Here is a 144,179-nt window from a genome sequence, read left to right as displayed (position 1 = left end):
TCAAAAAAAAAAAGTAAAAAAAGAAGGTAAGGAAATAAAGCTACTTTAAAAAAAGACAGATAATCCTCATTATAGTTGGTTAATGGAGAGTTAGCACATACACAAAAAATCATTAAGTTATATATTAGTGATTACAAAAAACTATGGAAACTGACAAAATCTCCTTAGGAAGAAACCAATTGACATCTCTGCCTGAAGGCAAAAAATAAATATGCTTGATTGTGCTCACCTATATTATAAAAGAAAGAAACCTAAACACATAGTTTATATAATTAAAATTTTATAAGTTTAAATGATCCCTGTCTAAATTTTTAATATATTAACTAATATAGTTAATTACTTTTTATTGTTTATGATTTATTCTTTAAAGTAGTTCATTCACGAATGCTGCAAACATTAAAATGAGCCCTGAATAAGTCTCAACTATTGACTCTTTTCAGGGCTAAATGTGTATCTTTTGTGATAAAAATTTTTCATGCTATGAAAACGAGTATATCCATAATATTATACAAATATATCCATAATATCTACACATTATTATGTATGACAGACTGTTCAGTAATCACCACCAAATATCAAATACCTTCACTCAACTAGTGATAGACATCTAAGATAACTGAGTACAAATCCACCAGTAGAATAGGAAAAGCCTAATAAACAATGAATTTAAACAATAATAACAATAAACATTGTAGGAAACAAATTAATAATACATATAAAAAAATCAAAACTGGCCCAAAGAACTGATGGAATTAGTTATAAAATTAAACATAAAATATGCATTGTTAACATTTTAATAAAGTCAAATAATTTCTCACTTTAACTATTAGAGCTGGAGTGAAACTCTGTGCAAAACATTACTGAATAATGGTTCCCAAATCTATCTGATTTATGATCTATTGGACCAATAAAAGTACATGGTGAGATTATTTCAGTGGATTAAAATGCTGCCAATTTTATTTATTTAACAAATACAGGGCTGTGTTTTTCTCTGTATATGAACGTGACAAAGTGTCCTAATTTGAATGAGATGAGTCATACTGAATTAGAGGGTCTAAGAACATGGAAGTGTCAACATGGATTAAGGGTAGATATGAAGGGAGGAAATAAGTACAGCCCCTACATTGTTGGTGATGATGGGTGTGGAGAAAATAAAACACTACCCATCCTCAAAAGATTGGCCTTCAGTGGATTATTGATAAAATTATCTAGCAATATCATGGAGGAATCATTTGAATATATTGAAAGGAAGCATAGTTTGCTACCCAAAAATATGCCTTTTGGGATATTGCCTACTTTAAGCTGGTTATTTTCAAGAAACAAAAGGCTCAGGAAAAACCTTTGATCTTCCCCTTAACTAACTAGAAGAATTTAGATAAAGAACTACTCCAGGAAGGGAGTTATTATCATAGATAACTACAATTTAATATGAACTAAGTGTGATAGACAGTGAGGAACCCAATGTGACCCCTTTGATCACAGTCCTCTGTGTGCTCCATTGTTAAAATGGCCCAGCAAACATTTATTTAGGAGATTCCTGTTAGATGAGCAAATAAGGCTTTTTGTGTGTCAAGCTGGGTAGGTAGAATACCTAAAGCATCCTCCTTGGCACGTCATTTATTAGTCAGGAACATCAACTGTACATAGTATAGCAAAAAATAATCAAATCTGTGCTTTAGTGTGATTACAAAGAACTCGGGCCATCACTCTTCAATCTCTGTGAATCTTCAAAACTGAACACTACATCTGTGAAATTCAGAAGTCTACAGTAATCAGATATTTCCCTAACTTCAAATTAAGTCAGTCACATTGGTTGTGAGTGTGGACCTAACTATTTCTGTGTAAACACAGTTAGGAAAATGAATTAGAACAAGTTCAAAGCTGATGACTTTCAAGGGCAGTACTAAAAAGGGAAGCCCAAAGAGTGATTGGCAATGAGCAATTAGTTGTGATTAACATCTAAATCAATCATTCTAAATGGGATTTTTAACACAACCGTGAATAAACTACGGACAGAACCAACTTATTAATAGTAGTCTAACTTGATTTTTAATTGTGCTCCCATAATGAATGATACCATTGAATTCCATTCTGCTGGATTGATTTTCATATCAGTTCATGATAAAACCAGAGAATGCCCCAACTATTTTTAAAGGTTGATTATCTTCTTTAGTAATGAAAGTTGAAACATCTAAATAGGCTGTACCTTAGGGAAAAGGGGAAGTAGTCTCAGTTATTCATTGCCTCTTCTCTGTGTTTCTTGTAAAACTTTATGGCATCTTTCCATTTCTTTAGTGTCTACTTGTTCTCTCCAACTTTTATTTTTTAGTCACAATATAGTTAAAATATAATTTTGTTTATGTCACAGCAAACTAAATGAAGGTCGGCATTCCTTTATAACTTTGTGTGAATTAATTTTAATGTGTCACATTTTCCAATGGTGTTTTTATAACTAAAGCTGTAACCTCTAATAATGGAAGAAAAGCCTTATTCTTTCTAAAGCAGATTCAAAATATAAGTGTGCAGGTGCTAGTTTTAAGAGCATGTGAAAACCCGTTTCCAAGGGACCAATAATGACACCATGTGATTATAATGAAGTTTATCTCTTTGCCAAACAATGGGTAAGTAGGTAGATAAAGTAAGCTAACAAGTTAAATTATGGCTGTAAAAATTCAGTTTCCTGAAGTGACTAGCCGCATACCATAAATTATGGTATCCAAATGTGATCTACAAATTTGAATCCGTTTCCTTATCTTTCAAATTGAGTATTAACTTTGTGGAATTGCTGTGAACTCTAAATCTGTTAACACATGTAAAACATTGATCACAGAGTCTGACACACAGGAGGTGTCAAATTTCATTCCTTTATTCCAATTGACTGTATATTGAGCCACAAGTTTGGTTTACATTTACAAAATACATGCTACAAAATACATTGGTCTGAATCATCAGGTTAAGTTGTCTACTGTATGCTTGTGATCTGAACAAATTCTTCCCTTTGCTGTCCTCCACCTGCCTAGTGTGGGTTAGATGCATATCCCAGATGCTGCCTTAATAGCCTGTGTTTAACTCAGTTATCCATCACTCTCGTAGCTACCCCATTAAGTGCGGAATCCCTTGAGGGCTGAGATCCAGTCACTAGAGATCAATAATTTGGGGACTGGATGGAAGAATAAGCGAATTGAATCAATTCATTGCTAAATCCTGACTTAATTTGATGTGAAGTAAACAAAGCTGCATTAATACTTTGTTACTAAGAACCAAATATTTGCTAAGAGATACAGTTAAGAGAAAAACAACTTTGATGGTGAGGAGTTGTGTTTTGCTGCCATGGCTTTAGGTAATACTCAGATATTTGGACTTTATCCTTTGTCCTGAGAAAATAATATAATGATGATAAACTAGGGGATTAGTCACTAGGGGGCCTGCCAACGATGTACCCCTATTGCCAGTTTGTCTTCAATTTGCCAAGAGAGCCTATAATTTTCATCAAATGCATATTAGAAGAGTTAAAATATGTTTGAATTACATAGGATCTGAGTTACTAAAATGTTGCTTTGATCAGTAAACCCCTGTAGTGCAAAACCTCTAGAAAAAAATCCCATCATTGTCTCTGTGATATAATAAGAAATACCAGGGATACCAAAAAAATGTATACAAGTGGACTCTTTGGTTAATGTTGCTCAAGCAGTAGTTCACCATAATCAGAAGTGTCTGGATGCTGATGGTCACCATTCTGAGCACCTCTTGTAATTGTAGTATACAAACATGACCTGTATTCATCTTTTGTTATCGGTATATATTGAGTATTACAATTTTAGTACAGTTTTCCTTTCTTAAAATGTGTATACATTTTTTTTTTTGGCACCCTCTATGTGTCTTTTCCCCAAATCCTCACATAGCACTTCTAAAACCTTTGTAATTTACCGAGTGATCAGGGTGAAAGGGGTATCTTTTGTTATTCATAATAAGCCCCTTTCAACCAGACCTGAGATTATACTAATGAGGTGATTCTTGGTGGGCTCCTAGAAAGCTTCAAGATGGAGGCTGGTTGCCAAAAGAAATAATTATATGATTAGAGGTTTGGAATTTTCAGCCTCACCCCCAAACCCTAGGGTAAGGTTGGAGTTTAATTATCAGTGGCCAATAGTTCAATCAACCATGCATATGCAATGAAACTTCCATAAAAATCCCTAAAAAAGGGATTTGGAAAATTTTGGGATTGGGGAACACATTTACATGCGTCAGGAGACTGGCCTACCCCAAAATCCTGCACTTGGGACACTTCCAGACGTTGTCCTACGTACCTCTTCATCTGATTGTTCATTTGCATCCTTTATAATATCCTATATAATAAACCTGCAATAGTAAGTAAAGTGGTTCCCTGAGTTCTATGAGCCATGATAGCAAAGTATCAAACCTTAGAAGGGAGTCACGAGAACCTTGGATTTGTAGCCAAACTGGACAGAAGTATGGGTAATCTGGGGATCCTGTGCTTGCAACTGACCTTTGAAGTGGGGGACAGTCTTGTGGGAATGAGCCGTTAACCTGTGGCGTCTGGCTAACTCTGGGTATGTAGTGTCATGTTTGCTTCATATGAGGGAAAAATCCATACATTTGAGTGAGAAATGTTGAGTAGAGAAACAGTTCTTTTTCCTTTTATCCTCTGAATTTATCTTCATCTAGGCCATATCTAGATTCTTCACTACTGATTTATTTCCCCATTTTAACTCTCCATTCATTTCACAACAAAGCCATCACTAACACTGCTAACAATCATGTTGGAAACCCGTGTGTACTCCAGGCTGTTTGGCCATACTCTGCCGTAATCCCTGCCCATGTTTTCCAGATTTGCTCTTTTATTGGCTAAATCATCTTCTCCAAGCAGGGCCTGGACATTCAACCACACTTGAGAAAGAGTCAAGGGTGGGAGAAGACTGACTCTGCGCTGTAGAGAGTAGATTCCGGTGATAACATTAGCTTCTATAAAAGACAAATCCTGAAACCTGAGTGGCTGAAAATAATTCAAGTTTCTCAATCACTTTGCAATATAATGAGCGTTGGTGGGGCTTGGGGGTTGGCAGTTTCTGTTCCACAGAACCAGTTTGGAGCCAAATGCTTCCCCCTAGGTCCTCGGAATCCTATGGAAGGAGCCAGATGACAGGAAAAAAAGGACCAGAGATATTTTTTGAGGAGCTTTGCCTGGAAGAGACACATATCACTTCCACTCATATTGCATGGACCGGAACTCAATCATATGGTCACTCATTACTGTAAGGATGCTGGAAAGTGTAGTGGAGCTTTTATTCAGGAAGAGAGAGGACACAGGAATCAATGAGCAATGACACGATCTGCCACAAAGGGAATCTCAAAAAGGCAAGTAAATAATTCTCAGAAGCATCAATCTCAGGGGTATGTAAATTTGTAAAATGATCCTCCAGTGCTTAATTCAATTGAGATTGTACATCTGGCAATAATCTCTGTATAATAATAAAAAAAAAGATTTAAACAATAAATTTATATTGTAAAAATACTACTTAAGGGAGCTATGTGAATCCCTTCGTAAAGTTAGGAATCCTCTTCCAAATACAAGTATTTGTCCCATAATTTATATATATCTCCGAAACAAGCATATTATGTAGTTTAATTTCTTAAGTCACACATTTGCCAAAATAATTCAAGGCTAATATGAAGCTGGGTTATTATTTGAAAAGCACATTTCATGAGCCAGACGTGTTAAAACTGTGAACCAAAATCTTTGGTAGTTTACCTGTCAGATGATTCTATTAATCCACCACCATAAATGAAAAGACTTCATTGAAGCCATGCTATTGGATATAGATATCTCCAAATTATCATTTTTGCCATTTTATGTCTCCATTGCCCAAGAACATTTTCTCATTTGTGTAAATGTGTCAGTTGGCCCAGCTGTTGGAGATTAACAGTAAAGAGATTGCTCTGTATGGCTTCCATGAAATAAACAGAGGAACAAATCTGAATGGGCCTGGCTGGCGCTATTGCCCGGAACATGAAATTTATGAGGTAATTATCATGGCTTCAATCATTGTTCAAACTGGAAAACCCTGTTGCAAAACCACCAGACTGGTCATATCAACCTGACAAAATAATAGACAAATATTTCCAGGGACCACAACGGTACTCTTGGGGAAAGAATCCAAATATTTGAAAAAAAAAAAAAAAATCCACATTGTTCAAGAAAAATAATTCACTCAAATCAGAAAGTCTTACTGAGAAATTAGTAAATCTTGGTTTTACCATATGACGAATGAAACTATTATCAATATTTTATTATTTAATATAGGCATAAATGACCCGGTGCAAAGAAATATATTCTGTAAACAATTGTTCATTATTTTTGGCTGTGTACAACACATAATAAATTGTTGTGAATCAGATCTGGACATGGCATAGCATCTAAATTCAGAAACCATTTTACTCTGGAATGAGTTATTCAGATGGAATAACTCATCCTCCAAGAATATATAATGAATGCCTAGTAACTATTTTAGATACAACGACAAAAAAATATATATCCTTACCATCAAGGACCCTTCTTTCTAGTGGAGAATAATAAATGCAAAAATAACGAGATTATGAGATGCCTATTAAAACAGAAGTCTATATAAAGTTCAATGGAAGCAAAGAAGGAAGGTCATCTATGCTGACCTAGGGGAGCCAGGAAAGGTCTCAGCTTAAATGTGAAGACTGAGTAATATTTGTTTCTGGATAGCAAGACAAAGGAGACCATTAAGAACAAACAATAGCAGAGGTTAAGGCATTAAAATAGGAAAACAACAGAACATAATGTGGGTGCAAAAGGGATAGACTAAGTAAAAAAATTTAGATGTTACGATTTAGGTAGAGAGGACCCAGTGAAAACTTTTGAGAGGCAGAATTACATAATGAGGTTTATTTATTTAGAAAATCCCTTGGGTAGCTGCACAAGAATAGATTGCAGCACCGGCAGTAATTTGCACACTCTTCATGCATGAAGAGCCGTGTGAGCCCCACATTCTTATTTGGTGTGCCTAAGGTGAGGCCCAAGAATTTGAATTTCTAATAAGCTTCCAAGCAATGCTCATGCTGCTGGTCTGTTAACCACATCTGGATTAGTACTGGATTAGAGACAAGGAAAATGTCCCAGGAGTAATAATGAACTAAAGCAGTGGCAATAGGAGAGACAGTAGTTGAAGAAGTGTTAGTAGATGGAATAACTCGGACCGATTTAGGACAAATAAATAGCTTTGAAAACAGAGAGGGAATCCTTTTACCTCACTGAGATGTCCAAATCTCTCAGTTTTTCATTAACCTTCATTTTCACCCCTACTCCCTCCATTTCTCATTTTCCGTCTTACCTTGCTTAAATGATCAGTCATAATCACTCCTTTGCATATACTCTCTCTGCCTTGCCCACCACCCTGCATTTCACTATTCTTACGGGGTCTGACAATTAAGTTTTCCAACATGTTGCAGAGATGTTGTTAACTTTTTTTATATATATATATATATCAGAGGGATTATTCATTATGAATTTGCACCAACCAGGCAGACAGTTAACCAAGCTTACTACTTGGAAGTGCTGAAAAGGCTGCATGAAAAAGTTAGATGACTTGAACTTTTCACCAACAATTCAAGGCTCTTGCATCATGACAATGCACCAGCTCACCTGGCACTGTCTGTGAGGGAGTTTTTAGCCAGTAAACAAATAACTGTATTGGAACACCCTCCCTACTCACCTGACATGGCCCCCAATGACTTCTTTCTTTCTTTATCCGAAGATAAAGAAAATATTGAAAGGAAGACATTTTGATGACATTCAGGACATCAAGGGTTATACGACGACAGCTCTGACGGCCATTGCAGAAAAAGAGTTCCAAAATCGCTTTAAAGGGTAGACTAGGCACTGGCATCAGTGCATAGCTTCCCAAGCGGAGTACTTTGAAGGTGACAGTAATGATATTCAGCAATGAGGTATGTAGCACTTTTTCTAGGATGGGTTCGCAAACTTAACTGTCAGGACTCGTATTTTGATTTATAAGACTCCTGGTTAAACCAGTTCCCTGACGACACTTTATCTGTATTTCACAGCTGAGAATAGATAACTGGAGAAACACAAAGGAGTCATGATTGGGACAATTTAAATTTACCATCGTGTAGTAACTTCCATTTAGTCCATAGGGCAGTCTGGCAATCATACTATATTCTTCTAGTTCATTCTCAATCTCTCTTTCTCTCTCTCTCTCTCTCTCTCTCTCTCTCTCTCTCTCTCTCTCTCTCTCTCTCTCTCTCTCTCATATACTTAGTCCCTCGGTACTAGTTTTATTCTCAGCTACATATTCCACTGACAACCTAAAACCACTCAAAAGAGACCCTCTACACGCTCTCCCCGCCCCCCCAACATGCACCCTAAATGCACGTGTGCCCATACATTCTGCTGGCTCTCCTGCATCCATGAAGCATGGAACACAGCAAAAACATGGCCATCTATGAACCAGGAAGCAGGCCTTCACTAGATATAGTATCTTGATCCTATATCTTGACTTCTCAGACTCCAGATCTGTGAGAAGTAAATTTATGTTGTTTATAAGCCACCCAATCTATGGTGTTTTGTTATAGCAGCCGGAACTAGGACAAAGGGCTACAGGCAGATTCCACCTCTGAAACCCCCTGCTCAGGTTCAGCTCCATTAGGTCTCTGTTTGAAATACTCTACTTCTCATATGGAGCTCTGCTGGGTCTGTAGAGTTGATCTTCAGGAAATCCCCTGAAATATAATTGTGCCATATTGTGGACTGTGTACCTCTTTTCTTGCATGCAAGTCTAAGCCTCTTTATTTAGGGAAGAATACCATTTAAAGAAAGACTTTTTGACATAAAACTTTCTTGTGAACAAAAAGTGATTCTACTACCAGTTATTAATGCATGCCTTTTTGAATTGTGTTTCTTTTGACAAATACTGAAATGTGTGCCCTTTCTTGTCAATTTTATCCAGAAACCTATAGCATCATGTCACATTTTCTGTGTAAAACTACAGTGTCCTTGTGACTACGATGAAACATTTGCCTTTACATAAAGCAATCACACGTAAAATGAAGCTGAAATCTGGGTCTCACTGTTACCAGGTAGTAAGTAACAGTTTCAGGAAAGCCATACTCTCCTCCTGTGTAAATATATGCAAAGATAATCCATGGATTTTGTTTTAAAAAAAATACTGGGCTTAAGAATGTTTTTAAATGCTAAGGTCGTTATACTCGGAAATATATCTTGTGACATTTTAATTCTTTTTATTATACAAATTTGTAACAGCATTGCTCGAAGGAACTTAACAAGACTCAAAGTAATTATTCTCATCCATCTCACTGAAGATCTATAAATCTTGCATTAAAGATTTTGCAAGTTATGGAAATATATTGTCGCTATAAAGTACATTTAGCATCAGAAGGATTCAGATGAGGCTTTGGAATAATAATTGAGAAAACCAAGTAATTTAAATTAGGGCTCAACAATAGGGTTCAGCAAATCATTTTGTAGGCCTTTTGCTCCACATTTATGTCTCTTCCATAAGTAGATTATGCTAATAGGTGCCAAGAGATTCATATCTCCAGCAGGCTGAGATAGGCTGCGGGTACTTTAAATTCTCTTTCTCTCAAAGGGCAGACATCATAACCCAAAGTATTTTCATTATGACTCACTTAATAAAGACGATATGTGGCAGGTAGACTGCCTATCAATAATATTTAGTGAGTATTCATTCTGTATAAGCTTTGTAATGTGGTTTGGAGCAGAAAGGCAAATAAAAGAATATATGATCTTTCCTCTTAGATGCTTGAACTAAAAAATCATGTGTACATCCCACTTTCCTTCCCATAGTGATACACACATGCCAGATAGAGTAAATCCCCCTATGCTCAAATCTCACGAATATAGTTTATTTTTGAAACACATGCTAGATCATAACTTCTTACTTTTTCTGAAGAAACTATATGCAAAGCACACAAACTAGTAAACCCACACAAAAACAAACCAAAAAAAATCCACCTTGATAAAATGATATTGAACCTCTTCCCAGCATTATTTTCTCTGGCTCCATGTTTTTTTATTGATATAACTGGGATAACAAAGGTACTAATGTTATACATATGTGTAGGGATTAAATGAGATGAAGTAGAAAGATCATAGCATATGATCAACACTCAATAAATAATGGTTAACAAAAGTAGAAATAGTATTAGTAACACCTGTGGCCTCTCTAAAACAGCAGCCTTAGTAACCAATTCATAAATTAGAATTGAGTACTTTTTATGTGCCTGATAGTGTACTAGGTGCTGTCAAAATAAACATAAACCACATATTTCATACCCTTAATTATCTCTTAGTTTTTTTATGACACACACATATACATACACACCTACAGAGACACTCAAAAACATAAACACATACAAAAATAGAAATACAGTGTGATAAATGTTCTGATTACATTTTATAAGATGTTATACGAGTACACAGAGAGTCACCGCTTGGCAGATGTCACATTTTCTGGCAATGCGATACTGTCTGCTTAAATTTAAATAAAACTTTAATTAGAACTTATTATTTGTTTTTGAGAGGATATCAACTATTGCTACCCAGTAAACTCGTTGGAGCTATATAGCCAGCAAAACACATTGGTCAGCTGCCATGTATAGAATCTTTCTCAAAGTCACCTATACTTTAACATATGTCCACTTGACTGAAGATTACAATTCATATTGGTGATACAAATGACATTCCATTACAATGAATGTCCAGTTAGTGAATGGCATACAGTATTTTCTTAAAATGGGATTTCACTGATGCAGAAATGATATGGATAAAATCTACCACCACTGTGCAGACAGAGTGTTATGATTGCAAATGGTTTTGTATTTAAATGGTCTTGAGGCTACATAATGAGATTCCACCTGCATAAGCTAAAAACACAACATCATATTTGTTTCCTCATGGTCCAGCTACTTGAAATAAATGCATGATAAAACTTTTTATATTTTCTTAAATTAATAAAGTTAACAGTTGTAAAAATATTAACTTTGCAAAGAATATGCCAATACCTTAATTTTCCATCAGTTATTCCCACAAATAACTCATAATATCCCACCCAACAAAAATGTATATAAACAAAATACACTCTGCACATCCAGAGATACTGGAGACATTTACTAAATAAATACTCCTTTGTTATCCACTGTAGATATTTTCTTTTGGAAATAGTATTTTGTTAATGAGAGCCATAGTAACTGCATTTTTGTTTTCAATTTCCTATTTCTTCAAAGTGAAAATTCATAAAACAGTAATCACCTTGCCTTTGGGAAGGCCCTAGATATAAGCTGGCACTTTGATAGGAAATGGAGTTATATATCTTCAAACAGTAGTATCAATAATTGATATATTATTTCTAAGTATTCACATATATGATGAACATTGCTTAGCACTAGCGACTACATTAGCTTTTGTTCTAATTAGAAATGGGATACACAATTTACACAAAAATGACAACCATGGTTTAAACTAGTCTGTAGAACCTTCATACCCTGCTGGTCTTGCCACTTGATAATAAAAAAAAATTAATTATCTGGTTAAAAAATGGGCAAAGGATGTGAATAGACATTTCTCCAAAGAAGATACGTAAATGGCCAATAATAACATGAAAAGCTAGTTGAAATCATACTTAGAGAAATGCATATCAAAGTCATGACGGCGTACTATTGCATACCCTTTGGAATTCTTATACTAATAATATAAAATTAAGGAACAAAAAACAGAGAATAGTGTATGTTGATGAAAATGTGGAGAAAATGGAATCTTCATACATTGTTAGTGAGAATGTAAATATAGCAGCCAGTTTGAAAGACAGTTTGACACTTCCTTAAAACAGTTACCTACCACAAGACCCCAAATTTCTGCTCCTAGGTATATACCCAAGAGAAATGAAACCATATGACTAAATAAAACTTATTACATAAATGCTCATAATAGGCAAAAGGGGAAACAACCCAAAGCACCCAGCAATTTATACACAGATAAACAAAATGTAGAATGTAGTAACGATGAAATATTATTTTGGCAATAAAAAGGAATGAAGTATTGATACAAGCTACACAGATGAACCTTAAAAGCATTATGCTAAAAAGCCAGACACAAAATGTCACATATTGTGGAATTTCATTTACATGAAATGTTTAGAGTAGGCAGACCCATAGAGGAAGAAAATAGATTAGTGATTGTAAATATACTGAAAAACTATTGGATTGTATAATTTAAATGGTGAATTCTGAGGTGTGAATCATATCTCAATAAAATTGTTAAAAAATAACTACCTAGCTAACTAAATAAAAAAACAAACTAGTCTGTGGAAGTCTTTGAGAGAGTCACTTTCTCCATTTGACGATCATTTGCTTTACCTCTAACAGAGCTGGGATGAAGAATAGAGTGATTCAGCTCAGTGATTTACAAACATTTTCAGTAGTGCAAAATTTAAAAAGCATTTCTTATATGATACTTGAATATGGAAAATAAAAATGCAACATTTTAAAACTATCACTTCATCTCAATGTCAAATTTATTCCATTTATTTAAAACAATTAAACAATGAGGCTATTCCAATAACCTTTACATTTTTAAATTTGTCAATGGAACTATTCAAAATTGAAAATTGTGAATCACAGTAACAATCATATTGGCATCAGAAATTATTTTATTTCTATATTTTAGTAGAACAGTTCCAAGAAATCCTGAGCCATGCAAATAAATAGTTGCAAATGGTTTAAACAGTTTTACTTGTAATCAGTATAACTTTACAATTAAATTATTCTAGAATTTGAAAATTTCATTGCTTCAAAATTTCAAAAATGAATCACATTATTTGTCATCAACACAAAAGTTGAGTCAAAGCATACCAAATAAGCATTAAAACTTTCTGGAATACATTCTTCTTATTAAGACGATCAACACTTTGTATTCACTTGTTGAACAATTTATTATTAACCATAATTGTAGCACACATCAAACATTTGTGTCCAACCATTACCTAGAATTCAATTAAGTGTGACATGTGCATGCTGTAAGAGCATTTTTATCTTCATAAGTTTATGGGAGTAGACACTGTAGGCCTGGATTCGTAATAATACCAATACGGAGTTGCAAACTTTCTTAAAAAAATTAGTACTAAACATGACGCATGTGTACACACATGTTGCACACGCATGCACACAGATGGGAGAGCAGGAAAAGCTATATTCTGAAGTCCTCATGTTCAGAAAATGAAAAAGTCAAACTGGAGCAAAAGTCATCTAATTGTTGGTGTCCAATATGTTAAAATTTATGTTTATAATTAATTTGAAGTTGTGTCTTTTTAAAATTAAAATGTTAAATATAATGAAAAAGAGATTTTATTAATCTAATTCTAACTCAATACTTTATAGGTTTGCTACATTGTTCCTAAGTGTTCCTTAGTGCAGACTTTGAAAATTACTGGGCTATAGTTATGCATATGTTCTTTACAGGTCTAAAATTCTATTGTTTTATTATCTTAAGCAACAGTGGAATGTTTTTTAATGTGTGCGTAAAATATTGAACACTTTAAGGTTTTTTTATAAAGGATTTTTGGACTGTGCTCTGATGCATTTCTTCCCAATAGCTTACAGAAACACAGAACAAAACAATAACAACCAACGAAAGAACCCAGCAAACTCTATTCTGCCCCCAACACTTGTAGTTTCTGTTTCATTTGCTAGAAAGTCTTTACCTGGTGCCCAGGAATGCTTAAGTAACAATTTAGATGGCAGACATTTCCTCAGAAGGCTATGCCTGACTACAGAATCTAAAGAATCCCAGGCATGTCATAACTATATTGGGCAGGTGCTATGCACCCAGACTTACGCCAACAAAATTGTAGTTCCTTAAGGACAGAGTGTATCTTGTGTGTATTTCCTGTCTTATTGTCCCCTTACCCGTGCTGTACTCACACATATAAACCAGGAGCTCCTAGCACAGTGCTAATAACATGGAAGCCGTTAGAGATACGGCGGGTGCCAAAAAAATGTATACATATTTTTAAGAAAGGAAAAAACTATTAAAATTGTAATACTCAATATATACCAATAACAAAAGATGACTGAAAGTTATGTTTGACTTCTGCAATTACAAGAGGTGCTCAAAGTGGTTACCATCAGCATCCAGACACTTCTGATTACGGTGAACTACTGCTTGAGCAAAGTTGACCAAAGTGTCCACTTGTGTACATTTTTTTGGCACCCCTAGTAGTTAGGGACAGATCAGACTTTTCCATCTGACATAGATATTTTAGAGATGAGAGCGTCTCACAAACTAATTTTACAAGGAAGAATATCTAAGACGAGAGAAAATAGATTATTTCCTAAATGACTATTGTTATAGCAGAGACTAGAACTGAGTTCTCAGATCTTATGGCTGTTACACTCACATATCACACTGCCTTTAAATATGTTTATGTTTTATCATGGAAGCAATACAGGAATGATGTGTTTATGTGTGTTTGCATGGGAATGTACTGCTGAACATAAAATATGCTTGTTGTGTGTGTGTGTGTGTGTGTTTCTTGTGAATGAATGCATTTCTGTATACATATGTGTGCTTATATGATGGTATATATATATATATATATATATATATATATATAGTTATAAACGTATGCATGGGAACTTTATCATATATAATGTATATATGTTATTCATTTATATTATTTTTTAATCCCCCAAATTATCTTCTATGAAATGTTAATATGTTAGTTTGGTAACTAATATGTTTATATCTCTAATCATAGTACACTATCTATATCAGTTAATATTTGAGGAATACAGTTCTAATGTAATAACTATTGCTAAACCAAACATGCATTTGTTAAGATTTTATTAAGTCCTATTTAATATCAGATAAATACTAATTTACTTACAAAATATATATTGAGATTTTAAATGTTAATGTATTAGAGGAAAGAAAAGTGATATTCAAATGAATCAGGTATGCTTCCTACTCTCAACAGGCAAACAGAACAATAGAAGATACAGGTATGGGAAAAACTCTAGCATGAGCCAAATGACTTAAAAGCTTTAATAAATGTAAACAAAGTAATAAAATCCAAAAGAGATATTAATTCAGATTGGAATGCCCAGAAAATACTTGATAAAAAAAGGAGGTATCTGAGCTGGAATAGTATAAGAAAATAAATTTTTAATTTTGTTACTTAAAAAAAAAAATCTGTGTTCTCATTATTAAAAACCTTTCTATTCAGTCTTGCTCTAGGGTATTTTATAATATTTAGTTGTACTTCTAATAACTTAGAGTAATTACTTATGGAAGCACCCTGGGAAATAAATGGAAATTTGGTTAATAATGATCACTTTTTAAGCATATATAATTAAAAGTAAAAAAAAAAAAATACTACTATTTACTGAGTACAGAGGAAACTCAATACACATCTTCAGGGATCATCTTTTTATCATTTAATTATCATGTTCATCTTCCTTATAAAGTGTTTTTATACAAGAATTGAATATCACAAACATGACAATAGTATGAAGCAAATTATAAAAATGAAATACTAACCCAAATGTGCTTGAAAGTTTAGCTTATTTAAGTTAAAATTTGTAAAATATTCAATCGCCCCTTCCTGTGTGTATTGTGTACTAAATCTTGATTTATGGTTTTGGAAACTGACGAAGTCAGGCTTTCTGATACAGACCCTCAGTCATGGCTGAATAGCTCACTAATGTACTGTATTCCCTGAAGAACCATCCAATTTAAGAACTTTGCCAGTGCCAGCTTTTGAACAAAGCAGCTCCTCATTGACATTCCAGTGCAAGAGTTAAAAACAATTACATTTCATTGTAGCATTGTATCTTGCTATTGTCATCCCAATAAGAGATTCTTTCATTATCATCCATACAATTGACATCAATGTAAATGTTAGTCCAACCCACCAAATAAGTGGTCTGGGGACCCTCATTACCCTATAAGAGTGCACATCTGTCTCATTGTCATATATTGTTTTTCCATGTCATGTATTTTCCAATCTTTGAAAAGTTTTTAACATTTTTCAATTTTTGGAACCCCTTCACCAATTTAGCAAATCTTTCAGGTTCTGGAGAAATGTCTCTTTCCTTTGCTTTCATTGCCCTTTTAGAACCTAAGTAACTAAACAGCGTGCTATAGGCACATTTTTAAAATTCAGAGATTTTCTAAGTAGTATGATGTTAGAATCTAAATATTACTCAAAGTGTTATATTAAAAAAATTCAAATCATCTATTCTTTCCCACATAGAGCAGTCATCTTGGCAATTTGATATGACAAAAAACATCTATAGATGTTGAAGAAATAACATTATTGAAATACATTGTTTGGTGTAGAGAAGACAGGGTTGAATTTACATTACTGTAGCTACAGATAGCTAAGTAAGATCATCTTAAATTCAAATGATTATTACTGAAGTAATTTATTTAATAAAAGGTTTATCTTTGCCTTAAGTAATCCCTGTCCATTGTTCTTGGGCTCCTAAGTTAACACACCTTTGAAATGCCAGAGTAATTCTCTTCAGAATTACTCAGAACTCTTTGAGGTATAACCATCCCCAAGGAGGCACATACTCTTGTTAACTATCCTGTAATCCAATCGCAGAGATTTCCTCATCTTGCTTTCTCCCACCTTCATGTAATCTTCCTTACTTTCTCCCCTTAATTCCAAATGTGTAAAAGAAATTGCAAAACTGAAATTTGAGATTTGTTTCCCTTCATTGTCATCTGTTTGGCTCAAAAAACTCTTATAAAAATTCTCTACAGGTTTAGACGTTGTTAAGACGTAATTCTCTACAGGTTTATACATAGTGTTCAATGGCTTTTTTCAGTTGTCTTTAAGCTATATTAGTCTTCAGATTTTTGAAAAGATGATGGACCAACACAGGCTGCTGGGTCCCTAGCCTGGAATCTACTCTAAAGAGAGATGTCACAGAGAAACAAGGAATTTGATGGATCATAGACACTAACATAAAACTGTGAAAAACCCTTTGGGGAAATTAAAGACAGTTGAGTGTAAACAAGGGAGGAACTACTCAGCCCTCCAGAGCTGAGGCTGGGGTCGAATTCTCACATTGTTTCCTTCCTCTCCCCATGTACCATTCACCATTGCCCTGGGTGATTCAATGCTTCTGTCATCTGCCCTGAAAGAAAGCAAACTGAAACAAAAAAAAGGTAAGACCAGCCTAACTCAAACTACAGAATTTGTTTTAATACATTAGAATGCAAGCCATATGGGGCCCCAACCACTTGGGCCTTTGTGAAGGAAAACATTCGAGGGTGGGACTAAATAATCTGTGTTTTAACAAGCCTGCCAGGTAGGTACTTATGATAAACACTCAAGTTTGAGAAGCCCTTCAGTGGGAAGTGATTAGCAACAGATACAGGTATGCTTCCAGCAATATTCTCTTCTTCACAGAAAGAATGGCAGGATGCAATAGGGTAGTACAAAAAAAAAAAGAAAAAAAGGAGGAAAAAAAAAAAATCCCAGAGGGAAAAGCATGGATAATCAGTGTAAATGGAGGGTAAAGAACGGAAGTGGTTCAGCTCACATTTTTATATCCCAGGTTCTCTGTCCTAAAGTGTTTAATTCTTCTTCTAAAATCACCAGGAGTATTATATATATCTTTCTAGAGATAAGGAGTAATATTGGAAATATAAAGTAAAAACAAACAATTTTAAAGAAAAACCCAATCAAAATATTTGGTATAAAAAAAGAAGAAATGAAATTAATAAATTAATTAAAGGGTAAATGGCCAGATAGATTCAACTAAAGAACAAACTAGTGAACTGAACAATTAAGTCCAGGCAGGCTCCCAGAAGGTAACTGGAAGAGATAAAGAAGTAGAATTAATGAGAGATAAGTTCAGGCAAGAAATATGATGGATAGAAATAGAAATGTTAATACTCATTTAATAATAGTCCCCAGAGAGAAAAATAAAGAGAAGAATATTTAACGAAATAGTGACAAAGATTTTTTCAGAACTAAAATCTAAGATTAAAGGGATTCATAATATTAACCAAAAATATAAGGGGGCGGGATGGAGGTGAGAAGACTTGCGTACATATTAAATGTAATTTAATAATATTGGTTAAATACAAGACAACAGGCCCAAACTGGAGTCACTTAATGCCAAACCCCATGTCACCAAAGAAAAACTTAGTACTTGATTATAGTTTTGGCCTCTTCCAGGAATAGAATTTTAAACCATTCAATCTAGAATTACCTGGTCAGCACTAGTGTGATCATCTGTCCATAGACCCTGATTCTGCACACCCCTGCCCTTCTACTGCCATCCCCAAAGGAAGATTTTCTTGCTACAATCAATCTATTCTTTGCTAATATAACTTTCCTTGCCCCACTCCCTTTGTCCCATTAAAATCTTTCATTTTGTAAAGCTCCTTGGAAATCCTTTCTAGTAGTATCTGCTAGATGAGATGCTGCCCGATAAGACCTTTTAAGACAGGAAGATCTTTAAAAATTTACTCAATTGAATTTTGTTTTTTAACACATCAAAAGCCAAAAGAAAATCCTAAAAGCTTCCTGAGGGGAAAAGTTTACATCTACAAAGAAGTACTTATCAGAAAAAGAAAAAAAGACTTTGAACCTAAAATGTATGTCTACCAGAATTTTCATTTTTTAAAAATAGTGTTTTTTTTTCAGGTTACACAGGCTTACAAAGTTCATCCAATTAAAATCCTCTTAGAAAGTGTTTTTCAAAAAGTTATTGCAGTAAAAAGGAAAGATATTGGGGAATCTGAAAAAAGTAAATAACTTCTAAATTTTAATGTTAACCGAAGCAATGACAAAAAGAAGATATTTAACCGAACTTACTTAGGGATGGGGATGGCACTCAAAGGAAGGAGAATAAATTTGAAAAATGCTAATCAACTTTCGTTATTTGGAGGGGAAAATAAGAGATAGATAAATGAGATGGTTATCAGATATAGATAGATAATATGTTAATACACAGATTACACAAAAATAAACATGTGTGGACCTGTAAAAGTTGAGACATAAAAGGAGGATAATAAAAACAGAATATATAAATTAAAAGTAACGGAGGAAAATTTGTTTTAATAGAGAAAATAAATGAAATGAAACTATAGCACACAAAATATAATATTTGAAATAAGCTAATAGAAATAAATATAACTATGTAATTATAACAGAACTGAAATCCAAACTCACAAATACCAGTATTGGCTTTCAGATAATTTTATAAAAGCTTCATTAAAATAATATCATGAAGATATTCATTGACTGGAAAATGTAAATTAAATTGATATTATGGAAGAAAATGTTAGGTTATCAACTTTCTTATCAGGAAAAAATGGAAATTAATATTTGCAATATCAAACTAGATATTATATTTTGATAAATGGAGCTAACAAAAAAACTGGAAGAATGATAGTGAAAATATATTCAGATCACTAAGTAGTCTCAAGAAATATAAAGCAGAAACCAATGAATTAAAAGTGACCGAATTAAAATAAATTCACTTGAATAGTTTGACACTCTCAGAAAGTGATTAAACAGACAAAAATCATGCAACACATTTGAATATTTAATGAAATGTCCATACTCCTTGCAAAATATCACTTATAAAAGCTGGCACAAGACATAGAATATCTGAATATTCATTTAAGAAATTTAATACACATTTAAACATCTTCCCAGTAAAAAACTACAGACTCATAAGTCTTCACTGGAGAATTTTTCTAAATATATGAGAAGAAATAATACCAATTCTACAAAACCCTTATAGAAAAAGGAAGAGGAGGAAACACTTGCCAACACAATTGTTGAGGCCAGAGAAAGCCTGATACAAATCCCTGATAAGAGGCCCTTAAAAGAAATGAGAAGACAATCCCCTATATATCACTAATACAGATACAAAAATCAAAACAAAACACTTGTACAAATATTAGCAAACTAAATCCATTAATACACAAAAAGGTTAATAAAACATGGATTTATTCCAGGAATTTAAGATTGGTTTTAACACTCAAAAATCAATCAATGCATTTTGCTACATTAACAATATAAAGAAGAAAAACTATATAAATGGGGGATTTTTTAATTCATTTGAGTAAGCTAATAAACTCTTGATTTGAAAACTGGATAAAAAAGTTACAAAAAAACCCCCAAACCTAACAAAATCTCTGGTAGTTATTAAACTCCCTTCATCCTCAACATCTGTTGTACAGTGTTGAGGCCTACACAAGGTAATATATGGAAAGTGCCTACTAAAAACCTCAGTGCTCATACAGCGGTAGTCTTTATTGTATTGTGTATTTCCAGTAGAAAGAGGAGCATCCATAATGTCTTAATGCTCAAAAAGCTTCAGGCACTGAAATAAATGATTCTTGGTACAAAATATTATGCCCATACATTTCCCGCGGTTGGGTAAGAAAAAAATAGAATTTAAAAAATGGAGTAAGCAAAGGAATGCCTAAAGTGTAAGCAAAAATTAGAGGACGTAAACAATAATTAATTTAAAAATGACATATAAATGTTTAACAAACAAGCTCATGAGGCAAATTCACTGTTATCAGAGAAAAAGAAATGCTTATAAGATGGAAGTATCATTTTTATACTGTCAAATTAGACAAGTTGTCCAAAGCTGGTAAAAGTTGAAGTAGAAATGGAGTCTATGCACACTGCTATATACACATCACTATATTCGTGTTAGAATTAATCACATTATTAATAGTAGAACATTAAGAAATGTGATTACAAATTGCATTATTAATAATACCAAGTAAATATTTTTCCTAAATTTACATACACAGGGAAAACAACTTGTTACTCTGTGCCCAAGAATATTTTTAGTGTACAAACCAAATATTCTACTTATGCAAAACTATTACACAGAAATTGAAATTAATAAAAAATATTTTACCCTAAGATGTTTATTACAGAACTGTATCATGATAGAAAAAGAAAACTAAACAAATTATAGCATACTAACACAATGGGAAGTTGTGCAGTCATAATATATTATGTTGAAAGCAAATAATAACATGAGAAAATATTTGTGCTATAAAGTTTTATGTAACTGCAGTAAGGAAATTTTCCACATATTATAGTCTCAACAGTTTTAAAAAACAATGAAGAGAAATATAGCAACATCTTAATGATGGCTTTCTCTGGAGTGATGGCTGATTTTTACAATATTTTTAGAACTTCTATATTTCCTATTATATTCATTTTAATTATATTCAGAAAACAGTTTATTTTACAAAGAGTACAAAAGAATTCAATTTAACTTAATTATCTTCCTAATTTTTTGAAAACATAACTCACTATGATGTTTCAAAATAAATGCCCATAAGAACCTTGCTCTTTAGCATATGTAATTTGTGTTACATAGACCAGGATATAATGAGCACAGATGTATTCATTTTAAAAGAGAATGAAAAAAACAATAGATGTTGAAGCTACATAAGGGCTCAACTAATTAATTTAGAAATGCTAGTAGAAAACAATGCTGGGTTTGAGGCATAAAAGACCTGTTTGACCACAGCAGCAGGCCCTAAGATAGCTGGAGAGGCATACTAACTAGTCAAACAAGTCTGAAAAATAATTGATTGATCAATTTAATCAGAAAGCAGATTTGGCTTATTTCTCCTGGCCCCAGTCCTCCAACCATTCTCCCTATAATGGGATTGACCAATTGAACTGGTCAAAAATCTTCAATGATGGTATACTGATATCATAATCTTTGATTTGACAAAATGTCCAGAAGCAAGGTCATCTGAGCTACATTTATCACAGGCTCTATATTGATTTATTTTTGAACCCAAAACCTTTCTGTATAAGTCTTAAAATTCTACCATAACCTCACATTCTCAGCTTCCCAATAGAGGTCATCACAGGTATGACAGAATGAACACAAACTTAATAATTAACGTCAGCTAGGGATGTGCCCTTTCAACCACCTACAGATGTTTGTTAACACTGAGTCTACTAGTTGGTAAATATGATAAGTGAATGGCAGGTAATTATCATTTAACAATGTATTTTCATGACATTGAATCAATTTCAAGCATTTAGCATCTGTTGTAATACAATATAGCTATTTTTAAGACCACTGAACCATATTCTCCCTACGAACAAAGATCAAGAATTATCTGGAGAATTGAAGATGGCAGAGTAGGTAAACTGTGCTTGCCTCCTCTCATGACCACATCAAAATTACAAGTAAATTACAGAATAACCATCATTGAGAATCACATTAAGTCTTGCTGAACAGAAGCCCTAACTCCAGACACACAGAAGAAGCTACCTCGAGACTGGTAGGATGGACAGAGATGCAGAATGGATTGGTCCCACACCTGCATGTGACCATTAAAAGTTGCAAGGGATATCTCAGCTGCAGAGGTTCCTCCCCAACCCCACAGTGCCACTCCAGCCCGGGGTTCCAGTGCCAGGGAGTAAAGTCCCTATAATTTCTGGATGTGAAAACTAGCAGAGATTGTGGCTGAGCGGGTTGGAGGGTGGCTACACTCTGAGGCATTCCTCTTGGAGGGGCTGCGCATGGACTTTCTCACTGATGGATTCACTCACCCTAAGTTCCAGCACTGGGGGGTCCACTTGAAAAGCGACCAGCACATATGGGGAGGAACTGAGTTGTCTGATTTCAGGGTGAGAGCTGGAGGGGCAGTTTTCTCACAGACAGAAGAGCTGATGGAAGCCATTGTTTCTTGGTTGAGCCCTCCCCTTCCTGGTGTGCAGGCAAAGGCAGCTGCCATATCTGAGTCTCCATCAACTTGGCTAACACCATTTGCTCTGCCCTAGTGATTCCCTGAGACCATGGCCTGCTCAACTTTCAGGCACACTCAAGCCATTTCCAGTGGGTTTTTTGTACAAACCACCTACCTTGGTTCATGCTGCAAGGTTTCCTACAGTCTCTCAAAGGCTCACAAAACTCAAACAAGCAGCGCCTGGCTTCAGCACGTCCTGTACCTCTGGTGGAGCAGCCCTAAGCTCGGCACTAGCAGTAGCTGACCTTGGTTCCCAGCTTGGCCTCTAAGGCATCTCGAAGCACAGCATGGGCAGCGGCCATCATGGGGTGGCTTTGTGCTCATGCCAGGTGGCCCCAGGCAGGGCACAGGCTAGAACTGAACTTGGCCTACATCATGTCCCTTCCCAGGTGGCCGTGGGGCTGATATAACCAGTGGCCAGCTTTGAACCAAGCTGGAGTACCACCTGACCACCTCCAAGGATAATACCCAAAGGGCACATTGGCCAGGCACCAGAGCCCTGCTAAAGTGAATCCTATTCCACAGGGTCAGCCTCTGCACAACAGCACCTTCACTGTAGTCACAGCCAGTTCTCACAAACCACCAGCCTGAGGGTCAATCCTTCCCTTTAATGTGCAAAGAGCACCAAGGCTCAACTATAACAGGAGGACACACAAAACCCACACAAGGGACCCACTTGGAGCACCCATCTATATAAGCCCACTCCACTAAGACAGGGAGACATAGCAGTTCTACCTAATATATAGGAAAAAAAACAGGGAGGCAGCCAAAATTGGGAAACAAAGAAACATGTCCCAAATAAAAGAACAGAACAAAACTCCAGCAAAAAAACTAAACAAAATAGAGAGAAGTAATCGACCAGATGCAGAGTGCAAAACACTGGTTATACAGATATTCAGTGATCTCAGGGAGAACTTCAACAAATAGATAGAAAAAATGGAGATAAAATACATAAAAAAAGAACAAGACAAAAAATATAATAACTGAAATGAAGAATATATTACAGGGAATCAGTAGTAGATTAGATGAAGCCGAGGATAAAATCAGCGATTTAGAAAATAAGGTAGCAGAAAATACCCAAAGAGAGCAGCAAAAACAATAACAACAACAACAACAACAACCCCCACCACTACAACAACAAAATCCAAAAAAATGAGGAAAGTTTAAGGGGCCTCTGGGACAATATCAAGCATACCAATATTCACATCATAGGGATATTAAAAAGAGAAGAGCTTTCTCTTTAAAGAGAGAGCAAGGAATTGAAAACCTATTTGAAAAAATAATGATGGAAAATTTCCCTAACCTGGCCAAGGAAATGGATATTCAAGCCCAGGAAGTGCAAAGAGTTCCAAACAAAATGAACCCAAAGAAGCCCACACGAAAATGCATCATAATTAAAATGCCAAAAGTTAAAGACAAAGTGAGAATCTTAAAAGCAGCAGGAGAAAAGCAGTTAGTTACCTTCAAGGGAGCTCCCATTAAGACTATAAGCTGATTTCTTAACAGAAACTTTGCAGATCAGAAGTTATTGGCAGGAAATCTTCAAATTGATGCAAAGCAAGGACCTACAACCAAGATTACTCTACCAGCAAAGCTATCATTTAGATTTGAAGGACAAATAAAGAGCTTTCAAGACAAGAAAAAGCTAAAGGAGTTCATCACCACCAAATCAGTATTGCCAGAAGTCTTAGAGGGATTTCTTTAAGGAAAAAAAAATAATAAAAATAAAAAATATGAATAATAAAATGACAATAACTACGTATCTATCAACAATAACTTTAAAGGTAAATGGATTAAATTCTCCAATCAAAAGACATAGGAGGGCTGAATGGATAATAAAACAAGACTCATACATATGCTGCCTACAAGAGACTCACTTCAGATCAAAAGACACACACAGATTGAAAGTAAAGGGATGGAAAAAGTTATTTCATGGGAAAAGAAAAAAGAAAAAAGGAAAGAAAGCTGTGGTAGCAATACTTATACCAGACAAAATAAACTTTAAAACAAAGGCTATAACGAGAGATAAGAAGAATCCAGTTATCCCACTTCTTCATATTTATCCAAAGAAACCCAAAAGGCTACTTCGAGAGGACATTTTCATCAATATGTTCATTGCAGGGTTATTTACAATACCCAGATATCAAGACAACCTGGATGTTCCTGAATGGATGAATGGATAAAGAGGAGGTTGTACAAATATACAATGTAATATTACTCAGCAGTTAGAAAAAATGAAGTCTTGCCATCTGCAACAACATGGATGGACCTTGAGGGGATTGCGCTGAGTGCAGTAAGTCAGACAGTGAAAGATAAATATCATACGATTTCACTTATCAGTGGACTCTAAAGAACAAAATAAACAAACAAAACAGAAACAAATAGATACAGAGAACATTTTGATCGTTGCCAGATGGAAGGGGGTTGAGGAGATGGGTGGTAAAAGGGGTTGGGATTAAGAAATACAAATGTATTGTTATAGTCATGGGGTTACAGGGTACAACATAAGGAATCCAATCAGTAATATTGTGGTAACTATGTATGGTGTCAGATGGAACTACATCTATCAGGGTGAAAGATGGGAATGGGTGGGGGGACACAATGGAAAAGGTAAAAGGATTAAGAAATACAAATTGGGAGTTACAAAATAGTCATCAGGATGTAAAGTAAAGCATAGGCACTATAATCAATAATATGGTAATAACTATGTATAGTGCCAGGTGGGTACTAGACTAGTTAGGGGGATCACTTCTTAAAGTATATAAATGTCTAACCACTATGCTGTACACCTGATGTAATAATGTACAGCATGGGGAATATAGTCAATAATATTGTGATAGCATGTTATGGTGTCAGATGGTTGCTGGACTTAACCATGGTAATCACTTCTTTAGGCATATAAAGGTTGAATAACTATGGTGTACCCCTGAAACTAATATCATATTGTGTATTTGCTACATTTTAATAAAAAATAAAAAAGATAAATAATGAAAACACAAACACAAAAAAGAATTATGTGGAGAATCATGAAATGTTCTAGACATTTAAACAATAATATGATGATACTTATAATTAGTGTATCCGCTATAATTTAATACCTAGAAAGTAGTATTTCCCCTAATTTGCAATAACCAAGGCCTAACTAATTCCCTGGAGATAGCTGATTCATTTCTGGAATGAAGAGTGATTGCTCATGGAGAGGCCACTGCCAGTAGCTGTTCGATCTTCAGATTTTAGAACTGAATGCTATCTACTAAAAGCAAAAGAAAACAGAAACTCAGAGTCATTAAAGAAAATCTGAACCTTTCAGCAAATACTTTGGGAGTGGAGAGTTAGCAACAGGATTGGTTCCTAAGACATATGCAACCCATAGAGATTTGAGTGGCGTCTGTGTACTCTGCTGGCACCCACACTGCAGGCATCATCCCATGCTTTCCAGCAAAGCAGCTTTAAATTTGCTTAAGAAAAAGTAACACGTTATTTGAATTCCCATTTAGCACCTTTACAATTAAACATTTCTCAAGTGGTTGATAAAACAAGTTCCAAGAAAAAAGTATTTAGTAATGTGATTTAGCATTGAGAGTGTGTGGCCTTCCCTGGGCATTGCAGTTAAGATTGTTGAGCTGACAATAGTCCCATTGTAAACTAACAAGCAGTGGTCGCATGAATAAGGTTGTAAGAGTCTAGAGAACGTAATTAGTAACTCAGGAGATATATTTAAGGAAAAATTACAGATTTTCATCATTTTAAGAGTCAAGAGACTGGAAGGCAGGGACAGAATAAAATGTGTGTGGCCCGAAGTAAACACAAGTCACACTAATGCACAATACAGTTAATATAATAGCTTTGCTATCTTGGCAGTTCAGTTTATCATTTAATACTATATTATCAAGACCTGCATTTTAATTTCTTTTCTACTCAATTGACATTCCCTTAACACAAGGGAAAGACAAACCTTGATCTGGGTTTTGATATACTGCTTATTGGCTGAACCAATGCAAACATGCTAGAATCTTATTAAAACGTGCCTTTTTCTGAGTGGTGTAGTGGTGTCTGGTGGAGATTCTGATATTTAGATGTAAACTGACCATAGCAGCACTAACTGCTCTAGCTCACAAAAATTTTTAATTCCAGGTCAGTCTGGTTTTAGGAGTCTATGGTTGCCAAATCTTGTATCTTTCTCTCTGGTCCCTAAAGCACATGCACTATTTGTTCTTATAGAAAAACATGTGTCTGGTCTCTAATTGATTACTGTAGAAACTAGAACATAACACGATAGTCAAAGTATCCGAAGTGTTGTATGTCAAAGAGCAGATTAAACTTCTAGAGGAACAGAGAAATTTCTGAGAGTTTCACAGTGTAATACAGGCTCGGTCCAGAAAGCATAATATTAGATTGTACATTAACCTTTTGATTATTCATGCTTCTAGAAGCAAGGCATTTCAGAAATGATTTTTTACACATATGTTATAAATGTTTAACCAACTACCAGGGATTAAAATAAGCTTAAATAAATAGGCAAATAGCATAAGTAAGGTGAGTGATTAAATGTCACAAGAGAACACTGGTGAGTCTTTTACCACGGATGCCAATGAAAATATTTTGGATATCTATTCCATGAGCCCTTCCCCCCACCCTTCAATTTGTGCAATAATGCATTCCAGAAAATTTTGTTGTGAATTACATTTTGTACATAAAGTAAAATATCGATTTCACTAAGAATTATCTAGTGTTATGTCCTGAACCATTGTGTGCCACTATCCCAAATTTGTATGTTGAAGCCCTGACCTCCAGCGGGGCTGTGTTTGAAGACGGGGACTCTAAGGAAGTAAGTAAAGTTAAACGAAATCATAAGATTGGGGTCCTGATCCTCTAGTATTTGTGTCCTTATAAGAAGAGACACCAGAGAGCTCACTCACACTCTCTCTCTCTCTCCTCTTGCACACTCACTGAGAAAAATCTTATGTGAGGCATAGCAAGAAGGTGGCCTTCTGCAAGCTGGGAAGAGAGCTCTCACCAGAAACCAACCATGCTGGTACCCCAATCTTAGACTCTCAGCCTCCAGACCTGTGTGAAATAAATTTCTGTTTTTTCAGCCATCCAGTCTCTGGGGTTTTGTTATGGCAGCCTGAGATAACTAACACATCTGGTATGAGCCGTAGAATTAAATAAAATAATTTCTATATTTAACAGTTAACCCCTAAGCAGAGAAGGTGGAAAATAGATGAAATCACAGAATTATCCTAAGATAACCTGAGTTACAGGGTGTTTATAGGTGAGTAGAAGAAAGTGAAATACTTCAAAATTAAAACAAGAATCTGAATTAGATTACATACTATAGGATACAAGTTGAAATATATTATGAGTTTTATCTATATTGGGGTCACCTTTCATTATCTTTAACTATAAATAGGACTTTAAGTTTAGTGTAATTTTTAAAAATTTCTTATGTAAGAGATAAAAGGTAGGATTTGTGCTAAGTGGTATTCACATGCATCATGGAACTGAAATCATTTAAACAGTGTGAAATGGCTGTTGGGATAGACTCTCAGATTAATTATGCAGAGTAGAAAATGGAGAAAAAAAAACAAGTGTAGAAAAAATTCAGTATATGATCAAAGTAGCATACAAATTAGTACAAGTAAAACTATTTTAAAATCAGTGCTAAGGAAAGTGGATAATTATTTCTAGAAATGCACAAAAGGATGCCTACTTTATTTATTGCAACATATTAGAGAATAATTAAAAGATACACACATACACATATCTATTTATGTATACTCACTGACATGAATAGGAAATTATATTCTACATATGAAACCACGGAGAATTCACAGGTAAATGATGAAATAATTATCTGAACTTTGACTAAGAAAGGCAAGTATAATATTAAAATCAAGAACCCCCCCAAAAATGATTGATAGCTTTGACTAAATAACGTTTATTTTTTAAATCATAAAAGATTTTTTTAAAAAAGCATAGAGAGAAATGCGTGATGAGAGACAAAAAAGAATGATAAACTTACCAACATTTACCATTGTAAGGCTCTTACATAAATTAATGAGTTAAAAAAGTAAATTATTACTCTCTCAGAAAAAAAACAAAAAACAACAAAGTATAAATAGTTCTCAAAAGAACTAGACAAATTCCTAGGGAAAACAAATATTCAAAGTCACTATTCCTTAACCATGCAAATTAAAACAACAAAGTACATATTTTACCTGGAAAATCAGCCACTGAAATATGTTTATAAAAAACTGCAAACAACAGAGGTAATTCCAAGCATTTTTCAGTAAGCCGCTATCATATTTCTAAAGAGAAATTCAGAATCCTATGATCACCATTTAATTCAGAAAGCCAATTCACATGTTTTATTATGTGACGGAGGAAGAGATTATATTATATGGAAAAGGTAAGCTGTCCCGTAATAATGGAAGATGATCAGTAGTGTGTATAGTTTTACATATAAAATATTTCTAGTGGCATTTTGTATAACGGGAAAACATATAAAAACAAAATATTTCAGCTAAACAATTTCTTATACCCATTAAGGGTGGGCATTCTTTAAAAGTATGTTTTAGAAAAACAAAATGATGTGAAAATATGTACTTTACATTAACAAAATAGGTATGTTAAAATAGTATGGAAATATAAAACTAATTTTGTTCCTAACATCCAATAGAGCAAGATTATCTATCTATCTATCAATCTATCTATCTATCTATCTATCTATCTATCTATCTATCTATCTATCTATCATCTATCTATGTATCTTTGAAATATTAGAGGAAACTGGCTAGAATGAAATAAACTACAACGTTGAACGATATGACTTTATTTACTTTTGTGTATTTTTTAGTGTTTTCCAATTTTTCCAAAATGAATATTTATTATATTATCAGAATTGAATTGGCAATTAGCATTCTTTTAATTTTAGGGTCCTCTGTCCACATCCTGTATGGAGGAAACAAACATGACTGAATTCTGAGATATTGATGTCTTTTGTAAACTACCTAGATGTTTCTAGTGTACAGCCCAGAGTTTCTCAAACTTGCTTTTTAATAAAGATTCAGTGGAGGCTCTTGTTTAGAATGGAGATTCTCAGGCCACATTATTTGGAAATTCTGAGATATTTGATCTAGATGGGACTTGGAAAAACACACACATACACGCGCGTGCACACACACACACACACACACTCACACTTAAACAACTCATATGACTATTTCTGATCAGCAAAGTCTTTGGAAATGACTAAGTTTGTCTATTCCTTCAAAGCCAGGCACCAAAGTGCAATCAGAGTGCTTTTGTGGAATTACTCAACTTTAAATGACACTACTGTGGAAAGATAATTCTATGAAGTGATAGCAAATCTTATCCGTAATTCTGATGAATTAAAATTCAAGGGGAGGGTACCACTTACACATAATATAGTTCAATACAAACTCACTACTGCATACATTTAAGTGTCTAATTGCAGATATTAAGTCCTAAAGAAATTGAGATAGAGTGCTGATTTAGGCCTCAAGTGGAGGTCAGAGGTTTCAGTAGAAACAGTTTTTTAAAAAGTAGTTGATATGGACGTCACAGGATGGGGAAAGACGAGTTGGGCTTAAAAGCCATGAAGGGAACTTTCTTTTCAACAGGAGGGAAATAATGAACAAAGAACAAACAAAATGGCATATTGATCAGGATCACAGAGAGAGAGGAGAATAGAACAATGGGCTGGGCTGTAACTAAATGTAGGACAAAAATGAGAAGCAATGGGGAGTGATGGCAGGTGAATGACTGATACGATAAAAGACTGTAGTTAAAATAAATATCTCTCTAAATAGCTATGGTACCTAGATGTACCTCATTCATTAGTGTTGCTGCAAAATCTGTACTAGTGATTGGCACTCATTAAAGACTTAATAAATATCTTCTCATAAATGAATATGATTATAATGATGATGTGATAACTTATCAGTTGTTTAGTACTAACGGAAAAATACAGCAAAATATTAGAAAGGCTTGGAGAAAAGATATTTGCAATGTGGGAATGGTATTATTTACCATTCCAGCCCCACTATTTCACTAACCTCTCCTCCCTCACCACGAGAGGGTCTTAGCTTCTGCTACAGGAGGGCCTCCATGCTCACCTCTTCTGTGTCATCCTATTAATATATAGCTGGATCTAGCTCCAGCCTTGTCATCCTGGAGAGCTGGTTGCCCTGTGTAGTATAAACCCAACAAATATTTTAAAAAAAAGGAAAAAAAAAGAAAAAGAAAAAGCAAAGCAAGGCACTTCTGTAGAATGAGTAAGAAAATAGTAGATAATTCAACATTTCTGTCGTGGACACAAAGAAGATCCAGGACAGTATAAGAGGTTTCACTACCACCACATCCCTGCGTCTTAATGGTAGTTTGGAAAAATAACAGCAGTAGTAGGCAGAACTGCTCAGCTTCCTGTCCGAGAATAAGAGCAACTTGTTCAAAGTAGGAGGAAAGTGAGGGCAGTTCAATTTTACATTTTTCTCTTCTAGATCAGCACTTCTCAAAGTGTGTCCAAACTGGCTAGAATGAAATTAACAATAAGCATGACCTGAGATTTATTAAAAATGCAAAGTACTTGGCCCCTGTCTGGATCTACTGAATCAGAAATTCTGCATATATACCCCAGCAACCTGAGTAAATAGCCCTTCAGGTAATTGTGATGCAGGGTCAAGTGTGAGAGCCTCTATTCCAAATTTTTTATATCCTTCTGGCTACTTTCTATCTTTTTCCCCCCATTTTTTTTATTTTATCAGTTTTAGGTGCCCAAAACAATGCAATGGTTAGACATTCATCATTTATATCCCTCACACAGTGACAACCCCCCTCCCCCATCCACCATCCCTCTGACATCGCACACAGCCATTACATTTCCACTGTCTCTATTCCTAATACTGTACTCCACTATATATATATACATTTGCAGTTGAAAATCATTATTGTTCAGCTTCAGCTTCAGGTTTACAGTGCAGTGATCAGGCATCTACATCATCCCTGAGGTGGTCTCCCTAATGAGACAAGTGTCCATCAGATACTCTACAAAATCTTTACATTATTGATTACAGTCCCAGTCCCCAAATTGACTTTCGTTTCCCTGTGGTAATCTTGTGGTTACCGATTGTGCTTTCTAATCCCCTCAACTTCTCCTTTATCCCCACCCCCTCTCATCTAGCAAACCTCAGTTTTTCCTCTATGTCTTTGAGACTATTCTTGATTAGTTCATTCATTTATTCTTTTCTTTAGATTCCACACATAAGTGAGATCAGATAGTATTTGTCTTTCTCTATCTGACTTATTTCACTTAACATAATGTTCTCTAGGTTCATCCATATTGTTGCTACTTTCTATCTTGAAGCCTTCACCCTTTGATACTTTTTGTCATTGCTATTGTTGTTTTTCTGCCTTCAGATTTTCTAGTTTCCACTCTTAAAAATTTAGTCAATTCTCTAAAATATTTGGTTGGATTATCTGCTTTTTCAAGAGTGAATACTAAGCCCTGTTTGACTTTCTTACGCTTACTGTCGTGCAGGGTGTCAGGCAGGGTCTCTGGTCCCGCTCCCCACACAAGAACGCAGGACATGGCTAGGCCAAAAAGGAACACCCACGGAGCCATAGGTAGGGAAGTCATACCACTATGGTCTCACTGGGTTTACACGACGTGTGACCTGCTGTCCGCTTTGCTGCCAACCGACCGACTCTCCTCCACTCTCCTCCACTCTCCTTCAGTCTCCTCCTCTCTCCTCCGTAGCCGCGGCAGTTATATTAGTGGCCAATGGCTCAATGGTTACAGCTGACGGCCAACCAGCCACAGCTGATGACCATCTACTACCTGAGCCAGCACCTTTCCACATGAGGCCGAGAGCCTGGAAACTGCTTCCTGGGGCTCTGTCCCCACACTTACTCAATTATTCTGAATTCTGTGTTCAGCTCCTAATGCAGTTCAGAATCTCAGTACCCTCCTGTAAACACTGCTTTGGACAGTGTACTCTTTGTCCCATCTATGGGGCTGCTGATGACTCATGGAGCTGCTGAAGTGTTGTCAAGGGTGGGAAAGGATGGTTCAGAAAGTGTCAATCAAACCTCAGCTGGTGCTGCCTGATTCCAAGAGAGACGCCAGGTCCTGAAGAAAATGTTGAAGGTCAGTGGCCAAAGTGCCATTACATCTATCACAATTCTAATTATTTACAAAATATACTTGTATTTTTTTCTCTCACTAGATGTAAGTTCCGCAAAAGCAAGACCATTCTATCTTATCCCACTTGCCTAACAAAGTGACTTGTTCATTATAGGTGATCAGTAAATGTTTGCTGAATTAAATGAGTAAGAGAAATGAATGAAAGTATAAATATTACACAGAACTCCAAGAAGTAGGCATGTTGAAGCCATTAGCATTGTTTACAAATATTCTGCTCTATCTCTCTCCTTCCAGGAAGGATACACTTCTCTACCCATTTGAAGAGAGGTGTGGCCATATGACTGGCTGAGCCAAGTTAGGTGTGTGGCAGCTTTAACACCATGTAGTAGGAGTGAGGCATAAATTTTTGTTGTTTTAGCCACCAAGATTTGTTATGTTAATTATATCTTCTTTTCTTTTTTTTTGTGGTATAACATGCGTAGAGTGCATCAATCCTAAGTGTACATGTCTATAAAGATGAATATATCTGCATATCATGATGGCTTCAAGATCTAAAACATTTCTTCTACCTCAGAAGTTTCCTTCATTTTCCTTCCCAGTTAATACAACCTCCTACCCATACCCTACTAGCCACTATTCTGATTTCTATCACCATAGATCACATTTACCTGATTTAAGAACTTTATATAAATAAAATCATATAGAACATTTTCCCTTGTGTCTTTTTTTTTCCACTCAAAATGATGTTTAAGAGTTTCTTACAAATTGTTTCAAATATTGGCAACTTGTTCCTTATATTGCTGTGTTATAAATACCACAATTTATCCATTCTCTTGTTGATGGATATTCAGGTTGTTTCAGCTTTGAGCTATTATGCATAAAGCTATTATATAAATTCCACATATGCATTTTGGTGGAAAACGCATTCATTTCTCTTGGCATATTCTTAGCGCATTCATTTCTCTTGGCATATTCTTAGTAATGGAATTGTTGAGCGACAGGACAGGCACAAGCTGAGCCTTTGGAGAGTCTGCAGGAATATACAGTTGTTCTCAAATTTTAGTCCATCAGACTCACCTGGAGAGTATTGACAACACCACCAATTGAGAGGCCCGCCCAGACTTTCTGATTCAGAGGATCTGATCAGATCCAGGTTCTGGCATTTCTAAAATTCTGAGGTCATGTTGAAGCTGCTGGTCCAGGGACTACCCTTAGAGAAACATAAATGGCTTAATGGAATTTGCAGTTGAGATTTAAGAGTTACATGTTCCTGTAGATTAAGCTCACCCACCTTCTCTGACGTGCTAAGATTGTCAGATTTAAGATATAAACATACAAGACGCTCAATTATGTTTTAATTTCAGACAATGACTAGTTTTAGTATCACTATGCTCCAGGTAATATTTGAGACATACTTATACTAGAAATTATTTGTTGTTTATCTGAAATTCAATTTAATTGGATTTCCAGTGTTTTATAGAGAACCCTAACTAACTCAGACTCAATTTTCTTTTTTCACAGAAGACCATGACATGCAGCTTTGTTATTATCCAAAGATACATGTTTAATAAATGGCAGCAGCAGATTTCTAATCTTTGTTTATCTGACTATATGTAGCCCATATTCCTTTTACTCCAACCATACTGGCTTTCCTGCTACCTAGTTGCCTCATCCTGAGGAAGAGACCACCTCAATTTCCAGGGCTGCTAATCCAGCATCAAATGGAGTGTTGCATGCATGCATTTGCACTTTAGCCTGGGATGCTGTTTAGACATTTATCTTCCCCAGGCTGACGTAGAAAATCATTTCAGACTTGGTGCCTTTTTAAGCTCCCAACTGCCTTTGCATCTTAGACCCCTGCTGCCTTTTAGGTCTGACACTGTTGATCAAGGATTCACCTGTCTCCTCTGGGGCTGTGATTCCATATTAAATTACCTGCTAGGGAGTCGATGCAGGAGACACAAGGCTTACCTGTCTTTCCCAGATAAGAAAAGGACCTGTCACTTCTACAAATCACTGTTTTGTAGTTGAACAGGGCAGCAGACAGTTAGTATTTCCCTAATGCATGTCTCCATTCCTGAAATCTAAGGCCAGGTCAGGCAAATGAGTTGTCCTAGAGGAGACTTCTTGCTCCAGGGAAGGGCTTTTGTTGTCTGTGGTGGCTTCTGATAAATGTCAGCAGTCATTCTAGTGGTATGATTTTAAGGGTTCTAGGATAGACCCCATACTCTTCCTTCCTGACAGGTGAAGTTCTAGTACTACCAATTTATTCTTGGATTTTAAAAATAGCTTGCAGTGGTGAAAATCTTTGGAAATACTGGTTCATTATCTAGACCAAAGTATCAGAGGACATACCACCAGCAATAATACCAAGTAAAGGAATTTCCTTAGACCGCCTCTTCTTGACAGGAGAGTTCTTGGGTTCCATAAAGGCACATGAAAGAAAAAAACAGCAAGGAAGAGACAAGAAGTTCAAGCATTACATCTTCTGAGAAATTATGCCTGAGCTTTCCGCCTCTAGAGGCTGCATTGGACATCTACCTTACCTGCACTTAACTGTATTTTACCACCCTAATTACTATGTTGCAATTGTCTATTTAATTGTCAGTCTCCCCATCAAGCTGTGTTGTTTTTGAGAGTAGAAACTCATCAATCTCTGTCCCTCAGTGTGCTTAGTACATGCTAGACATTTTTGACAGTTTGTCAGACTGTCTGCTTGAGCAGTCATCCAGGACAGACTTCTTTGATTTTTACAATTGGACCTTAGATTGGCCAGTGGATGCTTTCAGGATCACATATGAGAACAGTCTTCTTCCTGGAGGGAGCTTTAGTATTTGTGGCTTGTGGCAGTGTCTAAAATCTACATCCCTACACACACACACACACACACACACACACACACACACACACTCACACCTCTCTGGGAGGAGATCATCTGTGAGCTCTCATTTCTGGAATGGACCAGAGATGCAACCCGAAGTTGCCTGACAAAAGTTGGTTTGAACCCTTGAGTATTGAATGATATTAGAAGGGTTGTTCTCTAAGCTATTTTGTAGCTTTTTGGTCCACTTAGGAACTCAAACCCCATACAGAAACTGCAACATGGACAATTCTTACAACGCTGCTGAGAAGAACATAGATACGACCTTTAAATTTGAACACATGCAAAAAAATAGAGCCTGACCGAAAAGTGAAACATTCTCCTTTTTTGAAGGAGTGAATTAGCTCTCTGTCCCTTTCGCCTTTTAGAGCTTTTAGAGTCCAAGTGTGGTCCCAGAACAGCATCAACATCCCATGGAGCTTGTTAAAATGTGTAATTTCAAGCCACCATCCCACACCTGCTGAATCAGAACCTGTATTTTTAATAGGTGATCCATATATACATGAAAGTGTGAGAAGCACCGCTCTTCAGAACTAAAAGATTGCAATTAATTTCACTCCTGTTGCTTTGTTTTTTGATGTGTTTTGTTTGGTTACCCTGAGAGAACAAAATGCATTCAGTCAATTGAGAACTCCATCCCAAGGATAATAAGGGAGACCCCTTTGGCCCCACCCCCCACAAACAGCTGGATTCTGCCCCAAAAGACCAGCCATATTTCCTTTTCCAAACACACTGTGCTCACTAATGTTCTGGGGGTTTATCTTAAAATAGGTATTCTTTGCTTGACAAGACTCTCAGCTTTTATCCTCTAAGTTTTTTTTTTTTGTTTGTTTTTTCTCTCTTCTTATTTCCACTTACTCTTTTTTCATTCTTTCCTTTTTCTTTCATTCTTTCCTTTTCTTTCATTTTTTTAAAAACAAAAACCCACTTACAAAGTGCCTGCACATCTTAACTGAACATTGCGAAAGAGATTTCTGGTGAACCCAACTCTATTAGGGAACTGGGACTTGTTTTAGAACAAAACACATGATAGTTCCATCTAAAGGTCTGGGGTATGCATTATATTGAGGGAGCCACAGAAAGCAAATAAACTGGGATAGCAGTGATTTACATTGATTTTTAATAAGGCTAATTAAAAATCAAACAGTCTTCTCAGGTATGACAACAAAAGTACGAGCGATAGTAGAAAAAAAAGACAATTTGTACTCTATTCAGATTTTTAAAAATAGTGCTACAAACTACATCACCGAGAAAGTGGAAAACAATCCAAAGAATGGGAGAATGTATTTGCAAATTATATATCTGATGAGTGACTTGTAACCAGAATATAAAAGGGACTCTTACATTTTAATAATAAAAAAGACAAACAACTCAATTTCTAAAATGAGCAAAATATTTGACTAGATAGTTATTTCTCCTAAGAAGGTATATGATAAGATCAGAACGTCCAAGAAAAGGAGCTCAACATCACTAGTTATTAGGGAAAAGCAAATTAAACCACAAATCCACTAGGATGGCTATAAAGAATTGAAGACAATAACAAGTTTTCGTGAGGATGTGGAGAAAACAGAACGCTTGTCCAACTGCTGTAAAATGGTGCATCCACTTTGGAAAATGGTGAGCAGTCTCTCAAAGTGTTAAACGTAGAGTTATATATGACCCACCAATTCTGCCCCTCACTATGTACCTAAGAGAAATGAAAACATATGTCCAATTAAACATAAATGCTCAGAGCAACTTATTCATAATAGCCAAAAACATGGAAACGACCCAAATGCCCATCAATTGATGAATGGATAAACAACAGGTAGTAGGTAAATCCATACAATGGGACATTGTTCAGCAATTTAAAAAAAATGAAATACATGTATGACATGGATAAACCTTGAAAACATTATGCTAAATGAGAGAAGCCAATCACAAAAGATGTTGTATGGTTCCATTTATATGAAATGTCCAGGACAGGCAAATCTATATAAACAGAAAGAGATTCCTAATTACTTAGCATAAGAGAAGAAGTGACTACTATGGGGTATGGAGTTTCCTTTTAGACTGCTGAACTGTTATCAAATTTGTTTTAATAATCATACAACTCTGTAAATATACTTAAAAAAACAGAGTTTTACACTGGAAACTAAAAGGATTATCTTTATGCTATGTGAATTATATCTCAATAAAGCTGTTATTAAAAAAGCAAATAGTAAATCAACCTGTAACATATACTCTGTTCAGCTATTATGTTTTCAGCACTTTGAAAAATGGATAACAACATTATGATAAAGGCATTACATCTCAGAAAGTATTGGAGTATGTAGCTCAGACAAAAATCAGTAAAAATTTTGGGGCGGCCGGATGAGCTGCTGCCGAGCTCTGGAGGGGCGGCCAGATGGCTCAGTTGGTTAGAGTGTGAACTCTCAACAACAAGGTTGCTGGTTCAATTCCTGCATAGGATGGTGGGCTGCAGCCCCTACAACTAAAGATTGAAACCAGCAACTGGACTTGGAGCTGCGCCCTCCACAACTAGATTGAAGGACAATGACTTGGAGCTGATGGGACATGGAGAAACACAGTGTTCCCCAATATTCCACAATAAAAAAAAAATTGAAAAGACCAGCTCATGTGTCTTCAATGTATTCACTGAATGACTACTAAATGGCAGGCACGGTAGTAGCCATGTGGGATACAGCATGTAGGTGGTAGACATGTGGGAAACAGCCATGGTAGACAGACATAATCCCTGCAGTAATGGGACCTACAGTCCAGAGGAAGGTCAAACTAATAACAAATAATCCAACAAGCCTGATAAATAAAATTATAGGGACTAGAGCAAAGGTAGCCATTTTGCTCATATAAACCCTAAAAGAATTTTAATAAACTATGTGTTCTCTACAGATTTTTAAGTTGACATTTAATTATTTTCATTATGAGTTCAAATAAACAGACCTTATTTATAGTAGCTAGAAACTTTTATGAAATGAAATACTATTAATGAATATAATTGGGATTTCTACTTCATGATATGATTTGATAAAATAAGTTTCATCTATGTATTAAATTAAACACATGGTATCTGAAATATATTGTGTAGACGTTTATACATTCCAATTACATTTCAAGAAATCAGCTTCACTAACCTACAGCTTCGGCTATATGAATTAAATACATCCCCAAATAGCTCAAAATAGTTCTCTAGCAGCAAACTTCATCCCTCCTTTACGGCAATATATCATGAGGTAGGAAAAGACAGGAAACCCTATGAATTTATATGTTGCATAAATTAAATATTAAAGTGCACTTTTTAAAGCCAATATTTCAGTTTCTCCTATTTGATGCCCTGGTGTAATTTTACAACTCATTGAAAATTTCACAACATCACAGTAAGATTTGGTATAGGTGAGGAGTTGTGTTGGTTTGTTTATTATTTAATTGTTTGTTTATTATTGGTAAATTGGAAGAGAGAATGTAGTGACTGCTGGTTCATTCTTAAGCAGATCAGTTCTAGCAAAGATCATATCTAAAAATTGAGGATCTGGAAATGAGTTCCCTGAAAACTCTTAGTGTAAACACATAGATGGAAAATCTTTCTGTGTCACCATGGTTTCATGTATTGCCATGGGGACTCAAACCACAGCTTTAAGATTACTGTTCTAGAGTAGTCTGGGGAGTTTCTGAGTTCTGTGGAATTACTAAAGTGAAGTCTATACTTCATGTGAGGAAACAAGCAAGAAGTGAGAAAAAGTACGGTAGAGTTTGCATTTCTTGCAACCCGCAGGGGATAGCATACAGGAAGATGGAAGAAGGCATGGCCAAAGTAAGACGATACGAGATATGCCAGCCTTTTAGGACTTTTAAGGACTATGCGCCAGAGGGAAGTGAGAGCATAAGTCTTATACATTGTTACTTTAGCAGCTGTGCTCCAATTATCAAATTATTATTATTATTATATCATTGTATCTGGTCAGCATCCCCAATAGGGAGTTGTATTTTGGGAAACAACAGTATCATTTTTCCTTCCAGTCAGGTTGTGTTCAGGGGGATGGGGTGGATTGTTTCCAAGATAGGTGATCTGAATCCTTTTGTTCCCTCTACAAACAAGGCATTCTGCCTATGAGAAATGGAATCTATTCCCCCAACCACTTGAGTCTGTGCTACCCTATAACTGTTTAGACCAATCAAATATTATGAAATTAATACTGTGTGACTTCTGTAATTAGATCAGAAGAAACATTACAGTTTCTTTGTAGGTCTCTTGGACCATGTGCTCTGAGAAAAACTACCTGCCATGAAGACAGTCCCTACTCTGTGATCTCCATACTTTTAGGAAGTCCACCCTAGCTAGATGAAAAGGCCATGTGGAGGAATGCCCAGCTAGCACCCATTTCTTACAGCCGTCTAAGATTCCAATCACCCATTCCAATATGTGGGGGCTTTCTCTCTTACATTCAAGCAATTCTTCAATACCAGCTGGGTGTTCAACAATTCAACTGAATTTTGACACTTTCTACCTGCTGACAGCATCAGATCCCACAGGTTAAAAGCTCAGTCCTGTAAGATTGCTCTCATCTCAAATTCAGTTAACAATTACAGGTACAGATTTGGCACCTGTGCTTCTGACTGACCCACTACAGGTCAGAGGTTCCCACAACACCCTCTTTGAGATCAATTAATTTGCTAGAGTGGCTCACAGAACTCAGAGAAAGTTTTTATTCATGAGATTACCAGTTTATTACATAAGGGTGAAGCTCAGGAACAGCCAGATAGAGGAGAGGCATAGGGCAAGGCATGGAGAAAGGGCACGGAACTTCCATGCTCTCTGAGTGCATCACTCTCCCTGCGTCTCAACTTGTTCACAACCCACAAGCTCTCTAAAGTCAGTCCTTTAGGGTTTTTATGGAGGCTGCATTATACAGGCATGATTAATTAAATAATTGGCCATTGGTGATTCATTCAACCTCCATCCCCACCTACTCAAAGCCATCACCATCCCTACTGAGGCTGCTCCATAGACTCCTTGGTTGCTCTTTGCCTCCTCCCATCCATTCTCCAAAGAGAAGCAAGTTTGATTTATACAAACATTAATCTCATTGTCACTCACTTGCTTAAAACACTTCAGAGGATTCCCACTCTAGTAGAAGAAAGTCCAACCTACTTATAATGGCCGACAAAGCCTCGCCTTCTCTCAGTTCCTCGACTACTAAGCTGAGTCCCCTCACAGGATGTTGGGATTGCCATTCCCTCTGCTGGTTCTTGGGCAAGCTGTGGCTTCTTCTCTGTATTTGGGCCCCAGGTTAATGTCACTGCTCTAGAAAGGGCTTTTCTGAAAATCCTGAAGCAGCTGCTCCCAATTCTCTTATTCTTTATCATGATACTCATATTATGACCTTCACACTGATGGTTCAATTGTTCGGTGTATTACCTGCTTATTGTTTATCACTCCCACTATGATCCAGGAGGACAAAGTTCTCCTTTGTATTTTTTTTTTTTTTATGTTTTATTCTTAGTGTTAACCACTATGCCTGGCAGAGAATGTGTATTCCATAAATTTCTATTGAAGAATAGAACAGATAAGTAAAAGCATTCATTGGAGCTATGCATGGAACATTTTTTAAAAACAGATTGCATGTCCTCTTGGAATTTATGACTTGTCACCTTGACACTGAAAGGACATACAAGACAGTTTTTTAAAAGATAAATTCAAATGAAGTAGAGAACATAAAAATTTTAATTCAAAGGTGAGGATTTTCTATAAATGGGGGATAGATATTGATATCAACTTTTTATTTGACACAGAGCATGTGCTTAGACCCATACTAATTATTTGAATGAATATAAAGAATATATTAGGCATCATATTTGATTTAATATCTACAGAATGAGGCAATACAAAAATATTTATAGTTCTATAGTAGTCACATTTGCTGAAGAACAAGAAAAAGCCATACACTTCTTCAAAGGCTTCTTTCCCTCCATGGACGAAAGAAGTAGAAGGAAACTATTCTCTTGTTTACCTTAGGAAACAAAGATCAAAATGAAGTTGAATGAACTTATTAAAGTTTAAGTACTACATCCCAAATAATATTTCACTTTTTAAAATCATGAACCATTATATTTTAAAGGATACATTTTAGAGTCTATTTTTAGAGATTTCCTAGGAACAAAGATTTTTGGGAGTTCCAAATCAAAGGGAACATACACACATGCACACACACACACACACACACACACACACAGAGTCTAACAAGTAGGTTTATGAGTCATCTTAGAAAAAGTGCTACATATCTCATTTCTGAATATCACTATGGTCACCTTCAAAGTACTCTCCTTGGGAAGCTATGCACAGATGCCAGTGCCTAGTCCACCCTTCAAAGCAATTTTGGAACTCTTTTTCTGGAATGGCCATCAGAGCTGTCATCGTATTACCCTTTATGTCCTGAATGTCATCAAAATGTCTTCCTTTCAATATTTCCTTTAACTTTGGGTAAAGAAAGAAGTAATTGGGGGCCAGATCAGGTGAGTAGAGAGGGTGTTCCAATACAGCTATTTGTTTACTGGCTAAAAACTCATTCACTGACAGTGTAGTGTGAGCTGGTGCATTGTCGTGACGCAAGAGACATGAGTTGTTGGCAAAAAATTCAGGTGGTCTAACTTTTTCACTCAGCCTTTTCGCCACCTCCAATAGCATACTTGGTTAACTGTTTGTTCAGTTGGTACAAATTCATAATGAATAATCCCTCTGATATCAAGAAACGTTAGCAACATCGCTGCAACAAGTTCACGAACGTAATTGTCAGACTTCGTGTGTGTGCACGTGCTTGTAGCACAGTTCTCGGTCCAAAATCAGTGACCAATCCCTACAAAATTACTCACTTAAATATATATATATATAGTGGAAATATTATTAGATTGGTAGTGAGAAACTGTGTTGTAGGTTTGGATGTGCCCCTGAAATACATACTAGGTTCAATATCTTGAACAAATGGCCTCATCATTCATTTTATCAGATTTTAAAATGAGAAAGTTAAATTAAATTATTTCTGAGGTTTCTTCCAGATTTATAATTTTACAAATAGATAAAAACATACTAAAATGCAAGGGATTCTATGAACACTTCCAACTTTTAGAGAAATGATCAATTTTCAAGGAAAAAAAATATGCTGTTTTAGAGCCTTAGTGATTAACAAAAGGATAGACAGCTGAGGTATAAAGCAGGTGTTCTCTGCTAAGAATAAGAAGAAAAAATTAATTCTGGAATAAAGGGCAGACAGCTTACTCAGAGACTTTTGGTAAATCTGAAGAGATGCTGTAAGCAAAACAGAGCTTTGCACCATCTAAAGTCGGCAACAAATGAAAATATATTGAAACTATCTGTGCCAAGAAAAATAACATGACTCAGGGCTACATTAAACATTGAAATTTAAATGGGAAAGATTCGAGGAAAACCTGGCAAAATAATTCATTGCAATTTTCAAACAAATAAATCATAGTTAATATGTCTTATTTTCTCTAAAGTTAGTCATCAACACTTCCTTAAATTATGTCCAGCCCCTGGTTATTATCGATTGGTGATTATCTAACAAACTGGGCATTGTTGAATCTTTTAGTCTCAATATTATGATTTATTTGCTTAGCTGACTAACGGATTATCGTTTGTTAGTTTTGGCCATTTATGTTTAAGTTTAGGGTCCTTGAGAATGCTGAGGACATTCTTCCCTTTCAGTTTATAATTAATTACTTTTTTATTTTAAGAAATTCAGTGTTCCATTTGTTTTGAAAAAACTGTCTCTATCTCAAGTGAGGCCTTCTAGTATATCCTAGGGATTCACTGATGTTTCTCAATATGGAGATTGAATTCATTCTGTAAAATGTCCACCTATTGTCTAGCCCTATTCTCTCTAATCTATCCTTTTGGAAATTTATTTAGATGCATGTTGGATATTCTCACTTTTTTCCCAATGTCTCTTAATTTCCGGTTCATATTGTCTTGTTTTTGTTTGTGTGTTTTTTCTTTCTCTGCTGCATTTCAGATATTAAAAAAAAAAAAAATCTTCTTGATTTATTGTAGCAATTCTTTCTTCAGTTGTGCCTAATTTGCAGCTATCTTTTAAGATTCTAATTTTTTATAATTGAATGTTTTAAAATCTAGAAGTTCTATTTGGTTCTTTTCTAAATCTGGCTCTTAATAGATTCTTGTTGCTTCCTCCAGGGCCAGGTTATCTATTAGACACAGTAGGTAGGCACAGCGCCTACTGCTCATGACACTTTTAGGGATCTACAAAAATCCCTTTGTTTTACTTTGTTTGAAAATCAGAAGGAAAAATAGAGAACTTTTAGTTTGAAGAAAATGTTTTGATACAAAATATTAATATATTTGTCTTTAAACCAGCTCAGTCAAAAAATATAAATATAAATGTTTTCATATAAATATAATAAGAATCAAAATATAAATACTATAAATATATGTGTGTGTGTGTGTGTGTGTGTGTGTGTGTGTGTGTGTGTGCCTACACACACACACATACATACATACATGGAAGAAGGCCCTACAAAGGCAAAAGTAAGTGCCTAGGGCCCACCAAAATCATAACATTATTCTGATTTGTAATATTATCTTCTAATTCTTTAAGAATATATATTTTATTTCAGTATTAGATGATTCTACTAAATTCTCATATACACAGTATCTGCATTATTTGGTTCTCATTCTATAGTTTACTCTGTCTGCTGACTCTTGCTCATGGTATCTTATATCCTTAGGTATTTCCTGATGTGTGTGTGTGTTTGTCTAAATTTATGTACTTTAGAAGGCTCTCTGTGTAAATCATTTAGGCCTGACTTGAAAATGTTTCTGCACAAAGAGGATTTGTGCTTGTTCCTGCCAGATACCTGTGGTACTGTCAAATCAGAAAAGGTTAAACACAACTTATGACTTGAGATTTATTTTTTTCCAAGACACAAAAAAAGTCTGAATTCTATTTCCAATCCAATGACTGCTGGCTTCTAGCTTGGCTTTCTCAGAGAAAACTTTTTTCCTGCTTTTCTCAGAATCTAGACTGAGAAAAATTTGTATCTCTACACAATTCTTCGAGGTGGTGTGATTTTTCCTAGGAATCTATTGATAGTATTGCTTTCTGGGGATTCAGAATTTTTGTGGCATCTGTGATCTGAGTTTTCATTCTACTTTGTATGTCCAAATTTGTATTTCACCAGGCTTTGTATGTCCAATTTCCAAGCCACTAGCTGTTCAAAGATGCCTCAAGGTCAAAGCTAGCTCTGTATTCCTGATGTTTTAGATTATTTGAGGATTTTAGTAATTTCCTTTCAGATCAAGAATTATTTATATATTTTATCTAGAGTTTTAGATAATCTGTACCATCAGGGGCCTTCCAGATAGACAACCTTCCATCAGAAATGGAGTATTTACTATTAATTATCAACATGATACTTATTGGGAAAATGAGATTTAGAGAGATAAATCAAGTTTTCTAAATTTTCATGGCTAATAGGCCACTGAACCCAGCTTCATACCCAGGTCTGCTTGACTACAGTATATTTTATTAAGAAAAAAGATTTATTAGCATAAATCTTTGAACATTCTAAAATTTCAATTTGAAACTTTATGTGAAATGGACCCATTCTTAGAAACATATAACTCATTGAAACAGACACAAGAAAAAGTAGCAAATTATTAACAATCATAAGTACATTATTTAAAACTCTGTTTTAAAGAAAACATCAGGACAAGATAGTGCCTACAGAATTATTCCAAAGATTCAAGGAAGATATAGAACCGTTCTTATAGATATCCTTAGTGAAACTATAAAAAAAAAACAAAACAAAAAAATGAATAAACTCCAATTTGGTGGTAACATAAATTCAATACTAAATTATGACAAAAAGCATTCAACCATACTCACTTATAAATACGGATAAAAAATCCTGAGCAAAATGTTATTTGACTAATTCCAACAATATATGAAAAGAATAATACATCATCATAAATATAGATTTGTTCCAAAAATGCAAGGTTGATTTGGCAAAGGAATGTCAAGAAAGATAATTCATGATATTAACTGAATAAAACATAAAATTATACTATAATTGCAATAGATGTAGAAAAAAGCATTTAGTAAAATTTAATATTTATTTCTGATTTTTTTTAAATAGGAGGAAGTTTACTAATATGTTTTGTCTACCAAAGGAAAAAAGCTTAATGGAAACATCATAATTGATGATAAAATACTGAACATTATTTTTAAAAATAGTGGAGGTGGGAATAGAGCTTTATAAGATTAAAATGTATCCTTCTCACTGGAATTAAGATTGTATAAATCTAAAGTAGATTCTGATAAATTAAAATGCTTATTATAAACCCTAAAGCAACTACAAGAAAGCAACTGGAAAAAAAAGTAAAAAAAAGTTAAATTCTTTAAATTTTAAAGAATTAAAATGTTACACTAGAAAATTGTCATTGAAAAACAGAAAGCAGTGAAGGAGGTACAGTGAAATAAAAAATATCAATAACGTTAAATGTGAATTGGTTAGATAATCAAATCAAAAGTGAGAGAGTGTTAGACTGGATAAGAAATCAAAACACAGTTATATGCTTTATAATGTATAGGAGACATACTTTAGATTCAAAGATCCAAATAGTTTGAATGAAACATGGAAAAAGGTATTTCATGTAAACAGCAACCATAAGAGAGCTGGAGTGCCTACACTAATTTCAGACAAAATTGACTTTATAACAAAACAAAACAAATTATTTCTAGGAATAAAGAGGGATATTTAATAATGATAGAAAGATGAATCCCCCAGGAACATATGACAATTACAAATCGAACAATAGGACCCCAAAATACATGTAGCAAAAACTAGCAAAATAAAAGGGAAAAATAGACAATTCAACAATAGCATTTGGAGACTTCAATAGTACATTTTCAGTAATGGGTAGAACAACTAGACAGAAGGTAAACAAGGAAATAGGAAACTAAAACAACATCATAAATCAGCAAAACCTATTGGTATGTGTAGAACTCTACTTAATAAACCAAACATATATTCTTCTCAATCACACATATTCTCCAGAATAGACCATATGTTAGTCCATTAACCAAGCCTTAAAAAATCTAAATTAATTTTGTTTCCAACCACAATGGAACTAAATTTGAAATCAACAAAAAGGAAATCTGAGAGATTTGTAATTATATGGAAATGAAAAAATCACACTTTTAAATAACCAATGGCTTAAAGAAGGAAAAATAAGAAGTATTTTCAGATGAATGAAAATGAAAACATAACATATCAAAACTTATGGGATGCTTCTCAAGCAGTGCTTAGAGAGAAATTTATAGCTGTAAGTGCTAGATTAAAAAAGAAAGATCTCAAATAAATATCTTAATTTTCCAAGGTAAGACTCTGAAAGAAGAGGAACAAAATAAAACCAGAGAAAACATATAGAAGGAAATAACAAAAATTGAAGCAGAAATTGAGTTCTGGTCAAGATGGAAGGGTAGGTAACTGTACTTACTACTTACTACCTACTGGAGGTAGGTAACTGCCTCCTCTCACAACCACATCAAAATTACAACTAAACTACAAAACAACCACTATTGAGAATCACCTAAAGTCTAGCTGAAGAGAAGTCCCACAACTAAGGACATACAAAAAAAAAAGCCACTTTGAGACTGGTAGGAGTCGTAGAAATGCAGAATGGGCTGACCCCACACCTGTGTGTGGTGGTTAAAATTCGGGAGGGATATCTCAGCTGCAGAGGTCTACCATAAGGAGTGAGGAGTCCCAGCCCCATGCCAGACTCCCCAGCAGAGTGTTTCAGTGCCAGGAAGAGAATTCCCCATAACTTCTGGCTGTGAAAACCAGTAGAGATTGTGGCTGAGGGAGATGGAGGGCAGCTGGACTCCAAGGTGGTCCTTTTAAATGCTCCAAGCCTAGGTTTACTTGAAGATGGACTCACTCACTCTGGGCTCCAGTGGGGAGGAACTGTGTTGTCTGGCTTTGTGGTGAGGGCTGGAGGAGTAGCTCTGTCCAAGCAGGTGCTATTTTGTTCCTTTTTTGTGCACCCCCAAACACACACACACCCAGCATGCAGACCCAGGTGGCTGCCTAATCTGAGTGTCCACCAACCTGGCTGACACCATTTGATGCACTTTGGTAATTCCCTGAAACCCTGCCCCACCAAACTTGTGGGCCCATACAGTCCACTTCCAGTAGCTTATCCATATAAACAGACTGCCTTGGCTCATGCTTTGGACTTTCCAAAAATTTCTCAAAAGTTCCCTAGCCACAAGCAAGCAGCACCTGGGCTCAGCATGCCCCATACCTCTTGCTAAGCAGCCCCAAGTCTGGAACTTGCAGCAGCCGACCTTGGTCCATAGCTTCCCAGGCACCTCCAAGCCCAGCGCAAGTGGCAACTATCTGCGGATCACTCTGTATCTCATACCAAGTGGTCCAGGGCAACATATAGGCAGTGGCTGAACTTTGCCTGCAACAGATACCCTCATAAGAGCCTGCAGAACTAACACACCTGGTGGCCAGCTTCAGACCACATCAGAGCACTGCCTAACCACCTCCACAAATGACACACCCAAAGGGCAGACTGGGCAGACAAGAGTCCTACTAAAGCAAATTTTGCACCATTGGGTCAGCCCCTGCATAACAGCTCCTCCATTGTAACCATGGCCAGCCCTTACACCCAATTAGCCTGAGGATCAATCCCTCCCATTGACATGTAAACAGCAACCAAGGCTCAACTACAAAGAGGGACACACAACACATACAAGGGACACACTTGGAGCAAACAGCTCCGGTGACAAGGGAGATTGCACCACAGGGACCCATGGAACACCTACTACATAAGGCCACTCTAGTAAGACAAGGCGACATAGCAGCCCTACCTAATACATAGAAACAAACACAGGGAGGCAGTCAAAATGGGGAAACAAAGAAACATGTCCTATATATGAAAGAATAGAACAAAGCTTCAGAAAAAGAACTAAACAAAATGGAAACAAGCAAGCTGCCAGATGTAGAGTTCAAAATACTGGTTATCGTATGCTCACTGATTTTAGTGAGAAGTTCAATAGAGATAAAGAACATAAAAATAAAAATAGAAAACATAGGAAAGAACCCATCAGAAATGAAGAAGACAATAACTGAAATAAAAAATACATTAGAGGTAAGCAACAGTAGATTAGATGAAGCAGATGATCAAATCAGCAATTTAGAAGATAAACTAGCAGAAAACACTCAATGAGAACAGCCTCTGGGACAACATCAAGCATGATAACATTCACATCATTGGAGTACCAGAAGAAGAAGAAAGAGCAAGAAATTGAAAACCTATTTAAAGAAATAATGACAGAAAACTTCCTTAACATGGTGAAGGAAATAGACATACAAGCCCAGGAAGAACAGAGAGTCCAAAACAAGATAAATCCAAAGAGGCCCACACCAAGACACATCATAATTAAAATGCCAAAGCTTAAAGGCAAAGAGAGAATCTTAAAAACAGCAAAAGAAAAGCAGTTAGTTATATACAAGAGAGCTCCCATAAGACTATAAGCTAATTTCTCAACAGAAAATTTGCAGGCCAGAAGGGATTGGCAAACGATGAAAAGCAATGACCTACAACCAAGATTACTCTACCCAGTGAAGCTATCATTTACAATTGAAGGACATTAAGACTTTCCCAGACAAAAAAAAAAAAAAGCTATAGGAGTTCGTCACCATCAAACCAGTATTACAAGAAATGTTAAAGGTACTTCTTTAAGAAAAAGAAGAAGGAGAAGGAGAAGAAGGTAAATATTATATGAATAATATATAAATAATAATATGGGAATAACTACATGTCTATCAACAATTACTTGAAATGCAAATGGATTAAATGTTCCAAACAAATGACATAGGGTGGGTGATTAAATGGATAATAAAACAAGACCTTTTATATGCTGCTTACAAGAGACTCACTTCAGATCAAAAGACACACATAGTCTGAATGTAAAGAGATGGAGAAAAATATATTTCATGAAAATGGAAACAAAAAGACACAAAGCTGGCATAGCAACACTTATACCCAACAAAATAGACTTTAAATCACAGGGTATAACAAGAGACAAAGAAATGCCCAGTAATCCCACTTCTGGATATTTATCTGAAGAAACTCAAAATACTACTTTGAAGGGACATGTGCATCCATATGTTCATTGTAACATTATTTACAACAGGCAAGATATGGAGGTAAGCTAGGTGTCCATCAATGGATGGATGGATAAAGAAGAGATGGCACATACACACAATGGAATATTCCTCAGCCAAAAAATAATGAAATCTTGCCATCTGCAACAACATGGATGGATCTAGAGAGTATTGTGCTCAGTGGAGAAAGACAGGCAGAGAAAGGCAAATGTCATATTTCACTTACCGTGTTTCCCCAAAAATAAGACCTAGCTGGACAATCAGCTGTAATGTGTCTTTTGGAGCAAAAGTTAATATAAGACCTGGTCTTATATTATACTAAAATAAGACTGAGTCTTATATTAACTTTTGCTCCAAAAGACGCGTTAGAGCTAATTGTCTGGCTAGGTCTTATTTTCAGGGAAACAGGGTACATGTTGAATCTAGAGAACAGGATAAATGAACAAACAAGAGAACCAAGTTCATAGATACAGAGAGCATTTTAATGGTTGCTGGATTGAGGGGTGGGAGGAAGGGTGACTGGGGGGAGGGGATTAAGAGGTACAAATTGGCAGTTATTATACAAAATAGTCATGGGGATGTGAGTATAACATGGGGAGTATAGTCAGTAGTATTTTAATAACTATATATGGTGTCAGATGTGTACTAGACTTATTAGGGTGATCACTTCAAAAGTTATATAAATGTCTAATCACTGTATTGTACACCTGAAATTAATATAATATTGTACATCAACTGTAATTGAAAAGTAAAAACACTAAAACTGAAATTAATGAAACAGAAAATAGATAAAACAACAAAGTCCAGGAAACCAAAGTTGGTTCTTTGAAATGATCAAGAAAATTGATATATATTGTCTAGAATAATGGAGAGAGAGAAAGAGAGAGAGAGAGAGTACTCAAATTACTAAAATCACTACTAGCATTATAGAAATTTAAAAACATATAAGGGAATACTATGAATACTATGCTAAAAATTAGATAACTTAAATAAAATGCAAAACTTATAGAAAAACAGAAACTACAAAGTCTGATTCAAAAAGAAATAAAATACCTGAATAGACTGAAAACAAATCAAGGGAATAAACTAGAAACCTTAAAACGTCCTACAAATAAAAGTCTAGGACCAGGTGGCTTTACTTGTGAATTCTACCAAAAAAATGAAGAAGAATTAGTACCAATCTTTCACAATCTCTTCTAAAACATAGAAGAGGAGGTAAGACTTCTAATCACCTTCTACGAGTCCTTGATATGTGAGATAACACCACAAGACAACTACAGACAAATATCTCTTGTGAATATAGACAGAAAACCTAACAAAATACTAGTATACCAAATTCAATAATATATAAACAAAATTATGCACCAAAGACCAAGGGGAATTTATCCCAGGGGTACAATAAAAAATCAATTAATATAAAACACAATATGAATAAATAGAAGGACAAAGGCCACATGGTCATCTCAACAGACACAGAAAAAGAATTTGGCAAAATTCAGCACCTTTTCATGACAAATATCCTCAATGAAGTAGGTAAAGAACAGAACTTACTCAACCTAGTAAAAGGCATCTATGAAAAACCCAAGCTAATACTATACTTAAAATGGTGAAGGGCTCAATGCTTTTCCAATAACATCAGGAACAAGACAAGAATGTCTACTCTCACTATTGCCGTTCAACATTGTCCTGGAGGATCTAATGAGAACAATACAGCAAGAAAACAAAATAACAGTCATTCAAATAGGAAAGAAAGATGTACCCTGTTTACTGCAAATAACATGGTCTTAGAAAGAGAAAACCCTAAGAAATCCACTAAAAACTACTAGAATTAATAAACAAGTTTAACAAGTGTGCAAGGTAAACAATCAATATACAAAAATCAATCATATATCTATATGTTAAAACCAAGAATCCAAAAATGAAAACAATTCTATTTAAAACAGCATCAAAAGAAAAAAAAAACTTCTTAGAAATAAATTTAATCAAACAGGTGAAGATGTGTACACTTTTTTAACCAATGTGATATTGCAAAGTATCTACTTAGACATTTCTCCAACAAAGATACACAGGTGGTCACTAAATACATGAAAAGATGCTCAACAGCACTAGTTATTAGGGACATTCATATACAACTATGATGACATACATTTCATACTCTCTAGGATGCTTATAATAAAAATGACAGAGCATGGCAAGTGTTGATGAGGATGCAGAAAAATTTGAACACTCAAAGTATTGGTAGGAATGTAAACCAGTCCAATCTCTTTGGAAAATATTTTGGCAGTTCTTCAAAAATATAGAGATATTAGGTTGGTGCAAAAGTAATTGCATTTTAAATGGTTAAAGATAATTGCAAAAGTCTCAATTACTTTTGCACCAACATAACATATTATGACCCAGAAATTCTCCTTTGTTATACACCCAAGAGAAATGAAGACCTATATTTTCATTAAAACAAACAAAAAAAACTTGTATACAAATATTTATAACAATATAATTCAAAATAAGCAGAGTGGTATCAACTCAGATGTCCATAATTGATGAATGGATAAATAAATGTGATCTATTCATAACATAAAATATTATTCAGTAATAAAAAATGAAGTATAGCTATTTGTTACAAAATGGATGAACACTGCAAACATTATGTTAAGTAAAAGAAGCCAATCACAAAGGACAGAATATTATACGATTCTGTGTTTATATTATAAGAAATACCACATTAGGCAAATCTATAGAGAGAAAAATTAGGTAAGTGGTTGTCTAGGGAAGGAGCGGAAATGACTGTTAATGGGTATGGAATTTCTCTGAGAGACGCTAAAAATATTCTCATAATGGTTACGTAACTCTATGAGTCTTACACTTTATTTTTATTTTACAAATTAATTTTTTTATTAAAATATAGTTGAAATACAATATTCTGTTAGTTTTCAGGTGTGTGACATAATGATTTGACATTCATATACCTTACCTTATGTTCACCACAATTGTATAGTAACCATCTGTCACCTTGTAAACTTATTAAGATATTATTGCTTAGTTTTCGTATTATGTACATGACATTCTTGTGACTTAGTTATTTTACAACTGGAAGCTTGTGCCTCATTGTCATTCATGTTTCACATCCATCTTTCTATCTCCTGAGTTTTGCATGTGCAGATTATATGCTATGTGAATTATATATATATATATATATATATATATATATATATGTATATATATATATACATATATATATATATATATGTATATATATATATATATCAGTAAATCTGCTTAAAAATAGAAATGGATTTCACATAAGTTTTGTAAAGAAACAAAATCTTATAGTAAATATCATACTTGAATGAATTGTTGAGGGCATGTATTTTGAGATTAAGAAAACACAGACACATACTCTATTATTGCCTTTTCCCCCAAATTTTACTGGAGTCAAAACACTAAACCCATATAAAGAAATTAAAGAAAAAAATAAAACCAATTATTAATATAAGAAGATAAAATTATTTGGTATAAAATATAAAACAACCTCAGATAAATTGTTAGAATTAATAAGAGAGCTTGGCAAGGCTGGTGGACACAAAGTCAACAAAAATTCCATTTCTATATTCTAACAATGAACAGAAAATCAGATCACTTCACATATCATACGATGTCGGACAATTACATTCCTGAACTTATCTAGGAAAAGTGCTACAAACCTCATTGCTGAATATCACTACAGTCACCTTTCAAGCTTCCCTTGGGAAGCTATGCATGGATGCCAGCGCCTAGTCCACCCTTCAAAGCAATTCTGGAACTCTTTTTCTGGAATGGCCATCAGAGTTGTCATCGTATTACCCTTGATGTCCTGAATGTCATCAAAATATCTTCCTTTCAATATTTCCTTTATCTTTGGGTCAAGAAAGAAGTCATTGGGGGCCAGATCAGGTGAGTCGGGAGGGTGTTCCAATACAGTTGTTTGTTTACTGGTTACAAACTCCCTCACAGACAGTGCCAGGTGAGCTGGTGCATTGTTGTGATGCAAGAGTCATGAATTGTTGACAAAAAGTTCAGGTCATCTAACTTTCTCATGCAGCCTTTTCGGCATTTCCAAAGAGTAAACTTGGGTAGCTGTTTGTCCAATTGGTACAAATTCATAATGAATAATCCCTTTGATATAAAAAAAGGTTAGCAACATCATTGCAACAGGTTCACAAACTTAATTGTCAGACTACGTATATAATAAGACAAAGGTATCAAATGTCTAGCAATAGAAACTCCCGGTTGTGCTGGCCGATCACACCTCCGAGGCTCCAGGAGGAGGCCATTTGGCCCACTGAAACTGAAGTGGTGGTCCTGGTAACATCTGAATCACCTTCAGGGTCATTTCCTCCTCATTTTGAAGAACAGCAAACTTCACAGCCAAATAGCTCTGTCGGCCAGTACTATCAAACTTCAGGAATTTGATAGCTTTCCTTCATTCCTTCGCGTCTCCATCCCCTTAAATTCAAACTGGCAATGTTTTTGCTTGAATTATCCCATAGACTCTGTATCAAGTGATTATCCAGTCATACCCTTAGTGTTCTCTTCAGAAAATGCTTTCTCATTTTTTTTCACTATGGGTAGGCTGAGAATTTTTCAATCTTCAAGTTCTGATTCCCTTCTGCTTAACAGTTTCTTCTTCAATGCATTTCTGTCTTGTTGAGTTTTACTATAAGCAGTGAGGAGAAATCATTGCTCCTTCAACACTTTGCTTAGAAATCTCCACAGCTAAATGTCCAATTTCATTGTTCACAAGTTTTACCGTCCACAAAACACTAGAACACAAGCACATACTTACCAAAGTTCTTCGCCATTTTATAACAAGGATAACCTTTCTTCCAGTTTCCAATAACATGTTCCTCATTTCTCTTTGAGACCTTAACAAATTGTTCTTTAATGTCCAAATTTCTATCAACATTCTGCTTATGATTAGTTATGTATTATCTGAGAAGATGAAACCTTCCTCTCTGGGTCTCCTCTTTCCTTTCTGAGCTCTCACCAGAATTTCCCTTAGTGTCCATATTTCCAGCATGCACCTCAAAACTCCTCTGTCCTCTCTCTATTCATTACCCAGTTCCAAAGCCACTTACACATTTTCAGGTATCTGTTACAGCAGCATCCCACACTTCTGGTACCAAAATATGTATTAGTCAGCTCTGGCTGTCAAAACTAAGTACTATAAACCAGTGGCTTAAACAACAGAAATTTATTTCTCACAGTTCTGGATGCTGGAGTACAAAATCAAGGTGTCTATGAGGTAGGTTTTTTTCCTGAAGCCTCTTCTTTTGGACTGGAGATGGCTGCCTTCTTGCTGCTTTTTTTTGGTTTTGTTTTGTTTGTTTGTTTGTTTGTTTGTTTGTTTTTCACATGGCCTTTTCTCACGGTATATGCGTGAAAACAGAGATATCACTCTCTTTTCTTCTTTTGATGTCACCTGTCTTACTGGATTAAGGCCCCACTTTTATGACCACATTTAACCTTAATTACTTCCTAAAAACTATCTCCAAGTATATTCCCTATGGAGGTTAGGGTTTCAACATATGAGTTTTGAGGAAACGCAATGTAGTCCATAACATATGTTTATTGATTGGATGGTTTAATATAAAAATCATGTTTCTCCCCAAATTTATGTAGAGATTCAATTGTAATCAAATGTAAAATACAAACATGCTTTTTATTTGGGAAAGGAGTGGAACTTAACAAGTTAAAATGATTCTAAAATGTATGTGAAAATAAAAGATGAGTAATAGCCAAGACTCTTAAAAGAAGAACATAAGAGGGGTTTCTCAACTTGATATCAAGACATATTTTAATGAAATAGCAATCAAGAAAATATTATATTAATGCACGGGTGGAAAATTGACAACTTAACAGTTACAGAATCTAGAAATGCATCATTTTATTTGTGTACACTTGATTTATGACAAAGGTGACATTGCAGAGCAGTGGATCAAGGGCGTTTTTTTTTTTCAATAAGTGATGTGGGAACAATTGGATATCTATATGAAAAAAATTAATTTGACACCTACATCACATCATATAAATAAATCAACTTCAAGTGTATTATAGGCCTAAATTTGAAAGACATTTTGCTACAGAGCTTCTATAAGATTATATAAGAGAATACTTTTACCTTCAAGTTTGAAAAGGACATCTTAAATACATCTCAAAAAGCAATATCCATAAAAGTAAGGCTGACAAATCATTTATTGAAATTAGGGACTTCTGTTGATCATAAGAGATGAAGAGAATGAAAAGATAAGCCACAGAATGAGGTAATACTTGAAACATATAAAGAAACAAGAGACTCTGTCCAGAATAGACATAGCATTCACACACATTTATAAACGACCTAATAAAATAAGAGCAAAAACTTGAATAGGTGCTTCACAAATCAGGAATTCCAAATTGTTAATAAATGTGAAAATGTGATCAATTTCATTAGTAATCAAATAAGTGAAAATTAAAACTATAATAAGGTAACACAACACTCTCACTAGACTGCCAAAAGATTGACACACCATGTATTGGCAAGGAAGGGAAAGCATTGGAGGTCTAGTAATCTATTGATGGAAATGTAAATTACATACTTCTGAGCCAACAATTCTACTTCTATGTATACGTCCAATAGAAGGAAGGTGTAAACATGGCCACCACAAGACGTGAACAAAACATGAATGGCAACAATTGCAATAGACTAATATTAAAACAACACAAACATCCATCAACAGTAAAACAGAAAAATTGTTACGTTCAGCAATGAAAATGCATGAACTAAGACTATCTGAGCTAACATGGATGAATATTATAAATGTATTGTTGAAGTAGAGAAGAAAATCAGAGAAGAATAATAGTAGTGATTCCATTATATAAGCTTCGAAAATCTACAAAAATGAAACTGAAGTGTTTAAGGATGCACAGTTAGATGGTAAAAGTATAATGAAAGTGAGAAATTCATCACCATGAACATCAAGAGAGTGGTTTCATCTAGGGAAGAGGGAGGGATTTTAGTTGGGGAGCGGCACGCCAAGGTCTCCTGAGGTGCGGGTACTGTTGTATTTCTCATTCTATGTGATAGTAGCACAATAGCTTATTTAATAGCAAACTGTTAAGCTTTACATCAATGTTTAATGCACTTTTTCTGGTTGTATATTTTATTTCCCAACAAAGAAGCTTAAAAGAAAAAAATCTAAACTTGCTTTTAACCTCGGTTTAGCTGACTCCAAAAAATAGATAGCAATTAGCTGTGAAACGTATGCATGCATAAAAGTATTTTCATATATAGAATTTCTATATTGATTAAACTAGTCTGAATAGTCTTCTTTGGGTAGCTATCTATTCATGACTGTTTTGAAAAAAAAAATCCTGAAAAAAATTCATCTAAATAGTTAATATTCATTTTTCTTGCATCACACCTCTCTCCATGTAATAAATTAGATGAGATTCCCAACTAACAAAACTCCATTAAGATTCTAGTCCACATCAAGAGGATTGATTTAGGAGAGACTTAGAGAATTAATGACCTGCAGTTGTTGTGCATATTAAGTACAGGCTACTCTATCGGAGAAGAGATTGGGCAAATTGTTGCAGAGACATCTGGAGGAAAATAAAACCCTGTTCCTTTCTTCAGGATGTCAATACTATACAGGTGAAGAAAGCTGTTTGGTGAAAGCTGCATCTATGTGAAATCCACATATAGCTTACTATTCAAAAGTAAAAACACCTGCCAAATAAATACTTGTATTATTGTTAAAACATGATTTAACTAATTGTTCTATATTGTATAGATCTCTGAGCGCTGTGTAAGCAAGTATTGATTAAGTTATTGTTAAATTTAGATTTAACTGTCATTTACAGGGTCCTTGCTCTTTTCCAACCTCTATAACTATACTTTTTTAATTCTTACAACTTTTATGATAGGACCTTTATAGCAAAGAAAAAGGAAATTCAAAGAGATTTGGATAGAAATGTTCTCATTCCTGTTTGAATAAGTTTTTCATTATTGTATCAGTTACAGGAGGCTAACTCTTTCTGTAACTGACAACCTCTAAATGTTAAGTAGCTTAAATAATAAATGCTCTAATTTATTACACAACCCAACATTTTGGATGCCAGGTTGCGGAATGAGAGCTATGCATTCACAGTGGTTAGGGGACCAAGGTGTTCTCCAGCTCCTATCTCTCCAATGCCACTATAATCTTCCACGGGATCCTTTGGCATCTGTCCAACATACGAATGATGAGAAAGACCATCAAAGGTTCCATGGAAGAGTTTGAAATTTTACATTTGGAAATGGCCTTCATAACTCTTGTTCATATTCCGTTGTCCAGAATTCATCACCTGACCTCACCTTACTGTGAAAGTCTGACAAATGGAATCCTACTGTATGCTGATGAAGAAGAGGGAGGCATTTTATGAGTTTCTATTTATTAGCATAAAGCCTCTTTTTCTCAGGACTGTGGCCAGCCACATCTGTGTAATGATATTTTAGCATCCACACTTTATTATTTTATTTTCAATCAGTATGCTAATTACTCATCGCCTTCATTTTCAGGTCCTTTAGTAAGATGATAGTAGATAATACTTACGTGGTGCATAGTACATGTTAAGTACTTCCTCAGTTTTTTATACAAACATTAACTAGTTTTGGCTCTCAACAACCATACATGAAGTGGGTACCATTATCATCTTTTGTATAATAGATTGGGAACCTGAGGTACAGAGTTTAAGTAACTTGCCTAATTGTCATATTTCTAGTTAAGTGCAACAAGGAACAGCTAGATTTTTACTCTACTTAGTTGGCAGCACATTAATCCTTTTCTATATTTAATTTCTCTGCCATAAACCATGTACTTTCCCATCTTTTACATGCTATTACTTACTCATTTATTTTATCGTTTCACATCTTTTTATGAAGGTATAATTCAAGCTTTTAAAAATAATATGATATGTCATCACATATTTATGATTAATTTTATTCTGGCAAATTGCGGGTAGATTTTAGACTTGGTTCACTTCTTATTAAGTCAATTTTGCTAACCATATAAAGTCAGGATTAAAGTACCTGTTAAACAATTGGTGAAGGAAAATTCCCTATGCTGAGTGTTACTCTGAAAAATAACTATTTCAGTTACTATTCTGCTGCTTTGATACAGAATACTTCATAACTATCCTTTAGACAAGAAAAGGAACATTTAATATGTTTCCGTGGATATTGATCAACATGATGGATTTAGATTTAATGAATTCCAAAGTTATTAAGCAGAGTAGTCTTTTGCATGAAAGGAATAAGTCAACATTTGATGGCCTATGGTTAAATTACATCCTCAACTTCTTTTCAACTTTGTTGTTGTTGTTCTTTTAGTTGGAGTTGCTTAGGGGATAAGCAACATTGTCTCTGGAGTCCCAGAAATAAATTGTTCCCAGAGAATTAAAAATGTGCACAGCCATTGTAATCTGGCAGGCCTGGGTGGACTGTACTGTAATTCCTGGACTATGCGGTGCAAAGTCATTTGACTTCTTACCTTCCTCACCTGCACAATGGAATTATTAATATGTACTTCATGGAGGGCTTATAAAGATAAAATAAATGTATGCCCCAAAATTGAAACATAACGGCACTCATTACATAAATATCAGCTATTGTTATATAAGAGTGCACCAGTTGGACACTCTTCTCTCATGGGACTTTTTAAAATACGTGGAATAATTGAAAAGGGAAGAGGTGCAAAGAGGAAAATGATAGATATCCATGGGGGAGTGGAAGGAGGGTAGCAAAGATTCTTAGGTAGCAGGGAGATAAATTAGTATCTGGTTAGGGAATAGGGCCAGGCTTAACCCTGGTAATATTGTACCGAGCAGGAACAAAGGCTAAAAATACAATTTTTTACGTTTCACAATTTTAACTGAAGGGTTGGCTTTGTATTTCTCATGAATGCAATATGAAAATATTTTCATCATTAATATGTTAATTTGATGAAATTGCATTCAAGCTTTAAAAGTGTTACTAATTTGCTTATAAATCTGAAGCAGGTTGTTATTATTTCTACAGGGTAAAGATCAAGCTTCTTATTCTCCATATTTGGTCCCAACCAGCCTCTTGTACCTGTTAATCTGCCTGAGTTTCCCATTCTACAGCCCAGATAAGCTACTTATTCTTCCTCCTGCTGATTTTCTTTCCCATGGCTTTGCCTCCTTTGTTGTTTCCTCATCCTAGCATAATTTCTTTCTGTCCCCACCTCCAACCATCCAAAAGCTGCCTGATTTTCAAAACCAAGGCTAAATGCCATGTCCCTGAAACCGCTACCATCTGCCTTAGCTGATGAGATTTCTTTCCTTTGGGCCACCATAACATTTGATATGCTTCTCTGTTAAGTCTCATGTTGCCTTCTAGTTTATTGTTTTATATTCATATATAACTCATATACATATGCAATATAGTTAATGATGAATTAACTATCAAATTGCATTACATGAAGCATTGGTATAATATGAGACCAATATAGTTTGAAAAAGAATTCTGTGTTTACCTTTTGGGAAATTATAATTTTTCCTTAGTATATATTTTTTGGAATCCTGAGACATTCAGGAAGGTATTTATAATATAAAGTGTTTGAAAGCTTATTTAACTATGGAATGTGTAAGTTTTAATAATAAGGACTCTTTAATTTTATAGTACATTGGTGGTCCGTGGAATACACTTAACCCCCATGTCCAATGGGCACTGTTTTCACCACTGCCTCTACTCAGTGGAAGATCTTTCGTTAGTTCGGCTCAATGTCCTGTTCCCTAATTGTGGGGATTTATTCTTTCCTATCACTGTCATTTCTCTTTCCTCTATCTCCCATTCTGTGGTTTGCAAAGGAAGCTTGTCCACATGGGAAGGATATGGGGCTGGGGGTATGAGCAATCTGAGTGACTAAAGAGCTACATGCGGCAGTTGGCTGGCAGTCATCATCAAGGAGCAAGCAGAACAACCAATCTACCTCCTTGTCACAGGCAATGAACAGGGTTTATCTGCATAAAGTCATGAGGTGCTCAAGGAGCTGAATAGCTCTACTGACTCTCTGGGGCTGGTTATTCATTGTACCCATGGACCAGGGCTCAGAAGCCTGCCCTATGGATGTAATCCCATTTGTGGTCCGTGGTCGCATTCTCTCACCTACCCTTTTTTTTTCTTTTTTCTTTTTTCTTTTTTTCTTTTTTTTTTTTTATTTTATTTTTTAATTTATTGGGGTGACAATTGTTAGTAAAATTACATAGATTTCAGGAGTGCAATTCTGTATCACATCATCCATAAATCACACTGTGTGTTCACCACCCAGAGTCAGCTCACTTACCCTTTTGATCCTTTGTATAGTTTGGTTGGTAGATAACAAAATGGATCATAGATAGTTTTCTTTTCTTTTTAAATGTTTTGTCTAATAACTCAATGGATCCTATCATTTGAACTTAAGATGCCAGAGTTTCACAGGGTCTTTCCTTCATTCTCCTTTGAGAAAACAGTCCCATCCAATGCACATTGGTTTTACCATTGCCTCAGCTCATTGGAAGATCCTCTAGGAGGTAATTGGTATATTAAGGCTAATTGGCTACGTCAACGGGAGGTGGGGGAGGTCAGGACAGGACTTTAGGGTACTGGGAGGATTGGAAGGGGTAGCAGGGACACGTGGTTAGTACAAAATATTACCTTAACACACTGATATACATGTATTATCTCAGTTTCCAGCTGACAAATTCCTTGAGCTTTATCCTCGGTGGTGTATGGTCCCTAGTAGTCAGCACAGAGAGTTAGTATCTAATAAATATTTGTTAAATCTGTATGCGGTTTTTCAGACGTTAATTGTGGTGAGCATTTTCTGACCATTTTGGTGGGGTTATAGTTTCCAGCCCACAGAGATGGTAGGGAGCTCTCATTTTGAAGGAGGCTAAGGATTCGGCTTCATGGAGAAGTGATAATAGCTCCAGGCAAAAAGGCATGAGTTATTTCGACACACAGTGAGATAGACAGACAGACATCCTTAGCAGAGGGCACATCCTGCAAAGAAAGACTGAGGTGTAAATCATCATTTAACGTATCATATGCTATTGAAAGAAAAGTGCAGATTTCCTCTTCTCTAAATTGTAATTTTCACTCAATGTCCTTCAATCACTCATAGCAAAAGGAGATTAACAGCCTATTTAATCATATGCAACAACAAAAAAAATACATTTAAAGATGTTACAAAATGACTCCCCAATAAGGCCACATGATTTTCTTGCAGTGATTTGAAATTGTTTGCTAATGACTGGTTATGCTCTTTTTTTATGTAAGCACTGCTGGTGGCAATGGGATTACGTGTGAGCACAATTATGACTAATGTTTCATTCTTGGTTCATTCCCCATAACCATATAGTTTAAGACAACCCTTCTGCACTTCTGCCTACTGGTGGCATTTCTCAATGCAGTTAAGCTTAATTTTTAATAATAAACCTTCCCATTGATCAGATATTTAACATCTTTAAGGTACTTAACACCTGTGTGCCACATCAAATTTGTATGAGTCCTAAGAGGAAAAGAGAGCCAGAATTAGGTTTCTAATTGCACATTAACACTATGTGGCAAACAGCATTTGTCACATAGTTTGTGACAAGGCTTACTCTGTGACCCTATAGTGCCTTATTTTTTCTTGAAATTCTACTTTGACATGTCCTTAAAATATCTCCCACCTGTGACACTTGCCTTTTTCTGTGCTCAGCTTGCCTCACCATCACATAGCGACTTGGATACTTGGCTCCTAAACACTATCTTCAGATATTCTTTCCACAGAATTGGTTGGGATGGACATTCCTGGAGGCCATGGAATCTGTCTAAGACTTAGTTTTTCATCTATCTCTTTTTTAAAATAAGTTTTGATTTTATACAGTAGCACCTTTCATCAGGATATCATTTTCCAGAATGACTGGCAGCAGAAAGCAAGTACCATGTAATTTGGTGTGTTTGCTTGAGCAGGGAGACAGCATTTGTCCATATTGTGCCCTGTTGCAGTGCTCTACCAGTGGCATATACTCAATAAACTGGGGAAATTAAGATACTGTTATTTCTAAACTGATATGTATTATCAATACCTCATTTGGCTCCAAACTTAATTTAATTGGTCACTGAAATATTGGAACATAGTAGGTCCTCAATTAATGTTTCAGAAATAATTGATGCTAATAAGTATCCAAATGTCGCCTGCCGCCACAAGTGGTCATAATTTAAATTGCTCTAATTGTGTGGTTTGTTTTATGAAATTTTGAGAAGCTGGCTTGGGGACACTGAGGGCTGTTCTGCATTTGTGGATCAAATTCAGTTGTGTGTTTTTTCCTCCTTTGCGTATGTTCTATTTCAAGCTCTCCTCTTTCCAAGGCTCCTGCTCTGTACCTTCATTGGGAAGCGGGCAGTTTTCTACTTTATTTTCTATCCCCATTTTCAATATTGCTTCTTGCACCTTTCATAATCAAATTGCTTTTTTTTCCAATCCACTCCCGTTTCTTGAGCAACAGGTTTTCTCTTTGCCTTGTAGCACATGAAATCATTTAGAAAATGTGCTCCTGCCTCGAATCCATTTTCCTACCTGCTAATGCATCGGTCGACCTGAATCACTTTTTCTAGCTTGTTCATCAGCACTGGAATATACAGGTGCCTCTCAGCAAATCTTATAATAAATGATATTAAACCGTGTTTGTCTGTCCACCAGACTGTGGAATCCTCAGGGAAGGAGACATGGTGTATTTATGTGTTTATCCATACCTGATGGCACAGTCGCTGCTGCAATGTCAGCCCAATAAGCACTGGTGGAAATGTACACATACTTCTCTCAGGACGGACATGGGGAACTTGACCTTTGCAAATGAGTAGACTTTAAGAACATTTGAATAGACACAATAAAGATGTACGTGGTGTGTATATCTCTTTTTGCCCAATGCCTTTTAATCAAAATATTAGTTATTCTTACGTTCGACTGCAAAATATGAATAAAAAAATGAAACAATTTTGACAATCATCTGTCAAATTTCCAGATGTCTGAGAGCAGCATTAACATAACTTTATTTATCAGTTTTAATATGGACATTGCGGAGTTAGAGACAAGTTGAGGAAAGTATCTTTTTCTAAATGATTTTTCTAAAAAATAATTTTCTTTGCCCTTCCCATAAAACCTTACATGCTATACAGGAAGATAAAATGGCTGGGCCTGTTAACTGCCTAGCAAAGTTAACTGCTTGCAATGTTACATAGAAATTAAAAAAAAAAAAAAAGTTCATTCAAGCCTAAAAGTTTTTATTATTGTAGGAAAGATGACAACAATGTGGTCCTAGGTTTGAGTCATAGTTTTATTATTACTAATATGTGTAAGAAAATGTATAAAAATGTTAGTTTACTTAGAGTCACAAAATCCAGATCTGAAGACCACTTCTCAGATTGAACACTAAGAATAAAATAATACGAGAGATTTTTTTTCCTAAATCCATTGCTAGAGACAATATGAACAGGTATCCTTAGGGCTGTCATAACAAACACCACAGAATGGGGATTTAAACAACAGAAACTTATTTTCTCACAATTCAGGAAATTGGAAGTCTGGGATCAAAGTATTGGCAGGGTTGATTTCTTCTGAGTTCTCTCTCCTTGGCATATAGGTGGGCTTTTTCCTCTGGTAACATTACATTGTCTCCCCTCTGTGCATGTTAGTGTTTAATCTCCTCTTCTTATAAGAATACCAGTAATATTGGATTAGGGCCCACCATAATTACTTCATTTAAGACCATATCGTCAAATACAGTCAACTTTTAAGGTACTAAGGGTTTGGATTTCAACATAAGAATTTGGAGAGCGGGGGATACAATTTTGCCCTCAACAAAGAACAGGAAATATCTCCAGTAGCAGATTTTTCGGAAATAGGGCTGGTTATATAGCCTGTGTGTCAATAAAGAGATTCTGGGTAAAGTTATCTCTGGTGGATTGTTTCATGATGACACCTCTATTACAAGAAGGAACTGAGAAAAGATCCTTTGTGAATTTTAACCCAAAGAAGAAAAATCTTCTTTACAGGCTCTCAGTACATCATTATAAAAGAAAATGCTTTAATAGTTTAAAAAAGAACTTTTTGTTGTTGTTAGCAGGGAGGTTGCTATTTTTTGAGTTCCACTTTGAGGACTTAAATCCAATCGTAAGTCGCTCTCAAAATGAACTTCAAGTTCTACCTATGAACTAATTTCAACTTTAAATCCTTCACTAGAACTTCCTCGATTATCTTCTATTTTCTATTAGTTACCAAACTTATTTTGCAAAGTAAAACTTTCTTTAATCTTAATCATTATACAGACACATGAACATTTTTGAGACTTTCACTTTGTGTCAACATCTTTATTAAATGCATCTTTTCTTTTTTTGCTGCAGTCTAATGACGCAGGTAGTAGTTTTTAATGATGCATTCAAAGATGGAGGGAATCAATCAACATATTTGGTGTGTTCTACTCTGAACTGGAAAATTATGCTCCAAAAGACAATTATAGGATGCCACTCTGTGCTGAGCACTGATACTGATGTCTTATAATACAGAGACCATTATGATGATACTCGTTTTTCTAGATGAAATGCCTGTTCACATGATACTAGTGAAACGTGTAAGATCAGACAGTAGTATGCCCCGTGAGCTAATGCCAAAACCCAAGCTTTCACTGACATAATACCCATGCTTTCTCATATACTATACAATAGTTTTCTCTAAATGGTGAAAGAGGGAAGGCAATAACATTGATGGTAGTCCCCTGATCTTGATGCTGTGATCCTCAGAAGGCTGTCTGAAGTACATATAATTGTCACCAGTTTACAAATGAGTGATTTCTGCTTCAAGGGATGAGCCACCTGCTATCCATAATGGCACAAGTGTTGAAAGACAGAAGATGAAATGAACTTCAAGACTTTTAGAAGTCTTCTCAGTATAAGACATTAACCTTGCTCTTCAAGAGTTTTAAATTAATTGGATAGTTGTAAAACTATTAAACTAGAAAAAGAATAGCCCACAGTTATATGCAAATGATGTTCTGGGGAAAGTGAATATGTTTTAAGAGGACGTAATCCCAGAACAGATTTTTAATAGTTACGTTTATAACTCTTCCCCTTGAACCTATTTTGAGTAACCTAAATTTTAGTCTCCACTTAGTTACTAACCCAATCATTTTGAACTAAATCATTTATATGTAATCATACAATAAATCCCCTTTAAGGAAATCCCAGTACCCAAAGTACTGGGCACCAGTCATTATTGAGTAGACCGAAAGTTCAAAGGAAATTTACATAAGTGCTCTAGCAAAGTAAAAGAGACCCTGGGAAATCTGTACACAGGGAGAGATTTGGGAAATGGGTGGGAACAATACAGGAAGAAAGGAAGGAAGGAAGGAAGGAAGGAAGGAAGGAAGGAAGGAAGGAAGGAAGGAAGGAAGGAAGGAAGGAAAGAAAGAAAGAAAGAAAGAAAGAAAGAAAGAAAGAAAGAAAGAAAGAAAGAAAGAAAGAAAGAAAGAAAGAAAGAAAGAAAGAAAGAAGGAAAGGAAGAAAGGAAGGAAGGAATCAAAGAGGATCAAGAGAAACAGAGACTATTATGGATGACAACTACAGCAAAATAAAATGAACAACCCCTACTAATGGAGAGAGCATGAGACAAAATGAGTCAAATCTGGGAATGCCAGACAGGAGGAAATGGCAAGTGCATGAGGGGAGGAGGAAAGCTAACGAGAAAGCTTTCATTAAAACAGTTCAGTATTATGTGCAAATGAATGACTCTCATATACTCCTTGGCAGTCGATCTAGGGCAAAGTATCTGGGTACATGACTGCAGACTTTGAGTTGCCCAAAAAGGGAAGAAAAGTAGTCACAAGGATTCCCAGAGAGGAGTGTGTATACTTGGAGACAAAATATATACAGACAGACTTTTGATACTTTGAGTAAATAAAATAATATTTGAAAATTTAAGGCAAGAACAGACACTAACAGATGTAATAGATACATCTAAATCTGTGTCTTCAATAGACAAATACTTTTACAATCACTGCCAGACAAAGTTATTTCAACATGTAGATCATGATTTTTTTCAGGATATAAACTGCTATACAGATCCCATGAAAAAGTTTATCTATCATAGCACTCTTGTAGAATTTTCTATATTATTATATTAATAAAAATATATAACGTTCAGTGGCAATCTGAGATTCAAATCTGTATGTGATAAAGTACCAAATACTTTAGAAAATATTCCGCTGCTACTGTTATGTTTGGAAAAAAATTAAAAAAAAAAAAAGATCCCTAGGATGAATTGCTTTTTTTACTCATGAGATGTGAGAAAGAATTAAAATTGAAAGTAGGTTGAAGGAGAAGAACAAAGTTGAAAGACTGAAAGATTGAAGTCAGATCCTGATCTGACTTCAGGATTTACTATAAATCTACATTAATCAAGAAAGTGTGGTACTGTTAAAAGCATAGACAAATAGATAAATGGATCAGAAGAAAACTCAGAAAAATACCCACATAAATACAATTAACTGATCTTTGACAAATGAGCAAAGGTGATACAATGGAGCAAAGATAGTTTCTTCAATAAATGGTGTTGGAACAACTGGACATGAACTTGTAAAAATAAAAAAAATGAATCTAGTCACAGACTTTACACCCTGCACAAAAATTAACTCAAAATGAATCATAGACCTAAATGTAAAACACAAAACTATAAAACTCCTAGAAGATGACATTGGAGAAAACCTAGATGGCCATGGGTATGGTGATGCCTTTTTAGATGCAACACAAAAGGCACAACCCATGAAAAAAATGATTGATAAACTGACCTTCATTAAAATAAAACAAACAAACAAACAAACAGAAAAACCCCTTGTTTTGTGAAAGACAATCTCAAGAAAATGAAAAGACAAAACAAGCTGGGAGAGAATATTTGTAAAAGATGCATCTGATAAGGACTATTATCCAAAACATACAGAGATCTCTCAAAACTCAACAATAAGAAAACTAATAATCTGATTAAAAAATGGGCCAAAGACTTTGAGAAACATTTCACTGAAGAAGATATACAGATGGCAAATACGCATATGAGAAGATGCTCTATATTACAAGTCATCAGGAAATGTAATTCAAAACAACAGTAAGATGCCATCACACACCTATTAGAATGGCCAAAACATCAATCAAATCTGGTGAGGATGTGGAGCACAGGAACGCCCCTACTTTACTGTCAGGAATGCAAAATTATACCTTCTCTTTAGAAGGCAATTTGATGATATTTTAGAAAACCAAACATAGTCTTACCATAAAATCCAGTAATTGCTCTCCTTGGTATTTACCCAAAGGAGTTGATAACTTATATTCACACAAAAACTTACACATGATGTTCATGTCAAAGGCAACAATCTGAAAAGGCTACACACTATATGATTTTAACTAAGTGATATTTTAGAAAGGCAAAATTATGAAGGAAATAAAATGTAAGCAGTTCCTAGGGGGAAAAGGGGAGGGATGAATAGATAGAGCACAAAAGATTTTTAGGACAGTGAAATACTCTATATGATATTATAATGATAATATTTTATGTGATATAATGATGGATATATTTCATCGTACATTTGTCAAAACCCATTAAGTATACAACACTAACAGTGAACCTTAAGATAAACTATGGACTTAGGGTGATTATGATGTGTCTATATCAGTTCATTCTTAGGAAAACAATGTACCATTCTGGTGAGTGCTGATAGGGGAGGCTGGGTGCGTGCAGGGGCTGGGGGTACATGGGAAATCTCTGTACCTCCCTCTCCATTTTGTTATATACCTAAAATTTTTTAAAAAAAATAAAGTCTTAAAAAAATTGAGCGTAGGAGTCCAAACTTCAGAATAACCCCAGGAACATATTTATCCAGATATTAAGAATACATTTTCCGGAAATTTTCATATAAGATGTTGTTTTAAAAAATGAAAGTGTACATTTTTCTAGAAGTGTCATTTTATATCTCTCTTACCTTATCTTTAATTTTCATCCACAAGCAAAAATAATTTTGTTAAATTTATAGACTTAAAGAAATTTACCTTTGTAACACCCAGAACATTGTCACAAATAACCCTAAAGTTAATAGCTCTAATTTATTGAGTATTGAGTATATGTAAAACAACCTTTTTATAAATTATCCCCTGTAATTCTTATCTCAATGCTTTGAGTTGAAATTATTATCCCTATTTTTCAGATGAGGAATTGGATGCTTACAATGTGAAATAACTCACTTATGTGACACAAATAGCAAGTGAACAACTTGGGTTGCAAGTAGGGAATTGACTGTACATTCCACATGCTAACCCACCGCACTCTATAGTCTTCATCTGTCACATACTTCTGAATGCATTTGTATACCTCCTCTATTTTTATGAAGGATTTAGAGGTTCAGAGATCATCTAGAGAATCAGTGATAAACACTATCAATTCATGAGCAATGGGCAAAGAGTACAATGAAGGCAAACTCAAACAAGTTAAGAGGTCATGTTACGCTGAATATGTGCATACAAGGTCAAACAATTAAGTTCACAAACTCATCCTAGAAAAAGGGCAACAGACCTCATTGCTGAATATCACTATGGTCACCTTTGAAATATTCCACTTGGGAAGCTACGCATCAATGCCAGTGCTTAGTGCACTAGTCCACCCTTCAAAGGGATTTTGGAACTCTTTTTCTGGAATGGCCATCAGAGCTGTCATCGTATTACCCTCAATGTCGTGAATGTCATCGCAAGGTCTTCCTTTCAATATTTCCTTTATCTTCCGATAAAGAAAGAAGTCATTGGGGTTCAGATCAGGAGGGTGTTCCAATACAGTTATTTGTTTACTGGCTAAAAACTCCCTCACAGACAGTGCCGTGTGAGCTGGTGCATTGTCATGATGCAAGAGCCCTGAATTGCTGGCTAAAAGTTCAGGTCGTCTAACTTTTTCACACAGCCTCTTCAGCACTTCCAAATAGAAAGCTCGGTTAACTGTTTGCCCAGTTGGTACAAATCCATAATGAATAACCCCTCTGATATTAAAAAAAAAAAAAAGATTAGCAACAGCATTGCAACAAGTTCGCGAACTTAATTGTCAGAACGCATAAATCCCTCATATTTTAATAAAGATACTCTAACAGAAAATCAGTTTCTTCTCATGCCCACTAAATGTTGTTAACTCGTTGAAAAATACAAGAGTGAAGGGGAAGCCACAGGTAGGGCACATTTGTTGTTGATTTCAGCCTCAACCTCACTCTTGCAAATAGCGCTAAGTGTATAGCACTGTGTTGTCAACAAACTGTTGCTTTGCCCCTTCTAGAAACAATGGTCTTCCAGTTCTAAAAGATTAGTTAGCAACAGTAGAGTTTCTCTTTTACAATACCTGTCCTACCTGTAAACAAATTTTAAACATTGACAGCAATCTCATTATCTGGTCAAGGAGACAACCATATAGTATAAACTAATCAAATCACATATGGTCCCCTTTTTAACCTTCCCTATTACCTAGTGCAGTGCCCTAAATGTAAAAGCTCCTCAATACATTCTCATTCATTTGATTGATAAGATATCTTTAATATAGTAACAGGAAAAAGAGCCAAATCAATTTAATAACTCATTTGTATTTTATAAGGCAATTAGAAAACAAAAAAACAAAAAACTGAAATGAAGTAGAAGGTTGCAAAAAAAAAAAAAAAGATACATCAATAATTCTAATCCCTTCCATTAGCAAACGTTATGCATGTAGAGGCTTGTAAAACAATTGGTTTTATTTTACTTTTTGATTATTGCTCTATAGATTATTTAGGAATTCAAATGCCATGTGAAGAAGCCCAAAATATCTGTGAGATATTTGAGACATGAGGTCCCAGTTGCCCCCATTACCCCGACCAAATGCCACACACGTGGGTGAGGCCACTTGAGACGCCATCCTGAGCCCAGGTGAGATCAGGCTGACTTTGGCATGTTTTAAGGCATCATTTGATATTCAGCTGCTTTATAATTTCAGGGCTAGCATTGTAGATATGTATCTATCTTTTTAATTTTCCATCACAATACTGCTGTAAGGAATATTCTATTATTCATCAAGTGCATAAGGAAGGATTTTACTAATGTATTGAAAGAGGCCAAGTAAAATGAATCAGATCATAGCCAAATGAACTGAAATGAGCATGTTTAAACAACAATATGTTTATTCATATTTACTCCCAGCTCACTGAGAATAAAAGTCTAACTCCCTGTAGGAAGAATGATATTCTTTCATGGTATCCCACCCTACTAATTTTTACTGTAAATTAGGAATGCTATAGGAGGAAAACTGTATTTAATCAATCAACAAATGCTGGCTGCGCCCCTACTATCCTCTATACAAGCACAGGGGCTTCTATTCCTGTCCATCTCTGTATCCCTTTACCCTTGGAAGCACAACCAGTCTCCTCTAACCCACACAATGGATACTCCTTATCTAGTCTTCAAGGAAGGGGTAATCTTGTGGCATTAGGAAATATACATTTGGCCAGAAACCAATGTATTTGGTTTCAATCCCAAAACTTTCAGTAAGTAATCGTGTCATTCTGGATTTGGCATCTAATTTTTCTGCATGTGCATTTTTTTTCACTTACAGTTTGAGAGGTAAGAATTCACCTTTTTAGTCTCAGAGAGTGATGTGGCAATGAAATTTAGCATTTTAGAACTAAACAGCACAGATAAAAATTTATTGCCTGAAACAACAGCTATTTCATTTTCTATACTTAAAGAGAAGAGTTGGATTGGCTTATTCTTCTCTTTTAGCTTCACCCATCAGGAAAGTAAACTATAGCAACTCTATGAATGTGACACCGTTGAATAAGTTTTATATTTTCCCCTTTCTTGTATTTGGTATTTTATTATAATTCATATGTATCCTGATCTTGATTTTAGATTTTTTCCTTTCATTTTAGGTGTTTATTGTTTATTTTATTTCATTATATGTGTTATGTATAAATGACTCCAAATTTTGTATGAAAAAAACTATAGTAAATAAAATTTTAAAACAAACATGTACGTAACACATACTTGTTGCAGGGAAAGGAATGGGCCGTACGCCTGAGAAAGCCTTAGGACATCATGAACTATCTGGTAAATTTTTGGATTTTAGTAATCATTATATATACCAACTTAATTTTTTTCTCTCAGCATTTGTGTTATGGACTGTTCGGGCTATGGAGGCACTCTGGTGCCTGAGTTTCCCTGAAGAAAGAATATTCCCTTAACAACTCTGACCTAATAGCCAGTGGCCAATGGGCTGGTTTCATAATCTCTATAATTTTATTTGTTCATAGCCTAGGTCACTCAATTACTCCTCATCCTTCACTAATTTTTCCCTCATTAATTGAACCTATTAGTTGATAGATAGATGATAGGTAGATAGATAGATAGATAGATAGATGATAGATAGATAGATAGATAGATAGATAGATAGATAGACAGACAGACAGACAGACAGACAGACAGATAGATAGATAGATAATCTGTCCAAATGGCTCAAAGCAGATTCAATATAATCAGCTAGAGCAAATGTACAAAGGGATTATGATTTTTTTGGAATGTAAATGTTGTGTGAAGAAGCCTAAGCTTCTTCTAGATATTGGAGACAAGATATCTGCTATATATTGCAGACAAGGGGCCCCAGATTCCCCCATCTCTCCAGCCACAAATAACAGATATGTAAATGAGGCATGTTAGCTGCCATCAATAGCAGAATGGGTTTTTCATCCTCCTCCATATTGAAGTTTCTGATTTAATTTTGAAGTAAAAATAAATTATTTTCTAGGATCTTGAAGTCCGTGAATATAGACACATGAACTATCCACAAAACCTACAGGTAATATCAGCTCCATTTCCAATATAGATGATCACGCGCAAAGTAAAACTAAGGTGAACTAAGCAAAGCTTGTGGCCGAATGGCAGTCATGCCAACATCACAAAGATCAGCAAGGGATGACCTTCAGAGAGCTGTTAGTGCTCCATTTTGCTCAAGTCTGGTCTTTTGCCTAAATCTTCCTGGAGAAGCCGGAGTTCCTGAATTTCTCACTGTCATACCTTTTTCAATATGAATGCTTACAATTGTACAATGTTTGCATTGTATTTAGTTTTGAAACTGAATTGTCTCATTCACATCACTCCGTGTTTTACTCTTATAAGTACTTGTAAATGTTTAAAGTACTTGACTCATTTCATTTTTGAATATGTCTTGTATACTTCCTTGCCATTTTATATAATTGTATTTAGTGAAAATTCAGTCTTTGGAAAGGTCCTTAAGTAATGTTACTCATTCATGGCTGACCATAGCACTTAAAATCCAAACAACAAATTACACTGTGGGATTCCTTTTTCCCTTCATTTATTTTTAAGAGAACGTTTTCATTAATCTTATTGGGCATGTTTCTCTGTGTATGTATTTCCTGCAGTTAAAACTCCACTGTGCCCTCCTAGATAATGCTCACCAAATTACATATGACAGTGCTGATGCAGCTTCTCGTTGGCATGCAGCAACCTGCTTCGTTAATGAGTATTTTTTAAGCCTCTTTGAAGTCTTGAATATGAAAATAGAATAAAAATGTGATTACTGTCACTATAGCATTGCCAAATTTGTTAATGAGGCAACATTCTTTATTTTGTCTTGGGCCAAATTTGATGGTTGTTTTGCAAACAGCACAAAGCAATGATTAACTCGTAAGCTAGTCTCCTCAGCTTTATGTTATGGATATCTTTTATGTAGATTTGTTCAATGTGTTCCCCTTAGTGTTGGGGAGGAATCACATTTCACAGCTTCAACTACTTCACTTATCTAGTACAGATCCTCAAAGTAGGTAAAATGGAGGTGAAAAAGCTCTTCAGGGAATAAGTATAATCTCAATTATATGTTGTCATAAAATACTTTATTCGATAGCATTTGTCATCTAAAATGGGGTTGCTAAGATCTTGAAATTCCATTATATACAATAATTCTCATCTTTATTACTGCTAAATTCTTTAAGTTACTGAGCACAGTCTCTTCTGCCTAACTCAAAAAGTTCCTAAAGCCTGCAGAAAACCCATGGGCAGCACGGGGAACTCCTGCCAATGAGACAATGTGGTCATTATACTTTACAACGTTTTACGTAAAATTATTTAAATGATTTTTTGTTGTTATTTACCTCTTATATTTATTATAAACCAATTTTTTTTTTCTGTCAAGTATTTCAGTTAACACAAAGACAGCCACCCACCCACCCACTCCCATGGAGGCTATGTTTAACAATATTTGCAATCATGTTTAGCTTCTTTTTCCGCACTATAATTTCAGCGTTCCCGTTTGTGCTTCGAAATTATTTGAGAATTATGCGAAGTGTTTGCTTTTTCCGTGAGAGAAAAGTACCTTGCAAATGTAAAGATACTAATTTTCATTTCTTTGAACTCCTAATATTCCTCTGAGATTGCTGTTAAATAGTTTTAAGAGTTTAGATAAATTGGTCAGATAGGTTTATAAGGTTTATGTAGGTGCCAAAGGGAAATGAGGATATCTTTGAGATGATGATAATGATGGTAACAAGGGCAGACAGTTTATTGAGCAGAAAACTAGTGAAATAACAAAAACATTAATCATTACTAGATAGTAAATTCCTTGCGGACAGGGACTATATCTTGTAAAACATTTACCAGACACATCCTGCCTGAACTGTGGTTAAGTAGTCAGTAAATACATGTGAACTTTGGTTTAATGGTCAGAGAGGAAGTAGGAAAAAGAGACAAATGTAGAAAAAAAGCAATAAAACAATTTACGTATAAAGTCATCTACTATTTGAATCATCTTTCAAACCCAAAGGATATGAATAATTTACTATTCTAGACAAAAAAAATTATTTGCCAAACTGCCATTATCTCCTAGGAAAAAGAATAACACACTTTCCTGGTAAATCTTGTTCCATCTGCATGGAAATACCAGACATGCAGAGTGTGCCAAGGAAAGGTATATGCGTTTTAAGACAGGAAAAAACTATTAAAATTGTAATACCCAATATATACTGACAACAAAAGATAAATACAAGTCCAGTTTGACTTCTGCAGTTAAACGAGGTGCTCAGAGTGGTTACCATCAGCATCCAGACACTTCTGATTACGGTGAACTACTGCTTGAGCATAGATAACATCTCTTAAAATGTGTATACATCTTTTTGGCTTCCCCGGCATATGACACAAATGAAGGACTACTTGGCCAAGAATGTTTTGTCTTTAAGAAAATGGGTATACTATGGATCATTTGGATTGTGTCTACAAAGAGATGAATTCAACTGTCTTAAGTGGATCCAGCTAATCAATCAATCTGAGTGACTTCCCGCTTGGCAGATGTCTGACTGAATCATTTTAAAATCATCTTGATGTTGTTTCCTAGTCTGAATTCTTTATCGATTAATTTATGAAAGACATTTTTTTTGCTTGTCCTTAATGTTTCTCAGCAATGCCATTTTCATTTTATTTCCTAATCTGGGGTTAAGTATAGGAGCGAGATATACAGATAACCAGCAGCCTTCTCTCTCCAGATCTTTCATTATTATTTCACTATTAAATATGGCCAAATAGACATCGGAGTTGTAATGTTTTTCTCCTGAAATATTCACCTTGGGTCAGTGATACACATGAGCAAGTAGAGCTGCGGAGACATTTAGGACACAAATACTTGCAAATACATACAAAAGAGGAGGGAAAGAAACGGCCTGGTCATTAAATAGTTATGCATTAAAAGAATGAATCTGATTGTGTAAAATGTGTTAGCAAGTACTTAAACTATAGTAACTCTTAGATATATGTCAAATATTAATAACATACAAAGAACAGAGACAAAAATACCAAAAGTATGAGATTTAAGAAAATTTTACAGCTAATCAGCTAATAATCAAAATAGTAATGATAATGACTTTGGTAATGATGATGATGATAATGATGGTAATTTTCTGAGCCAGGCAATTCTACATATTTTACATTCATTAATTTAATTTAAATGTCACAGAACTCTTGTTAGGTTAGTAAAACTCCCATGGAGTTAGTTAAGTGATCAGGCTGCAAACAAGAGTTGTGTGATCATGGCCCAATCTCTTAATTCTTTTTTGGTTTGTTTTTGTAGTGTCTGATCTCTTCCTGTGTCATTCCTACTGGGCCTGAGGCCTTGGGCCCATGGCCTTGAGTCCAGGGATGTTAGGAAACTGCTGCCTGGGTTTAACGCCCCATGTGAACGCCGGGGGGATCCAAAGCAAACAGTTTCAAACCAGAACTCCCATTTATATGGGCCAGTTAAAGAAGGGAATCGAAAATTTTGGACTAAATGGGTCTGAGAAACGAGGGGTGTCAGTATTAGTGTCAGCATGAAGAGGTTCCGAGCAAGCAGAAAGAAAGCTGGATCTGGAAGAATTTCATGAGTCAGAATTCAGATATCTGGAAGGCTTTGTATACATGGCCATACTGTGGCCATAAGGACAACAGTTTGTAATGGAGGATAAAGCGAAACCCAAGTAGCTGAACGAAGGTACTGATGGCACTTATCCGACCTACCCAATGGCTCATTATATGAATCAAAGGATGAAGGTTATACACAACCAATTTTTAAACATAGATACATAATATTTTAATATACAGTAGTTTTTGTGGTTTTTTTTAGAATTATTCAGACAAAATAATATTGGGTTTTTAAGGCTAAAGTTATGTGTTTTAAAATTTATCATTCTGAAAGTTGTCTGTATTTAAAGAACACAATTTCTGATCCTTCCTCCCTTAAAGTTTGCTGTTATCTTATAAACTTTAAGTACATCATACATATGTTTGATAGGTGGAATTATGTATGACTTAGTCATTTCTTCATCTAACATTTGTTTTTCATCTAACATTTTTAAAAGCACTTTTTGCTTTTCCCTTCCTCATTCTCAATGACAAAGACATCCAGTCAACATGTTAGGTTGGTGCAAAAGTAATTGCGTTTTTTGCAATTATGTTTAACCTTTTAAACCGCAATTATGTTTGCACCAACCTAGGAGTAAAATCATACTCCAGTCTCTGCCAGGAGTATGATTTTAGTATAATCAATAGTCTTTATCATATTCACAGTGCCATGTCCCTCATAGGATCTCAAATCATTAACATTATTAAAATACATTCAAATATTTTTAACTCTATATGCCCTCCACTTCTTTCACATACCATGACTTTTATAAATTGTTTTATTACCAGATCAAATTTTTGTTTTCTTTCTTTAAGACCCTTCACTTGAGTACACAAAAGGAAAGTAGAAGTGGGATTTCCCACACCTATCTTTGTCTTTACAAAGATTTCTACTGTCTCTCTTTCTTCATGCTAATACTTTCAACTCTGAACCTATAAAAAATAGCTGAAGAAAATATACTTAACACGGATATGATAAAATTTGGCTTGAATGTGATAAATGCTTAGAGAACATAGGCAGGAATCATCAACAAGTGGGTAGGCTAGGAAACGCACAGGAATGGTTTAAAACTGAGGCAAACTAAGCAGCCCACTTTCCCATCTAAATGTGGAGGCTGGCCCTCTCTTCCTGTAGTTTTCTTGCTTTGTGAGACTGTGAGCTCAGTATAACTAAAATAGTTCATGTTTGAAGAGAAAGCAGAAATCCAGATTACTCAATAGAGTCAATATTTTAAAGGGTGCAGCATAACATTATGACTAAAGAGAGCATGGACTTTAAAGCCAGGTTGCCTTGGTTTCCAGCAACACTACTGACTTGCTGCCTGTCCCTCAGTTTTCTCATCAATAAAAATGGGGTAATAATAGAATAATAAAGCTCTATTTTATAGAGACACTATGAGTAGCAAATTAGTTGATATTTGTAGAATATTTTGAAAAATTACAGACACGTAGCAAGCACTATATAATGATAACTAAATAAAAATAAGTCAATCTAACTTTAAAATACAGAGTAGGGGCATTGTTGTATAAAACAAAGTATAACTGGACATTTCATTCAGGCTGCATGATATGAGTTTTGAACCTCTGATTTAGGGGACCATAACTAACCTGATGCCTCGGGGTAAAAAATAGCTAGAATCAAGTTTATACGTACTGAAAACTAAATAATGAGCTGTATATTTCTATAGCAAAAAAAAAAAAAAAGTAGTCTTATTCTGTGTTGCTTCAGATGAGACAAAACTGAGATCAGTGAAATCAGTGAGATCAGTGAGTAGTAGTCAGAAGAAAGTCAAGTTTGAGTCAAGATCAGAAGTTACTTTCGACCAATTAGATGTGTCTGAATGTAGAATGAACTGCCCAAAAACCTGGTGAGTTCCCTGTCACAGAATGTGGTTCAAGCAGAAACTCTTACGATAGAGGATCTTTTGGAGATACGAAAGAGAGAATTTCTGCAGTGGGCAAGGCTTTAGAAAAACGAACTCTAAAATGCTGTCCAACTCTAAAGTTGTGAATCTAAGCTGACAAATATCAGAGAATCCAGGTAAATAGAAAGCACAGCAACTGGGGGCACTGCTGGCCCTATCAGTAACCCACAGGTAGTAATCAGTTACAGGGGTGATCAAGCAACAGAGGGGAGGGAGGTAGCGAAGGATAACTAGAGGTGTTTGTTAGGATGCACCCAAGGTCCACTACGGCGTATGAAACCCATAGCCCCAGACGGTACTGATATCAGAACCAGCGGCACAGTCAGAGGAGGAGAAAGCAGAGTGAGAAGATCCGAAGGGCGACTTGCCAAATAATGCCAACCACCTACTTTTGTCCTTCTCTTTGACCCTCACTTGCATGACAGCTACGGCCCTGCAACACCCTGACGAGGCTGCTTGGCTTCTGACAATTATAAATCTTTCTCCTTCAAGTGGAAATTGATGGTGGGTGAATGGGAGGTAGGTTAGGGTGATAGAGAATTGACAGAATGCCACCAAGATGAATAGTCAACCACAATTTTGCCAAGGACAAGTACTGCACCTTGTCTTCAGTAAGAGTTGAAGGAATCCATTTGTGTATATATATATATATGTGTGTGTGTGTGTGTGTATATATATATGTGTGTGTGTATATATATATATAGATAGATAGATAGATAGATAGATAGATAGATATAGATATAGATATAGATATAGATACTCCCCTACCCCTTCCCCTCCACATACACAGAAATTAGAGAACTATACTAGAGATAAGGTTTTATTTGTTTAATTTTCAGAGTTTATTGTAGCAAGGACAGTCCTTTCCAAATAGTCTTTCCTAACAAAAAAGGAGATGATTTTTAAAAATCAATTAATTTGCTTTTACTGACATGTCTGACATATTTTAATTAATGTTTCAACTTTAGGTACAAAGTTGGGTTTCCCAAAGATTCGATTTTTTTAAAGATTTTGCACCAACCCCAGCGAGTTTTATAAAACAAATATATTATCAGAGAATATACCCTATTATTTACCTACTATTGCATCTTCTTGATAATGTTACGAATGTTCTTATTCTAAAACAATACTTATGAGTTTTCTAAATGCTACAGAATTTTAAAGGTTGGAGAATTTAAAAGACTCAACCCCTGTTTAAATATGAAAAAGGTGAAAGCCAGAGAAGGTTCTATTCCAAATTATAATGGTTTCTAAGTGGCAAAACTAAGAATTTGACCCTAAATTTTCTGATTCTCATTCTAGTATCCTCTCTACGCCATAATGATAAGAAAAATGTCTCTAATGACTCCAACTTTAGCTGACTTTGCAAGAGAGTCTACAACATTGAATTTAGTGTTGGGGACACAGTAGAGTAACTTCCTGCCCCCAAGATTTGCTCAAGTTAAAAGGTGAAACAAAATAGCCTTCAAAGGAATTAATAAAATATGTAAAGAGTGGCAATCATAGTCTGTGGAACAGAAAGGGATTCCCGGATGGGCTGGATTTAAATTTCAAAGTGGTGAATCTCAATCAATTATGTGAGAAAACAGCAAAGAGATATCATGACCTCTTAACCTTCCATATTTTCAACAACTAGTATGTAACACTAGTTGCTATTCCACAGACATCCAAAAACTATTTCTTGAGCACCTGCTCTGTTTAATGTGCACTGTTCAGTGCACTGTGAGTATGGAGAAAAACAACAAATAGATAGGTCTCTGTTCTTACGGAATTTTATTTTAGTGGGAAGGAAGATGGACAACTGGCATTATTTTGCTTAAATAATTAAGCCAAAAAATAATAATGAAGATAAGAGTTGTGCAGAAAATAACAAATGCAATGATAAAACAGAATGGCTGGATAGCTACATTATTTTGATGGTCAAGAAATCTCACTTTGAGGAAGTAATTTTGAGGAGTCAGCCATGCAAAGAACGGTGGAGAGCATTCTGGCTAGTGTAAGTGTCCTGATGTATATATGAGACTGGCATGTTGAAAAACATTAAGCTGATGGAGCTGAGTTCAGGGGTCAAGATGAAAGTCAGGATATATTAAGAAGGATAGGCAGTCACGGAAAATATTTCAAAGAGCCTTTTAAGTCAGGGTAAGGATTTTGGATTTTATTGCAGATATGGGGATGGTTATGTGTTTGTGTGTTTGTATAGGATAGGTGTTAGGGGGATTCTGAAGTGTTTTAAGCAAGAGAATGGCAAGATCTTCTGAAAGATCAGTCTGGTATGCAGTCGATGACATGTGAGATGAAAATCTTGAGAGCCAGGGAGGCTGGTTAAGAGCAAGAGATACGGGTGATTTGGTCTAGAGTAGTGGTTCTCACAGGGAGGGAAGAGCATGGCCCCCCAGGAGACACTTGCAATGTCTGGAGACATTTTCAATGATCATGGCTGTGAAGGGGAGGTTGCTACTAGCATCCAATGGGTAGAGGCCAAGGCTGCTGGTCAAGACCCAACAGACCCCATAAAAAGAATGACCTCATGTTAACAGGGACAGCGTTGTGGTTTGTGACCTGTGCAATCTCCTCAGTCCCAGCCCACCCGCAGAAGGTGGCCACCCTACATTTATCGCTCTGCTGTCACTCCCTTGAAATTCTTAATAGTTTTAACTGAACTTTTGATTTGCAAGTGAAGTTCATTGGGACAATAAAGCATGCCTGTAAGCAGAGAAAATACATGCAACCTGCATGCCCCTCATTCCTTGCTGGCCCGCGGACACATAGGGTTTGCCCTACTTGATGAGCACAGAGTTCCAGTCCATGAGCTATGGAATTTTAGTGAGACTCAAAGTGAGTAAAAGGTAATCATGTTTCATCTACAACTGAGTAAGCACAGCCTGAGAGCCTCAAGTGACCACTTTCTGTTCAAAACAGTCTTCAATGCAGAAAGAAGGCAATGACTTTCTAAGCAACGGACGTTGACTAAGGAAACTCCTATACCCTGCCTTATTCGTGTTACTCCCCTGCGTCAGCTAACAAGTTACTTGCAAATGATGCTATTGAAGGACAGTGAAAGAAAGATAGGTCCACCCTTGTTTCCTTTTCTTTTCTCTTTTTATTCCAAATGAAGTTTAGTGTGCATATATCAAGGAGTGAAATAAAAGTATTTGAGATAGTTTTGTGCAGCACTGCCATTGTTCTGGTAAGAACAAAATACATATGCATGTACAGGCTGTGAAATAGTAATTGTGTAACTGTGGCAATTCTGCATGGGTTAATTGTTCTCATATTTGAGTTTAAAATTGGCATTGTACAATATAAAAGTGAATGGCAAAATTCACGCTAATAATTTACCATTTTATTTTTTCTTTACTAGAAAGGCATTGAATAGAAAATTAACATCATGACAAGAAAAGAGAGATTGCAGAAGAAAGGAAAAAGCTTTATACCTCAGTATCTTTAATGTCACATTTTTCCTGCATTTGGAATAAAGGACTCCACGTTTTCATTTTGCACTGGGCCCTGCAAATTTTGTAGCTGATTCTGGCTCTAAATGTCAACAATGTCAAGGTTGAGAATTCCTGATCTAGAGGGTGTCAGGGAAGATGAAGAAAAGTGGACAGAGGTAAGATTTGTTCTGGAGTTAAAGTTAACTGGACTTCCCAATGAAAGCAATGAGCAAAAGTGAGGGACCAAAGATAGCTAGTTTGGGGCTTGAGCAACTGATAAAGTAGGGGAAATCGTGTTATGTGTATCATCTAATTTAATCCTTACAACAGGGATATAAGGTACATATCAGTTTTCTTATTTTATAAAAGAAGATGAAATTGGATGAACCTGGTTGTTCCAAATCCCAAAGCTAGTAAAGGGCAAAGCCAGAGTTCAAATCCAAAGCCTGTGGATTTCACAGAGAGTGTGTCTTACTGGCTAGTCTGCCTCTCGTCATGAGAGGGAAGCAGCAGGCTGAACGAAGATTATCTCCCTACAAATCATGGAGCAAATTGTGAATGGAATTCAGTGAAACAGAGCACAGAACTTCGTTCCTTGCCTGCTCTGATCTGTGGATTTTCCTGCTCTGCTGGTGAGGCCAATCATGAATATTCCTTTTACTACCTCTTGTCAATTCATCTGTCTCCCAATATTCCATAATATCTTAGAGGATAGTTATAGAAATTGAGAAATATGAGTGTATAAAACAAAGTATTTGTTGTGGCTTCTCATTATATTATGTTCTGTATTTTACATCATTCATATTTTTCTTTATAAACTCCTTGTCAAATATCTGAACAGTCATTTACTGCATCTATACTTTGTAAGAATATTGAATATAGTATCAAAAACCTAAAAAAATCACCCAGATAGTCTACCCTATAAAAATTCAAACTATATAAATGTATCGGAACTCTTCAAAACTTATTCTAAAGTGTCATATTCCATCGGACATATAAAGATGCTGAAATTTAAATATGCCCTTGTCTATTTTTTATCATTTATATATATTTGAAAATAATTGCAATTATAATTTAAGTATCTCTTTAAAGTATACATGAATCCCTTCTACTAGAAACAATAAAATCGCATATGACATAGAAATGTGTTTATGCCAAGAATTTCAGTAATTCAATTGTGCAGTAATGAATGCTTCATTATTTAACTTATGCTAATTTCTGAACTGTCTCCACCTGCTTATTCAGATAACCAGAGCCTGAATTTTTCTCTGAATATTTGGATCAAGTTCTAGCAAACCAACCTGCCTTACTCCTTTTTTTTCTTCTCAAAATGTGTTATTTCTCATCAAGCACACTGCTGAAAATTTGGGCTGAACGTATTAGTTTCTCAACAGAGCTTTCAGTATCCCAGGAGGCAAAGTAAAATTTATTCCAAGTCAGAGCCAAAATAAAGATATTAGTTTTAGTTCTGCAATAAGCTAAGTAAGAAAAAAAAAAAAAAATCCAGCAACTTGCATTATGGTATCACTATGCTATGTTGTAATTTATTCGTTTATAGTGTCTGCTCTCTCAATTGTCTGCGTGGTTTTTGTGAGTAGGTACCCTGTCTTGTACCTCTCACTCAGCCTCCTTTTTTTCATAATGGACTGTCCATTTTGGGCTGCGATAAATACCTGATAAATGAATGAATACTGAAGAAAAGCATTATATCACTGGCATAAATGACTGCCAAACCTTTGATAGTTATTTCTTGAGAGTCAGGGTCATTGAGATTAAAATGAATTAAAGGCAAACTACAAAATTCCAGTCTATGTCATAGAGCCAGTATTTCTAACAGTGCTGTAATGGAAGAATAAGACTTAACATCCAGATTACAGGCTAATTGTGTCTCAATGATTTTATTTTTGTTTTTGTTGTTTTTTTAAAGATGTGATTTTGGGGACTGTTTGATCTGGCATATCTGAACAGCAAAGAAGCCCCCTGCGTCCTCTCTAGTAGGACCAGGACCAGGAGTGGTTAGTGACAACGCTTCCGCAGTGAAAGTGCCAAAATCAAAAGCCTGCTCCTCTAGGTATCTAAAAAAATTGAAAACGAAACTACCTTATGACCCAGCAATTCCACTTTTACATATCTATCTAGATAAATACAAAATGCTAATTCAAAACAATATATGCACTTCTGTGTTTATTGCAGTACTATTCACAATAGCCCAGACATGGAAATGACTGAAATGCCCTTTGGTAGACGACTGGATTAAGAAATTGTGCTACATATGTGCAATGGAGTATTACTCAGCCATAAAGAAGAATGAAATCTTTCTATTGGCAACAATATGGATGGACCTAAAGAACATTATGCTAAGTGAAAAAAGTCAGTCAGAGACAGCCAAATACCATATGATCTCACTTATATGTGGAATCTAAAGAACTGAATAAATGAGCAAAGTAAGCAGAAATAGTCTCAGTGATATAGAGAAAAAACTGATGGTTGCTAGATGGGGGAGAAAATAAAGGGATTAGAAAGCACAAATTGATAGCCACAATATTGCCACGGGGATATGAAAGACAGTTTGGGGAATATAATCAATAATGTTGTAAAGATTTTGTAGGGTGTCAGATGGGCACTTGTCTTATTAGGGAGACCACTTCATGGATGGTGTAGATGCCTGACCACTGCGCTGTACACCTGAAGCTGAAGCTGAATAATGTTGCATGTCAACTATAATTATATACATAATTATATGTACATAATTATATATACAATATATATATATGTATATGCATATATATATATATATATATGTAAAGTAAGCATAGGTAATAGAATCAATGGAATCATAACAGCTATATATGATGTCAGAGGGGTAGTAGATCGGGGAGGAGGGTTATCACTTTGTGAGGGGTGTAAATGTTTAACTATTATATTGTTTTGTATACCTGAAACTAGTAAAAAAAAGAAAAAAAGCCTGTTCCTCCATTTACTAGCTGGGTGACAGTGGAGAAGTTGATACTACTAAGCCTTAATTTTATTACCTGCAAAATATAGATATTAATAAAGTATCTATCACAGATGTGTGTGATTTCAAAAATTTAAAAATAAGTGTTGAACACAGTTCCAGAAACATACTAAGAACTCAATAAACGTCATCTTTTATTAGTTTAGTATGATGGGTTAGCTTTTTTATCTTTCAGTTTCAAAGTGAACTATATCTTCTTTATTAGATTTTCCTTAGGACTTTTCCATCCACTTTAATGTATCCCTTTCCTGATGGATAGAGCACATTTTGATTGGGGAAAGACTCGGAGCACTTTAGAATTTTCCCGACATCTTGAATTTCTTTGTAATTATTTTATTGGCACCAGTCTTGTTTCTTCAATATTCTTTCCCCATTATAAGGAACGATTGAATTTTTTTCCAAAGGGGTTCATGGCAGCAACTTCTCCAAAAAGGGCAAGAGGTAGGTGAAGTGAGGTGGTTAGTTGATATGGTCTAAATATGGAAAGGTAGAGGGTAAATACCAGCTTTCTTCTAGGGAGCACCAATCACCAAACTAGGGAAGCCACACATTTATCATCTCGCATAAGGCAATCTATGAAAAACAAAGTAAAGTAGGTAGGTACTACTTCAATTTAAAGAGAGAGAGAGCGAGAGCGAGAGCGAGAGCGAGAGAGAGAGAGAGAGAGAGAGAGAGAGAGAGAGAGAGAGAGGAAGAGAGGAAGAGAGAGAGAGAGAGAGAGAGCGCAAGAGAGGAAGAGAGAGAGAGAGAGAGAGAGCAAGAGAGGAAGAGAGAGAGAGAGAGAGAGCGCAAGAGAGAGAGAGAGAGAGAGAGAGAGAGAGAGAGAGAGAGAGAGAGAGAGAAACAAACAAAACTGGAAAAGGAAGGGAAATAGACATTGCTGACATTCGTTTTTTATCTCTGATCCAATGGGGATGCTGCTTCTGCTTTTCAGGGTTCACAATCATTTAATCAACAAACTCTACAACAAACCTAAGTGTACTAAATGCCTCATTTTCCTCCAGCTGTATGTGCCTGGAAGATCCTGATGAATACCCCATGGTAAGAGAAAAGTGCTTAAAGCATGCATTTCATCTGAGATTTAAAATGCATTTCCAATTAGTTCCATGAGTAAATAAATATGTTACATTATCCCTAAGATCTATATTTACCTGATCATTGAAGTCTATTTTTAGCAAAATTGGAGACCTCATAGTTTCTTCAGATTCTGTAATTCTAACACCTTGGGAGAGAGCTTCACCTTTCAATGTCTCATCAGCCTTTTGTGTATTACATGCAGTCAAGGTTTTCCTATTACTTTCCAAATTTCTGTAGTTTCTATTGCTCAAACAATAAATATTCCCCCATATGAAATATTCTATTGATATATGGACTAAATTTTTAAAACTACACACTCTCCATACATCCTCATCCCTACAGAGAATCACTGTTGTGTGTTCTGTACCAAAACTGGAAATAGAATTCACTGAAGCTTTACTCTAGGTCAAGTATATATTCAGTGTTTTTCATGCATTATACCATTTAAACCTCTCTCTCTCTCTCTCTCTCTCTCTCTCTCTCTCTCTCACACACACACACACACACACACACACACACACACACACACACTATGAAGGGGGCATTATTATTATAGCCAATTTACTATAAAGAAAATCAAGGCTTTAATAAGTTGCCCAAGGTCACATATTAATAACACAGAACTGGATATTGAACCAAACCAATCTATTATGCTATATTTCTATTGTAAAGAACAAAAATCATGTGCTAAGGGTGATGATGTTATATGTTGAAAACCATGTTCAAGGTTAGAGGAACCAGGAAGAAACAAGTTTGAATTAAGCTTCCAACAAACAAGGGGTAAAACATTCATTCTGACTGCCCTTATGTCACTGTGACTTTCTCTCTGTCTGTTTTCTTATGATTAAAAACCTTCAAAGAGTTGTGTACTTTCTTCAGATGAGTGGGGAAAAGTTGTGTACGACGACATTGCCCTTCTGTAATTAGACAAATACACAGGGATCACTCTCTAAAAGCAATAGCTGAAGGTCCAAAAAAGTCAGATGAGCCTCTGATACCTGTAGAAGAAAGTCCTGTAAGTGGGAAGAGAGAGTAGCCTGGGTGCCAATCTGGGGACCATCTGGGACCGTGCAATTGTCCCTGAATATGAGAAACCAGCAGAAAATCCTTCGATTTCTACCTTCTCTCACCCTCTCCTTTCCTGATCACCACCAACCCTCTCCCTCAATCAGCATTAGACTCCCAAATTATCATCAGCTTTTTTTAGCTTCATATTAGCACATATAACTATTGCCCATATATTAGTCAGTGTTATGGACTGAATTATGTCTTCCAAAATTTCGTATGTTGAAGTCTTAACTCCTAGTACTTCAGAAAGTGACTATATTTAGAGATAGGGCCTTTAAAGAGATAATTAAGTTAAATTGAGATCATTGGGATGGGTTCTAAACCAATATGACTGGTGTCCTTATAAAGGGGACATTTGGACACAGGCAGGTACAGAGTGAAGACATAGGGAGAAGACGGACACCCTCTCCAAGCCAAGGAGAGGGACCTCGGAAGAACCCAGCCCTGCTGACAGCTTGATCTTGGGCTTCTTGCCTCTAGAACTGTGAGAAAACAAATTTGTGTTGTGTAAGCCTCACAGTGCATAGGACTCCATTATGGCAGCCCTAGCACACTAACACTGTCCATCGTCCATACTAGACTTGGAGCATCTCCAGGGAAACGACTGAGGCTTTTAGCCATCAGTCACCAGCCAACTAGTGCAGGCTCTGGAAGGTGATCAGTACATAGTTGTTGAATTAATTATGGAATAAATAACCATCACAGATATTACTGCATCCTCTCCCACCCCTACCAACTAGTAAAGCCACAGAAATAACTAGTTATCGGCCTGGAAATTGGTAATTTTCTGCTTGTTTGCTTGTTCTTCCCCACTCTTCCTTTTTTAATTCTTTTTCTTCGTCTTCTTTTTTTTTTTTTTTCAGATGCAAAATCGTGTTTCTACAGAGGAACACATGGGGTAGGAGGTCAGGTCATGAAGACTAAAGAATTCCTAAGTTCATATTTGACTGCTTCTCCACATACAATTGTAGGGTTTTATATAAAAAGCGACTTGAAAAAGTTACAAGGACACTGCAGACATATGATGAACAATTCTGTTCTGGACAGAAGAGAAAATCAGACTGTAGGGTAGGAGGTGTAATGAGAGATCCAATTTAGAGTACAAATTGATGTCTACCTGTTGTCCTTGTTAATTAAAACCAACCCTATGATAATTGGTTCCCTTATGCAGTGCTTATTATGGGCCAGGTAATCTTTGTGGTGTTTTACATTTGTTAATTTAATTCTCACAACCCTTAGAACATTACAGTCATTATTTCTATTTTATAATCCAAGAAGGGAACATAACTTGTCCAAGTCCATACAGATAGCTAGGGAGAAGACAGCATTAAAACTTAGGTATTTGGGCTCCAGCGTCTGTGCTCTCACAGCTTTGCCTTATGGCATATGTGTTTGTTACAGCTAGTCCTGCCTATTAAAGAAAATATGCTTGGATTTCAAATTACGAATGAAATACGTATACACACACACACATAAATCTCATAGTCCAATAAAAGCCTAAACTCATTCCTTATTGCATACAGTTCTTTTATAAATAAAGCAGTGTTCCTCTTAAGCCATTGATTGAGACTCCTTCCCCCGTAAAATAAAACCAACACCTAAATTCAATAACAATAGCAGCATCTTTCATTTGCAGAGTACTCTCTCTGGTGCAGACACTGATCTCAATCTTTTTACAAACTCTCTTCTTGAACCTTTCCAGCCCTGTGAGGTAGGCATTATTATTTTCTCAGTTTTTGCCACTGAAGAAACAGGGAGACTCAGAGAGGTTAAGTTAACTAAAGCCACACAGCTAAAAGAGTCGCAGAGCCCGCTCTGGTTGATCCTAAAACTCATGATCGTAAACAATGCATGCACACGATTCATTTCACAATTCTTTCCAGTTTCCATCCATTTGAAAGTTTGAGTCTTAGATCAAGTATGAAGTTTCCCTGAAATTTCTGCCAGATCCGGGTGTAGGTTCCCCCGCCAGCCCCCAGAGGGCTCATCTTTCATTTTTACCTTGGATCTTAGGAATCATTTCAACTTAACCTAATAAGAAACCAGATGTTCTGTCATTTTTCTGGCCATGCTAAGAATGTACTTTTGGCTTATCCCTGTCTCCTGGTGTTGGCCTTATGACACCTCTATGATAAACTAATCATTTCCAGCACTCCATCATGGACTGATTTGAAGGTGAAGGCAATACAAAGGGGACAGTAAAATTGCCCTTGAAGGATTAAACTACAAATCAACACCTTAAGAATGCAGTCACAATCACCTTAAGATATAATGTCCTTTTTACAAAAACCTCTTAGAATATAATGGCCTCAAGGCTAGCAATATTTAACTGTGACCATCTTGAAAGCGCTATATTTTCAATAAACTATCTATGAGAAACATGGATTGCTTAATAACAGAATATGGGAATAGTAAGTAGGCAGAGACAAAATCTGGCAATATTCAAGCAGCGCCCTGAGAGAAGGGATTCTAATTATAGGCTCACCTACATGGTCAGGGAAGCAAGTACCTCTTTGGATAAATGCATCAGGCTCTAATACCTTGAATATTCAAATCAGAATGAATTCACCATTTTCTTATTGAGGTATAAGTGACACACAACATCATCTTAGTTTGGGGTGTGCAACATAATGATTCGATATTTGTGTGTGTTGTGAAATGATCGTTAATAAGTCTAGTTATCATTTGTTACTATACATAGTACTGAACATTTTTCTCCTGAAGATGATTTTTAAGATTTAGTTTCTTTGCACTTTAAAATGCAATACAGTATTATTAATTGTAGTCACTATGCTGTACATTAATTACATCCCCATAACTTATTTATTTTTAAACTGGAAGTTTGTATCTTTTGACTCTCTTTATCCACCCCCCACCCCCCACCTCTGGCAAACACCAATTTGTTCTTTGTATCTATAAGCACATGTTGTTTTTCTGTCCTCCTTTTCTTTTTTTTTTTTTTAGAGTCCACATATAAGTGAAACTACATAGTATTTGTCTTTCTCCAGCTGACTTATATCACTTAGGATAATACCTTCAAGGTCCATACATGTTGTCACAAATGGTAACATTTTATTCTTTTACTTTTACATAGTTGAATAATATTCCATTGTGTCTGTGTGTGTATATATATATATATATATATATATATATATATCCCAATTTCTTTATTCATTCATTAGTTTATGAACACTTAGGTTGTTTCTATATCTTGGCTATTATAAATAATGCTTCAATGAACATGGGGGTGCATATACCATTTTGAGTTAGTGTTTTAATTTTCTTCAGATAAATAGCCAGAAGTGGAATTGCTGGATCAAATGGTAGCTATGTTTTTAATTTTTTGAGGAATCTCCACACTGTTTTCCATAGTAGATGCACGAATTTACATTCCCACCAATAGTGCACAAGGGTTCCCTTTTCTCCACATTCTCATCAACACTTGTTATCTCTTGTCTTTTTTATAAGAACCATTGTAACAGATGTGAGGTGATATCTTACTATAGTTTTGATTCACATTTCCCTGATGATTAGTAATGTTGAGCATCATTTCCTGTATCTGTTGGCCATCTTGCTTGTCTTCTTTGGGATAATGTCCATTTAGATAGATCTTCTGGCCATTTCTTAACTGGATTTTTTTTTTCCTTTTGGTATTGAGTTGTATGAGTTTTTTACATATTTTGCATATTAACCTTTTATCAGATGTATGATTTGCAAATATTGTCTCCCATTTGATAGATTGTCTTTTCATTTAATTTATGATTTCCTTTGCTATGCAGTAGCTTTTTAGTTTTATGTAGTCCTACTTATTTTTGCTTTTTCAAATTCAGAAAATCATCACCAAGATCGCTGTCAATGAGCTTACTGCCATGTTTTCTTCTAGGAGTTTTATGGTTTCAGAGCTTACATTCAAGTCTTTAACCCATTTTGACTTAATTTTTGTGTATGGTGTGAGATCATAGCCTAGTTTAATGTTTTACAAGATGCTGATCAGTTTTCCCAACACCATTTATTAAAAGAGACTGCCCTTTCCCCATTGTATATTCTTGCCTCTTTTGTTACAAGTTAATTGACCATGCATGCATTGGTTTATTTCTGGGCTTTGTATTCTGTTCCATTGATCAATGTGTCAGTTTTTATGCCAATAAAATACTGTTTTGATTATTATAGCCTTGCAACATAGTTTGAAATCAGGGAGGATAATGCCTCCAGCTTTGTTCTTCTTTCTAAAGATTACTTTGACTATTCAGGTTATTTTGTGGTTACATAAAAAAATTATAACTGTTTTCTCTATTTCTGTGAAAAATGCCATTGGAATTTTGATAAGGATTCCATTGAATCTGTAGGTTGCTCTGGGTAGACATTTTAACTATTCATTTTTCCAATCAATGAGCAAGGGATATATTTACATTTATTTGTCTTCTTCAATTTCTTTCATCGATGTCTTATAGTTTTCAGAGTACCAGTCTTTTACTTCCTTGGCAAATCTAACCCTAGGTATTTCATTCTTTTTTATGCCATTATAAATGGAATCATTTTCTTAATTTTTATTTCTTATAGTTTATTAGTGTATAGAAACACAACAGATGTTTGTATATTGATTTTCATATCTTGTAACTTTACTGAAGTTGTTTATTAGTTCTATCATTTTATTTGTGAGGATTATTTAGTGTTTTCTGTGTATAGAATCGTGTCATCTGAAGATAGTGAAAATTTTTCTTCCTTTCCAATTTGCATACATTTTATTTCTTTTTCTTTCCTTATTGCTATGGCTTGGACTTCCAATACTATGCTGAATAAAAATGGTGAGAGTGGGCATCCTTGTCTCTTGTTCCTGATCTTTAAGGAAAAGCTTTCAGCTTTTCACTGTTGAACATGATGATAGCTGTGGGCTTGCCATATATGGCTTTTATTATATTGAGGTACCTTCCCTCTATACCTACTTTGTTGAGAGTTTGTATCATAAATGGATGTTGAATTTTGTCAAAGGCTTTTTATGCATCTATTGAGACGACTGTATAATTTTATTCTTAATTTTGTTACTGTGGTGTGTCACGTTGATTGATTTGTGGATGTTCAACCAATTTGCATCTCCAGAATAAATCCCAGTTGATCATTATGTATGATCCTTTCAACGTATTGTTGACTTTGGTTTGCTAAGATTTTGTTGATGAGTTTTGCATCTATGTTCAGCAGGGATATTGTTCTGCAACTTTCCTTTCTTCCTATGTCCTTGTAACATGATTTTGGAAATATTCACTTCTCTTCTATTTTTTGGAAGAGTTTCAAAGGATTGGTATTAACTCTTCATGTGTTTGGTAAATTCACCAGTGAAACCATCTGGTTTTGGTCTTCTGAATGTAGGGAGTTCTTAAATTATTGATTCCATCTCCTTACTAGCAATTAGTCTAATCAGGTTTTTTTTGTTTTGTTTTGTTTTTGTTTTTTTTTTAATAATGATTCAGTCTTGGAAGATTATGTGTTCCTAGTAATTTATCCATTTTTTCTAGGTTATCTAATTTGTTGACGTATATTTGCTCATAATAGTCTCTTATTATTCTTTGTATTTTTGTGGTATCAGTTGTAATGTCTCTTCTTTCATTTCTAATTTTATTTATTTGAGCCATCTCTTTTTTTTTCTTGTTGAGTCTATGCATATTTACAAATGTCATTTCCTCATATTTTATTGATCCCCTTTTCATTATGTGATACCCTTCTTTGTCTCTTATTACAGTCTGTTTTAAAGTCTATTTTGTTTGATATAAGTATAGCTACCACAGTTTTCTTTTGGTTTTCATTTGCATGGAATATGTTTTTCCACCCCTTTACCTTCAATATGTGTGTCCTTACATCTGAAGTGAGTGTCTTGTAGGCAGCATATAGATGAGTCCTATTTTTTTTTAATTGATTCAGGCACCAGATGCCATTTGATTGAATAATTTAGTCCATTTATACTTAAAGTAATTATTGATAGTTATGTACTTATTGCCATTATGCTGTTTTCTGGCTCTTTTATAGATTTTCTGTTCATTTCTTCTTATCTTGATCTTATTTTGTGGTTTGATAACTTTATTTAGTGGTACACATAGTTTCTTATTATCTTTTGTGTATCTACTATAAGTTTTTGCTTGGTGGTGTCCATGAGGCTTATATGTAGCAACTTATTATATTTATAAATAACAGTGTATTTTAAGTTGATAAAACATTTGTAATTTAAATGCATTCTAAAGTGTTACATTTTTATTTTCACTCTCCTACACATTTCATGTTTTTGATGTCACATTTTACATATTGTATCTTGTGTATATCCATTAAATAATTATTGTCATTACAGTTATTTTTACTACTTTTGTTATTTAACCTTTCTACTAGCTTTATAATTGATTAATTCACTACCTTTTCATTTACTTTTATTAGTGAGATTTATGCTTTTACATGTTCTTGTTACTAATTACCACTTTTTCTTTTCATCTTAAAGAAGTCCTATTAACATATCTTATAAGGCCAGTTTGATGGTAATGAATTCTTTTGGCCTTTGCTTGTCTGTAAAAATCTTCACTTCTCCTTCCTGGACCTCAGGGACTACAACAGTCAAAGAGACAGTGCTCACAAAACTGCCATACCCAAGGCACTGCACAGACATCAGACTGAAGAATATCCTCAGCCTTTCTGATGAATGAAGGGCCTATCTTTTCATTCTGGATCTTTGGCTTTAGGGGCAGGCTTAAGGTTTGGTACACATCTATGGGCTACAGAGGTGTTCTCAGGGAATGTAGGCCAGGGTATGCCATCTTTGCAATCTTTTATTCCCTTACTACAGCTCACTAGTATCTCCCAGAAAGGAACTCATTCATGTGCCTGGTGCCACAATTTTCTCAGCTGCTGACCAGGGGACACTTCCATGTTGCCTCACTCTGGAAGCCAGCAGTGCATATGCTTGCACTCCTACAGGACTAGGTATATATATATATATATATATATTCTTTAGAAGCTGATGCCTGAAGGTCTGGCTTCCAATCAGGCTGAATCTGGGTGCTGAGATTCTCCTCTTTGGGACACTGACTGGTTGGTCTTAGCACACCCTCAACTACTGTGAGCTATGAAAAATAAAAAGGCTGCTTGGAAGTTTTAAGAGAAAACCAAGAGTTAAATGAACAATAAGTTTCATTTCCCACAAAAGGCCAACTCTTCAAGACCATGAGAGGTAGCTGTTTCATCTAATGCACAGAAACAAACTCAGAGAGTTAAACAAAATGAAGACACATGTATGTTTCAAACATAAGAATGTGGTACAATCTCAGGGAAAAAAAACCTTAATGAAATGGAGACATGTAACTTAACTGATAAAGAGTTCAAACTAATGTTCATAAAAGTGCTCACTGACATTGGGAATAGAATGAATGAACACAGTAAGAATGTAAACAAAAAGATAGAGAATATTAAAAAAGAAAAATCCAAACAAAAATCAAAGAACTGAAGACTATAATAACTGAACTGAAAAATACACCAGAGGGGTTGAACAGAAGTCAATCAGAAAAGCAAAAAGGAATAAGAAGTGTTTTTTTGTTTTGTTTTGTTTTGTCTTTTTTTTTTTAAAGTAAAAACAGCATAAGGGATTTATGGAACAATATCAAGTGAACTAACATTCACATTATAGGAGTCCCAGAAGGAGACAAGAGAAAGAAAGTGGCAGAAAAGTTATTTTAAGATACAATGGCTGTAAATTTTCCTAACCTGGGGAAGGATACAGACATGCAGATCCAGGAGGTCCAGCGAACTCCATAAAAAATGAACCAATGAGACCCACATTAAGACACACGTAATTAAAACATCAAACATTAAAGTCAAGGAGATAATCTTAAAAGCAGCAAGAAAAAACAATGTATTATATATAAGGGAACCCCCATAAGACTATCAGCAGGTTGTCTATCAGAAACTTTGCAGGCCAGAAGGGAATGGCATGATGTATTCAAAGTGATGAAGAGCAAGTACCTACGACCAAGATTACTCTACCCAGCAAGGTTATCATCCAGCTGGGGAGGTGCTTCAGTCTGATGTCTGTTCAGTGCCCTGGGAATGGTAGTCTTGTCAGAGCTATCTTTCTGATTGTTATAGACCCATAGGACCTAGAAAGGCAAGTGCCCCTGGATACCAGGCCAGATGATCAAGGGTTCTCCCCTCGGTAACAGCAATAAAAACCAGGGCACCAGGAATGAAAGCTCCCCTGGTTTTCAGAACCAGAAGATCAAGGCGTGTCCCCTGGACGGCAGCTGCAAACACTGGGTCAACAAACGTAAAAGCCAGGGCACCATGTGTATGTAGAATCTCCGTTTTGGCAGGTACTGGTGTTCTGAAGTACAGGAAGAGTATGAACATAGTGTCACTAGCTGGAGTAAGGCAGAGGGACAATGCCAAACTTGCACTGCTGAAAACAAGGGGTAAAAAAAAGAAAAGAAAAAAAAAAAAAAGAGGAAAAAAATGATAAGAAGGAAAAAAAAGGAAGTTGTATGTTTTTTTTTAAAGGGGAAAAAAAAAAAAAAGATAGTGCCTGCCAATTTTTGCAAGGCAAAAGGAATGCAGGAAGATGGCACCTACCAGCCTCTAACTCTGGAGAGTGTCCCAGCAGGCCCCTTCCCCTCAGACCAACTTGTTAAAATTACAAAATTAGTCTCATTCACTTAAAGTCTGGGCACTTTTCAAATGGCTGCTTCTGAGCTGGGTCCCAGGGTGGGTGAGTCTGCATGTGGGCCCTTTAAGAGCCATTCCTTATTTCTCCAAGTCATGCAGGTCTTAAGGGCCAGAGTCCTGTTGGTCTTCAAAGCCAGATGGTTTGAGGGGCACATCTCAGGGGCTAGTCTTAAAATTTGGAGTGCCCAATGTGGGTTAAGAGCACTTTGTTCCTTAGGGAGATGCTTTGGGTTTTGAGTTCCCTCCTGACTGGGGCTCACCATGCAGGGGTTGGGGTTTATGGTGAGATTGTGCGTCAGTCTTTCATACCCACTTCGATGTGGTCTCCCTTTCATTTGCCTGGTGTGAATGGCTCATTCCGACAGTTTTTAGTTGTTTTCCAAGGGAAATTTTTTCATATATAACTGTAGTTATGGTGTGTCAGTGATAGGAGGTGAATTCAGGATCTTTCTATGTCACCATCTTGAACTGGAACTCGAATTCACCCTGATTACATTTGACCATAAACTGCCTTTAACATCCTGGGTCACAAAGTGAGAATATTGACTAAGGTATCTATTAGATTCCTCTGGTAGTAATCTGTCTAATTACAAATTAATACCTGGTCATTCTTGTTTTGAATATCATTTCATAAGAGCTGGTTAATTTGATTCAGTGTTCAGATCTAATCGAGTCTGAGATACTCTCGACAAGGTTAATTTTCTGAGCCTGAGGAGCTGAGGGTCAGATTGGAGCCTGAGAGAATCTGATCCAAGGGCCTTGACTGGTGACACAATGACCTTTTTTCTTTCGGATGCTTTTAACAGCGTCTTGCTGTGCTCTTGGGCTTCTTTAAAAGGAAAAAGAACACTTTGTCAGGAGAGCCTTACTTCCTTCCATGACATAGTGTAGGGATAAAAATGGTTGCAGTTTTAGTGAGCTGTAAGCTGGTGCATAATGAGACCTACAGTCATAAATAAATACCCTCAAAGTTTGTGCATGATCATATCAAGACAGATGCCAAAGCTCGTAATTGCAATACATTGCATATTACTGAAACTTTTCATAAAATATAATGAGATTCTAAGTTATAAGGAAAGAGGCATAAAGAAACTTGTAGCAACATAATTGGATGACACTTTCTGCCCAGAGGGCAAAAGAAGCTAAAAAGCATAACTGGTATTTGTGCTTCTAAAAGGAAGGGGTGCACAAAGATGTTTAAAATCCAATAAATCTAGTTTTGATTGCAGTATCTTTTGAAAACTAGAATAAAAATTTTTGAACAAAGGTCTAGAAAGGGTAATTAAAAAGCTCCCACCATTCATATTGTATTGAATAAGATCATTTAAAAGGTGAGGATCTTCTGTGATGGAAACGAGAAGCAGAAGTGAGCTAAAGAGAATGTCTAACGCAGATTTCTCCATGCCTGAACTCCCTCAAGAATCATCTTGTTCTAGACGTGGCACTGAGACCTAGGAAAACAATTCACTTTGATTGAAGCCAGAAGTAAACAAAGATCTTGAAGGAAGCAAAGAAGTTTAATGAGTCTTGCATTTTACTTTCTGTACCTTGCTCATTAATACAGAACACAAAAGTCCTCATGGAAATGAATGACAGATACATGTCAGGTCAAGAAGGGAACCAGTGACAACCCCACCTAACCTAGAGAGTTGCTTAAAGTGAATATTAACAAGCCAGTAAGGACTAAAGCCTGCCCATGTGAACGTGATTATATTTGATATATTAATGAGCCTTCTATACATTTAGGTGAGTCTCCAGTCTTCACTTAGAAGCAGAGATCAAAAGGGAGGTCCTAGACTTACAATGCAGCGTATCCCCCACTTTCTTTAGGTCACAGGCTTCTAAATGCTAGATGACAAATTTACTGGAGAAAACACGTATTCTATTTCTTGCATATGTGACTAAAATACAAGCTTTGAATTTTGCTTTTCAACTTCACCACTTATTAGTTGTGTGAACTTTTGCAAGTTACTCAACATCCCTAAACCTCAGCTGCCTTGACTATTAAATAGGGAAAAAAAACCTCTTACTTCCTAGGGTCCTTCTGAGAAATACATAAGATCAATTTTCTAAAGTTTTTAACACATTATCATTAATATTTCATAAAGCTTCATGTTTACTAATAACAATCTATTTAATCTTTCAATAGGCAACCTACATATTGCAAGTTACATAGTGATTTTCTTAGGTCACTGTACCATTGGACAACATCATAATATTACACAGCCCACATATAATTACTTTCTATAGAGTATGTAGGGCATAGGGCATATTTTTACATGTACATTAACTTATTAGATAACAATATAAAAAAATATGGGGCCCAGTACAAGATCACAATAAATAATTGTTTCCTTTTTCTTTTCTCATTAGCTACCACATGCCTCAAAGGTAAGCGAAAATCTAGGATAAAATTAATGATCTCTCTTCCTCTGTCATGATTTATAAGTGTAATTATATTTTGAATAAACAAGCATAAAACTGAATAAAATAGGCTTTATTTATTAGAACTGGACAGATGTCAAGATCGACTTTGCTCTGGTTAAGTTTTCCTGATAGCTCAGAAAAGACTTTTGGAATAATGAGGCAGAAAGAGGTGTGTCGGAGAGTTAATCTTCCTTCCTGTTTCCTCCCCATGATGCCTAAGACTACACCCAGCCAAATGGAATTGCTATTTAGAATAGAGCATGTCCCAGCATCTTCTCTCTCACTTGAATATTAATATGAAATGATTAATGGACCTGTTGCTCAACATGTTAAATAACAGTGAAGAGATTAAGAATGCCATTCCCATTATTGAGTGCTGCATTTTAAGTCCTAATGTGTAAACTAGACCATTAGTTTTCAGTCAGCCTTTGTAATAGATTTATTTACGAATTTATTTCACCTTTTCTGCAAGCAAATCAGGCAGCAAATATTTATTTCTCCATTATACATAAAAAATTGAAACCTTTTTTCACCAGTAAATAATATAGATCTCTGACCCGGAAATTTTTACGTAACTGTCAGTTTCAGTCCAGTTAGTGTGGATAAGTAAGATTTGGGGGACTTAATGCTTCATCCTATTTCTGAGACTTCTGCAATGAAACTGTACTCTCCTAAGATGTGTAGAAACCTAGAGGTCCTCAATATGAAAGTACAATTTATAATCATAGCATAACTTTAATAACATCTGTCACTGTTTTCATAGTATCAGATATTCAGTAACTTCCGCTTACAAGTAGAATAGATGTAAAAAGTGCCCACCCCGACCCTCAAGTTTACAATGAATTATTGTTCTTTGTATATTTACCCAGATATTATTATTTCTTCAAATGACCTCTAGCATTAAAAAGAAGCCTTTCTTTTTTATAGAAAAACAACCTTTCACCTTATTTTTTAGGATGACCAGCTGTGCCCCCAGAGGAAATTATAAGATTTGTTTTGTGAAGATTAGGGCAAGGAGTTACCCATAAAAAAGTAAATCTAGAGACCTGCCATTTATTTTCAACTGATATTTATAAGGACTCTAAGAAAAATAAGATGTATTGGGGATGTTATATGCTTCTCAATATATTGGAACAAAAGGAGGCATAAATAAGACTAATACATATGTTATCAGTATGTTTGTTTGTGTGTGTGTGTGTGTGTGTGTTTGTGTGTGTGTGTGTGAGAGAGAGAGAGAGAGAGAGAGAGAGAGAGAGAGAGACAGAGAGAGAGAGAGAGAGAGAGAGAGAGAGAGAGAGAGAGAGGATATAAGCCACTGGTAATCTCAAAATGAGAAATTTTTAAATGTTTCGCCAGGTAATGGATTCTAAATTATATACTATGTATTTGCCACTCAAATAGTGCTTTTTAGCTCATTTTTGTCATTCATTTACTTAACAAGTTACATGAGGTGCATGTCTTCACAAAACAGAATCTTGTTACAACTTTTACTTTGTCTAAATTAATAGACAATATCAAAGAAAAATGAAATATACTCTCATCCTCTTGTCTAGGTAACACACAAACCCAATTCTGGCGATTAATAGAGAGGATTTTCATGGTCACCTAGTAGGTAGGTCATTGTGCAGCTGAACAACGTCAGGACGTATCTCTCTGCATTAAACTTGGCTCATCTCTGAAATTGTTCTGAGAGGTCTTTCTAGCATTAACATCTTAATGCTGATCTTTGGAGTTTTACATTTGCAGTGCTGAACGTAGAATAGGACCTGTCCACTCAGGTCCTAGGCTTGATTTCAGCCATTTTACTTTGGGAGTCTGAATGAATAAACAGAAATGTCTAGTGATTTTCTGAGGTGGCTGAACGCTGGCAGTAATTTGTCCTTCACTTCTCTATCCTAACTATCCAAGTCATTAACTTCTTAGGAAGTAACTGCAGAGGCCAGGAGAGTCTGTTGTGCTTAATGTCCCCTGTGACCACCTCTCTTTCACCTTTAGCAAAACAATCATCAGGAGGAGCTACAAGTGGGCGGCCGGTTGGCTCAATAGTCAGAGCACAGTGCTCATAACACCAAGGTCACCGGTTCGAATTCCACATGGCCAGTGAGCTTCACCCTCTACAACTAGATTGAAAACAATGACTTGACTGGGAGCTGATGGGTCCTGGAAAAACACAGTGCTCCCCAATATTCCCCAATTTAAAAAAAAAAAAAAAAAAAGCTACAAGATTTGTAGCTGGTACTGCACTGGCACACATGCTATGAACTGAGGTCCAAACCCTGGAGTTAGCTCTTCCAAGCAAGGTGTTTTGGAGGCCAGGCAGCTCCTGTTTTCATATGGTTGGCTGGCTGCATGCTCTCTGACTCCTCCTAAGTTCCCTGTCAAACATGGAACAGCACAGGGAGGGCTCCGTCGTCAGGAGCACGGTCCATGGAGTGTATAGCTGTGATGATTTCAAGCACAATTCCCAGTGGGCTGTTGGGAGCTTGTGAGACTGTGTGCATTCTCTTGATCTCCTTGTCTGCTTCCTTTAATGACTCATATTTTATGCCTGGACCGTGAGTTGCTATTGACCTCCCTACCTTCAGTCTTGATGATTGTAGGATTGGTAGGGAGGGAAAGTGTTTCTCGCAGCCATCATACTCCCCCTGTGCTGGAGACGTGCCCGGATGAGCACCAAAGAACTGTGTATTCATTGCTGTGTTCACTGCAAATATCACATTTATAAAGTAAATCTACACTACAAAGGAGTGGGAAATGTAGATTTTATTGGCTTCCATAGGAAAATGACAGAGAGAGTTTATATTTCATAGAATGCTGCAAGCAACTTAATAAAACTCTCTATTGGATGTTTCCGTTCTTGCTCTCTATTTCTCTTTTAGCATTAGCTCATCCTTTCTTTTTAGTTCATTTTGTCTAAAACAGTATTTCCAATATTCTCTATGATCTCAACATTTTAGCTCTGTCCCCAAATTGCTTCTCCCCTGAGCAAAATGAAAGTCCTTTGATTAACTGAACTAACATTTCCTAGAAGGCCAATGAACAACCGACTGCGTGAGGCAAACATGACTGAGACATTCAGCCCTTGTCCCAAGCAGTTTATCAGATTATTTATCTACATCTTCCCCTTAGTGTGCAAAGGACAGGCACAGGGTAAAGTAGGCATGGGAGAGTTTACACTGCTAAAAAAAAATATTTTCTCCTTTTAGTTATAAATAAATAAATGGGAAAGCAAATGCAGTGTCCTCAAACATAGCCATAGCCTTCCAGTATCTAAGAAGTTCTTGGACTTCTACTCAATTTTGTCCTGTCTCCTATTAAATAGTAGTATAGGCCACCCTGTCTGTATTCATCAGGGAGGCAGAACCACCATGATGCCTATGAAGTTATGAATTTATTTTAGTAGTTCAGCCTTAGACAATGCAGGGAGGGGCCAAGGAACTAAAGGTCCCAAACAGTGAGTAAAATCACTAACCAGTTGCTGGTGAACAAGTCGGAGTTTGCAGGGCAAACCACGTCCTGAATCATGAAAGGGGCTGAGCCGATGAAGAAGTCTATGATAGGTTTTTGTGCTCTGTGGCTGTGAGTTGGTAGCCACGTGTCTCGTGTCAGAACTAAGGTCCATCACTGGGGTCCGCAGAGATGATGATTGAGAAGGGGAGTTGGGAGTGGAGAAGGGAAGAGGGAAGATCAACCGGAACCCACCAACACGTCCCGGTCTGCCTCTGACCACCAAAACTGACAGGGGTCTTCTGAAAGTGATGGCTGCTGCTGCACTTCGCCTCATGAAACTCTACTTTCAATCAACCCCAACCCTTGAAATAAAGGAAATCATACAGGAAGGGATCTACAGGAATATAGGCCCCAGAATAACCAAGCTCACAGTAGAACAAACTGGCATACCGTAGAGCATACTGGCCCGTGAAAAATCAGAGTGTGGCATAACCTATCCCTTGCCATTTACCCCGGAAGCTGGTTGATTGCCTTAAGTTGAGAGTTTGGTAGCCATCAAGGCAAAGAATACCTGCTTCAAGGGGATACATGGAACCCTGAGAGTGCCTAGGCAACCCCGGAAATGAAGGCAAATATGGGATTTCAAGAAGCTGTTTAGATGCCTATCATTCACCAACTCTCTTCCTCCGCCGACCCTGCCCTCCACACACTCGATCACTAGAAAACCTTCTGCTAGGAGTCCTACCACCGACTCAGGCACATACGAGGTGCTTAATTCATGTTTATTGAATAACCGAAGGAACCACACAACAAACCAGTAAAAGTGGGTATTTGTGGGGTTTTTTGTCCTAAAATAAACACTGTCAACATATTCTACCAAATGACTGGGTTTAAAGCAGCCAGCAAAATGAGAAACTTGTTTATGGCAAAGAGTAAATAAACTTCATGCATCTTAGCCCGACTTTTGCCAAGTCTCATTCCTTCTTCTACATTGTTCCTGTTCACATAATCTTCAGCCTGCATTTCTCCTTTCCTACTTTCATCTGAATGGCTGCTCCACAGATTTCATATTTATTTTGACATATTTTTCTCACTTGTTTTTATCTCTTTTTCCCTTTCTCTCTCTCTCTCTTTTTCTTTTTCTTTTTTTTTAACTTTCTGTCTGCTCCTCCTGTAGCTTCTTTTTCCTTTTATCACTGCCCCCAAAGCAGACAATCGTTTTAATTAGGATGTTTGATTTCACAGGAGAGAAAAATCAGTCTATCTGCCTAAAAGATTGTCAGCATCTGGTTCCCGAGTGTGAGATTTAGTTTTTTCCTACTCTGTTAGCATACACGTCGCCAATACTGTATCACACTTTTCTGATATTGGAGGGCAAATAGCAAGAAGCAATTCCAGCATCTTATGAGGGTAAAAAAAAAAAAAAAAAAATTTTTTCTCTTACATGAGCTGTGAGTTCTTAGTGCTTTTTGTAGTTTATTTTTTTTTTTACTTGGACAGTTGTATGTGATAGCCTTCCAGATGGAGTTGTGTCTGCAGAGTTATAAAAATCTATTCTGTTTGCCTTTGTTCTCTTAGACTTTGCAATCTATGTCTGATGATGCTGTCTATAAAAATGGTATATTGAGAAGAGGAATTTTTAAATGAGTAATAAAACTTTGGCTTTGATGGTCTATGGATTTGTAGGTCTTTTATATTAAAGATTCAAAGGTCATCGGGCCTAGAATGAAAATATTAATTAAACCCTGGGTATCATACTACATGCACATAAAACTATTTAAATTGATTGATTTTTAAAAAATTACCAGCTAGTTGATTTGCTTTTTCTGTGGAGGCACAATCTTTCCTCTTTAGGAAAACTTACTATCAAGTAAAGGACACCCATCTCTACAATTTTTTTCTTAATCCTTATTGCTAAATATCAAAAAGTAAAATTTTCAGTCATTTTAAAACAAGCTACAGATATCTAGTTCAAACACCTTGTATTATAGATAATTAAAAGAGTGGCCACAGAAAGGTGGTCGTTAAGAAACTTGCCTAGAATTACTTAGCCATTTTGTGGAAGAGCCTACATTAGGAAAAATAAGATATATTAAATGATACCCTGCATAATGACGAGTACCAAACTTGCCAAACTACGGCCTGAGAAAAGCAACCCAAGGAATGGCCCCAGAAGCTGGACAAATTAATCTGCTAGCTTTTTCATTCAACCTTGGCACACATTTCCATGTGTTATTGGGTTAAACTATTAATCAGTTTAGTTCAAGGGTCAACTTGTTTAAACTTATTCACTGTCTTTAATACTTGAGTGAAAAATAAGCTAGCACCATTATAATGATATTTTATTTATTTATTGGTAAATCTAATTGGATGTTTTGTGGTTGCTTGTTTTGTTTAGAAAATATGGTGGTACTGTTCAGTTAATTGAAAACCATTTTCTTAACTTCTGTGAGAAAAGGACTTCCAAGTGTTTGGCATATGGTATGGTGTGGACTATTGATTCATAATACTCAGGGTTAGGTGCCAGCATCATGTGGGGGATGAGTGGAATGGAGTCCTTGAATTTGCAGCTTCTGCTGTTGCAGACTCTGGGTACCATGTGGACATGTGGAGTTTGGCATGGGAAGTACACGACCAGGAAGTCATGCAGCCTGCTTAGCTTACTCTCTGGCTTCCATAGGGCTGTGGCTCCCTGAGCTCCAAGTTCCAAGAAAGTAATGGATTTCAAGTCAGGGCGACTCTGTGGACCTAAATATTTTGCTTTTGTTGCTAAAATATTTATACTCAAACGATGTATTCATAAGAGGGAGGTGGCATATTACAGAATTTGAAAGCATGGGTTTTTGATACAAACAGCCCTGGGTGTTAGCACCCCTAGCTCCTCCTGTAGAAAATTTTAAATAAATGAATAACTAAAGGAAAATGAGAAAAGAGCTTTGCTCATAGAAGCTTAAGATATCTCAGGAAGAATTTTACAAGTCCAATATCGGTTGCCTCTGGGGAGAAGAATCCAGAGGCTCAGAGACAGGACTGGGAGGGAAACTTTTCTTTAGATACCCTTTAATGTACTTGGAATATTAAATCTTGAGAATGTGTCACCGTAAATAAAGTAAAAACAATAGGGAAAAATACAGATGTAAGCTAAAGTAAAAAGAACATATCAGATTCAATATAATAATACTCAAGAATTTTGTCACTAAATAATAAAGCTTATCTTCCCTGGTTTATTATGCAGCCAAACATAAAGTTTGACAATTTCATTTGTAATGTTAAATTTTTGCTTTTTTAATTAAAAAATAGTGGCCAAGATGTGAACACGTAAATATGTGCCACTAGAGTCAAATACATATGCTTATACAAAAATGTATTTACAAACGATTCTAAAAATTCATCTAAGATATAATTTTAAATATAAAATTATAAATTATGAAAAATGAAATCCTAGGTGTAGTAACCAATAACCCTGCGGCCTTGGGAAAAGTATCTATTTTGGAATTCTCAATATTCTCATCTAAAAATGAGGCTATAGTGTTTATTTTGTTAAGTTTTAGTGAAGATAAAAATGAAATAATTTATGTATAGCTTCTAATGCAATGCTTGTCCCACGACAAACAGTAAGTTAGTGTAAGTGGTAGTTGTATTATTTTTAATATGATGACTGCATGTTAGAGCAGGGAAAGTAGCCAAAGAAAGGTAATCATGGAATCATACAACCACATTTAACTTTAAATAAATCAAAACCTAAAGAATTTGTAACTTGATTAACTCATGTAGTTAATTCCTCCTGTAAGAGTGAATAAGAAGCAAGATTTCCCAGTAACAAGGCAAAGTTCTTTAAACGAATCAATCATGTTACTTAATGTGGTTTACATAAACCCTTGCTTCTCAGAGTGGTCCAAGGACCAGCTGTCAGGCATGATGTAGGACTGCATTAGAAATGCAGACTCTTGGACCCCACCCTAGATCTACTGCAACCAGAAACTGCATTTTAAGATCCCTGGATGGTTCATGTGCATAATTAATGATTTAGAAGTCCTCCTATAGACTAAACCTGAAATTATGCTAATCGATGGCAAAACAATAAAACAGCTCCAGAAATTCAGTTGAAAATTAATAATGTTTTGTCAAAACAAATAACTGAGAATTGAAAAATGCCCAAAATCTCTAGTGAGGCTGACTGAGATCCTAAATAGGTGGATGGATGGATGGATGAATGGATGAAAAGAGAGACAATAATCACAAAGAGAGCCTCAGTGAGACACACACACACACACACACACACACACACACACACACAACACGAGGCCTGACAATTAAGTTCCCAAATTTTGTTGCAACAACGTTGCTAACCTTTTTTGATACCAGAGGAATTATTTGTTATGAATTTGTACCAACTGGACAGTTAAGCAAGTTTACTATTTACAAGTGCTGAAAAGTCTGCGTGAAAAAGTGAGATGACCTGAACTTTTCGCCAACAATTTGTGGCTCTTGCATCAGAACAATGCACACAACACTGTCTGTGAGGGAGTTTTTAGCCAGTAAACAAATAACTGTAGTGAAACACCCTCCCTACTCACCTGATCTGGCCCCCGATGACTTCTTTCTTTACCTGAAGATAAAGGAAATATTGAAAGGAAGACATTTGATGACATTCAGGACATCAAGGGTAATATGATGACAGCTCTGATGGCCATTCCAGAAAAAGAGTTCCAAAATTACTTTGAAGGGTAGACAAGGGCTGGCATGGGTGCATAGCTTCCCAAGGGGAGTACTTCAAAGGTGACTGTAGTGATATCCAGGAATGAGGTATGGAGCACTTTTTCTAGGATGAGTTCAAGAAACTGAATTGTCTGATCTCGTATGTTAGAATACTGGTTCTGTTGATTTCTATTTCTGAGAGATACAAGATGGTTACATCTCCTCTCTGACCCTCGATATTTTTACTTTCAAAAGGGAATAATATATATCTACCAAAATTATTGTTATAAGTGACTGCTATATTATATACTCGTGTGTATTATAATGGATAGATGACGTAAGTCACTCTAAAATAGTAGTCTTTACCATTATTATTATGATTATCATTATCCATTGAGTTTTATAGTTTGCTGGACAGAAAAGTGCAGGTCACAAGTGTATAGCTAGATGAGTTATCACACAGTTAACATACTCATATAACCACCACCTAGATAAAAACAGAATTGACTCTCCTGCACCCTCCCTAGATCCAATCATAATTCTGACTTTTAATAATAGAGATGATTTTTGCATGTTTCTGAAATTTCTACAAATGTAGAAATCTGTGTAACTGTCTTCTTTTGTATTTAGGTTTTTTCACAAAATATTACGCTTGCGAGATTTGTTATTGTGTATAGCAGTTTATTCAATTTAATGTTGCATAGTATTTTATTTTTAATGAATATTTATTCTGTCAATGAACATCTGAATTTTTCCAGGTTTTAACTATTTACAAATAGTGTTGCCCTGAAAATTCCTTTACTTGTTCCTTTGATGTAAGTTCTGTTCTATATAAACTTAGGAATGAGATTGCTGGTCAAGAGTATGTGTGTATTTAATTTTAGGAAATACCGTAAGTCAATTTAAAAATAGATTCTTTGCATTTACCCTCCCACCAACATCTCATGAGAGTTCCAGTTTTCTATGACCTCACCAATAATTGGTATGTTCAATTGCTTTAAGAAGTTAGACATTTCTAGTAGGTGTATAAATGACATCTCGTGGGATTTTTATTTGCATTTCACTGATAACTGATGAAGTTGAGTTCCTTTGAATATATTTATTGCCGTTTTAACATTTTCTTACGTAAAGTGCGTATTGAAGTATTCAAATCTCTTCCTACCTCCACCCCCACTTTTTTTTTTTTTGCCTATTTCTTGCTGGTTCAATAAATATTTAAACATATTCAGCATACAAATAACTTTCCAATTAAAGAAAAATATTAAAAAATATTAAGGGTGTGGCATTTCCGCTACCCTCAGTGATGCCTGAAGATGTGAACTTTGTCAAATGCTCATTGCAACAGTAACTTTTAAGAAATTGTCTGGAGTATATTTATGTCAAATCTAAGATAACAGAGCATCTCATCCAAGACTATGTACTAAGATAAGCCACTAAAAAACTATTATTGCTAAAGATAGCGGAAGTTTCAATGAGTAAAGTTTAATTTGGAAAACATATATTATAGCAGAGATTTCTAAAATGTATGCCTGTCTTATGTCAAATTGTGTTTTCAGTGAGGTTCTATAGTGAAGATTTGTATTGCTGCCATTTACTCTAACATGCTTTTTAAAAAAATTCCCTTTCAACATTTCTCTCTCTCTCTCTCTCTCTCTCTCTCTCTCTCTCTCTCTCTCTCTCTCTCTCTCTCTCTCCCTTCCTTCCTTCCTTCCCTTTCCTTCCCTTTTCCTTTCTTTCTTTCTCTTTCTCTCTCTTTTTCTTTCTTCCTTCCTTCCTTCCTTCCTTCCTTCCTTCCTTCCTTCCTTCCTTCCTTCCTTTTTTCCTTCCTTCCTTTTCTTTCTTTCTTTCCTTATTTTCTTCCTTGCTTCCTCACCTTCTCTCCTTCCTCCTTTCCTTCTCTTTCCCTCCCTGACATTTCTTCCCTTTTACCAAATTTCAAATTGGAGCTACCTGGAATGAAAAACCAGTGTGTTGTATTGTATATCAATGAATACATTTCATTTTTTTCCCTGTCTATGGATTCACTGAAGTTTGGAGATGGAAGCAGACTAGTGATTTCACGTAGACAGTGATCTTTCTGCATTAAATTACTTGTGTGTTATCTGACAACATACAGAAAATGAATGAAAGACTTTAATGTGACACCTGAAACCATAAAGATCCTAGAAGGAAACATCGGCAGTAAGCCCCTTGACATCAGTCTCAGAGACGATATTTTGGATTTAACACCAAAAGCAAAGGCAACAAAAGAAAGAACAAACAAGTGGGACTATATCAAAGCAAAAAGAGCTCCTTCACAGCAAAGGAAACCATTGACAAAATAAAAAGGCAACCTACTGAATGGGAGAAAATATTTGCAAATCATATACTTGATAAGGACTTAATATCCAAAGTATCTAAAGAACTCATGCAACTAAAAAGTAAAATACCAATCAATCTAATTTCAAAACTGGGCAAAAGATCTGAATAGACATTTTTCCAAAGAAGCCATACAGATGGCCAACAGGTACATGAAAAGATGTTCAACATCACTAATCATCAGAGAAATGCAAATTCAAACCACAATGAGATATTATCTCATACCTTTTAGAATGGCTTTTATCAAAAAGACCAGAAGTAACAAATGTTGGCAAGGATGTGGAGAAAAGGAAACCTTTGTGCACTGCTTGTGGGAGTGTAAATTGGTGCAGCCAACATGGAAAACAATATGGAGTTTCCTCAAAAAATTAAAAGCAGAACGACTATGTGATCCAGCAAGTCCACTCGTGGGTATTTATCTGAAGAAAACAAAAACAGTAGCACAAAAAGTTATCTGCACCCCCATGTTAATTGCAGCATTATTTACATTAGCCAAGATATGTACACAATTTAGTGTCCACTAATGGATGAAAGGATAAAGAAATTACAGTATATATGCATACAATAAAATATTATTCAGCCATTAAAAGAATAAAATGTGCCATTTGTGACAACACGGATGGACCTTGCAGGCATTATGCTAGTGAAATGTCAGACAAAGACAAAGAGTAAATGATCTCACTTCTGTATAAAATCTTAAAATACAAACAAACAAAAAAGGAGCTCATAGATACAGAGAACTGATTGGTGTTCGCCAGATGAGGAAAATGAGTGTGGGCAAAATGGGTGAAAGTCGTCAAAAACTACAAACTTCCAGTTATAAAGTAAATACGTAAGTCATGGGGATAAAATACATAGCGTGGTAACTATAGTTAATAATACTGTATTGCACATTTGAAAGTCTCTAAGAGTAAATCTTGAAAGTTCTCACCACAAGAAAAAGAAATGATTACAGATGTTAACTAGACTCATTGTGGTGATCATTTCCCAATGTGTAAAAGTATTGAATCATTATGTTATACACCTAAAACTAACATAATATTATATGTCAATTGTGCTTCAATTTAAAAAAAGAAAACACATTTGTGGATTAAAACAGGTGTGCAAATATGCAACACACAAATGTGTGCAGGCTCTCTCACTGTGAAATAATCAGATATCCACTTCCAAACTTCCACCCCCAAAATTAAGTGTGACAAAGTAGGAATGTTTTTGAATGACAAATTAAAGAACATAAAAGAAACAAAGGTGCCATATATCTGATGCTCCCATGGATTAGCCAATACCTAATTCTACTTTTTGACTACTCAATAGCAATATTGAAGAACCCTATCCTTGAAGTCTTTACAATTTCCATAACAAAGGCAAAGACAGCTTTTCTTTTTAGAGAGCTTCTTCAAACCTTGTTTCTTTACCACTCAAGGTCATATCTGCCCTCTGACTATGGCACTTATTCTTGTTCTTCTGAGAATGTAAAGTCTTCTGAAGCTTTTGAGCATCACCAGCCTTCTCTGCCAGAGGTGCTTTATGTTTTCAATCAGTCCTCATATAAATTGAATAGTCTTAGGCTTTTGAAACACTATAGATGGAAGATCACTTTATCTGTCTTTCTATGCAAAATACTTGAGGACAATTCAGTTAAGGTAATAAACTCTAACATTTATTTTATATTGGATCATGTTTTGTGAAGGTCAATTGTAAAGGATAATAATTAAATTGAAGAGCTAGCATTGTTAAGAACTTACTACGCCGTTAAAACTGTTCTAAATGCCTCACAATACGTCTTTTCTAACATTCACAATAGCTCTAGGAGTTAAGCAATACAAGAGAAATCTGGACTCTCATCTTGATTATGATGATCTCCATGTATGATCTCACACAAGGCACTGAACCTTCTCGGACCTTAGTTTCTCAATATGTATTAGTTATTTATTGCTGCATATCAAATTATCTCAAACTCAGTAGCTGAAAACAACAGATACTTATACTCTCATAGTTTTTCTGGGGTTAGAAATCCAAGAATGGTTTAGTTGGCTGGTTCTGGCTATAATTGGGATACAGTTGAGAGTGGCCAGGGCTGCAGACATCTTGAAGGCTTGATCTGGGCTGGGGAAACTACTTCCTAGCTCACTCCTGTGGTTCTTGGAAGACTGCTGCAGTTTCTCACAAGCTGCTCTGGAGGGCTCACTTCCTCTCCACATGGTCCTCTCTATGGGCCCTTCACGACAGGGCAGTTGGCTTTCTCCATATTGACTGATCACGGAGACAGTGACCAAGACAGAAGCCTTGGTGCCTTCATACAACTTAGTTTCTGAAATAGCACTTCATCATTTCTCACCAGCTTTTTTCTATTCAGAGAAGCAAGCCACTGAGCGCAGTCCACACTTAAGCACAGGGAAATTAGGCTCTACTCTTGAGAGCGGTGTATCGAAACACTTGATATGTGGACATAATGTTAAAGTGTCACACCATCCATAAAAATTAATAGGGTGAGAGTCATGGTTTGAGTACAGTGGGTCCTTAAAACCCCTGAAATTTTGCAAACATGGATTTTAAACTTCTAATACTTGTCTTCCCTTTAGTGCTAAATTTGAATGGTGGCCAGGCTGATATACTGTATTTTACCATGTATAGTGTGCACCCATGTTTTTGGCCCAAATTTGCAGGGAAAATATTTGTTTGTTTTAATTTTTTAATTCCAATTTTTATTTGTTTACATTTAGGTACTTGTTTTTTGTATTATAAAGGATTTTTAGCATTTTTTTTTTTACCATATTATGGTTCAAGGAATTTTATGTAACAAATAATTACAAAACACAAGAACAGATACAAGGTACAAGAAATTTTATGTACCGGGGAAACACATTTACGATATTTACACATAATAGAAGGCCAAGAACTCTTCATCGTTGCCCATTTGTTGTAAGTTCAACCAAACTGATTATCATATTCCAGGAAATTATTTTGCATACACATCATTATTGATTTCTAGAGTTACACTTTTAACTCATAAGCATAAATAAAAGAATTAAAAACATTTAAATAGATACAGAATTAGTGCTACCCATGTATAATGCGCATCCTTATTTTTCCGTCACAAATTTGGTCAAAATAGTATGCATTATACATGGCAAAATACAGTATGTCATTTTGAAACTCTTAGAGCCAGCCTTATTTACAAAAATTATCACTAGTAGTTGTAGTATTTTACTGGCAGCTTGATGAATTTTTACATATGTTTACATCCATGTAACTACCAAGTAGACCAAGTTATAGAACATTTCTAATACCTGAAAGGCCTTCTCAGCCTCCTTACCAGACACCACTGTCACCCATAGAGAACCACTATTCTGACCTCTATCACCACAGATTAGTTTTGCCTGTTTCTAAACTTTATTTACATAGAATCATACCATGAATGTTTATTTACCTGGCCTCTTTTGCTCAATACACTTGGCTTTTAAGTGTAGTGTGTGATCATCCTGAGTCCAAACAGAAGGCCATCTGATCAAAATCCAGCCGGTACAGGTCTTTGGAATTCTTATCACAAAATATTCACTTTTTAAGAGATCAGGCAATACTTCCTGGCAATAGCATGGAGAGTAATGTCTTTGGGAGCTAAAGTAAACACCTGGAATTTTTTCAGGTAGAGAGCCTTGGTTTATATCAATTCATTAGATAAATACTTATTGTGTCCTTCCAATGCTCCTCGCTTTGGAATACATGATTGGAATATAAACATCAATAGGCATAGTTTGTAATTAGAAGCAGCTCCAGCTGACAGAGACAGAGAGAACTATACCACAATGTTATAAATACTAATATGGAAATAAGCAGGCCAAGAACAGGAACCCCAGCTATCTAGAAGGGCCTGAGAGTTGAGGTTTGAACTATGCCATGCAAGGTCAATTAGAGTAACTACGAGCTAAACATAGAGATAAGAGGTTACACTAAAGGAAAGATGCAGTAATTGTAACAATTTGCATAAAAACATAGGCAGAACACATATGAGAGCTGGCATGGGTGACATGATGAGGGTAGAAAATGAGGTTGCCAAGGTGAGGGATGCCGAGATCCTGAATTGTGTGAGCACCCCAGTTATGAGCTTATATTTTACCCCGTAGGCCATCAAGAGCCTTTGAAAGGTTTTAAGAAAGGAAGAGTCATGATCAGAATTGCATGAAATAACTCCAGCAGCAATTTAGATAATGAGTTGGGAAAAGGAGACAATGGGAGCGGGAGAGTCAGGAAGGAGGTAAATGTTGTGAGATAATGAGGCCTTCACTTGCCCTGGAAATGGGCATAGAATGGCGTAAAGGCATCTCAAAAATGGCCCTACAGTTGCCCGAAGGCAGCATTTCTGGGATCCTCTGCCTTCCTAAACTGGCAAAGGTTAAAGGCAGGTCACTCATGTCTCACAGTTTTTTTCCAGCCATCCTTGAACTCGGAGACTTTGCAGATGACATCCTAGAAGTCCCCAAGTCTCCTGACATTACAGGTACAGGCATGCGCAGTGTGGGGATGAGGATATGCGTTTCCTGAGCTGAGGTGAATGATTCACACAGTTGAAAATCATTGCATGAAAGGATCATTAAGGTAGGTTGAGTCAAAATGTATTATAGAATTATATAACTCATTGTGTAACCTAGCCTTAGTGCTGCTTACCAAACAATTTTGATATTTTATAATACCTAAATTGTATTTTGTTGTCGTGCTGATGGGCTGAGAGCGTTAAGAGTAGGAATGTTACTTATTTGTACTTCAACTCTTAAAATCTAGCACAGTGCCCGGCACATGTTTGGTGTGCAACATCTTATTAAGTGAATGAAATGCATAATCCAAAATACAAACAATTCCTATACAATGGAGATACAATGTGACAGTGAGGGTTAAGTTAAACTATAGATTTAACCTACTTGGTACCTCATGATACAGAATAAGAATTCAGTACACGGCAGATGTTAATTGTATTAGCCCTGCCTTCAGTAACACACATAAACTCCCATCTCACAATATCTATAAGGAAATCATTAAACCCTGAATAAGGATCAGGGTGATAATTTTGCAAACATTGATTTCAAAAATGCTACAAACGATATGAGCCGAAATTGCTGCCAGGAATAAATGTTAGAAAGAAAATTTTTGATTACTTTTAATTAGCTTTTGATCTTCCCTTCGCCAGCCTTTTATTCTGTCTGTAATAAAAAAATAATGAGGGAAAAACAAGTCAAGGTACTAAATCAAAACGAAGCAGTTATATAAAATTCTGTCTAGAGAATTCATTCACATCGCATAAGCATTTCTGATTCTAAGTGTTATAAATGGCAAAAGTTCCTTTCTTACAAAACATTCTAAACAAAACAGTCTGTGGAAGGTTTCCAAAGAAACTAAAAAAGCATATGGAAAAAAATACACTAACATAATGTTGCTGGTTACAGTGTAGGAGAAAAAAAAATATCCTTAAGACTAAATGCAATAAACAATAATATGAAGTGTCTGTCTTGTGAGTCCTCTGTAACTCTTTGTATCTTAGAGAAAGGAAACCCCTTCACAGTGTGTGTGCCCTCGTCCTTGATGCTCTAAGATGCTGTAGAGAGAAGTAGACTCCCCATTCTCAAGACTGGCAGCAGAAATTGGGGAGATGCAACTTGAGCATCCTCCACAAAGTTCTTACCCATCTCTATCTTTTAGCTCTAGTCTCCAGAATCTGTACTGAAACTTTTACCAGCTTAACAAAAATGAGTCACTGATGGAAACAATAAAATGCCTTCCTTATAAAGCATGATAATAATAATTTTAAAAAATGATTTGTGTCTAGCAGTGTAACTTTTTAAAAATAATAAGCAGTAATATATTTAATCTCTAATATTTATTATTCATATTAAGGGATTCTGTTGCATAAAAAATGTTACCTTTAAAAGCCTTTCAATTCATCTCTTATTTTTTGGTGAATATCAATATAATATAATTTTCTTCAATAGTGTTAGGATAAGACAACTGATTCCTTAAAAATAAAAGGTACCTGGAATCAGGACTGAGGATAGTAACATAAAAATGGTGTGATATCTATATTACTTTTGGACATGTTGTGATTACACAGAATGTTGTTCCTGAACTACCTCTCGGCTATTGCTGGCATAAAAAAAAAGTATTTATTGGTGTTTTGATATCCACCTTTTTAGTGGAAGATGGATCTCTTTTGAGAAGTGACTTTAAGCAAAAGGTGTTTATACATTCCCCTGTCTGTCCCCACATGCATAGAACCTGGCAGAGGGCAACAAAGCAAAGAGAACAGAGACCAGAATGATCCTTTCAGAGAGGCTGAGGGTTGGGCATCACTGAGACACACATATATCAATCAGTAAGAGCTTGGTGGTCTGAGGAAATGTATATGTCAAGAATCAGACTAAAGCCAGAACCAACCAACAGGGCAACATGAATATGGGCACCAAGAGATTTTCACTGGATCTCATGTCCCGTAGCTACTATTTCAAAACATCTTTGAGGCCATTCATTAGTAGGCACTTTGGCTCTAAAAACTTTCTGAACTTTAAAGTCCTTTTCCCCCCGAAGCACAAACTTTTTCATTCTCTCATATCCAACAGATCTCTGATAAGGCAAGACGGATGTAGTCATTGTGACATGTGTTCTACTGCAGTGACTTTATTTTCTTCAACTTTACAATGGTTGGTCTTTAACGAAAATCCTGGTGGCATGAATATGACCCCAGGTATTTGAATCTGAAACTTTGGAATGTCAAATAATGTTCTCTTACTTTTAGTCCTTGGGGCATCATTTTTCCATCTTTTGCATCTTCTGATTCTCCGTATCGGTACTTATCTTCTCAAGGGCCCTGTAATTTTTATTAGAACTCATTTTTGTTTGGAGTTGATTTGTTTACTATTGGAGTATTATGTGCCATGGATGTAAAAGAGTCCCTGTAGAATAGTTCTAAATTTCCATTGTTAGGACCCCAAGCGTTTCATGAATCATGGATCCATATCTATATTGTGTTCTTGGCTTTCACTAGCGCAGAATAAATCTGAACCCCATTTCCGCGCACAGCATCAGACAGGGAATTGCAGTTTCTCATGGGAAAGTTTCTTCTCCACAAATAGTGGGGTAGATGGCAACCTTTCTTGTCATCTTCTGTTTGTTCATCTAGGTTCTGTTTTATGGACTTGGGCTATCCTTTGAAGGTCCAAATAAGTTCCAGCTCCTTACCTCACTTGGGTGCAAGGCTTGTATCTTCACTCCTTTGGGGCTTTGGCATTCTAGACTTATAAGACCATTTCTCAGGTCTGGATACTTTCTGGCAGCATAAGTCAACTACCTTGATATTGTCATTTACTGCAACACCTATGAATTTCACACTCATCATTTTTAAACCCTTTCAGATGTTGCTGTTGTTCTTATTATAACCATTATTGTTATTATATTACTATGTATTAATGTTAGTGGACACACACAAGTGTGGTTTCCCGTTACCTGAAACGTGGTTCAATATTCTTTCCCTAACCATAAGCGTTGCCCTACCATTTATTTTGTGCATTTTAGCTAGTGAAATCAATGCCTTTACATAAAGGAGTGATTGTTGAATCAGGCCCATTAGGAGATAACTTTTATGCAGATGAACTTTTACCAAGACTGTTAAAATTACAAAATGGAAATAGAGGAGGTAGTTGCTTATTCAACTTATGCCAAAAGTTGTTCCTGTAGGTACTCACATAACATATATTTTCTACAGATGAATTGCTTCCAAGCTACGATTGTGGTAAGCACAGTTGCAGAGGTTAGAAAGATCGAGGTGACTAAGAATGTGTCCCTATTCTCAAGGGATTTACAAATGAAATGGCTGTAGATTCAGTGATCAAATACAGCTATTAGGGCACAAGGAGGAAGCAGATAGAAGATGCTCAAGAAAGCCAGACACCATCCCTGTACTGGAACATAAAAAAAATGAGCAGGAGTGGAAGACCAGTGTTTGGAGATGGGGAATAGAAAGGTGGGCAATCCAGGGGTAAAATTGTGAAGGACTCTGTAGATAACAGAGCTGTTAGAAATTGGTATACTAGGAGCAGAGTTTGAAGCCAGACCCAGAAAGACTCAAAGTAATGAAAGTAATGAGGGACCATGCCATACTAAGGTTCAGGTAGCAATACTAATGAAAAAAATTGGCAGGGAATTGTACAATCAGACTTTGTGTTTTAGAAAGAACTGTTGGCTCCCATGACAATCAGACCCAAATATCTGACCTTATGAACCGTGTTACTAGTTCTTTTCCTCATCTTGATCCCTATTAAGCACAGTTTGAGGACAACTTAGCCAGAAGTCACTAGGGAGGTCAATAGAAAAATTTGTTTTCCTTTATATTTCTATGGATAACTCTGAAATTATGGTGCATTGATAGAGAATGCGGTGATTGATGAAATCAGGCAGTGTTCAGGAGGTCTCCACTATAGTCAGATTTGTGTTGGTACAGAGATAGAGCCAGTAGACTAAAACTTCGGCCATCTTGAATATTCATCTTAAAACAACTATTAGAATCTGAGTGTAGAGCTTCTATTTAAGAAACAGTAAAACTGCAATTTATCTATCCAGGCCTAAATTGTGGAAGAGAGGGAAGAGATAGGGAAGCAATTACATTTCTTGCAAATTACTCTGCCGTGAACTTCCAGATCAGTTTTCCAAATTGAGAGACAGTTTTTCCTTCCTAAAGACCCATATTTCTAACCCTCAGTAATCAAATAGATCCTCAGAGCCTTCCTCTGGGGTATTTTTTGACTAATTGATCAGAATATGTAAATTCATGAAAACAATTTGAATGACATGGCTGGTAATTTGATTTCTCAATATAATATGTCATAGGAATGAGATAGCTTTAGAGAATGTGGGTTCTTAAACGGCCTCAATTCAAGATAAACATATACTGTTAAGAATTTCTTTTTTCAAAATAATGACTGATTTTATTAATACACCACTAGAGGCACAATTAAGCCTGTGATATATTATGCAGAAATTAATAGTAGAACACTGAGATGTGATGGCCCCAGCTTGTCTATGTTACAACAGCCTGGTCCTTAAGTCAGTCCTCTGTGAAATTCAAAACGTAAAAATATATTTGTATGAGAAAAAAATATATGTATCTGCAGTGAGTCAGAGGCAGATGTCATGTAAAAAAAAACAAAACAAAATGCAGTTATCTCACCAGGATCCTCATGGTCTATTCTCAACTAGAGAAATAAACAGGTACAGTTGGAATTTGCCTCTTCAAATAACTTAAATGACTGTATATTAGCCCTGCTACAGAAGAAAGTTAGAAACAAGAAAGGAATCATGCTTCCGAAAAATGTGTCCCTTTAGAAGTGAGTGGCAATATTCCGATGGCTAGATTTTTCACACCTCTTGACAACCCAAAGGTATTTCTTCACACCTTTTGCAGATGTCAACCTGTAAAGCTGCTGTAATTTATTTTGTGGTTCACATAAGCATCCAGCTGAGTGAGCCAACACTCTGGGGAATCCACTAACACAGAATTTGCCGAATAACAACTAAAATGTTGTTAAAAATTGCTTAAACCCCAGGTCTGTTCTTGGTGGCCCACTTTGCCTCACAGAAATGTTTTATATGCATTGGATAGGGTTAGTGGTTCTGGTAGGACCCTTATTCCGGGAACTGTAAGAATTCTAAGGAACCCTCAACTCTGTCCCATTTTTTATTATTATTAATAAACTTTTTTTAAAGCAGTTTGTTTCACAGCAAAATTAAATGGAAGGTATACAGATTTCCTAGAGACCCCCTGTCACCACATATACACATTTAAAATTTGTATACGGTGTTTATTAACCGTTTCATATCCCCTATTGTTTTCCTAATAAGATTGTAAGTTTCTTAATGAGGAAAATTACGTCTTACCCTTCTCAACATCTCCTATGTGGGAGGAGCGTGATGCACTTTGGGTGGTGGATCTAAATGCCAGGGCCCTGTAAGACCTTCAGATGATATCATATGTTGAGATGCCTTATCACATGAAGCCACTTGACACCGTGGGAATGGCACTGACTTTGGAATCAGACATACCTGCGTTTGCATCCTGCCCCTTTAATCTATTAAAAACTAAATTTATTCCTCAGAGTCTCTTTTTGATCCTTGTAAAATAAGTAAAATATCAATTCTTTCCTGGAATTCATTTACTTTTACCTTGCTTAGGTGTTCAATTAAAATGTTTGAATATACAAATTGATAGTATATATCACTGAAGCTAGTAGGGAAAAGAAAGGCAGACTGATAAAGAAGGACCACAGAGAAAGTAGAAATAGAGTCATTAGAGTTTCAGACAATGAGAAATGTTCTTGGACACTCCCAAAGGCAGCTTTTAGGAGAGTCACATAGATCTCAGTAGTGTCACTACAGTTCACCCTTGTGTACTTGAATGTTGAGGCCTCTGATATGGATATGCAAATATATGCAAATATAGCCGTTCCTGTAGTCATAACAAGGGACTTGCTCAATCTTATGAAGAACCTTCTAATACCCCCCACACACTAAACTCATATATCAAAACTATCTCTAATTTTCAGGTTATCATCTTAGTTGGAAAAGTAGGAGCGAGGAGATCTGGCCTTTTGGTTTGGCTCCTGTAAGCTGTCACCTAATCGTGGGCAAGGCATTCAGTTTTGAGGAAGCTTTATCCTTGAGGTGTTAGTAGCCATGTTGCCTCTTTCGCAGAGTTGTTTTAAGGATCAAGTGTAAAGCATACGAACACTGCACAAAGATTATTATATACAATATACCAGGGACAGTGGGAAACTGCCTGCTTTAGGTTACAGGAATATGCCCACACTCAGGAGTGAAGGAAAGGCAAAATGGAGAAGAAATCGAGACCAAAGGGGTACCGACAGGGGAGCAAAGCAATATCCACTCCAATAAGAAGCCCAAGAGGAATGATTTTATAGAGCACACAGTGTAAACTAATCCCAATTAGATCACAGCAGCTGAGCCGTATTGTTTCCACCAAAGACATATTTTACCCTGTTTTTTGATGAAAAGGAGATTGGGTAGTTTCATTGCAAAATTAGGTTTGCTTTTAAGAACAATAAATTTATGAAATAGGCTACAAACATGTCTTGGGAAGCCAGACACTGTAATGGTGGCTGATTAAATACACTCAGTGACTTACCATTTGAGACAATTCCCCTCAGTAGGGAAAGGAATAATGTCACAGGAAAGACATTGAGGAGGCAGAAGAAATTGATGGGACCAGAATGATGAATGGGAAAGGAGGGCATATTACTTTTGAGCCAGAAAAACTGAGATTACAATCGTTGAAGAAAAGACATTGACGAGCAGAAATATGATGGACGCGTTTAAGATGTTAAAAAGGATGATAAAGGTCAATATAGATAAGCTTTGCCAACGGTAGTGACAAACACTGAAATTTAAGGGGCACATTCTAAAAATAAGCAGTGGAAAGAAGGAGATTACTTTTTTTGTTCAGGAAACCCCTGCACATTCTGTTCACTCCTAAATTATTTTTATTTTGTTGAACAATCATAGCACAGGAGGTCGTGGAGTTAAAAATGATATGCCGCATTAAAAAAAAAAAAGACAAAGATTCAAACTAGGATTAAAATAGTAATTCATACACTATTTCTGAGGCTACACATTTATTTCTTCAGAGGACCAATGACAGAAACATGAGTAATGTACAGATTTGTTTATAAGCCCTGCAGACTTTGATTCTTCAACAAGGCTTTGTCTTGGTTTTGGCCAAGAACCATGTGGGTATTACCATCCTGTGATTACTTTTTTAAGTGCATTTATCATCCTGAGGGGGTTCAGAGCCATGCAAGGGAGTGGTGTAAATGAAAAGCACACGTGCTATAAGGGCATATTCATGACATGAGCCTCAAACAACTTTTTGTGTAATCGTGTGTTCCCACCTCAGTCCAGACATCCTTATTATCTCCCTGACAAGACAATGAGCCCATTTTTTTCAAGTCTACCCTCTTACTAAGCATGTCATTCTTTTAGGGCTCTGACTTGATACCAGGGACTCACTTCCAGTGTCTCTTGCTCTGGGCCTAGTCTGCTGTCAATGTGTGCCTCAGGTTTTCAATTGGACTTTTGCCTCTGGGGATTTCCAGAGACAAAGCAGGTTAAAATTGCATTTAAAGGATGTGTATGACATTTTATGCAGTATTTCAGATTTTTTAAGCAGTCTTCTATATTCATTGAACAAACAAATTATTGAACTTCTATGAATGTTCCAGTAAAATAAATCATAAAATAAAATTGATACATTTACTTAATTATGTAGAACGATTAGTAATGATAGAAAATCCACAAATGTCATTGTCCCAAATATGTATTCTGAAGACATTAAAAAACAAACCAAAACAAAAAAATGTTTTGCTCAGTCACTTCAGAGCTTTCGTTGGGGAAGGGAAGACCTCTATCTATTTGTATCCTGATCTATATGCATTAGTTCCATGGGAAGTTACTCTACATCTTGGCTTGTCTCTTTCTCCTTATCCTGTCGGCTCAGTCACTCATCTCCTGGCCAAATTCATAATACAGTCAGAAATCCCAAAGGATATAGTCATGAAGAATTTCTTGCCAGCATTCTTCCCATAGGCCCGCTACAAGCTGCCATGACATCACTGGCAGAGCATCATTCACTCCATTCCATCTAGTCTAGTGCCTTCTTGAATAGAAGACCAAATAACCCTCACATGTAGATAAGATACAATTGTTGCTAAACTAACCCAGTTTCTCATACTTCTATCACCTCCCCTCCTCCCAAAAAAAAAAAAAAAGACAGTTGAAACTCAGATCCCAATACCTTCTACCCACTCTGTTGCAGTGAAGGAGACAATATGTCCTAGTCTGCCTAGGACAATCCAACCTTTCCTCTGTGGTCCTGACATAATCATTAAAGTGCTTCCTCCCATGGGCTAAAGTGAACTGGTGTGGAAAATAAATTACATGGTCATTCTAGATCTAGTCCAGTGTATGCGCAAAGCCTGTCTAAAGAAATGATTTAACTGTCTTTTTATCTCACCATTGAGTCAGGCTTAGAATGAAGCCATACTCCTTTTAACTTGGTGCACCCCAACCCCAAGTGTGTCAGGCTTTTCTGATTCTCTCCACCTACCCAAGACTCCTTTACTGCCAGGCAGAACCTCAATCTGAGGCACGAGAGCAATTCCCAGATTTCTGTTTAGCCCCAATTCATGGCTTTCCATGTTCACATTCTGTGCCGGTTCAGTTCATAGGATTAACTTTTCATTTTGAGTCTTAATTCCGGGGCAGATCTGTTAACTCGTCTAACATTCTCATTCTTCTTTAACCCTGGAAGTTGACTCTGAACCCCAACTTACTACCTCTTTCTGAAAGAGAATCCAATGCATAACTTGGCTCCATATGAAAAATATCAACTCAACTCATTACCCATCCCACTGAATCACTATTTGAAATAAATTAGTGTCATTTGCTGAACCCAGTATCCAGGAGGCAATCATTGAATGAATAATGTCCAAGTTGGCGTTGTCCAGTGGATGTCTGTCTCAGACCATAAACTATCCCTAAACAACCAACACTAACATGACCGGGCTGCCTACATTTCTTATTCTTACTTAATATAATTTTGGGAAAGGGGTGGGTACCAACCTTTCATTGTCAATTATCCAATATGCCAAACATAAGCTTGCCTGAATCTCAATAGTATTTCATTTGATAACAGATCAACAAATCAATTTAAAGAGGAAAATCATTAGAAATTCAATTTAGTTATACAATTATTTTTATTGTTTTTTGCCGTGTTGGTATGCAACTAATTAATAGCTATTGTTTTATGATAAACATTTGCTTAAATTCAGTGTGGTTTAAAAAACACTGTGTATATTCCAAACTTACTGTTGAATCTCTACTGTGTCATTCTGGGTTAGGCTCAGTGTAGGATACAAGAAAACCTTGGCACATGCCCTGTCCACAGCATCTTCCAGTCTGGGAGAGTAGCTTATTATAATACATTTTGCACATGTAAGGATGATTTTTGTATGTCCATGAACAGATGCAGATATGGATAAGAAAAGTCCATATGCCCAGGATTTTAGTCCTAATTAAATGAGTCACTTGTAAGGCTTAGGAGAAATCACAGTAAAATCACAAACTTGTCAAAGAAGCTGTCTAATAACGTGAAAAAAAAATTTCCTCTCCCTTATGTTGATTAGTGGGAAAAAAACAACCACAGAGCATAAATACTCTGTGACTGCTGTCATCAAATACTGTTAGAGAATGAAAAACAATAGTCAACCTCTAACAAAACAGAATGACAACTGTTCTGGAATAAATCTATTAAATTAAACTGAAGGCTTTAAGTGTTGGAACTTTAAAGGAGCTTTTCTTTTCACTTGTTTCCCTATTTTAAATAGATGAAAAGGGAGTACATTTCTGAAGTGTGGGGGCAGGGAATGAAGTTGAATTTATTTTAAAATTTGAGATCTATTTAGTGAGCTGCAGAGGGACACAGTGGAAAGTGTGGTTCACAGAACCAGAAAATTGTCAATGTGGTTCCCAGCTCTGTGACTCAAATTCCACAACCCATCTAAGATGACCAGGGAATGTAATTCTTCTTGCCCTCTGTATAAATCCCTCTTTCTTGAACAAAGGGATTCCTTACCTTTTCCATTTTATTGATTGTACTCCTTCTTTTCAAAAACTGTTTTTACTAATCTTGTCAGCTGGGGAAAACCAAACAACCAAACATAACTAAACCGAACCAAACAAGCCACCAACCAAACAAAAATTCTCCATCCAGTCAATCTCTAACCACTCTTCAAGGACCAGCTCATCAGGCATGTATTCCTTATGAAGATTTTCAAGGGATTTCATTAAAACTGGTACTGGGGAGTAACTTACTTAAGAAAACATTGGTTTGCTGTTTATCTGGCTTATGTGAAGGCCTAAGAGGGATTTATATAGAGGGCGGATATTAATCTAATTCAGCTTTATATAAACTTAGAACCACCACATCTTTTGAAATGCTGTGTGGACCAGCAGGTTTCTCTTGCTTATTTCATGCATAAAATTGCCCAGATTATTATTTTTCAATTGTGGGTCCTGAGTATGCCATACTACCCAAAAGTTTGTTCAAGGTAATTCCTAAAACCCTGTATCCTCACTGAGTCATTTTGGATTGGTTAGAATTTTTCATCTTTTCTTTCTAAACATTTACTATAAATGAAGATTTTGAATCTTTTAAATGCCTCCCCTTTGGTCTCCCAGTACTAAAACTGATTTTCTCTCAATCTAGGTACCAAGAGAGGAGGACAGAAATGAGTGGGAAGAGAAAAGGCAACTTTGTAAACAAAACTGCAGAATGACAGCAGAATAAAGTAGTTTAAAAAGGCCGTAAGTTGATAAGCATCAGAATTTCTGTGGAAAGCATGAAAGGAAAATTTTTGGTTAATTAACAAAAATGACTAAGTTGGCAGAGTTCATTTTCTTCTTAGTACTATTTTAACTCTGAATGAGAAACAATTACTTTTCAAATGACCTTATTTTTCTCTTAACACCTTTGGTGGCTGATCACTAATAGAATTTCATATATGGAGTAACCCATGGAAATAAGTGTTTAGCTGAATGACGTCACTTAAATTGATACCATCTTCTATGCAATCAGTTGTAGACTTATCTGATTATCTATCTAGAAACTCTTTTATGTCACAAGAAAGCTATTTTCCAACTTAAATCCATCTGTTCCATCCCATACTTTAATAATATATATTTACTTGCCATTTACCTAATTATTACCCAGGTGGCAACCCAGATTATACATTTTTGTCATCCCAGATATACTTGCTAAGATCAGGTGAGCAGCTTTTCAACTGCAGTGAAATGAAGTAATATCTCTGTTAATTATGAGGATGATTTTTAGTAGTACACTTGTCAAAATTAGGTTATTAGAGTTGAGATCATGTTGAAGAATTAAAATATATATCATAATATTAAAAAACACAGAGTGTGTTTCCAAAATATAATTAACAAAAATATTCTCAACAATATGTGCTAGTAAAACCTAAAACCACATCTAAATGAAGAGAAATAAGGAAAGGCTAAGACTGTATGAGTTAGGGAGCAGTCAACCCGAGCTCCGAGATATGATGTGGAGACTAGACTGCATCAGTGGTCCACAGTGATGGCACATGACAGGGGCCAGGACCCAGAAGAAATCTGCTGTGATCAGAGACAAGGATGTCCCATGGTCAACTCTGAAATATGCTTCTAGCACCTGCTGGACTGACATAGGCATGGTCTGAGGAAGAAGTTGGAGGTGACATTCAGTAATTTTTAAGATCAGCCTTCTTTTAGGAGTGAGGTGAAATTCCAGTGTCACTGTGGGATCTTTTGACAGAGGCTAGGATTGCTTACCAAGCATCTGTGTGCTTCTCCAGTTTTCCTTAAAGTTAGAATGCATGTGACTGAGTTCAAGCCAATGGATTTGCTGACAGTATTGTGGCCACCTATAGGTCTGCTCCTTAAAAGGACTCGCGGTGGCTTTTTGGCTCTCTAGTCCTGAGTGTGGTGACCGTAACGCCACACTTTTCAGACGGCAAATCTCTAAGTTAGAAGAGAGCCCCTGGCTCACTCACATCGGACTTACGTGAGTAAGAAAATAACCTTCAATTTGTTATGTCAGTGAGATTTAAGCATTGATTTGTTACCACAACACTGCTTATTCTAATAGGACTGTAACATAAACGGATACCCTAAGTGAGTTGTTGTATCCCAAGCCTACAATAGATAGCATTGTTTTAGAGATTGAGCAATGGCAAACATTGGTGGAATTGCCTCCTACAATATTGCAAGTGGCAGATCATGTGAGAAATAAATGTTAACTGCCATTGAGGTTTAGGGGTTTATTTGTCACCGCACCGTAGATTAGCCTAATCTGACTACCATGTAGCTACTTAGCTGATTTTCGGTTTCCCCTGCCTGTTTTTCGAGATGTGTATTCCTTTGACAGAAAACGGACATTCATTACACTAGTAGAGTTAAAGCACATAATAGTCAAGATTGAAGTACCCAAATTATTGCCATGCATTCATGGATTCACCAAAATTTTTAAAATACTTGTTATCTCTAGGACCCCACTAACTGTTGTAGGGGATATGATAAGCAAAACTAGAGCACTATAACTATAATTATAAACCAACTATAACAGAATGTACCATGTGTCACAAATACAGGAGTACCATGAAGTGCTGTGGAAGCAGAGGAGAAAGAAATTATTTCAAGGTGGGGATTCAGAAAACTCTTTGTTGAGGAAGGACTATGTTAGGTGGCCTTGCATAGAATTGCTAGAGGGTTGAAGAGAAAGGTAGGGGTGTGGAGTAAGGACAGCTTTCCAGGTAAGAGCAAAGATATCACATCTACAAGTCTCCAGACCCACAAATGACTGATAATAGTTCTTTTCCTTTTTTAATAATGAAAAGGGGGATAAAGGAAAAAAAAAGGAGTAAAGCTCAATCAAAGGGGTTCTATGATTTATCGGAATTCAAAGTAAAAACTTCTAGTTATATGCTTCATCAGACAACCTATTACTAATTATATACAATAAATGGTATCCAATAAATGGTATCTATAGTCTATAGTCTAGTTCTTACATTTTTTTCTCTCGGTTTCTGATAGGATTGTGAACTCAGTGACAGGGACTTACATTTTTTTTTTTTTTTTCCTTTTCTCTTAGAGTTTAACAGCTTCCCGGGGACATGACAGTTATTTGTATTTGTCAGATTGACAAGGATTTTCACAAGTGGTTCTGGTGTTTATTTTTACTCTTAGTAAGTGACAGTACATCTGGTCCTATGCTCTGTTTACTAAGAGTAAACCTGCTTTTAGTGACTAGGAAAAGATCTGGACCTCACCTGAGAACATGCCTGGATCCCTCCAGAACTGATTGAATTAGCTGGATTAATGGAGAAAGTAATCAGCCTGAAACTAGAAAAGCCCGAATGTGCTGGCAAGAACTAAGCAAATGAGTCATAAAACAAGCACATATTTATTTTGTCACTAATGTGATTTGATGAAAAACTAATGTGATAAAAATCAGTAAACAGATATATATATATATATATATATCGTATACTGCATCCATTTGGGTACATATATAAATGTGTGAAGATATATCTATATCTCTCTATATATAGCTATATATAGAGAGATATCGATATATATAGACAGATAGATATAGATATAGATATATAAATAAATTTTGTAGAACTGTTGAGATATATATATATAAAAATAGATATAGATATCTATATCTATCTATATAGATAGATAGATACTGATATAGATATAGATAGATAGATATAGATCTATACCTATCTATCTATATCTATATCTGTATCTATCTATCTATCTATCTATCTATCTATCTATCTATCTATTTATATATCTCAACAGTTCTAAAAACTTAATCATTGTGCTTTGACAGATTGGTTTGGGTCATTAATAAGGGGAAAAGCACCACCACACGTCACAGAATTTTTTTGCCTGTGCTCTTCCATAGGACAAAAGAGGATTTGTAATTCTGAGTATACCAATCCTTGTCCTTCTAATGTCTCTGTCTATAGATACCATTTATTGGATATTTATTATGTCTCAAGCTTAGAGCTAAATGTATTTTATGCAACAGTTTGTTTCATGTAATCCTCCCAGGAACATAATGAGATAAGGAATAGTAGTCATATTTGCTGACATGAAAACTGAGGTTTAGAGAGGTCAACTGTCAGCATCAGAATGCAAACTTATTGCTGCCTGACTCTGAAGAGCATCATACAAGCAAACAAAGCCCAGCGCCCCAAATTATTATGTCATGGAATATTCCTTGATATTACATACTCTCCACCTGGGTGTATGGAAAAGAAAGAACTATGCTCACTGACTTCAAGCTTTCCTTATTTTATTATTTTTTGGGGGAATTCTCAGTGCTAGATAAAAACATTTTTGTATTCAAGAGGAAGAATTTAATGAGATAAAGGTTATTTACTAAGGAAAATATATAAGGTGAAACCTGGGATGCATGCAGACAATTCTTTTAAAAAAAATTCAAATTTTCAGACAAGTGACACATTTTTATAGCTTTATTCATTTAGTTTTTGTTTGTTTGTTTGTTTGTTTTTTAACAATGAATTTATTTTGAATGTATAATAAAACCTTTATGTCATAGACTATTTCTTCCACAAACTTGATATCTAAAGTTTCTTTCAATGGACAAAGTAAATCATGAAGCTAATATGATATTATTACAAAATGTATATAAAATTATGCCAAATAAATATGCCATATAAAAATTCACCTGGAGGAACAGAATACCAAGAATTTCATTGACAAGTCTAAGAAATAATCTTCCTTATTTGCACACTTTGAATATGTAAATTTTAGTTATTTTAACCAGAATTACAATTAGACTATTATATCCCCTAAGGTTAGAAAACACTGTGTGTATGTGTATGAATGTGTCTATGCATGTGCATATATGAGGTCTGACAATTAAGTTTGTGAACTCATCCTAGAAAAAGTGCTACATCCCTCATTGCTGAATATCACTAGGGTCACCTTCAAAGTACTCCCCTTGGGAAGCTATGCACAGACACCGGCGCCTAGTCCACCCTTCAAAGCAATTTTGGAAGTTTTTTCTGAACGGCCATCAGAGCTGTCATCCTATTATCCCTGATGTACTGAATGTCATCAAAATGTCTTCCTTTCAATATTTCCTTTATCTTCGGGTAAAGAAAGAAGTCATTGGGGGTCATATCATGTGAGTAGGGAGCGTGTTCCAATACAGTTATCTGAAACTCCCTCACAGGCAGTGCCATGTGAGCTGGTGCATTGTTGTGATGCAAGAGCCATGAATTATTCAGATCATCTAACTTTTTCACACAGCCTTTTCAGTACTTTCAAATAGTAAACTTGTTCCACTGCTTGTCCAGTTGTTACAAATTCATGATGAATAATCCCGCTGATATGAAAAAAGGTTAGCAACATCATTGCAACAAGTTTGCAACTTAATTGTCAGAGCTCATATATACGTTCACAGTATATATGTGTATCTATATCATCTATATTTTTGTCTATATCTATATATAGCTACATTTTTGTTTACAAATGGCAATTATGGTTATTCAAAGTGTAAACATTTAGATCTCTTGAAATTTCTTAGAAAAAAGAAATCTGCTTAGGTGGATTTCATTCGTATCATCTTTTTTTTCTGGCAAAATTGTATAGACATAGCATTTCAGAATTCCTCTAGATTACTCTCTATTATTCATTTATCTATTCATACATACATTGGATTATAACTTTGACTTCAAATATTTCTAGATAGCTCTGTAAATAGGAAAAATAATATTTGCTTATCTACCCTAAGTGATATATAAGGTTCTTGCAATTTTGACGAGATTTTACATCAACCCGAAATGGTTTCACTAAGTTAAGGGTAAATTTACCATCAGGATTGTCTGTCTGAAGATTAACTCATGCGTAGACAGAATCACAGAACAAAAGAAAAAAAAATTAGGTATCATTGGATAAGGTTCCTGTTATAATTGATTAGATTTAACTCCAAACAGTGAAGTGGAAGAACACCTAGAAATATATCTTCCAGCTTCTTTTTCCAGAGACATTGGCAATGATAGGGTGATACAGTGCATTCTTAAAATTTTACTCTGAGCAAGATCAGAGAACATACTTTTATGCGATTTAATTTTAATCGTGGAATAAAAAGCTATTTCAAAATATTCTTTCATGAACTGCTTTGAGTATTTCATAACCTAGGATCAACTCAGCTCTGGAAAGTTAGAAAAAAGGGAAACTAAATCTTCAAAAACAAATTTAGGCAAAAGATGCCACTTATTTTAATGTCTAAATGAGGTTCTGAAATAATTAAATCTTGAGAAGACAAAAATATTTAAAGTATAAATATATGTCTATATATGAGGTGGGAGGGAAATACATCAGACTGCATCAACAGGGATAGCCTCTTATTTTTTCCTTTGTTAAAGTCCCATGTATATTTAGAGATTTTTTTTGTTTGTTTATTTGTTTGTTTTTGTTTTTAAGACAAATAAAATGAGAGAACCAAACCTTATCTGGACATTTAACCAGTCTATTTTTTTCAGTCGTCTTGCTGATAAACTGTTTGAAGTATCAATTTGATATTTTACCTAAATTGTCCTTTTCTACAACTTAATTTCCAATTCCATTGAATAGAATTTTGATCTCTTCCTTTGATGAGCTTAAGGTTTTGCAACTTATGTGCAGAATATCACACTCTTTACATCTTATGTCTCCCCCTCCCACCCCCCTACACCCCACCCCGCATGCTTTTTCTGCAAATTCAGCCCTCCTAAGTAATCCTTCATGGTAATGCACCACAGACTGACAGTTTTGGCAAGAGACTCTCAATGACTGTAATTAAAACTTAGGTAGATTACTTTTCTTTGCCACAAAAAATAAACATGGTTTCTGCAAATTGGGTCATAATTTATTTGCTTTCCAGAAGCCTATATTTCTGAGTTAGCCCTAGATTGTGAACCCAAAGCTAATTTTCAACTTGGTGGCTCTGTTCATAAATGTGAAATACTGAACTGCTGGATATTTGACCTGTTTTTTAATTCCAAAAATATATTACAAACATTCCCCATGGTGAATTATGGGATACAACTACATGAACCTATTACAAGGAGAACTATTTTTAAAGGTATATTGTATTAAAGAACTTTTAGTACAAAAATTTGAGAAAGCAGAGACAATGGTGTGTTATAATTATAACATTAACACTTTTTGTTTTTCCCATTTTTCTACTACCATGTAAAATATGCCTTTATTCCCATATCATCTATTTTTAATAAAACATTGCTGCTGTTCTTGAAAAATATAGCAAAAAATATTCTTGCATAGTCTAAATTTTCCACTGCATGTGGAAAAATAAAACTTTTTATTAAAAGCTATGTAGATTGCCTAACACTAAAGAATTGGCTTGAGCAATGTTTCTTACTGATTTTTTAAAAAATAATAAACTAACTGTACATTAGTAGCCAATTTGGTTAATACATTCTAAAGAGTTAATGTTCAAATCAGTTGCTTATCTAATTTAACAAAGTATTTGAGTTTGTTTTTATGTTAATATAACAAAAATGATTCTATATTACTAGGTCAAATATTAAAAAGCCATGTATAAAACATTCTCTGTTTGTGTCAGAGATGTAGAAAAATATCCATTGGGATGAAGAAATTAACAAAAGATGAAAGTGGTTATAAAAAATAAGAGGTTGTTATACCCGTCTCAATGTTAAAACAATCCCGTTTGGCAGGTCATAGGGATGTACCACCTGCCAGTCATCATATGCGTGGGGAGTAAAGAGAAAGGGAGAGACACATCCGTGTAAATAATTCAGTGTAATAAGTGGTGTATAAATGGAGTAAGAGAAGTTAAGAGACTACCATATTTTACAGTGAGTGACTAAATAGAAGGTGACATTTTAATTGAGTCCTAAAAGGTAAAGAGGAATTTTCCAGCCAAAAGAAGGAAAGGAGGAAAAAAAAAAAAACATGACTAAACAGTATAGGGTTTGGAAAGCACATGGGATATTTGGGAAATTAAAAGGTTGACTGAATCTCACTGTAAAAGGGATAAACAAACGGAGAAGATTATAAGGGAGGTGATCAATGGCCACTGTGATGGTTATAAATACCTTATTAAGGAGTTTGGTATTGTCTTCTGGGCAATAAGAAGTGACTAAAAGCTTATAACATGGGACATTATGTAGTCATAGGTATCAGTGCTTACAAAGAAAGTTCTGATAGGGCTGTGAAAATGAAATTGGAGGTAGGAGAGACTTAGCTCGGTTGAAGAGATCACAAAGGAGGCATTTTCAGTAGACAGCCCAGGAGAGGACAGAAGTCAAAAGCAGTGAGAGGTTAATAGGCCAAAGACAGTGGGAGTAAGAAAAGGTACGGATTCAAAACAGACTGTAGTAGTAGCTTGAACTCAACTTGATTGTTTACAAGCAGGAGTAGGAAAAAGAAGAAGGGATAATGTGGGTTCTGATATGATGCTTTTGTTGAGGAAAGACATCATTGTTATTTCGATGTTTTTAACAGGTCCTACAAAACATGGTAGAAAACCTCAACTATTCTAGGGACTTTTAACAAATATTGACATTTTTGAAGCAAATAAAATATATTTCTCTATTTAAGAAGACATGTCTTGACTTCAGTCATTCTCTAAATAAAAATGTACTATGTGTCAACTTGTAAATGATTACACTCATTAGTAATTAGTCTATTTCTAAGGAAGACCTTAGATATACACATTTTTATATTCTGATTTCCCCCTGTCCACACGCTGCCTGTTCTTTTCAAGTCTATTTATTATTTCCCCTTCAACACGCTTCTTTCACCCTATTGAACAAAAGAGTCCATGCGCTACATTATTTACTCACTGCCTTTCTGTCTTAAAAAACAAACAGAACTCTTTCTTATCCCCTCTGCTCAGCCTCCCTGCTCCAACCTACATACCTGCATTCCAGTCCCTGTGCCCCATCTTACTTCTCCTTAGGCATCTCATTGGCTAACTTTCTTGTGAAAAAATTCAGTGGCTGCAATGGACTTCAGTCTTCTTTCATGTTTTTTTTTTTTTTTTTTTTTTTAACCCATGAACTTTCTAGTGCATTTTCAGCTCACCAGAAAGTACATATTGCTTTGTACTTGTACTGTTTTATGCATTTATCGATTCTGCAAATATTCATTGAGTTTCTTTTTCATGGAAGGCACTATTTTAAGGATTTTAAGTGCATTTTTAAGTCATTCCCATCTAAACTACAAGATCATTGAGAGAAAAATTGTGTATAATACATCTTTGTAGTCCCACCACAAACAAGTTAATGGAATCTTAATAAATATTGACTTCCTATTTGCGTGTGTGTATAAATATGTGATAGCCAGAGGGTGCCAAAAAACTGTATACACATTTTAAGAAAGGAAAACTGTATTAAAATTGTAATACTCAATATATGCCTATAACAAAAGATGAATACAAGTCACGTTTGACTTCTGCAATTACAAGAGGTGCTCAAAGTGGTTACCATCAGTGTACAGACATTTCTGATTAAGGCTAACTAACGCTTGAATAACGTTGACCAAAGGGTCCATTTGTATACATTCTTTGGCACCCCTGAACCCTGGTGTGTGTGTGTATATATACATGAATGAAACAACAGGCCCCAAATAGGGTTGCTTATGCTAAGCTCCACATCACCATCAAACCAAGACTTAATTACAGTTGCGCTCTCCTAAAAATGGAATCTTAAACAAATTAGGAATCACCTGGACAGCACTAGTTAGGTACTCTACGAGGTAGACCCCTGCAATCCCCTAAAGAAAAGTATCCTTGCCATAACCAACCTGCTTTTTTTTGTGTAGGATAACATCCTTGCTCCTGTTCCTTTCGGCCTAGAAAAGTATTTCATTCTGTACATCTCCTTGGAGCTCCAGTCTATCTGCTAGCTTGATTGAAATGATTTTTGCTGAAATAAACTTTAAAATGTCATAATATGCTTCAGTTTATCTTTTAACTATATATGTGTATTTAATTGTGTCGTTACAAGTTTCCATAGGGAATAATAACAGAAAGTAGTGCTAATAAAACTAATTATTTATAATGAATCTTATATATAATTATAGAATTGTATATAAAATTTATTTTCTGTCCCTCTTAAATGAAACTTTTCTATATCACTAACCTATTGAGAATATCTGACCATTATCGCAAATGAAACTTGCATTATTGTCCATGTTTTCTCTCCTTTGTCTCTGAAAGAATTGTTCATAGAATTATGCCACTTGCTTTTTCAGAAATAGCACACAGGCATTGAAATGTCAAAGTAAATAGAAAAAAAGCAAATTTCATTGACTGTGACAATAAAAAAAAAATGAGTCAGTAAATGTGGCTTTTTCTACAAACTGAAAAAAAACAAAGCCACTATATGTGTGAGTAAAAATCTCCTTCTTGTCATTATAAAATAAGAAAGTGGTAAAACTCAAGGTAATTTTTTTTTTATTTTCCATATCTGAAAGCACTATCGCCAGAGGAGTGAAATAGTTACATGCTGGCTTTTGAAAGGTAGAAAGGCTCACGAGAAATAAATATGTTGAGTGCTTTGAGTCCTTGCAAAATTGTCAGCTGTGCTTGTTCTATTCAGCCCTCCTAAGGCTAAAAGTGTATGTATCTTTTCACACACACACACACACACACACACACACACACACACACACACACACACAGAAAAAAGAAAAAGAAAAAAACACCAAAACTTTGATATGCTAAGAGAACTTAACGGATTAAACATGTGTATGCACACTTACACATCCACACACACACCCTCAAGAAATTATTGATTAACAATTAAGTGGACAAGAAAACATGGTTTGAGGAGACTACCCAAAGTCCATATTTACTGGACGTACATAATTATCTACCAGATGATGACCTTAAGCCATAATTAGATATAGAGCTGCAACTGTAGCCTTGTCCCTACTAGTCAGAGTCACCAAGCTAGTGCCCCAATTTTTTCAATATGTCTATAGAAAACTCAGTATCTACAATTGCTTTTCTCTCATGTGAAGCTTTAATAATTGAAACATGACTGACTCATTTCCCATAAAATATCACCTGACTGGTGTTGCCTATGGCTAGGGTGGCTTCAGGCCACAGCAGTAATGATTACATACCTCTCCGGAGTACCACATCCTGGTCAGCTTCCTGTTCTCTGCAAACTTTCATAGTTCCAATTGTGACAACGGAACATGTATTTTTATTTATTTCACAATCTTTTGTTTAAATTGGTTTCATGAAGATCAGTTTCCTACTTCAATTCATTTAAACTTGTTTAACATGTGAATGACGTGTGTTAAGATAAATTCCTGGGAAGGATGCCATTTCCCTTGCCTGGCCCTTCCAGGAACCACAATGCTCATCAGGCAGAGTTTACCTGGGTCACATGTGCATCTTACAAAAACATTTCCCAAAGTATATATGCAAAAGCACTTATTCCTTGAGGCTTTGAGGAAAAATACTTGCTGTTCTATTAAGTAAGGGTACTCCCACATTTTTAACTCTATTTTAATACTTTACATTCCTAATAAAAGCTCTCAGATACCATTTATCAGCATTGTAGCTAAATAAATTGCTTTTATTATATATTAGCCAAGACTAACTCACATATTTTTATTACCTGGGTTCTCCCAGTTTATTTTCCTAGGATGGTTATATTTATATTTGATTATATGGTGCCACTAAGACAGACTTCTTAGTCTCTTGCCTGTGATTTCACAAAGGGCAGACTTCAAACGCTATGTCTCAGTGATAATTTCTATGGCCTTTCCAACCTCTCTTCTCAATTACTTAGTGCAAAAGTTCACTCTGTATCTTACATATGTTACTAAATGCTGGACAGCAGATATTTATTAGTTGAAAATATTGGTTTTCTATTTTTTAAGACAGAATTTTGATCTGTTCATTTCCAAATGCTCCAAGTTTGTCTTACCTGTTGCAGCAATTGGAAAGTGTTTTATACCCAATTTTTGGGTAGGGAAGAAGTAGGTAACCTCTAATTTGAAGCCAAAAACAGCTTTATAGATAATAAAAAACAATTTAGTTTCTTTGCTACATTATGTCAGCTACTTTCCTCACCAGTAGAAGTAATCACAATTTTACTCTCTATACCTTCGTATACTCTGGTAGTTTAGGCTACACAGCATCTCTTGGAAACTGTTCATTGCCACTACATGCTTCAAGCTCACTGAACTGAGTAACTATTCCTCCAGACTTACCACCTATTTTTGCAAAAGCAAATCATATTAAGTTGCATATATCTACTCATCTCAAATCCTGGGTCTGTGTTTGGGGTAGAGGGAACATAACATTTGCAGAATGCAGCAATGAATCATTATTTTAGGCAACATATAATTGAGCATCCCCTTTCTTGATGCCTAAGCTGATAAGAAAGTAACCCTTTAGGAAATAAGCAGGAGAAATAACTTCTTTATATTTCGGAAATATTCCATAACCCAAGAAAACCCTAGAATAATCTTACACATGATTGAAATAAATATATTTGTTTGGGGGTCAACCTGGGTTCCAGTTGGCCAATGGTTCAGTTAGCCAGCACATAAAAGTACAAAAGTACAACTCGCAGACATACAATTCATAACAAAGAAAAATCAGGCTAAATATATCCTCTCAACTTTTATATCATCCCCTTCCTAGCTCTCAGCACTTCTCTCTTTCATGGCATTCTCTGCCGGTGAGGAAGTCCCAGATATTAAATGTTAGACTAATTATATTCTTGGATGAAATGCTTTTGGAGAGGGAGACATGGATTCACTCTTCTAGCCTGCAGGGAAGACCCCTGATAGATTTTATGCCAACAGATGATGTTACCAAAGCTCCCAGCACAAAGTGTGGCTTCTCTGAAGTTCTTGATAACTGCATTCCTCTTCATCAGTCTACCACTGATCTGATGAGAACTTTTTTTACACCTTCCACAGCACTGAGCTAATGACACAGCCAAGATTCCCAACAAATACTCATTGCATGAATCAAACCAAAACTACTCTCCGAACCAGAGGAAACCACTGCATAAGGGTTACCAAGCTTTCCCCTCACTTATTATTGGAGCATGTCTCTCCTTTATCTACAACAGCATCTCCATTACACAAGACCTAGAACTCTCTTAGAAGACTATTTCCTCTTCGTCTTCTGAAATTTTATTAAGTAAGCCTTTTTACATATTTCCCTGGCATTTGGGTTTGAATGATAAAAGTCAAGGTTTCTTACACCATGATTCCTTTTTGTAACCTATTAATGATATTTCCAGAGTCTTCCTAGCAATAACATAATTTACTAATATTGTTCCATTGACCATAATTACAAATAAGCTTATTTCTAACACATAATTCTTAAGACAAAAAAAAAAAAACTAATATAAAAGTACAATCTACTAAATATTAAAAAAGACCAAAACTTACTGAATGCATTGATTCTGAAAGCTGTTTGAAAATGTCACAGAATTTAGGCTTTTGTCCAATGTTCCCTCAAGGGAACTGTGTATCGTGTTTCCCTGAAAATAAGACCTGCCGGACAATCAGCTCTAATGCGTCTTTTGGAGCAAAAATTAATATAAGACCCAGTCTTATTTTACTATAATATAAGACCAGGTGTTTAATGTAATTAATATAATATAATATAATGTAATATAATATAATATGGGGTCTTATATTAATTTTTGCTCCAAAAGACACTTTAGAGCTGATTGTCTGGCTAGGTCTTATTTTCGGGTAAACACTGTATATGTTTCTTTGCCTTCTATAGAACTGAGTCAAGGTTGGAGACTATAAAGAACCTTCATTACCACTGTCATTTCAAAATCTTATCTTCAGTTCTGATGGGATATCAATATCATGAGTCTCTCAATTTTTCAAAGGTACACAGTTCCCGATGCTATCTACAAATTCATCGTCAATTATATGCTATTATCTCAATAATTGAAGAAGAGTGTAGGAGTAGAATTTCTACAACAAAATGAGAAAGGGCAATATTTCTTTCATTTCTCACTTTAAACACCTAGGTGATCAGAACAGATTGATTTGAGTTCATCCTATTATCCCAAGTCCCATTTTATCCCCTCCGCATGCAAATCTGTTCTAGCTAAAACTTCAGAGATTTTTGATGTATAGAAGTTGGGAAAATATATCAATTGAATCCTGCAGAAACAGAGCCAAGTCTTTATCTCTGAGACACGTTATTTCTTCATTTTGGAAACCCATCTTGCTGTTGATTCCATATGCTTCCCCACAGTCCCTTTTCCACCATTCCTTGCCTGTTCTCAGTCTCGGGATGCTGACCTTTGCAGACTGGGTTTTTGAAATAGCGGGTATCTGGTTGGATTCAGCTAATGGGAGGCACTGTCAGGAGAACAGAGGACAAGAAAGAGAGAATGGGGTACTTCTTCCTCCCTCCCTTCCGGTCATAGCATCTCATTTTCAGAAATAGGTGAGTTCTCCAAAAATATTCTTCCTGCTGGGTAGCACTTTATGCACTTTTCCACTTTTTATTGGCTCTAGTAACACTGTTTTATTCCTTTATCCATTAAGATCTGGACAGAGGAATTAGGTACCAGTGCCCCAAATTTGTTGTCTTTGGGTATCTCATCATCCCTTTTATATCCTCGTAACCCTGAGTTGATACACCTCTTGGCTGTAACCTCCTTGGGGGCAAGGATTTGGGTTTTGTTCATCACTCTATCTCTACCAGCCACCATACCTCGCCCCTCATAGGTGCTTAGGAGGTATCATTGCTGAAAGAGACAACAGTGTAGAAATGACACAACATTTTAGGCTGTTCACTTGTGTTTATTGCACACTAGATATACTTACAACTTTCAAACCGTAAAGACCATGATGCTCTGAAAAGCACATAGACAGTCCTTGGTATCATACATTCTTGGCTTATTGCTGCCTCTTTCTTTGAGGTGTTTTGGTCAACTCTCTGCACATCAATTTTGTCATCTAATAATACTAGCTCGTAAATGATGTGCTGAGGATTACGTGAGAAAAAGCGTAAAACACCCAGCACAGTCTCTGGCACATTGAAACTAAATCTTACTACTGCTGCTTCAGGATGAATGTAGTTTTGAAATCTGGAGAATCTTCCTCTTTCCCACAGTGTAAGAAAGCTGTTAAAAAGAATAGGCTCAAAATGGCCATTCAATCAAAATTACCAAATGTTGAAAAGGTCAAAGCAGTATAGCATACCTTTATAATTCACAGATTATTGAATACATTAATATTCCAATCCCTCATTCTTAAAGAAAAGATTGTAATAACCCAAAATGTCCACACATTAATCCTCCCATATGACAATAGCTGTTCCTTTTCTGGGAAATGTACAAATGTAACCTCTGCTGACACCAAACTTCAATTTGGATGCCACACTGTGCTTCTGGTTTCGATAACAAATGGATACCCAGGAGGAGAGCAATAGGAAATGTGCTAGGTGCTCACAAAAGAAAAAGTCTTTCAAATACACTGGGGGTTAATTTCAACCCAACTGCCACGTCTAGAAAATTATGTAATTGACATCCTTGCTTAAGAATATTTTGAGCTTTCACAAGGCTGAGCTGGGCTTTTTACACAGGCTTTAAACAAGCAATCAAGCATCTGTTTCCCAAATTAAAAAGCCAAAAGACTAACTGATGTGAGTTGATGCTTATAATTCCAAATATTTCTTTGTAACTGTTGGATCATTTTCAACTCAATCAGTTTTATTTGCATTTTTCATGATATTTCCAGGGATAACATAGACTCATAATCACCCATTGTTAGAATTATAAATGGCCTAGGGACCTCTTAGCCCATCTCTCTCATTTTATAGATGAGAACACTGAGGATCACAGAGGGTAAGTGGCTTATCTAAGGTCACAAAGTTAGTTGCTAAACCAGAATAACACTGAAATCAACTTTAATTTCAAACAGCCAGCTATTGAAACTATCTCATGCAAATTTCTGTCTCTTTAAGAAAGAGTTGAATAACATGTATGATGAGAGAATTACAAAACAAGTTGTTTGGATCACTTAAAGACAATTATGAAAATCATGAAGAATAAAAGAAGGATTAAATAGTTGTGTTCCTTGAAATCTCCCAAGGAAACGTCCAGCAGTTCATTGTTTTCCCTCCAGCAGCCACTTGGACCAAGATTTTGCAACTATGTTAGGCAACATGTCACTTAAGTCAATTTAAAAAGCAGATAGTTATGTGGAAGAATCAATTCATCATTTGATAATAGACATTCAAAATATAGTTGCTTGAAGAAATGTGGTGTATAATATGAAAAATATTATATTTTCACTTATTAAGCATAACATTGGTATAATATTGGGAGGTGGGAAGAAAGGGTGCACATGGTAGAATAGACTAACAGAAATAACATGATATTTATCCTCTAGGCAAGCATATAATCTGTAAAAGAGATGGATCAGCATCTAATCTGTGTTCATTCCAGGAGATGTTAAAGCAAAATGACCTTCTGATAGAAATCGCTGTACTAAGATGCTGGTTTCAAAGATCTGTAATTTAACCTGTTTTATAATTTTTGTTTTGGCAGACAAAAAGACATTTCATTTTTCTTGACAATAGTAAAAAAAAAAAATAATAAAGAAAATATTGCTAACAAGTGATTCACCTTCGTTTCCAGATATATGTCAAATCTCTCTCTTTTCTATTTTGGGCAATAAGGAGGATTCAGTGTTGTCCTGGTGACAAAGGATTTTTCTCTTTGGTTTCTTCTTCTTCCCAGGCAAAAGATTATACTTAGTTCTGGATGTTTCTTCCCCAGGCATCAGGGTAGAAAGATATTTCCTAATCTCTCAAGACTCTCGTTGATTTCAAATGGATTGGCTTGAGTTAGATTAAATTCTGCCATTAATCCTGGAGCTATTCTGATTTACTTTCTTAAGTATTAAAAATACACACCCCTGAAGCCTTCTTTGCTCCTTTATACTCTGTTGCATTGACATATTGCAAAATTAATAAAATCAATAGAGTAAATGTAGATTTCTAAGACGCAATCTCTTGTCCTATAGCTTATCTACTCTTATCTATTATACTAGTTATTTTTCATTTGCTCGCCTCGCCTCCTGATGCAAGAGCCTTTCTTGGTCCTACTTGGTGTCCAGGAAGCCTGGATTCTGTAGACTGCATTTCCCAGTTCTCGTACTCTCTGATTTCCTGTTAGGTTTGACAGGGTGGAAGGAAAAAAACGTTGTGTTGCTGAGGTTCAGGCAAGAGACACATTTCTCTGTGGCCAGAGCTCTGTTGGCTGGTCCCTAGCCCTTAGTGAACTCTGGTAATATCATCTTCCTCCCAAATTCCTCTGGACAAGGTTGGGATGTCTTCCAACTACTGCTAGATCCTGAATGCCTCACATTTCCCAGATGGTTTCTTTAGCCTAGTCCACACCTCTGTGTATGGTACTGTCACAGCTTCATTAGCATCCTTTTGGTTAAATCTTTTGTGTAAACCCCTTGTTTCTTGCCAGGTGACTGACTGATATGCTGCATCACTATGAGTCTAACCTTTGTCTGTCTCCCGTTACAATAATTACTCTTGATAGCGGACAAGGGAAAGGCTGCCTCACTTTGCCAAGGTTCTCAGTATCCAACGCAAAGCCATGCAAATGGCATTTGATTGAGAATGTTGATTACGTAATAACATAGGGTGTAGACTGCCTTGTCTTATTAAAAGCTGCCTTTAAAACCATTTCAGCACACACAGGATGCTAATGAGCTAGAATTACTTATGCCTTTGATTTAGACCCTGATGACCAATGTATTTTATTTCGTAGCCAGAAAAATAAATAGTGACTTTCACAGCAGGAATCCTTGATCTTCATGTGCTTTAAATTTTCCTGAAAGGATCTGATTTCCTATCTTTAAAATTTGGAATTTTCCATCTGTGATTTAATTTATGTGGGCAAATTATTTATTTACTTTTGCAGCAAAATATTTATTGGGCACCTACCACCTACCCTGTTCTAGTCCTTGCTCTAGGAACTGCAATTATGGTGGTACAGAAAATGGCCTGTACAATAAATCAATAAACAAATAAAAACAGATATTAACAGATATATATTAAGATATAAATACATACTAGAAAGGTAAAAAAACAGTAATACAGTCAAGAGGTGGAGCACAAAGTCTTTCGATAGAGTGATCCAGGAAGATTTCAGATCCTACTCAATATGAGACCAAAATGACCAGAACAACCCAGATGTGGAAAGGTTTAGGGCAGGGGTCAGCAGATTACGGTGGCCAGTGGACCAAATCTGTCTCATCACCTGTTCTGTACATAAAATTGTATTGGAACAGAGCAGCAGAACCACGCTCACTTGCTTATGCATTGCCTCTGGTTGTTATCCACTACAATGGCAGAGTTGAGTAGTTGTAAAACAGACCACTTGGTTCACAAAGGTGAAAATAATTACTATCTGACCTTTTACAGTAAAGTTCATTGACCTTTGGTCTTGAGGAAGAATATCCCAAAGATAAAGAAGGGCTAGTTCAAGGCTTAAGGCAGGAAAGAGTTTGGAGGCCCATGTGACTGGAGTACAGTATGTGAGATGGACAGTGGGTGTGCAGGGTCAAGACGGTGATAAGCAGACTGGATTTCATTCTACATGGACATGAAGGCTTTTTTTGGTTTTTATTCTGATAGTTAAGTGATCTATTGTCTACTTTGGAAATGCTGAACACATCTTAGAGATGTGTTTTCATAGACAGCTTTGTATCTCATTTCTTCCTAACAAATATCTAGCGAGATAAAATAATTGGTCTCATTTTAGAGGTGAGGAGAGAAAAAAAAAAAAGAGAGAGAGAGAGAGAGAGAGAGAGAGAGCATTTAAGTGACTGGCCAGAGATCAAAATGCAGGTGAATGAGCTGGGCTTGCCCAAATGCAAGAGGTAGATGATTTCATGAGAAATGAGAGACATTTTGTTCGCGATTGCTAGTTTTCAGTACACCAGCCGGCACACATCCATTACTCTCACATATAGCAATGATATAATCAGGGGAGCAGACAGCAGTCAGTCTGTCTGCTGAATGCATGTTCTGTGTGTTTAGTGATGCCTGACATTTTAGAAGGTCAACCATTTGGCAGCTCTACCTATGTTACGGAATAATTGTTCCTATTCACTTTGTTCATGTAGATGCTAACTTTTCTAAAGAGCAATGAAAGAAGTGCACTGTATGTCCGTAAAAATAAGGCAATAAGGCAGGCAAAAGTGAAGCCCTTCTGCCTTGAAGACACCCTCAATGCCTTCAATGAAAGAACAGGTGCCTTTGGGAAGTTTCCGATAGCACCCCAACTTCCTGGCCGGTGTGTGACAGACATCCTTGAGAACAGGGACCAGCTCCTACTTTGCATCCCTAGCCCTTGGCTCAGTCCTTGGAAAGTTCTAGATGCTGAGGAGATGTTTTGGAAGAAAATGAATGTCTTAGATACAAATTATTCCAGATCAAGCACCAAATTAGTATATTTCTTGACTCAGAACATATATGCAAAATGTAAGTAAAATTATGTGGTGAAATTGAAAATATTCAAATCAGACTTTCTCCTCTCTTGACTCTCTGACCCAACCACCTGTCAGCACATCCCCATGTGGGAATGTGGGATTGGGCAGATCATATTAATGGAGCACTAAAGCGACAGGGAGCAAAAGGGCGAGAGAATCCTTCTGTTCAGGCTTGCCACCTTCTCCTTCCATGGTGCTTCTCTCTTTCCCACATCCATGATCCTAATTAAACACCCACCAGGTCCTTCTGGATGCTCTGTTCCCAAAGCCTGAGTCTACAAAGCCTGCGCTAACTCCTCGGAGGCATGGCTCTGCCCTTAGATTCATCTGAACAGCAGCAGCAACAATAGGGGAAGAAAGAAAAAGCTATGAACAAAGACAAAATTCTTGCCTGAACCACTGTAGACAAACAGGAAAAATAACAAGGCCCTTGGCAGGAACAAGACCCTGTTGTTACCACAAAGCCGAACCTTCATCAAAGGAATCAGCATAATTTGTAATAAGAGGTGTGGTGATGCTCAGGTCTCCCCGAGGTCAGTTAGTGGTGATTCTCCACAACTGATGTATCTAATACAATGGCCACTAGCACTTAAAATGTACTAGTGCAACATAGTGAAATGTTAAATAAAATACATCATTAAAATGAATTCTACCTATTTTCACTTTTTTAAAAAATGTGGCTGTTAGCAATTTTAAATTACGTATTACATATGTGGCATTCTATAAAACTGTTGTAGAGGGGAAAAAATAAATCTGGAGAAAAAGAGAAAGAGATAGGACATAAGCAGAAGAGGAATGAAAAGCCCTCATCTAATTTCCCAATTTGAATATAGAAAAAACTCCAAATATCATTAATTCTTTTTACCAAAGAGAATAATACATTAACTCATGGACATCTTCTGAAAGTTCAAATCATGGAAAATCACCAGCATTCCCAAACATTACTGGTAATTAACTGGCAACAGATGATTCTGTTTTGCTCCCTTAAAGACTCTGTAGGCTCTTTAAAAGCAAGGACCACATTTACACATTTTTTCTTTATCTACCATAGTGTTTACCAAACAATGACACACATAAGTACTCAATAAATATTGATCATCTGATTAACCAAAACAAGATGTGAAGTAGAGTTTTAGAAAAGTTACCAAGTTAATGGCCCGCATGTGTGTTTCTATGCATACATGCCA

The sequence above is a fragment of the Rhinolophus ferrumequinum genome, chromosome 8, assembly GCF_004115265.2.
Source record: "Rhinolophus ferrumequinum isolate MPI-CBG mRhiFer1 chromosome 8, mRhiFer1_v1.p, whole genome shotgun sequence".
Lineage (NCBI taxonomy): Eukaryota > Metazoa > Chordata > Mammalia > Chiroptera > Rhinolophidae > Rhinolophus > Rhinolophus ferrumequinum.
This window is presented reverse-complemented; position numbering follows the sequence as displayed.